Source organism: Castor canadensis, chromosome 5 (genome assembly GCF_047511655.1).
Source record: "Castor canadensis chromosome 5, mCasCan1.hap1v2, whole genome shotgun sequence".
Lineage (NCBI taxonomy): Eukaryota > Metazoa > Chordata > Mammalia > Rodentia > Castoridae > Castor > Castor canadensis.
The window spans coordinates 157,060,902-157,182,797 of NC_133390.1; the positions used below are offsets into that span (position 1 = coordinate 157,060,902).

The 121,896-nt window shown below is 47.5% G+C and overlaps 3 protein-coding genes and 1 non-coding gene across 4 annotated transcripts; 2 read left to right on the forward strand and 2 right to left on the reverse strand.

The window, feature by feature from the left end:
* Nucleotides 1-55,354: 55,354 nt before the first annotated feature.
* Nucleotides 55,355-55,458, reverse strand: LOC141423610 (U6 spliceosomal RNA). The gene has a single exon (XR_012448453.1). It is a non-coding gene; the product is annotated as a U6 spliceosomal RNA (small nuclear RNA).
* Nucleotides 55,459-60,923: 5,465 nt separating this feature from the next.
* Sun5 (Sad1 and UNC84 domain containing 5) lies at nt 60,924-79,489 on the reverse strand. Its single transcript, XM_074074561.1, has 13 exons — nt 79,413-79,489; nt 77,571-77,629; nt 77,331-77,405; nt 76,500-76,566; nt 75,802-75,863; nt 72,341-72,390; nt 71,087-71,121; nt 70,422-70,530; nt 66,916-66,994; nt 65,816-65,931; nt 64,056-64,223; nt 63,457-63,543; nt 60,924-62,453 (listed from the first exon to the last, which is right to left on the reverse strand). Exons 1-13 carry the CDS (start codon nt 79,487-79,489, stop codon nt 62,322-62,324), a joined length of 1,116 nt encoding a protein of 371 aa, XP_073930662.1. The 3' UTR covers nt 60,924-62,321.
* Nucleotides 79,490-83,711: 4,222 nt separating this feature from the next.
* On the forward strand, nt 83,712-101,604 carry Bpifb2 (BPI fold containing family B member 2). Its single transcript, XM_020151316.2, has 15 exons — nt 83,712-83,820; nt 85,943-86,036; nt 87,610-87,714; nt 88,457-88,603; nt 89,959-90,019; nt 91,420-91,480; nt 96,514-96,605; nt 96,860-97,042; nt 97,271-97,324; nt 97,851-98,021; nt 98,509-98,576; nt 98,739-98,784; nt 99,474-99,537; nt 99,890-99,966; nt 101,269-101,604. Exons 1-15 carry the CDS (start codon nt 83,712-83,714, stop codon nt 101,308-101,310), a joined length of 1,374 nt encoding a protein of 457 aa, XP_020006905.1. The 3' UTR covers nt 101,311-101,604.
* Nucleotides 101,605-105,842: 4,238 nt separating this feature from the next.
* Bpifb6 (BPI fold containing family B member 6) lies at nt 105,843-120,423 on the forward strand. The gene is made up of 15 exons (XM_020151321.2): nt 105,843-108,393; nt 109,611-109,710; nt 110,701-110,805; nt 111,253-111,402; nt 111,561-111,624; nt 112,058-112,118; nt 112,788-112,879; nt 113,660-113,836; nt 114,911-114,964; nt 115,329-115,502; nt 116,136-116,203; nt 117,422-117,467; nt 117,990-118,053; nt 119,667-119,743; nt 120,223-120,423. The coding sequence occupies exons 1-15, from the start codon at nt 108,294-108,296 to the stop codon at nt 120,253-120,255; spliced, it is 1,365 nt and encodes a 454-aa protein (XP_020006910.2). The 5' UTR covers nt 105,843-108,293; the 3' UTR covers nt 120,256-120,423.
* The last annotated feature ends 1,473 nt before the right edge of the window (nt 120,424-121,896 follow it).

The following is a 121,896-nucleotide window of genomic DNA, read 5'->3' on the forward strand; positions in this document are numbered from 1 at the left end:
AACAACTCAAGACCTGTGTAAAGAAAATGCAAGAACTCACTGACTCCATCAAAAGACCAAACTTGAGAATCACGGGCATCAAAGAAGGAGAAGAGGTGCAAGTGAAGGGAATGTGTAATATATTCAACAAAATAACAGAAAATTTCCCAAATCTAGAGAAAGATATTTCCATACAGATGCAAGAGGCCTCCAGGACACCAAACAGACCAGATCAAAATAGAACTACCCCACGACATATCATTATTAAAACAACAAGTTCAGAAACTAGGGAAAGAATATTGGACGCTGTAAGAGAGAAAAAACAAATAACATACAAAGGTAAACCCATCAAAATCACAGCAGACTTCTCAACAGAAACATTAAAAGCAAGAAGAACGTGGGGTGAGATCTTCCAGGCACTGAATGAAAATAACTTCAACCCCAGGATACTCTACCCAGCAAAACTATCATTCAAAATAGATGCAGCACAGAGACTACTTTGAGAACCTATATTCAAATAAATTTGAAAATCTAAAAGAAATGGACAGATTTCTAGATACATATGATCATCCAAAACTGAACCAAGAGGAAATTAATCACCTGAATAGATCTATAACACAAAATGAAATTGAAGCAGCAATCAAGAGTCTCCCCAAAAAGAAAAGTCCAGGACCTGATGGATTCTCTGCTGAATTCTATCAGACCTTTAAAGAAGAACTGATACCAACCCTCCTTAAACTGTTCCATGAAATAGAAAGGGAAGGAAAACTGCCAAACACATTTTATGAAGCCAGTATTACACTTATCCCAAAACCAGGCAAAGACACCTCCAAAAAGGAGAACTATAGGCCAATCTCCTCAATGAACATTGATGCAAAAATCCTCAACAAAATAATGGCAAACCGAATTCAGCAACACATCAAAAAGATTATTCACCACGACCAAGTAGGCTTCATCCCAGGAATGCAGGGGTGGTTCAACATATGAAAATCAATAAACGTAATAAACCACATTAACAGAAGCAAAGACAAAAACCACTTGATCATCTCAATAGATGCAGAAAAAGCCTTTGATAAGATCCAACATCATTTCATGATAAAAGCTCTAAGAAAACTAGGAATAGAAGGAAAGTTCCTCAACATTATAAAAGCTATATATGACAAACCTACAGCCAGCATTATACTTAACGGAGAAAAACTAAAACCATTCCCTCTGAAATCAGGAACCAGACAAGGATGCCCACTATCTCCACTCCTATTCAACATAGTACTGGAATTCCTAGCCAGAGCAATTAGGCAAGAAGAAGGAATAAAAGGAATACAAATAGGTAAAGAAACTGTCAAAATATCCCTATTAGCAGATGACATGATCCTATACCTTAAAGACCCAAAAAACTCTACTCAGAAGCTTCCAGACATCATCAATAGCTATAGCAAGGTAGCAGGATATAAAATCAACATAGAAAAATCATTAGCATTTCTATACAATAACAATGAGCAAACTGAAAAAGAATGTATGAAAACACCATTTACAATAGCCTCAAAAAAAATCAAATACCTAGGTGTAAACCTAACAAAAGACGTGAAAGACCTCTACAAGGAAAACTACACACTTCTGAAGAAAGAGATTGAGGAAGAATATAGAAAGTGGAGAGATCTCCCATGCTCATGGATTGGTAGAATCAACATAGTAAAAATGTCGATACTCCCAAAAGTAATCTCCATGTTTAATGCAATTCCCATCAAAATTCCAATGACATTCATTAAAGAGACTGAAAAATCTGTTAAATTTATATGGAAACATGAGGCCACGAATAGCCACAATACTCAGTCAAAAGAACAATGCAGGAGGTATCACGATACCCGACTTCAAACTATATTACAAAGCAATAACAATAAAAACAGCATGGTACTGGCACAAAAACAGACATGAAGACCAGTGGAACAGAATAGAGGACCCAGATATGAAGCCACACAACTATAACCAACTTGTCTTTGACAAAGAGCTAAAAATATACGATGGAGAAATAGCAGCCTCTTCAACAAAAACTGCTGGGAAAACTGGTTAGCAGTCTGCAAAAATCTGAAACTAGATCCATGTATATCACCCTATACCAAGATTAACTCAAAATGGATCAAGGATCTTAATATCAGACCCCAAACTCTTAAGTTGATACAGGAAAGAGTAGGAAATACTCTGGAGTTAGTAGGTATAGGTAAGAACTTTCTCAACGAAACCCCAGCAGCACAGCAACTAAGAGATAGCATAGATAAATGGGACCTCATAAAGCTAAAAAGCTTCTGTTCATCAAAAGAAATGGTCTCTAAACTGAAGAGAACACCTACAGAGTGGGAGAAAATATTTGCCAACTATACATCAGACAAAGGACTGATAACCAGAATATATAGGGAACTTAAAAAACTAAATTCTCCCAAAACTAATGAACCAATAAAGAAATGGGCAAGTGAACTAAACAGAACTTTCTCAAAAGAAGAAATTCAAATGGCCAGAAAACACATGAAAAAATGCTCACCATCTCTAGCAATAAAGGAAATGCAAATTAAAGCCACACTAAGATTCCACCTCACCCCTGTTAGAATAGCCATCATCAGCAACACCACCAACAACAGGTGTTGGCGAGGATGCGGGGAAAAAAGGAACCCTCTTACACTGTTGGTGGGAATGTAGACTAGTACAACCACTCTGGAAAAAAATTTGGAGGCTACTTAAAAAGCTAGACATCGATCTACCATTTGATCCAGCAATACCACTCTTGGGGATATACCCAAAAGACTGTGACACAGGTTACTCCAGAGGCACCTGCACACCCATGTTTATTGCGGCACTATTCACAATAGCCAAGTTAGGGAAACAGCCAAGATGCCCTACCACTGACGAATGGATTAAGAAAATGTGGTATCTATACACAATGGAATTTTATGCAGCCGTGAAGAAGAACGAAATGTTATCATTCGCTGGTAAATGGATGGAATTGGAGAACATCATTCTGAGTGAGGTCAGCCTGGCCCAAAAGACCAAAAATCGTATGTTCTCCCTCATATGTGGACATTAGATCAAGGGCAAACACAACAATGGGATTGGACTATGAGCACATGATAAAAGTGAGAGCACACAAGGAAGGGGTGAGGATAGGTAAGACACCTAAAAAACTAGCTAGCATTTGTTGCCCTTAACTCAGAGAAACTAAAGCAGATACCTTAAAAGCAACTGAGGCCAATAGGAAAAGGGGAACAGGTACTAGAGAAAAGGTTAGATCAAAAAGAATTAACCTAGAAGGTAACACCCACACACAGGAAATCAATGTCAGTCAACTCCCTGTATAGCTATCCTTATCTCAACCAGCAAAAACCCTTGTTCCTTCCTATTATTGCTTATACTCTCTCTACAACAAAATTAGAAATAAGGGCAAAATAGTTTCTGCTGGGTATTAAGGAGGTGGAGAGGGAGGGGGTGGAGTGGGTGGTAAGGGAGAGGGTGGGGGCAAGGGGGAGAAATGAACCAAGCCTTGTATGCACATATGAATAATAAAAGAAAAAGGGGAAAAAAAAAAGAAAGGGCTGCTGGGTCCTCTGCTCACTCCCAGTGGGATCTCTCATCCAGCCAAGGCTTTGGACAGGGTGGCTACACATGACTGGAGTTTACCTTTCTCGGCCTCCTCTTCTGGCTCCTGGCACCACCACCATCACTACTTTAGGGCTCTTCAGTGCTGTCGAGCAGCTTTTGTTTCTGGTTTTGAATTTTTCCCAGTTTTTCTCAGGAGAAGGGTTGGTCTGAAGAAGCTTCATCTGCTATTTCATTGTGTCAGTTGTGATGGCAGAAAATATTTCATGGAGAGGCATGACTGTCCTTTGCTCTCAGTATTTCTCTGCTGAGGGGCAGTTAACTTGTTCCCTGTCCCCCCCTTTTTTTTGTGATGGATGATGTGATGCTTGGCAAGCATAAGTGTTCTCAGAGTGTGGAGGGGAGGGGCTGGGCTTAACCTTGGCAGTGAGCGGGGGCACTCACCTCTTCATCTCCCTATGCGTGTGCTCCCCCATAGGTGGTGAGTGGCTGTCTGCATGGCACAGTGAGTGTGTGGGAGATCATGACGGGCAGGAAAATAATGGAGTTCTCTGTGTCTGGTGCCCAGCAAGTGGAGCTGACAGCCATGACCCTGGATGAATCAGAGCGGTGTCTGCTCACAGGTTTGCATGATGGCACGATGAAGATGTGGAACTACAACACTGGCGAATGCCTGATAACCTTTCCCAACCCAGACCAAATGGAGGTCAGTCTGATCTGAAAGGCCATATGACATGGTCAGGCTGCCTTGCTTCAACTTGTCTGAGCCCTGGGTTCTTCTGCACAAAACGATGTGGGGCAGTAGTGCTTGTCTTTAGTAAGTTTCCACAAATACCAGTTACTGTTTAAATTTGTTAACACTTCTTATCTCACATCTTGCATTTGTAGCAGTAAGGTATGTGATTCAGGGGCTCCTGTGCTTCTCTCTCCATCTGGAAATACTTGACAGGGTTGCAGGGACAGCCTGTGGTTGTGGCATAGAGAAAAGCAACCTTGGGACCTAAGTCCCTGTGTTTAACTACTTTGACAAAATCATTTAATGAACTCAGAGTACTTGGCCAAGAAGCCAGAGTTTGAGTACTGATCCAAATCCTATCACTTGGTAGTTACTGGTCCATAGTCAGGACACTTGTCTGGGTCCTAGTTATCCCTCCATAAATTGGGCATGGATACCTAACCTAGATCTCCTTTAGGTCCCTAAAATTTGATGGTCTAGGTCCATTAAGTTAGACCATGGGATGTGAGAGCACTCTTAAAAAATTGATGGTGACGTTAACTCTAAGGAATTCTCATCACTGAGAGTTTTGACTTCTTGGCTGGTATATTTAGGAAAACGTTTGGGACCTACTGACATGTTCTGCAGGAGCTTTACAGTTCTGTTTTCTTTCATCTTCGGCAGGTTACTGGAATTGCCCATATGAACAAAGTATACTATATGACAGGGTGGAATAAGAAAATCACAAGTTTCATGTGAGTAGTAAGTGTGCATGGTGGGTAGGAAACAACCACTGGGGGTCCTCTCTTTACTCCATGGATTCCCCTCCACTTCTAGCTTTCCTAATGTCTGGAATACCAAGCAGAAAATGAATGGTGGGAATGACCATTGCTTCACCTGATCGTCTATCCATTCACTTATTAATTCATTGAGGCTAGTGTGTTCAAGATATTCTGCTGGGGATGGGCATGAGCAAGAATGATGGAGTCTGCATTCCTCATAGAGCATCTTATTCCCCTGGGAAGTGCCTCATTCTGTTTGGGCTGCTATAGCAGAATACTATAGACTGGGTAGGTTACAGATTTATTCAGCAATTTATTTATAAAGTTCTAGAGATTGGGAAGCCCAAGATCAAGGTGCTAGCAGGTTTGGTGTCTGGTGAGGGCCCCTTTCTGGTTCTTAGAAAGCTATCTTCTTGCTATAACCTTACCTGGTAGAAGGAGAAAGGGATCTCTCCTCCTTTTGTAAGGGCTCTAATCCCACTCATGAGGGCTCTATCCTCATGAACTCATCACCCTTCAAAGGCTTCACATTGGGGATTAGAATTTAATGTTTGAATTTTGGGAGACAACCTCTGGCTCCCCCAAATTTGTGTCTTCACATGCAAAATACATACCTCTAGGCCTTAGGCTCTTGCAACATCAGTCTCCTGGGTTGGCTCAGCTATATTATTATCCCTGGGGTTGACCTCTTTCCCAACAACAGAACTTGGGGGAGGGAGTAAGGATCAGGCTCCATGAGGGTGTTACATGTTCAGCATTCACTTTAAAGTCTTAAGTCCAGAGTTCATCTAGATATCACCTAAATTAGGTATAGATGAGACCGAAGGTAGAATTCATCCTGAGACAAATTATCTTTGGCTATGACCCTGTGATACCAATACATTATGTGATTCTGAAATACACCAGTGGGACAGGCACAAGATAGACGAAAGGTAGAAATAGGAGAGAAGAAAGGGTGAAAGATTCCAAGTGAGTGCAAAATCCATCAGGACAAACCCCATTAGGTCTTCAGACTGCAGAATAATCTGAATCTTTTGGCTTGATGTTCTACCCTCCAGGCCCTAGAGAGGAGGTACGACTTTCTAGAGCAACTGGGAAGCCAGCCAGGTAGGGGCTGGTCCCAAGCTTCCAGCAGCCCACTTCCATGGCTTTGAGTGGCGCTGCCCGTGAAGTGGGTCTCTGCATGGGTCCTGTGGTTCTGGTACTGGGATACTGACCTGTAACTCCGCTCATTAGAAGGTGGAAGCAGCCGTGCCATCTTGGCTCTGCTGGGTATAGTCCATGTACTGAGTTGTGGCCCACAGATCTGTTGGGGGCAGGGGCACTATGAGATTGGGTGATGACAGGCAGGGAGTGCTGACATCCAGAAGGCACTGCCCTCCTTTGAAACCCTTCTGCTACAGTTCTAATCTCTGAGTTGCCTACTGGGTCATTCTTCTGTTGTCTTGAAGGATAGCCAGAAACTTCCATTGAGATGGCTGATCTACTAAGGGTCACACCCCAACAAACTTGCTTATTCTTTTCAACAGGGAAAGACTGAGAACTTTCCAAGTCTTTAAGCTCTGTTTCCTTTTTTTTCCTCAGTGCTAATGATCAAATCCAGGGCTTCATGCAGTCAGTCTAGGCAAGTGCTCTACTGAGCTTACTCTCATCCTTGTGTCCTCTTTGATCAACAGATTAGTTTAGTCTTTAAATCTTTTTTGCTCTTTTTGTATTTTATTATAAACAGGAAAAACCAGGCCACTCCTTCAATACTTTACTTAGAAATTTTCTTAGCCAAATACCTGGTTTCATTGCTTGCAAGTCCTACTTGGCACTAAACACTAGCATGCAAACAGAGTTCAGCTAAGTTCTTTGCCACTTTGTAATAAGAGCAGCTTTCCTCCAATTTCCAGTGACATGTTCATCGTGTTCTTTTCAGAGCTCATCAGAATGGTCTGTACCATGTTTCTACCAACAGTCTGATTATTTGGGTAATCCTTAAAAAGGTTGGGGCAGGGTGTAGCTCCATGGTAGAACATGTGCTTAGCCTGTGTGAGATCCTGGGCTTGATACTCAGCATTTTCCGTACAACTCTCCTCTTTTCTGTGCCCTCATCAGAGCTACCCTTGATGACTTAGGGATGAAGATGTAAGGATTTTTTTTTTTCCCTTTTTTTTGTTTTGCAGCACTGGTGATTATGACCTAATCACTTTTCAAAGGCCTCACCTCCACACGCCCTCACATTGAGGATTAAGTGTTAATATGTGCATTTTGGGGGAACAGAAACATTCAGTTTATATCAAGTGATGAAGTAATTTAATTTATAAAGTATATTGAATGCTGTGGGAAAAAAAGGTTTCTATGGGAGTGGGTGGGTAGAAAGGGGCTTTAATCTTGGGGGAGTAGTCAGAATGGCTTAGCTGAGGGTGTTGTGGGTAGAGTGTGTGGGAGATCAGCAGAGAGTGGAGCAGAGCTGGGAAGCACTTGGACACACTTTCCGGGAGGAAGGAGCAACATGTATAAGGTCCCTTCCTTTTCACAGGGCTTTGTAGGGCCATCATTTCCCATTTCTTTAAACCTTAATCCTTACCCAGCTATCTGAATGAGGGTGAATTAAGATTCATTATCGGTAAGCTCTGAGGACAGAGCATTTATGGAAAGCACATAGTAGGCACTTAGGAAATGAAATTGTGGGCAGGGCTTTAAATGAGTTCTCATACCTTAGAGACTATCTTTATCTGAGTTGGTTCCCAGAATCCTAAAGACCGTGGTTCCCCTAAAAGAGCATTACAGGCTGAGCTCTCAGCCTTCCTGCCTCTGGCCATGTGCACAGGTTCCACAAGACCAAGCCGATGCTCTTGTGCTACCAATGGCAGACCTTCCATAGGGAGGATGTCCTGAGCATGGCCAAGTACCAGAACCAGTGCCTTGGGACTTCGGCTTACAACGGTGACATCATCATCTGGAATGTCAACATGTTGAAGCCCATCTTGAACTTCAATGCCTCCAAGAGCCCCTTGCCCTTGCCGCTCAAGAAGGTATGGTTACAACATATGGGTGTTTCAGAGTCTCCTAGGTACTCTCAAGGCCAGTCACACACTTCTCTCAGCTGGGGACCAGAATGGGAGTAGGAAGCAGAGAGGGCAAGGGGCGTCCTGGAAAGAGAGATGTGTACTGGAGGGGTTGGGAACCAGGGGGTAGATGGCAATTTCTATGATTATCTTCATTTGACAGATGAGAAAACTGAGGTACAGAGATGTTAAGCAACTTTCCTAAGTCACACAGCCAAGAAAGAGTAGATTCAAACCCAGAATCAGTCGGATTCCAGAGGCTGGTGGTGCTAGTCCTATCTACTTTTTTTTTTTTTTTTTTTTTTTTTGGTGGCACTGTGGTATGAACAAAGGGCCTCACCCTTGCTAGACAGGCACTCTCCACTTGAGCCACTAGTCTTGTCCTTTTTAGTAGATTATTCCCTCCTTGAATGTGGCCCACTGTGTTAGTTAGCATTTCATTGCCTGACAAAATACCTGAGCAAAACAACTTAAGGGAGGAAGGGTTTATTTTGTCCCATGATTTCAGTCCATTGTGATGCGGAGGGTGTGGTGAGTTAGTTCACCTATGGCTGTGAGAAAGCAGAGAGAGAGAATGCCTTCAGCAGTGGCCTTTCCCTCTTCCCCTTAGCCTGTGGAATGGTGCTGCCCATAGTCAGAGCAAGTCTTGCCCCTTCGTTTATCCTCCCTGCAAATCCCTCACAAACACAGCCAGAGGTGTGCCTCACCAATGTCCTGGGTGCTTTCCTATCCAGTTAAGTTGACAGTCAAGATTAACTATCACATGCACATCTTACGTACCACTGTTAACCCACTATTGCCCCAGGTTCATCAGGCTTATGTCCAGTCTCTGAATGACCGTATCATAGCCAATTGAAGTTGGAAGGGACCTTAAGGGTTACCTCAAACAGTGGTTTTCCAAGTGTGTTGAGGAGAGATGCTTTGAAGCCCCTGCAGGATTGCCAGAGGCTCTGGTATGTGAGGCTTCTCCTACAACAGTTCACCTTTTTATGTGTTTTATACTTTGGACTTCCCTAAGATTAAAAACAACCATGAAAATATTTGGAAACCATTGTCTGTTTTCCAGATGGGAAGACTGAGTTCCTCATGAGTACAGCATCCTACCCAGGGCATTAGTGGCAGACTTTGGTGTAGGGTTTCTAGGAAGCAAGCCCCCAGGCAACTGGATGGCTCATAGTGTTGGCACTGCGATGGGAAGATCCTGAGATTCACTCTAGGGTACCTCAGTGCCTTAGGGGTGCTCTCTCCCTGCACAGGTGCAAGAAGTGGAGGATTGCAGGGCTCAGAGCCCTAAGCCCAGCAGAGGCTGCAGGGAGAAGATGAAGTGGGCCTACAAGCCCCCTCTGAGGCCCCCTTCTGACTCCAAGACTGTGGCCAATGCAAACCTGAGGCGGAACCTGACATCAGCTCCTCCAGATCTGTGCCCCAGGAGGTGCCCACCTGCATGTGCTTGTTGCGTGTGTTTTCTTATTTGGATGCACTATTTCTAGAGTACCTATGGTCTGTCAGCTCACTCGTTTTGAGCAGGAAGGCAGAAGAGCACCTCCCTGTTTTAGTCCTTACGTCTGTCCTGCTGTACTGCCTCATACTTAGGCATTGCCCATCCCAGAGCCTTGCCAGACCAGGCCTGAGAGTCTGAAAGCTTAGAGGCAGGACCTGAAGGGAACATAACTCTGAACACATAAAATTGGATGTTAGATCTGGGCTGCTTTTTAGTCCTCAAGCTTAAGCCCAGGGCTCTGACCCAGGAGTGAGCCACAGAGAGCCCAGACAAGCCTAGCAAGTTGTGCCTCCTTGGAGGCCAGGCTGTACTGTGGGAGGTCAAGAAACCTCTAAAGCTCATCAACCCTAGAACTGGCCCTTCCAAGAATGACTGAAAGTTCTGTCACCAGAAGGAGCTGAAAGAGCTCTGACTTCAGACTCCAGGTGTGTGTGTAGGGGTCGTTGTCCTAGGACTTCCAGCAATGACTACATACAGGAATCTTTTGTGTGGGGTTGGAGGAGCCAGTCTGATTTTTTTCTGCAATTGAGGTCTGATTTCTGCTCCTGGGAGTTGAGGCTTAAATGAAAAGCACCACCTCCCTAAAAGCACATGATCTTTGCTAGGCATAAAGCAGTGTAGACTCAGCTCTGGCAGGAGCTGTACTATAGAGTATTGTACACTCTACAATACTGTAAGACATTCATTCTAGATGGGTGTCAGTGGCTCATGCCTGTAATCCTAGCTACTTGGGAGGCTAAGATCAGGAGGATCACAGTTTGAGGCCAACAAAATGGACTGGAGGTGTGACTCAAGAAATAGAATGCCTGCTTTATAAGCATGAAGCCCTGAGTTCGAAGCCCTGAATTCAAATCCCAGTGCCACCAAAAAAAAAACAAAACAAAACATAAAAACAAGGCTATCTTTGAAGGATCAGGGTTATACTATGGCATTTAGATCTTCTAGAGGAATGGGTATTAGGCCCCTCTTGCCTCAGTTTTAACCAAAGTGATCACCTCCAGGAGAAAGGAAGTCTTTCCTAAAGGCAAATACAAGTCTCTGCCCTAGAGAGCACTTAAAATAGAGATTCTCCTCATCACAGTCTCCTAAGGTCTAGGATCCACCAGATACTCTGCTGGACTTTTCACAGCAGAAAGTATTACCTGCCTTTGATTTCTGCTCCCCACGGGAAGGAAGACACACTTGTGGTAACTTTGGATGCCTGTTTTTCTTTCTAGACACCTTTAAAATCTCGAAGATCCAGGGTGTCAAACAAGCTCTTTAGTAAACAGTTAATTCACAGAGAGGCTGAAAGAAAACATGGGGAATTCCAGAAGAAGAAGTTGGTGCAGTCCAATACATCAGTGGAGAAGGTGGGCTGTGCTCAGCTGGAGAGTGGGCAGTTAGGCTGGGGGCCTAGAGATCTTGGGGAAGGGACCCAGCCTGACTCCCCCAATGCCAGGAAGGTCTAGTGGCGAGGATGGTGCCTCACAGGATTCTGGAGTCAAGGCTGCTGTGTCTGGGGAGAGTTCTCCAGGGGTGGGGCATGGGGTGCCTAGGTAGGTGAGCATTGACCTTGTCTGGCTGCAGGGGGTGGGGTTGGGTTGGAGGAGAGGTGTCATTTCCACAATCCACTGTTAGAACACTCTCCTTTAGGTGTTAATAGTCTCTGTTAGCAGACTGGTTTTAGCCTTTGTGCTTTTTCATAGACTACTGATGTAAAATTATAGTTACATCGGTATTTGCTTCCCCCCCCCCCCCCCGTGGTGCTGGGGATGGAACCTAGGATATCACTCATCCTAGGCAAATGCTCTACCACTGAGCTGCCTTTTAAAAATTTAAGAATATATCATGAATATAATACTTGGAATGGCATTTTGTAGGGTATACAAGCAGGGTTGGTTCATCTCTGTTCTCATTTCTTTCTCCTGTACCTTTCCTCTTTCTGACCCTGGTCTGCCTCATTGTGGCACATCCTCCCCCTTCTGAAAATCCACATCCTGGTCGTATTAGAGTGTGGTAGAACTGCTCCATTACCCAACTCTAGGAACCATGGACTTGAGAATACGGAGCAGGTGGTGCCCCTCAGAGATGTGTGGTTTTGAGGTGGACAGCGGAAAGTGATTCATTCCCTATTTCAGGTTCCGAATGTTCTTCTCTTTCTAAAAATACCTTTAAGGGCTGGGCATGGTGGTTCCTGCCTATAATCCCAGCTTCTTGGAAAGGGAGAGATAGGATCTTGGTTCGAGGCCACTCTGGGCAAAAAGTTAGTGAGATCCCATCTCAACAAATAAGCTAGTTGTGGTGATGCATACTCACAGCTATGATTATGTAGTAGGTGACATCTATAGAAGGATCATGTCTGAGGTTGGCCCAGTCAAAAATGTGAGACCCTATGTGAAAAACAACTAAAGTGAAAAAAAAAAAAATGAGGTGTGGTTCAAGTGGCCAAGCACCTGCCTGAGTTCAAACCCCAGTACCTCCAAAAAAATAAAACTAAAACCAAACCAAAACAAGAAAACTACTTTTAAGCCAGTCTCCTATTGATAGGGGAATCCAGCTTGTAGCTTTTATGAGCAGCACTGCACTGATCATCCTCAGGTGCACCGAGTGCCGTGCACTGTGTGAAGGTACTGAAAGAATGTTCTTGGGAGCAGGGCTGCTAATAGGCCCTATAACTCGAGGTAGATGGCACAAAGTTGCTGTCAGGGTGCAGGAATTTGCTTGCTGTGTGTTTACTACATACCAAACACTGGGGAGGTAGCAGTGCCTAATGGAGTTGACACTGTGGTTGGGGTAAGACAATTAACTAGCAAGGCAAACGAAGGGCATGCCCATGGCTTATGCCTGTAATCCTAGCTGCTTGGGAGGCTGAGATTAGGAGGTTCGAGCCAGCCTAGGCAAATAATTCACAAGACCCCCATCTCCAAAATAACCAGAGCAAAATGGACTGGAGTTGTGGCTTAAATGGTAGAGTGCCTGCTTTGCAAGCATAAAGCTCTGAATCATGTCAGAATGAGCAGAGATAGTGGAGAACAAGAAAGCTGGCAAAAGGCAGGTGGCACTGCTGTTTCAGTAGGCTGGTCAGGAAGGGCTTCACAGAGGAAGTGGCATTTTCACAGAGCTTGAGGGAAGTGAGGAACATGGCTTGCAGTTGTCTGGCAGAAGAGAGACCCCAGCAGAGGGAATGGTGGGCACAAGGCCCTCACGAGAAAGCTTCTCTGGAAGGTTCAGGACAGAACAGTTTTCTCTCGCTTCATTTTTTGTTTATCTCTCTGCTGCTCTTTCTCTGGAATTAGTACGTGATATATGTCCTTCATTAAAACTAAGAAATTCGCTGGGTGCAGCTTGCTCACACCTATAATCTTAGCCACTCAGGAGGCAGAGATCAGGAGGATCGCTGTTCAAATCCAGCCCAGGCAGGCAGATAGTTTGTGAGACCCTATCTTGAAAATAACCCATTACAAAAGGGCTGGTGGATTGGCTCAAGGTGAAGGCCCTGAGTTCAAGCCCCAGTACCACAAAAAACAAAACAAAAAAAAACAACTAAGAAATTCAAGCTTTCAAGCTCTCTAGGAGTGTGTGAAGTAAAAGAATGGCTGTCTTCCTCCTGCCTCTCCAAGGTAACTACTGAGACCTGTGGTTGGCCTTCTAGACTGTGTGTGTGTGTGTGTGTGTGTGTGTGTGTGTGTGCGCACGTGTGTGTGTGTGCGCGCGCGGAAGTGCATGCAGCCATGACTGTATATGTGTAAACACAAACATATCTTCATATTATGTGGACCCTGCAACTTGCTTCTTCCTGCCTGCAGCCTCGTGGCCTGTTTCTCTTCATGGCTATGTTTATGGAGCCCAGCTTCCTTTTCCAGCACAGAGGGTTCTGGCATTCACTATAGTCCAACCATCTGCTGTGACTGGTGGATGGTTAGATTTCTAGGTTTTGCCTTTAGAGAAATTACTGCGGTGAAGATAATTATACATACACGTGGGACCTCTTGACTACTTCCCAGGCGTAAAACCCCATGGTTAGAACTGCACTCCCTGAAAGCTTTTGTTATGTTGTGTTACATTTCTGTCTCATAATAATATAAACAGCAGCACATATTTGTTGAACTCTTAATGTCTGTTAGGCAATGACCTTAATGATTTACATATATTATTTTTATTTCATCTCTTTAACAGCTCTGGAGGGTGTGTATGTACCATTATTCTTCCCGTTCTATGGATAAAGAAATAGGTTCAGAGCTAGATGTGGTGGCACACATCTATAATCCCTCCACTTAGGAGGCTGAGGCATGAGGATTGAGAGTTCAGATCAGCTCTGGCTACATAGTGAGTTCCAAGTGAGCCTGGGCTACATAAAGAGACCCTAACTCAAAAAAAACCAAAGAAGCAGGTTGAATTAGTTACATCTAAGTCATTTTGTGTATGGTAATGCATGAGTTGAATTTTTTTCTGAATTTGTAATCAGCTGTTCAGGTACCACTGACTGAGTCTTTTCTCCACTGACCTGAAATTCTACCATTATTACATACTGTAGATAGTCTCTTATATTTTTAGGTCTATTATTGGACCCTCTTTATTATTCTGTTGGTGTAAATTTCTATCTTGCATATATCCTTCATAATTGAAAAACCTATGATAGAACTCTTTATAGATACTGTAACAGGAAAAAAACACCAAAAGGAAATAAGTTAAAATCTTACTTGTGATTGGGTCTGGGTACTGGGATACTGCAGGTGGTTTTCATTGCGTATTCATAAACGTGTGTACTTCAGGGCTATTCAGTGGAATTCATAATGTGTAGTAGCCATCGCCACCGTCCACCTCCGTAACGTTAGCATGTTGCAAAATCGAAATTGTGCCCAAACGATAACTCCCACTCTCCTCTCCTACATCAGCCACTATGCTACTTTCTCTCCCTGTGGTTTCACTGCTACAACTGCCTCATAGAAGTGAAATTCTATAGTGTTCATCTTTTTATGATTGGCTTATTTCACTAAGCATAATGTTCCTTAGACTTAATTCATATGCCAAAATTTCTTTTCCTTTTCAGGCTGAATACTGTCCCATTGCATGAGTAGTTTTTCCATTCATGGACACTTCAGTTACTACTGCATTTTAGCTGTTCTTAACAATGCTGCTATATATTATCTTTTATTTATTATTTATTTTTGGCAGCAGTGGGGTTTGAACTCAGGACTTCACACTTGCTAGGCATGCGCTCTCCAGCTTGAGCCACTCCACCCTGAATACACAACATCTTAAAATTTAAAATTTTAAATCTTAAAATTTTCATGGTCTCTGATCTGTTTTTTCTTTTGTTGCTTGTGCTTTTGGTCTCATATCCCGGAAATCATTGCCAACTCCAGTTTCCTGGAACTTTTTCATTTTAGGTCTTAAGTTTATGTATTTGGTCTACTTTATTTTATTTTTTTGAAGCACTGGGGATTAAACTCAAGGTCTTATGCTTGCTAGGCAGGTGCTCTACCACTTGAGCCACACTCCAGCCCCTTAATTTTCTTATATGATGTTAGATAAGAATCCAACCTCATTCCACTTAATGTAGATACCAGTTTTTCCAAAACCATGTGTCGAAAATACTGTTCTTTCCGTACTGAATGGTCTCAGAATTCTTGGTGGAATTTGATTATATATATATATATATATATATATATATATATATATATATATATATATACACAAAGGTTTGTTTGTTGGATATCTCCACTATTCAATTGATCTTCAAGCCTGTCTTCATGGTATCACCACAGTGTTTGGGTTTAGTGTAGTTTGGTCATAAATTTTGATATCAGAAAGTATGAGTTCTCCAGCTTTGTTTTCTTTTTCAAAATTGTTTTGGCTACTCAGGGCCCCTTGAGACTATGAATTTTAGGATAGATTTTTCTGTTTCTGCAAAACAGTCATTTTTTGGTAAGGACTGCATTGAATCTGTAGATTGCTTTGGAAACTATTGACATCTGAACAATATTAACAAACAGGGGACCCAATCCATGAACATGGAATATGTTTCCACTTATGCCATATTTAGTTTCTTTCAGCAATATTTTGATTTTTTTTGGATAGTAGTGGGGTATGGACTCAGGGCCTTGCAGTTGCTAGGCATGTACTCTACCACTTGAGCTATGATCTCAGCCCTTTTTGCTTTTATTTTCAGATAGGGTCTTGCATTTTTGCATTGGGCCAGCCTCAGACCACAGTCCTCCTATCTGCAGCCTCTCACTTAACTGGAATCATAGGTGCATGCCACTATGCTCACCTTATTGATTGAGATGGGGTCCCACTAACTTTTTTTGCCTGGTTGTCCTGGAACCATGATTCTCCTGATCTCTGCTTCTTGAGTATCTGGGATTACAGGTGTGAGCCACTATGTCCAGCTGTTTTGTAATTTTTATTGTACACATCTTTTACCTCTTTGGTTAAGTTAATTTCTAAGTATTTTATTCTGTTGATGCTATTGTAAATAATTCTTTCACTGTTAGTATATAGAAATGTGAATCATTTTTGTATTGACTTCATATCCTGTTACTTTGCTGTATTCATTTATTAGCTCTATCCATATTTTGGAATTTTTAGAGTTTTCTGTATATAAGAACATATCATCTGCAAACAGACATAGTTTTACATCTTCCTTTCCAACTTGGAAGCCTTTTGTTCCTTTTCCTTACTTAATTGCTCTAGCTAGAACTTCTAGTACTATGTTGAATGGAAGTGGTGAAAATGGGCATCCTTGTCTTGTTTCTGATCCTGGAGGAAAGGATTCCAATTGAGGATGATGTTTACTGTAGATTTTTCATATCTAGCTTTTATTGTGTTGAGATAATTTCCTTTTATTCATAGTTATCTTGGTGCTTTTTTTTTTTTGGTGGAACTGTGGTTTGAACTCAGGGCTTCACACTTGCAAAGCAGGCTCTCCACTGCTTGAGCCATACCTCCACTCAATTTGGTTCTTTTTATCACAAAAAGGTGTTAAATTTTTTCAAGTGCTTCTTCTGAGTGTTCATGTGGTTCCCCCCTTCTTCTGCTATTAATGTAATACATTGCATTGATTGATTTTCTTTTCTTTTTTTTTTGGTACTGGGGAATTGAACCCAGGGTCTCAGGCATACATATGTGCTCTACCTCTGAGTTCTCTTTTTGTATGTTGAACATTTCAGGAATAAATCCTACTTGGTCATGTCATATAGTCCATTTAATATACTGCTAAATTTACAGATCCTCCTGCCTCAGCTTCCTGAGTGCTGGGATTCCAGGCATGTACTACCATGCCCAGCTGATTCTGTTTTTTTTTTTTTTTAATTTATTTATTTTAGCACTTGAATCAGTGGGAAGTGGGCTGAATATCTTGTTCAGGACTTCCATGATAATCAGGAAAGTCAGAGTTTTTTTTGTTGTTATTTAGTGACATGTTTTGTGGACACCTAAACCATCACATTGTAAAGCTGTGACTTAGTAGGAGTAAGGCCTTCAGTTTCTCCTTCCTGGCCTGATTTGTTTTACCATCCTGACTGTGCTCTCAGCCTCATGCAGGGTACCATGTAAGCCACTCCCTTTTCATGTTCACTATGCGAAGTAACTTTTTTTTTTTGGCAGTCTTGGGGTTTGAACTCAGGGTCTCATACTTGCTAGGCAGGTGCTTTACCATTTGAGCCACTCTACCAGGCCTGTGTGTGTGTGTGTGTGTAACTGTTTGCCCAGCTGTCCTTGAACCTTGATCCTTCTGATCTCTGCTTCTTGAGTAGCTGGGATTATAGGTGTGAGCCACTGGCACCTGGCCAGAGTGACATTTTACTGAGATCTCCTTACATAGGCCACAGGGGTCACATGGAAGGCCAAAGTGAGCAGAGGGGGGAAATTAGCAAAGGACGTGATCAAAGCAAGACTTGAACGAAAATTTGACTCAAATGCTTTCTTAGCAATTGGCTGGAAAATGTGAATATTTTGCTGTAGAGATATATGAGTGGGAAAGAATTCTTTCTCCAGACCACTTTGAGTTGAGTTATAAGTCTTGAAAATTTTATTTGAGTCTTAGGACAGACTTGCATTTCATCTTTCAACAAACATTTATTGATCATGTGCTATGTTTAAGGCACCATGATAGTTACTGAGAATAAAGTAATAAACAACAGCAACTAAAAGATATCAATTCCTGCCCTCCCATAGCTCATAGTCCAGTATGATTCTCCTCAGCACTTGCAAGGCAGGAAGGGGCACCTTGGAAATTGGGTGTAGTGACTTGACTTGCCTGGGTCCTTGAGCATTGTGTGACAACTAGAGTAAACTCTGGCTCTTCTGAGCCTGGTCTGTCTCTTGCATAGATAATCTTCCTACAGACCAGGCCTCGCCTGCCATACACAGCTGCCATGCTGAGCAGCTGCAACGACGGCTACATCTACGCATGGTCCATCCACGGGAATGGAGGCCTGTTAGGGAAGTTCCCTGTGGACCTTGACACTAGTGGGAATGTTGTTGTGGGTGCCATGGCCACTGATGAAAATGACTGGATCCTCATCACAGGGGACTGTAAAGGAAACATCAAGGTGAGGAAAAACTGGCATTAAGAAGGATGGGCTTGGTCAATCAAGCTGCTGACTACCTCTTGCTACATGTGGCCCTGCCTTGTTCCTGTTCTCTCTGGGTACTGGATGTGTTATAAAACAGTGGGGAAGTAGGTAGGTTACTTGGTAGTCTTCTCCTGCTTGTGGCATGCCCAGTGAAATAAGTGTGGGATCGTATAAAAAAACCCTCAACAGGGAGTCCTGTGTTCCATCAGTGTCCTCCTGCAACTCCTTTGGCCCCAGCCTCATGTCTCAACTGGGATCAGTTGTCTCAGAAACTGAGTTGTGCTTTATCATGAGACATGAAGCAGGACTGTCTTATCCTTGAGCCCATCATCCCCTCTATGTGCTAACCAAGAGGTCTGGCTCAGAACACTCTAAGACCCTTTCTGGCCCCAAGTGGCTATTTGTAGCAGAGGTATAAGTAAAATAAGAACTGCTGGGGCTGGAGATGTGGCTCAAGTAGAAGAGCACCTGCTTTGCAAGCATGAGGCCCTGAGCTCAAACCCCATGCTCACAAGAAAGAAAGAAGGAAAGGAGGGAGAGAGGGGAGGATTGACAAGCACTCCTAAAGTGAAGAGGAGTAGTCAGGGAAGAGCCCACAAAGTGAGTTAGGGTTAGGGGTCAAGGGGTGCTAGATCACTAACCCACACTTTGTGCCTAGATCTGGGACATCAAGGATTACTGTGTATTTATTGGGCAGCGGCCATCCCAACTCAGCGGGGTCAAGACCTTCAGTGAAACAGAGAACAAGTTCCAGGTCTTAATTCCTAAGCAACGTCAGATCAGCATGCCATACTACATTCCCATGCAGGAGAAGGAGGTAGGAAGATTACTGGAGGGCTGCTCAGAAAAGTACTTTTGAACCCTACTAAGGAACTGGGACTATGGTTCCCTTGTCAAGATTATGTAATTCATGTTTCCTGTTCACGTGTGTCTGGGTTATATGGAAAAAATCTGTTAATTAGAAGTCATCATTAGCCAGTAAGACAGAAGTATACATATGCATGTGCACACACACTCCTTTCCATGTGCTTTGATCTTTTCAGTGAGGACTCTGGAGTCATGAATTTTTTAAAAAGAATAATTAAAGTGTATATGTATCTTCTTGAATAGGTAATACGTTTACATGGCTCAAAATCACTTGTTATTTGCCTGATGACTAATGAAATTGAGTACCTTTTCATCAGTTTTCAGGAAAAAGCAAATTGAAGCCACAATGTGATACCACTACACACTTACCAAAATGAAACCAAAAAGACAAGCAATACCAAACATCGCAAGGATTCATATCTGCTGGAATGTTCCTGCTGGTAGGAATGGAAATTGGTGTAACCACCTTGGAGGATTACTTAACAGTGGTTTCTAAATGTGAAAGTATGCCTCCCCTATGATCTCAAGAGAAGTCCATGCACTAAAAGACATGACTAAGAATGCTGATAGAATTACTATTTGTAATAGCTCCACCCAAATGCTCACCAACAAAACCTGTAGTAGTCATACACTACAGAATAATATCTGGCACCAGCTGTGAATGATCTACATCTCCCCACTACAAGATGAGTGATTCTCCAAGCAACTGAAGCCAAAGAAGTCAGAAACAAGAGTATACATTGCATGTTTTATAGTTCCATTTATATAAAGTACAAAAACAGACAAAACAAACTTACCTTCTTGAAGTTTTTGTTTGGTTGAAGGAGTGGAATGGCTGGGAAGGAGGAGTCTTCTGGGGACTGGTGGTGCTGTTTTGTTATCTGGGTGTGGTCGTATAGTCATGCTTAGTTTGTAAGAATCTATGTAGGGGTCCATATTCTATATGTGCACTTCTTTATGTATACATTATACATATGAAAGGTAAAAAAATATACATATGAAAGGTAAAAAAAATGTAGGCAATGTAGAAAGCCTTACGAAAAGTTCCACTGCCCTTCGCTCAAGTAATCACTTTCATTGGCTTTCTGGTTCCTCCAGTATTAATTTATGCAATGACAAATGTGGAAAGCTATTTCCCCTTATTTTTACATGAAGGTATGTCATACACACTGGCACTCTTCTTGCTTTTATCACTCCATAATATGACCATTGCATATCAGTACATTGTTTTTTCCAGCTGTGTAGTAAGCCATAGGGTACGCTGTGTATAATTCCTTTTAAAGGGAAATTGGCTTTTCTTCTCAGTCTTAAACAAAAGTGAATAGCGAGTGTTATTTTGCATGTGTATAAACATATCTGTAGGATATATTCCTTGAAAAGGGTTCCATGCATTTGTAATATTTAGACACCTTGCAGTCTTAGATGCCTTTTGAATCTCTGAAGAGAACCAGTCACTCATGGGCTCGGTACGTGAGGAATTTATAATGTCAATACAGTCATTATAGCAGCAACATTTATTTATTGCTTGCTGTGTTTCAGAGGCTGTGATGAGTGCTGTGTATATGCTCACTGAGTCTCCAGAATGACTCTGTGAGGTGATGTTACTTTTCAGATGAGGAAGATGGAACCGAAGAGTTGGAGGACCTAAGCTACAGTAGCTGCTTTAAGGAAAAAAATCTGTTTTCCTTAAATTTTTTTTCATTAATCTTATTTTCATTGAAAAAACCATAGTTATATACACTTATGGGGTAGAGTGTGATATTTCAGTATGTGTATACAAGGGAGAATGATTGAATCAAGCTAATTAACTATGCATCAGTTTGCTAATTTTGTGGTAAGACATTTGAAATTTATTCTTGGTTATTTTGAATTATTAATTTTATTACTAACTCTGCTGTGCAATAGATCTCAAAACTTACTCCTGGCCAGATGAAATGACTTACGCCTATAATCCTAGCAACTCAGGAAGCAGAGATTGGGAGGATTGAGGTTTGAGGCTAGCCTGGGCAAAATGTCTACAAGACTGTCTCAACCAATAAAAAGCTGGGCATGGTGGTGTGTGCCTGTCATCCCAGCTGGGAGCATAAGCAGGAGGATCACAGTTCAGGCTGGCATAAGCACAACACCTTACTTGAAAAACAACTAAAAGCAAAAAGGACTGGGGGAAGTGGCTCAAAGGATTCCTAGAAGCATGAAGCTCTGAGTTCAATCCCCAGTACCACTAATGAAGAAAAATAGAAAATCCAAACCCAAAACTTACTCTTTCTATGTAACCAAAAACTTTGTACTTTTTGATCAACAGCTCTGCATACCCACCCCTCCAGATGGTGTTTGTCTTTCTGAGCCTGCCTTATTTCCCTTAGCATACTGCCCTCCAGGTTTATCCATGTTGTTGCAATGACAGGATTTCCTTCTTTTTACAGGTTGAGTAGTATTCTATCATATATATACATCACGTTTTCTTTACCAATCTGCTGACGTATAGTTTGATTCCATCTTAGCTATTGTGAGTAATGCTAGAGTCAACAGGAGAGTGCAGATATCTTTTTGACATTGATTTCATTTCCTCTGACTGTGTACCAGGAGTGGGACTGTTGGATCATATGGTAGTCCTATTTTAGGAGTTTTTGGTTTTGGTGGGATTTAGGACCTTGCACTTGCAAAGCAGGAGCTCTACTGCTTGAGCCATGCCTCCCAGTGCGTTTTTCTCTGGTTATTTTGGAGATGGAGTCTCACAAACTGTTTCCCCAGGCTGAGTTGGAACTGCAGTCCTCCAAATCTCATCCTCCCACGCAGCTAGGATTACAGTTGTGAGCCACCAGAACCTGGGTATTTTATGATTGTTGAAGAATCTCCATATCATTGTCATAGTGGTTATATTAATTTACATTTACCAAAATTCACGAGGGTTCCAATTTCTCAACATTCTGACTAACACTTATTATCACTCATCTTTTTTTTGATGGCACTGGGGTTTGAACTCAGGGCCTCATGCTTGCTAGGCAGGTCTCTACCACTTGAGCCACTTTGCCTTTCATCTTTTTGATAAACAGACATTCTAACATATACACAGCCATATGTCATTGTGGTTCTAATTTGTATTTTTGTAATAATCAGTGATGCCAAGCATTTTTTTCATGAACCTGTTAGTCAACTATATGTAAATGACTGTTCAGGTCCTTTGTCCCTTTTTGAAATTGGGTGGTTTTTCTTGCCACTGACTTGTTTGAGTTCCTTATATTCCTTATATAATTTTAATATTTAACCCTTTATCAGGTGGACGCTCTACAAATATCTCCTCCCACTCTGAGTTATCTTTTTACTTTGCTAATTACGTCCTTTGTATTGCAGAAGCTTTTTTATTAGCATATATTTATTGTATAGGGGGATTCATTGTGACAATTCCAGATAGTCTTGCATTGTACGTTGGTTAGATCACCCCCACAACTCCCCTCCTTAGTCCCCTCCCCTGCAGAAGATTTTTAAGGTGCAGTAGTTCCACTTGTGTTTTTTTCTTTTTTGCCTTTGTTCCATGTGTTTCTAGGATCATATCTAAAGAATTATTGCTCAGATTAATGTTCTCCCTGTATTCTAGCAGTTTTACAGTTTTAGATTTTATATTTAGGCTTTTGATCTATTTTGAGTTGCTTTTTGGATCTGTTTTCATTCTTCTGTGTGTGGATGTCTAGTTATTCAGTTTTCCCAGCACCATTTTTTGAGGAGACTGTCCTTTCCCCACTGTGTATTCTTGGCATCTTTGTCAAAAATCATTTGGCCATAAATGGGCTTATTTCTGGGCTTTCTATCCTGTTCCAGTACCTTGCTATTTTGAACTCAGGCCCTCACACTTGCTAGGCAGGTGCTCTACTACTTGAGCCACTCCACTAGCCCAATACCTTGCTATTTTGATTAGAGTGACTTTATAATTGAAACCAGGGGGAGTGATGCCTCCACATTTGTTCTTTTTTTGCTCAGGATTGCTTTGGCTATTCTGAGTCTTTTATGATTCCCTACAAACTTAAGATTTTTTTTTTTATTTCTGTGAAAAATGTCATTGATTAGGGATTGTATTGAATCTGCTGATTTTTTTTTTTTCTCGAGGTACTGGGGTTTGAACTCAGGACCTTCACCTTGATCTACTTCACCAGCCTTTTTTTTTTGTGATGGGGTTTTTGGGATAGGGTCTTATGAACTGTTTGCTCAGGCTGGCTTTAAACCTCGATTTTCTTGATCTCTGCCTTCTGAGCAGCTAGGCTTATAGGCATGAGCCATTGGTGTAGCCCTGCCAGCTGGTGTTATGGAATTTTAACAAAAAATTGTAATTAATTCTTCCAATCTATGAACATGGAATATCTTTCCATTTATTTGTGTTTTCAATTTCTTTAATCATTGTTGAGTGTGTTTTTTTTTTTTTTTTTTCTTTTGAGACAGGGTCTTGCTGTGTAACCTGGGCTATCTTCAAATTCTATGTATGCCACACTGGCCTTGAATTCTCAGTCATCCTGCCTCAGCCTTCTGCATGCTGGGATTACATGTGTGTGCCACCACACCCAGCAAATAAGTGTTTTATAGTTTTCAGTATATAGGTTTTTCATTTTATTGGATAAATTTACCCCTAAGTGTTTTTGTTATTGTTGCTATTGTAAATGGGATTGTTTTAGTAATTTCTTTTTCTGATAGCTAATAATAATTTTTCTTTTTCCTCTCTCTCTCTCTCTCTCTCTCTTTCATTTTATTTATTTTTTTGGTGCTAGGGATTGAACCCAGAGCCTCTTGCTTATTAGGAAAGTACTCAATCACTGAATCACCTCTCCAGGCCACAGTACTGAGTTTTTGTTTTTGTTGATTTTTAGGTTTGTTTTGTTTTTTAGACAGAGTCTTGCTGTGTAGCCCTGCCTGACCTGGAATTCAGGCTGGCCTTGAACTTGTAATCTTCTGCCTCAGCTTCCTAAGTGCTGGAATTAACAGGCATGTACCTGTTGATTTTGTATCCTGAAACTTTACTGAATTTCTTTATCTGCTCTAATAGTTTTGGGATAGAGTCTTTAGGGTTTTTGATATATAAGTTAATGTCATCAGCAGAGACAATTTCATATCTTCCTTTATTAAGAAATCTTTTATTTTTTTCTCTTGCCTAGTTGCTCTGGTTAGGACTTACGATATTGTGTTGAAAAGAAATGATCAAAGTAGACATCTTTGTCTTATCCTTGATCTTAGAGGAAAAGCTTTTTACTTTTGACCGCTGTATAAAATGCTAGCTCTGGGCTTGCCAAATTTGGCATCTGTTGTGTTGAGGTATATTCCTGCTAACCCATATCTGTTGAGAGGTTGGGTTTTTTGTTTTTTTTTTTAATATCATGAAAGTGTGTTGAGCTTTGTCAAATGCTTTTTCTATACCTATTCTGATGATTGTTTTTTTAAAGTTTTTTTGAGACAGTGGCTCACTCTGTAGTTCAGGCTGACCTGGAACTCAGGATTCTTCTGCTTAAGCCACCCAGATACTGGGATTATAGACATATCTGCTGATCATATTGTTTTTCTCCTTAATTTTGTTAATGTGGTATATCACAGTTACAAATTTGTATATGTTGTATATCTTTGCATCTCACAGATACCAAATATTCCTGAAAGAAAGTCAGACTTTGTAATGATGAAGTAATATTTCACTTTACAGGAGATACAAATAGTCATTGTATAGAATTACAGTTATTTATTTAACTTGTTACCTGTTATTGGGTATTGGGACAAAGTTTTTATTATAAAAAAAGAAAAACTGACAAAATTTTAGACATAAGTTAAAAACGATTAAAGAAGAAATAGAAAATCTGAAGACATAGACAGTCTGAATATAACCACAAGACTGAATTAGTAAGAAAGCCTCCCACAAAGATAAGTCAAAGTACAAAAGATTTGACTGGCGAATTCTACCAAATATTTAAAATGTTAATGATAATTCTTTACAAACTCTTTCAAAAGCGTTTTCTGTGAGGCCAGTATTACTTTAATTTCAAAACCAGAAAAGACATCGCAAGAAAATAAAGCTAATGGTCAATGTTCCTTATGAATGTAGATGCAAAAACCTTTAACAAAATACTAGCAAATTGAAGCTGCAACATTCGCAGCATGTGAATTTTGTTTAGTATCCAAAATCAATTAATGTAAAACACAATGTTAATTGAGCAAAGAACAAAAGCCACATGCTCCTATCAGTAGATGATGAAAAGCATTTAATAAAATTGTCCATCCTTTCCTAATGAAAACACTCATATACTAAGAACAGATAGGAACTTTCTCAACTTGATAAAGGCCATTTGTGAAAATTCACAGCTAACCTAATACTTAGAGTTGAAACATCACATATTTCCTTCCCTAACATGAGGGATAAGACAATAGTTCTTGCTATTTCTGTTCAACATTTTACTGGATGGCCAATCAGCCAAGAAAATAGAATGAAAGCAGTTCATATTGGAATGAAGAAATAAAACTCTTATTTATAGATTATATTATCTTGTACATAGGAAGTCCTAAAAAATCTACTAAAATATTATTAGAACCAATAACTTAGTTCAACAGGATTGTATGGTACAAGATCAGTATACAAAACCAAAGTATCCTATACACGAGTAATGAGCAATCCAAAAATGAAATGAAGAAAAATTTCACTTACGATAGCATCAAAAAGATTAAAATAGAAATTAGTTTTCAAACGTAGTTTAAAAGTCACATTCCAAAAACTAAAACATTGAAAGGAATTAAAGAAAGCCCAAATAAATGGAAACAGTTCCCATGTTCATAGCTCGGAAGGCTTAACATTGTTGATAAAGCATATTTTCTAAATTGATTCAGTACAATTTATATCAAAATCTCAGCTGTTCTTTTTGTTTTTGAGAAGTTGACAAGCTGATCCTAAAATTCGTATGGAAATGTAAAAGTTCTTTAAAAATAATAATTGGAGCTCTCACAGTCCAGATTTAAAAACTGAATGCAAAGTTATGGTGATCAAGACAGTATGATTCTGACATAAATAAAGACATATAGGCTAATGGAAATTATAAATCTGATAAAGCACTCATACTAGAATTTATGAGAACTCATAATTAAATTAAAAAAATAAATAACCAATTAAAACATAGGCAAAGGACCTTGATAGACATTTCTTCAAAGAAGATACATGGATGGACTGTAAGTATGTGAAATAATGCTGGTTGTTGTGACCTGTCAGGGAAATGCACATTGAAACCACCATGAGGTCCCAGTCCACACTTACCTGGGATGGCTACAGGTAACAAGTGCTAGCTAGGACCTGGGAAGACTCTCGTTGCCTGTTTATCTCTTTCTTATTCAAGTGTAAGGTACACATTACTCCTGTTAACAGTTTTATGATTTCATTGAAAATAAACCTTGATTTTTTTTTTTTCTTTGAGATACGGGGGCTTGGAACTAAGGCCTTCACCTTGAGCCACTCCACCAGCCCTATTTTTGTGAAGGGTTTTTCGAGATAGGTTCTCACGAACTATTTGCCTGGGCTGGCGTTGAACCTCAATCCTCCTGATCTCTGCCTCCTGAGTAGCTAGGATTACAGGTGTGAGCCACAGCACCCAGCTCTTAGTATTTATTTTAAGATTAGGATAATGATTTGGTTTTCTCTTAATAGTACTATTCTGTTACCCTCTGCATCCCAAGGTTCACTGTTGGCTTTGATTGTACTGTTCAAGGTCGTATTATTCTGATTTGCCATACTTGACCATAGTAGAATAAATGTCCTTCCTTAATCTTGTTTTATTTCAGAGTTTTCACTCATTTTCCCTCTCGTAGTGTGATTATTCTGTTACTCAGCCTTTTCTTCTCCCGTTCTTACTCTGCTCAACTGAAAAGCTTTAGAAAACCTGAGCTCTTGTCCTAGCCCCATCACTTTCTGGCTCTGTGACCTTAGACAGATTTCTGAATATCTCTTAACTCATTTCTCACCTCTGTACGACAATGAGAAACCTATATATCCTATAAGAGTGTGAGGTTCAAATGAGATAATCTGTATAGAGGCACTGGGTAAACAAATGCAGACGTGTGCAAATGCCTTTCTCTCTCTTTCTCCCCTTCCCTTTCCTTTTATCTTCCCTTCTCTTCCCTTTCCTTTTGTGCTGGGGATTGTACCCAGGGTTTTGTGCATACTAGGCAAGTGCTCTGCCTCTTGAGCCATGCCCACAGACTGCAAATATGAGGGACTTACCAGTGGTCAGCAGCAAGTTAATATAGAATGTGTCCAGAACTACAATGATGGCCCACATCCCAGGGCCCTTCCACTGGGCTTCGCTGCCTACAGTCCTGGGTGCCCACGGATGAGCCTGTATGATGGTCTTGGTATAAGTAGTTTTTCCTATATGTCCCCTATAGGTTGTGGCTGGCCAGGCCATTTCCCTGGTTCCCCCCAAGCTCCTGATTACTTGGAAAGGCCATTTGGAGAGTGTGGCAGACATCCTGTATGTAGACAACTTCCAGCTGATTATCAGTGCTGGCCAGGACCGGGACATCAAGACTTGGAAACTCTCTGGTGATGCCATTGGTATGGGTCCTGCTGAAGCATATTCATACCCCATGGCCCTCATTGCCCCTGTCCCTGATAGAACATTAGTTGGTATTAACCTTATACCCTGTGGGAAGGGGGCAGGAATTAGGCCACAGCAGCAGCTGCCTTTGTTCAAACAATATTGCAGGACAGGAGTCTGTCTTGTTCATTCAGCAGTCTGTCCCTTTATCCATCAACCACTTACCCACCCATTCACTCATCCACTGAACTTTATTTGCCTTTGTATATATTTGAAAATCATGTATTTGGTCAGATCTGTCTTTTCTCTTTTGAAAAATAAATTTACTGTGTTATGGTGCTTATATAAAGAGAAGCACACAAACCTAAAGGTTTCCACTTGGTAAATTTCTGGAATGTTTACGTATACCCATACAGCCACTGTCCATCCATGTCAAGAAACAAGCTAGCACTCTAGGGCTCCCTTCACATCCCTCACCCTGAACGTCACTATCAGCTGCCATCCTCTTCTAAACCCATGGATCATGTGTCTGGTTTTGAACTTCATATTATGTGGTAGGTGGTTCTTTGTGTTTTTTCTTACTCTCAACATTTTGTTTGTGAAACTCATCCATTGTTGAGTGTGATGGTTCATTCTTATTATATGCATGCTATAATGTATCTGTGCTACCGTTGGTGGGCATTGGGGTTGTTTCCAGTTATTGTGAGTGATTAAGAATAATGTTGCTATGAACATTCTTATATAGACTTTTTTGGTAAACAAATGTATACGTTTCTGTTAGATAGATAAATAGCTACTCAGTCTCAGTGGACATTGCCAAATGGTCTTTCAAAGTGGTTATCGATTTGCATTCTTTCACTCGCCAACCAACTTTCATTGTCTCATAATTTTGCCACCACTTGGGATTGTCAGTGTTTTAAATTTTAGCCATTTTGATGAAAATGAAATGGCATCTCATTGTGGTTTTCAGTTTTTTGGTTTTTTTTGTGGTACCAGGGTTTGAACTCGGGGCCTCACGCTTGTTAGGCAGGCACTCTACCACTTGAGCCACTCCACCAGACCTCATAGTGGTTTTAATTATAATTTCCCTGGTGACTATTGAGGTTGAATAGCTATGTATTTATTGGTTACTGGCCACATTCTTTTGTTAAACATTGTTCAGACATCTTGTCCATTTTTATATCAAATTGTCTTCTTTTGAGTTTGTAGGAGCTGTTTATAGTTTTGGTGTCACTGGAGTTTGAACACAGGGCATCACACTTGCCAGGTAGGCGCTCTCCCACTTGAGCCACTTCACTAGCCCTGACACATATATTTTACAGATGTCCCCTTCCATTTTTGTGGCCTGCTTTTTTAATTCTCAGTCATATCTTTTGATTAAAAGAAGTTCTCCATTTTACAGTAATCCATTATGTCAGTCTCAACATTTCCAGCTTGTGTTTTTGCATCTTTTTTATTGTAGCAAGAAGCAAAAAACCAAAATCTAACAAAATCTTAAGTGTACAGTATTGTTAAATATACATACTTAGTTACACAACAGATTTCTAGATCTTTTTCATTTTGCAATCCTGAAACTATATCTATGAGCCCCTAACAACCATTGTTCTTTTACCTTATGCTTCCATGAGTGTGACTACTCTAGATACATCATCTAAGTGGAACTGTGCAGTGTTTGTCCTTCTGTGACTGGCTTATTTCATTGATCCTTATGTACTCAGGGTTCATTCACATTGTAACGTGACAGGATTTCCTTCCTTTTTGAGGCTAAATAATACCCTGATATATGTATGTATATGCCATATTCTCTGGGTCTATTCATCTGTCAGTGGTTTCTTCCTTTTACATATTGTAAATATTGCTTCATTGAAACCTGAAAATGCAAGTATTTCTCCATAATCCTGTTTTCTTTTTTGGAGGGAAGACAGGATCTCATTATGTAGCCCAGGTTGTCCTTGAATTTATAATCCTGCTTTAGCTCCTCCAGTGTTAGGATTACTGGCATGGGAGGGATTCTTTTGGATAAATAACCAGAAGATGATTGCTGGATCATGTGGTGGTTGTAGTTTTAATTTTTTGAGGCCCTACCATACTACTTTCCATAGTAGCTATATAATTTCACATTCCACAGGTTTTTGATTTCTCTATATCTTCTCTAACACTTGCTACTTTTTACTTTTCTGATAATGGCTATTCTAATGGATGTGAGCTGATAACTAATTAAGGTGTTTGTTTATATTTATTTTCCTGATGATTAGTGATACTGAGAATCCTTTCAGAAACCTGTTGGCCATTTGTGTGTTGTCTTTGGAAAAATGCCTATGCAAGTTCTTTTGCCCATTTTAAAATAGGGTTCTTTCCCTTCCCCGCCCCGGTTGGGTTGAAGAGTTCTTATATATTCTAGATATTAATCCTTTGTTATGTATATGGCATAAATTTGCAAAATATTTTCTTCTACCCTGTAAGTTGATTTTTCATCCTGGTGACTGTTTTCTTTGCTGCTTAGAAGCTTTTTGGTTTGATGCAGTTCTATCTGCCTATTTTTGCTTTTGGTGTCACATCTAGGAAATCATTGTCAAAACCAGGAGGAGTAGGAAGCTTTCCCCCAATTTTCTTGGTTTGCTTTGTTGAGGATTTTAGCATCTCTATTCATCAGGCATATCTGTCCATAGTTTTCCTTTTTTATTTTTGAAGTGTCATTGTCTGCCCGTGCTATTAGTTTCATAAAATAAATTTGGAAGTGTTTCCTACTCTTCAAGTTTTTGGAAGAAGGATTGTTTTGTAGAATTCTCCACTGAACCCATCTGATCTTGGCATTTTTTTTGTTGTTGGTATTGTTGGGAGGTTTTTGATCACTGATTCAGCCTTCTTAGTAGTTATAGATTCATTCTGATTTTTCTGTTTCTTCGTGATTCATTTTGGCATGTTGTATGTTTCCAGGAATTGATCCATTTTTTTTCTTGGTTACTCAATCTGTCGGCATGAAACTGTTTATAGTAGTATCTCGTGATCTTTTGTACTTTTCTCTGGCATCAGATAGTTGTCACTCTCACTTCTGGTTTCATTTATTTAGATCTAAACTGTCCTCTAAAGGCCTGTGTGTTACAGGTTTAGTCCTCAGCTTGGTGCTATTGGCAGGTGATGGAAACTTTCAGAGGTGGAACCTTCTGGTTATTGGAGGCTGTGCCCTTGAAGGGGCACGTTTTCAATTGCTATCAGAAAATACCCGAAGCTAAGTATTTCATAAAGAAAAGACATTTAGCTCATCTTTTTAGAGGCTGAAAATTTGAGATCAGATGGCCCCATCTGTTCAGCCTCTGGTGAGGGTTCCCAACATGGGATCATGGTGGGAACATGATGAGAGGGAAAGGTTTCATGGCCAGACAAGGCAGCCAGAGACCAGAGAGGGGCCAGTCTTGCTCTTTCTATAACAACCCACTCTCACAAGAACTAACTTAGCCCACGAGACCAGTATCAAACCTTTCCAAGGGTGATGTTCCCAGTGACATAAGCACCTTCCACCAGGTCTCATCTGCCAGAGGTTCCACCGCCTCTTAACATCGCCATACTGGGGACCAAGTCTCCAGCACTGAGCCCTTGGGAGACATTCTCAAGCCATATCTAACCCGTAGCAGGAGGTTTCTAGCCCCAACTGGAATGTATCTTCCTCACGTGCAAATTCTTTTAGCCTATATAAGGGAGGGAAATGGATGTTTCTCTGTTTTACCACTTAAGAAGAAACTTTTAACTTACCACTATCCTTTTATTTAAATGTACCCCAAATGTATTTATTTGGGGTGCTGGAGATTAAACTCATGTTAAGTGTGCCCTCTACCACTGAGCTACACTTCAAACTCCCTAAATGTGCCTCTTTTTTTTTTGTTTGTTTGTATTTGGTGGCACTGGGGCTTGAACTTAGGGCCTCATGCTTGCTAAGCAAGTACTCTTAACTGCTTGAGCCTTTCTATCAGCTCAGTGTGCCTCTGTTAAATAGTGTATAATTGAGTCTCAATTTTTTCTTCGTGTCTGACAGTCTTTGCCTTTTAATTAGCTATTTTGTCCACTTAAGTACTAATAAAATTACTAAGCTGGGCTTGGTGGCATGCTTGGAAGGATCACAAATTCTAGATCAACCTGGGCTACATAGTGAGGCCTTGTCCCACCCCTCCAAATTAACTTGTATAGGTGCTTTCAGTGTATCATCTTAACTTTTTTGTTTATCAGTTCTTTGTTCCTTTTTTCCTTTGGATTAATCATATATTAAGAAATTATGGAGTTTTTTCTTTATTAGCCTTTTAATAGTATGTTTTGTATTTTTATTTTAGTGGCTACCTCAGAGATTGTAATAGGAATTCTTGACTTAGTACTACTTCCTACACAGGAATCTTACGCCCCTCTCCTGCTGTTTGTGCTACTGTCATATATTTTACTTCCACATATGTAATGCCTTCCTATAGGACATTGCTGATGTTGCCATCAGAAGTCAGTGTCCTTCATGCTCACCCACATATTTATCATCTCTGGTGTTCTTTGTTTCTGAAGTTCTAGGATTTTTGTCTGTAATCATTTTGCCACTGCTACTGATAAATCTCTTAAGCTTTTGTTTATCTGAAAATATCTTTATTTTGTCATAAAAACTTATGACTGTTTTACTGGGTACTGAATTCTCAACTGTCAGTGTCATTTCTTTCAGTGCTTAAAACATTTATCCAACTGTCTTCAGGCTTTTTTTTTTTTTGGCAGTGCTGGAATTTGAACTCAGGGTCTCACACTGACTAGGCAGGTGTGCTACCATTTGAGCCACTCCACCGGCCCTATCTTCTAGCTTTCATGTGTTCCCTTTCTTTTTGTCAGTACTGGGGTTTGAACTCTGGGATTCATGCTTGCAAGCACTCTACCACTTGAACCCCACCCCCAGCCCCTTCCTTGAAAGGAAGTTGCTTTCTTTTTTCTCTGGCTGCTTTTGGGTTTCAGCAGTTTAACTATGATATGCCTAAATGTGATATTGCTTGTCTTTATCTTGCTTGTAGTTCACCGATTAAAAAAAAAAAACAACCCATGGGTTGATGCCGTCCATCAGTTTTTTGAAATTCTCAGATATTATCTCTTTAGTATTGCTTCCGCCCCATTCTCTCTCCTCTCATTGTGGAGTGCCAGCTATATGTATGATAGACCATTGGGCTTTGTCCCATATGCCTCTCATGTTCTGTTCTTCTTTTTTTTTTTTTTCAATCCCTGCATTCCAGATATTTTCTACTGACCTGCCTTGCAGTTCATGAGTTCTGTCTTCAGTGTACAGCCTGTACACAGCCTGATCTGTCCAATCCATTTTCTTTTGGTGGGACTTAGGGCTTTGTGCTTAAAAAAGCAGGTGCTCTACTTCCTGAGTCATGTCTCCAGTCCATTTTTGTCCAGTTATTTTGGAGATGGGGGGGTCTTGCGAACTATTTGTCCAAGGTGCCTCTGGCACCTGTAATGAAAACCTGTCCAGGTTTTCATTACAAATATGGTATGTTTTAGTTTTAGAATGCTCATTTGATTCTTTTCTATAGATTGTAACTTTCTGTTGAAATACGCCTTCTTTCCACCCTTTTCTTCATACTTTATTTAGTACTATTTATAAGTTATTGTAAAGTTTTTGTCTCAATCATTTGAACATTCTGCTTCTAATGTCTACTTCTTTTTATGATTATTGGTTACATTTTCTGCCTTTTCACATGTCATATAAACAAAACAAAACAAAGTGAGATTTTCCTGTACTTTGTATAAACAAATTCAAGAGACTGAAGTTGATATTATTTCCCCCAGAGCATTTGTTCTTCTCTTTAGGGTGATTACCCTAGTCCAGACAGGGATTGGGCTGGGTTGGAACTGGATTGCAGATTTAGGTAGACTCAGTTTACGTCTGTCTTCAGGTACTTCAAGGGTGAAATCTGTTGTATTTGTGACAGACTTCTTTCTGGGAGACTCCTCTCTTGATGGTCTCATTTAAGTCTCCCCAGGGCTCAGAACATGTCTTGTGGGCCATTTAGTGCATTTAGGACTTTTTGTGAGGCTTAGTTCATCATGCCAGCCACATGGCCATCAGGAGCTCTGGTGATTTTTCTCTCCTCTAGTTGCTTCCTTCTGTTTGAGGCAAGCCCAGTTCTCACACAGCCTACATCCAGATCCAGGAATGTCTTAGAGAAGAAAGCAGCTCCCAGGCTTAGTGCTTCTTGGAAAAGATTCTTACAAGAATCTTGATTCTGTTATTTTGGTTCATCTAGTTCTCCTTGCTTTATATATCTTCATTGACTTTTCAAACAATGACTTCATGACATGTCTTATTATTATTATTATTATTATTTTTTTTTTAGTAATTCTGCAGCAGGAGACTAGCCTACTATTCCCTATACCCTACCCAGAAGTAAGACTGCTATTTCTCTTATTTTCATTCCTTGCTTTTTATTGTGGCCCCATTCCTTCCTATCTCTACCCCATCTCACATTGATGGATCCTGATCATTTAATGCCATTTTACACATGAGCTGTTTGAGGCCTGACTAAGTCACTTGATCTTCCTATCTTAGGCCTGAGTATACCTGAGGGCCAGTGTCTGGTTCACCTGAGCATTAGTTGAGTACCTGGCATACTTGATGAACATGGTAGGCACTCAACATTTGGCTGAATGAGTGGGGCAGGGCAAGGGCTCACTGGCTGACTCTTGAGGTGGAGGGTAAGGGACAGTGGGTTCAGAGAAGGGGGTATGCCAGCACTGATTTTGAACAGGGTCTGGTCAACTCACAGGGACATTTGGCCTGAGTGTTTGGAAGAGACTACAGGATGCCGCAGTGGATGTTGGTCAGGAACAAGGAGCAAGCTTAGAGAAGGCTGAATCTATAGACATCACCCCCAAACCCAAGGCTCCCTGCCTGGATCTGCAGTGAGTCATCACAGCCTGCTGGGTTCCTCTGGTCATGGCAGAAGTACTGTGAGCCTTGGAAGCTTCCTGGAAACCTCTCCTTGGGTTGGGCAGTGCTGGACATGCCTGGGGGATTGGGGTGGGGTGGGGGAGACTTGGAAGTCTAGAAGCTTGGGACCTGGAACTTTATTCCATAGGAGACCCCTTCTAGTGCAACTCAGCTGAAAGACTGGAAAGGAAAAGAGAAAATACAAAGCCCAAGCACTTAGGTGGAGCCCTGCCTCTGAGCCAGACCCTGAGCTCTCTAACAGGGCTGCAGAGGCCCCTGCTGTGGTCATTTCCACATGGCCAGAGGACCCTGGCAGAAGGTGCCCAGGCTCAGGCTCGAGGCTGTGGTCCCAAATAGACATTTGTTATCCCCCCCAACTCATGGGGAAAAGCAGGCTGCTGGCTGCTTGTTCTTTCCCCTATGGTTTCTCCCCACCCACTCCATCCACCTCATCCTCATTCCTGACCAAGTATCAAGTAATTTTGGTTTTCTTTTTTTTTTATTGGCAAGTGCCTCTATAAGGCCTTGGGTTTGATCCCCAGAACTTCAGAAAATCATTTGAGATACTGTTCACTTCCAGGCATAGGTCCTGTCTTAGAAAACCCAAAGTGTACTTTGGGAGATGGGCAAATTCGTGGTTGCAGTTCTAGGTGATCATCGCTGGGAATATTAAGAACAGGGGAGGCTTAGAGGAAAGCCATTTGATTGGGTAGATACAGTAAGGAAGGCTTCACAGGGGAGGAGGTTTTAGAATTGGGTTTGATACTCAAGGGACCCACAGGATCTTCGTGGCTCTCATCTAGGTATACACCTTGGCAGTTCTGGGGGTGTGTATAAAATAGGGCTTCCCTAGGGTAGGAGGATGTTGAAATACTCCATTGGGGAGGTCTAGGGAACGCGGACTGTGGGAAGAATGGCAAGGCTTCGTAAGTACTTGCTCAGTGAGGGACGTTCTGGGAGAGATGAAGACATTGGGGAAAGTTAGGCCCAGGAAGGGGAGGCCCCTCTCAGGACCCCTGAGAGGGTCCCCCCCACCTCATAGTGGGAGGAACATTTTATGAAGGAAAGCCTCTCACAGAAGGGATCTGATGGAAGCCATGACATACCAATGGCGGGAGCAGGTGGCACTGATGGCCCTACTCAAGGGGAGGGCAGATGAAGCTGAAGCATGGGCCAGACTGCAGAAGATGGCACTGACATCTCCGTGGGCTGGAGAGCACACTCCAGAAGACATCGAGGAGAGCTGGAACAAATGGGAGTCCAAGGGCAAGCAGGTGAGGTAGGTGGGGAGTTGGCGAGGGTGGAGCACCCCAGCTGTCAGCCTTCATTCACCCATGACCCTGCAGGTGAGCAGTCTTGGGAGCAGGGTATAAGCCCAAGGAATACTCACATAATGCCAGATTCCTGATCACCAGTGTGCAGTACAGCTGGATGAAGCAAAAGGTGAGGCAACCCAGACCACTCCCTGAGATGCTGGGGCCACTGGAGGCAGGGGACCCATTCTTCTTCAGTGGCCACCCTTGTGCCCATCAGGTCTTCAGTGGGGATGATGGGAATGTTCTCCCTCTGATAGGATTCTGAACCGTAGGCAATTCTTGCATGAGGCTGGTCTGACTGGCATGTTTGCCACGGCCCTGGTTGAGGCTCTTGGCACAAATGTAACTGGGCCTATGGGAGGAGGTCCTCCTCAGGCCTCGCACCTGTCTGTAGCCTTCAGAGAACCACCATAGTGTGTGCTTCCTGCCTATGTTCCCATGGCTGTGGATACTCAAGAACAGACATAGGGTGTCTTGGTGCCAGGCACACAGGAAGGGTCAGAGGTCATGGAAGGAGTAGCTTTCCTTGAGGAGAGAAAGGAGGAGCAGGGGGGACCTCAGGGAGACCAGAATTGAACTCCATCCTGCCTCTTCGGTGGTCAGATCTCAGCCTCTCCTTCTTTATCTGCCGTAGGGCATGATGGGATGATGGGAGCTCCCTCCTCCCTATGATGGGAAAATAGAGAATACCAAAGGTCACCTCCCTGCAGGGCTTCTCTCTCTTGGGCTGGGGGAAGTTTGTATGAGGTGATGGCTCTGTATCCCTGCCCCAGTCCTGGAGGGTCCCCACAGTCCAGTTTAGAGAGTACCAATGGGAGAGAGGGGGCACATTCTGGAGCTCTCTCTACCTGTGGCCTCATTCTAAGAAGGGAGCAGTCCTGATGCCAGGGCCAGCCTCTCAGGGTTGTGTGGAGGGGATGTCTGGAAGGTGGGCCCCTGATTGGTCATCAGTGACCACAGGGCCCTTCTTTACTATGAATTTCTCTTGGTCCTTGATGCCCTCAGCTTCAGCAGGTTCCCCTGTTGCCTTGCTCTGTCCCCCAGATTTCACCTCAGGTCTACCAAAGTCTGTACTTCAATGACCTGAAGCCTGTCCAGCAGCCCAACTTCCTGATACACAAGAACTTAGGCCAGCAGGGCCAGCACATCCACTGGATGGCCCACGGCAGCCAGAAGGACCTGGAGTCTTCCAGGGAGCAGGTCTTGGACACTTTGACCAGCACATTGGCTGCCACTTCCTCCTCCTCACTGTCCCCAGCAGCTTCAACCTCCATGTTGCTGGCCTCTACTGTGTCTGCCTCCCTAAAGCCCCAGGCCTCTGCCTCCTCGCCGCAGCCCTGTTCAGCTTCCATGGCCCAGTCCACTCTCTCAACCCCATCAAAGGGTTCTGAGTCCATCTTGCAGAAGCCAGAGATCCCCATTGCTTCCTCCCCTGAGCAGCATCCGAGGTCTCTGGGAACCACCCTCACATCCTCTATGAAGTGGGGCTCCCGTGTCCGGTTCTGAGGTGCCCCACCCTTCTCTCCAGTCCTTTAGTGGGGTACCCAGGTCTATGAGGTCCTGCATGTCCCTGACTCACACCCTGACAGGCCCAGGGGATAGTGCCCTTTCCCTGGCAGCCCCTATGCTGCTTCTCTGGAGAAGCCCAGCAGCCCTCTCTAGCTCTTTACAGAGACTTGGAGAGAAAGAAAATAAATGGTCTTAGATGTTGTAGTCCCACATGTGATGAGACTGGGCTGTGTGGCCCTCATCCCCTTAGGTCCTTGCTTTACTTCTGAGACCAGTCACATCCCTTGGCAAGGCCCTGGGCAGACACAGAGTGGAGTCTCTCCCTGCAGGACACCTGGTTATATTGGCTGGCAGGTGATGGGGCAGAGGATTTGTAGGCTCCATGGTGGTAAGGTAGACGGTCATATGCTAAGGGAGCTGGGTGGTTCAGAAACTTGGTTTAGCCCCACAGAAGACAGGTCCAGCAACTGGTGGTGGAAATGGCTGTTTGGCTCATACTTTCCATTCTGCTTTGCCCTCAGGTACTCCACCCCAAATCTATGTTACAAATTGCTCTGTTCCTTTCAGGGATGGCATGGGGGTGTAGGGGATGGTACCTCACCTGGCTTTGGAACCTCCTTCTGGTCCAGAAGCACCTGGTCAGGCCTCTACTAGAGTAGTGTACCTCTCAGCAGGTCAGCCTATTCCGGGTCATGTGAGGACTTCTGGTCACAGAAGATAGCATTCAGAGACCTCACCAACCAGGCCTCACCACCCCAAACCCCTCACTCCCTTTCAGTTTGGGGTCTGTGGTCAGGGACATAGCCAATGGCACTGTATTGAGCAAAGTCCATCCTCACCATGGACACGGCACCAGGTCACCACCAGACACCCAAGTCAGCTGTCCTCTGGCTGACAGCACTGAGGCCTTCTTTGGAGCCAGTCAGGGGCAGTGGGCTCTGGTATCAGTAGCTGCATGGCCTAGAGAGGCCAAGGAAGCCTCTCAGTCCTCAGGTTTTTAGGGTCTGCCTGAGTCCCTACAATCCATGGTACTAGGGAGACAGGAGGTCTCAGGTCCCCTTGCCTCCACAGAGCAGCACCTACCTATGTGTTTCTTATTTGTGGAATGTATTAAGCCCTGGATCTGTGGTCCTGTGAAGAGACAGTGCTGAGGTGTAAGAGTTTGAAACTCTTCCCCCTGCTGGCCCTCCAAGAGGTCCTTGGGCCTCCTCCTGAGCAGAATTAGTGTCTTGAACAGGACTTTGTCCTGAACTTGGGCCAATATCCCTACTGTGGGATTGGGGTATGGCCCAAGGCAGACTTAGGGTAGAGGTGACGAAACCACAGCAATGTCCCTCAAAGACCACTCAGACACTCGGGTCAGTGCAACAACATGTATTCGCGCTTTGAACGCACACTTACAAGGTCCAAGAGGGAATCATGGCACGTGGTTAATTGCCTCGCAGAGCACTGTGGCAGGCAAGGCTATGGAGGGAGCCCCACCAAATAATCAGCTCATTTGGGCTGAGAGTGCTGGCAGGCAAAGCTAGCATGCCACAGGAGAGCCCCGCCCAGCTGTCACTGGTCAGCTTGCTCAGGCTAAGAATGCTGGGAGCTCAATCCACTCAGGAGGGAGAGCTACCAACCAGCAGGACCTCTCTTAGTCGGGGGAGGGAGTTCTTCTGGCAAGAAGAGGTGCATGCAGAAGACAGTCCCTGGATGCTAGCATATGTTGCTGGTGAGTGCAGGAGGACATTGGAGAGTGCACTCTGCTGTGCCCTCAGTAGGTGTCCTTTTTATGTCCTCCAGGTGTTCCTCTCTTATGTCATTTAGTCCTCTGCTGATTGGTTACACCCAAAATGGGGGTCTGCTCTGAAGTCATCACATCTTAGCATAAACAGCCATGTTGGATTCCATATTGGTTGCCTGCCTTATTAGTCCTGTCCATATAGACGGTGTCCTGGTGTTGGCAGCAGCTGTTTATCTATAGTCCAGAGGTCTGGTAGCTCACTGATTCTAAACTGCAATTACCCCAAAGTTCAGACAAACTTTGCAGTTTGTTAAGTGAGGCTTTATGTTCTCTACACTTAGTCCATGGGCTGCCTTAGTGGATGGCAGTCCTTGAAAGCACATTGGAGCCTTGTGGGGCTTAAAGTTTATGCAGTAGGCCATTCCTTAGGAAAACAAAGTCCATGGTAACACACAAACTTGAGGCTTCATTAACTTCAGAGTAAATCAGCCCCTGGCTGCCCTCTGTTTTTCACTTGAACAACAAAGTGTTTACTAATCTAAAGCATTCTTCCTCACAAGGAGCTGAGAAAGGCCTTCTTGGGCCCAGGACAGGTCTGCTCTCTGGGCCACAGAGGCCCATGGCACATGTCTCCGAGTCCCAGTATCCTTCATCTGCCCCCAGGAAGAGGTGTTGGGGTGTTCAGGGGATGGGAGGCTCAGGGGTTCTGGGGCTGCCTGCCCAGCTCAAGCAGACCCCACAGCATCTCTTCTGGCTTTCCCTATTAAGTGCCTCTCAGAAGGATCCTCTCATTTTGGGCTTTGCCCTCGTACCCTAGGGCTTCTTGATGGGCCTTAGAAGCTAGTGGCAGAGTACCACAAACTGGTGACTTGAAACAGCAGGAATTTATTGACTCCCAGTCTGGAGACTGGGAGTATAGGAACAAGGTGTCAGCAGGGCTGCCCTCAGTGCTGTTGGGGAGAATCTGTGCTTGCCTCTTCCAGGCTTTCCAGAGCCATGTAGCTACAAGCCTTGGGGTGTTGTAGGACAGCTTGGACAGAGAGACGGTGCCAAAGCTTTCAGGAAGCAAGTTTATTAAGGAGGCTGGCAGCAATTCAGTGGACTCGATCCAAAGGCTGAATCCCAAGAAGAGGGGGCTTTCCTTATATACCATTTAGAGCAGGTTACAGAAATGGGAGGTACAGCTTGTCCCATACAGGGTCACATATTATTTCATTGGCTATTTTAACCTCTGGGACAAGGTGGGACCCTTCTCTGGTCTCATCCCAGGTGCTATGTGACATTCTTCACATTGTTTGTTTGTTTCACTATTACACTCATCTCTCATCATCTCCCTTCCCCCCTTCCCTGCCTTCCTGCCACATTACCCTCTTTGATGCTTGGACCCTCTTCTGGGTCAGGGAGGAGCATCTTGATCTAGGGGTTTATATTTTCACAGCATTATTACATGAGCAACTGCCTTCCCGCCACATATACTTATCATTTGACAAATGTAAATTTTCTCCCTGGCTAGGCCTCTGCAGGTGTTTCCAATACCCTGAGGTCGATAGATGGAGTTTTTAGCTATTACAGTGCGCACATCAAAGCATATAGATATTGGCCTTTTGGGGTTGTAAACCTGTGTCCGGCTAATAAGTTCCCCAGTGCTGGGGAAGCTTCAGAACTCTAGCTACTGCTCCTGAGGGTGATAGATGGGGTTAAAGCAGATATACCGACTAACATGAGAGCACACTGAGTAGGTAATACGGTTGTAGGTCCATGACCCAAAAACTCTGCCTGCACAAGAATAAGAAGTATGGAAAACCAGAGTTTTGGTAACAACACTTCCTGCTTGGGTAGTGCACATATGTGAGTCACAGTCCAAAGCCTGGGGGTTCCCAGGTGGAGAGCTGACCAAGATTAGCAAGAAGAAAACAGAAGGGACTCATCCTCAAAGGTGAGATGAGTGGCAACTCAAGCTTCTGCTGTGCATAGACTAGTCAGCTTCCAGAATGACTAGAGCAGAGCTGACATCTCATCGTTTGTGGTCTCCTATTGTCTCCTGGGAAGCAGGGTCCTGCCCTGCTGCTGCGAGCTGGAGCATCTGTGTGAGAGCAATAAACTACACGGCTGCGGTGGATCAAGAAAACAATCTCTGCTACAACAACAGAAGGGCCCCTCCAGTGAGGCTTTAGTGGTTGACATTCCATTCCTGTACCCAAACAGCATCCCCTGGTTTATAAGGGTGTGGGAGTTGTCAGGCGAATGGGTAGTCTCTCTGACCCAATCATTGATTTTCGAGAGAGTCAACCTGAGGGCCTGCATCTGCTGTCTCAGGGTGAAGTCACTCATTTCCTTAAGGTCCCCTCAGAGGCCCTAGACTAAAGGGGGTGAGCACCCAAAAAGAATTTCAAAAGGGAAGAGATCTGTCTGGTGTGGCTAAATCTAATCCCGAGCAAGGCTATGTGCAGTAACTGGTCCCATTGCAGGTGGGTCTTCTGGCACAGTTTTCCCAGTTGCAATTTTAGAGTCCTGTTCATGTGTTCTACTTTACCTGAACTCTCGGGAGTGGGGGGTGTAAGCTGTGTGCAGCTTCTAAGTTATTCCTCAGGCCTCAGCCACACCAACTGTACCACCTCAGCCATGAAGGCCAGCCCATTGTCTGATCCAGTAGACACAGGTATTCCAAACTGAGGGATGATTTCCTTGACAGGCACCTGGCCACTTCCCAGGCTTTCTCAGTCTGAGTAGGGAAGGCTTCCACCCATACTGAGAAGGTGTAGTTATTTACATTCTCTGGCCCATGGCATCTCAGTAAAGTCCACATCAGGTTTTCAAAAGGAGTTCCAACACTTTGCACCTGAGGTGGTTCTCTTAGCCCTTGTTGGGGGCTCTTTGTGGCATACAGACTGCCACCTCTCACATACTGTCTTATGCTGGAGAGCTTGGGAACATAAAAATGCTGGGCTAAGATGGTCTCAAGAGCTGTTCACCCTGGGTGAGTTCTTTCATGGAACTGCTTGACAAATGTGGGAGCTAGTGATTCTGGAATTGCAATATGGCTGTTGGCAAACTTCCACCAACTGCCTGGCGGGAAGCTACCACCTTCATTCTCAAACCAAGCCTGTTCTTGTGATGTATACCATGGGTCCCATTCAGATAAAGGGCATGGGAACAAGGCAGCTGTTGGTGAGGCTGAGGTTTGTCCTGTGAGGGCTGCTCACTTGGCTTCCCTATCAGCCTTTCAGTTTCCCCACATAGCTGTTGTCTCCTCCTCCTGGTGCCCTCAGCAGTGCATGACCACTGCTTGCTTAGGGGCCCATACAACTTCTAGAAATTCCAGAATTCCTTGTCCATACTTCAACAGAGTGGGGAACTCGGGCTGTGAGTTCTTGTCCCAAAGTAAGTTTGTCTGCTTCAGCCACTAAGATGGCAGTGGCCACCATGGCGCGCAGGCAGGGTGGCTAGCCCCGGGAAACTACATCAAGTTGCTTTGATAAATAGGCCACTGGGTGGTGCCAGGAACCTATCAGCTGGGTCAAGACTTCCACAGCTGTTCCTAGTCTCTCATGTACATAGAGGAAGAAGGGCTTCATCACATCTGGCAGGCCCAGAGCAGGGGCATTTGTGAGTGCCCTCTTAATTTCTTTAAAGGCCTTTTCTTGCTCTTCTTGCCATGTCATGGGTTCCCATTCTCCCCTACTGTGGCTTCATAAAGGGGTTTTGCCAAGAGAGAGTAATTGGGGATCCAGATCTGTCAGAAACCTGCAGCCCCTAGAAATTCTCTGATCTGTCGACAGGTCTTGAGGGTTGGAATGGAGCAGATGTCCTGTTTCCTCTCAGGACCCAGTCTGTGTCATTCTTGTGACAGGTGAAACCTGAGGTATTTGACTATATCCTGCCAAATCTGGACTTTCTTTTGGGAAACATATCCTGCCTTCAACAAAAGGGAGAGAAGGAGGCAAGTTCCTTCCATACAATTCTCTTCAGTTGGTCCACCCAACAGAAGGTCATCTATGTACTGGAGGAATGTGCAGCCATGCTGGTCAGCTTAGAAGCCTTTAGGTTGGACACCAGGCAGTCCCAAAGATAGTGGGAAAGTTTTTGAAGCCTTGTGGCAACCGAGTCCAAGTCAATTGTCCCTTCTAGGACTATTGTCCAGTAAATTGTTCCAGTACTAGGACTTTTCCATTGGAAGGCAAAGATGGGTTGGCTCTGTGGGGCCAGGCCGATGCAGAAAAATGCATCCTTAAGATCCAGATAGGAAAAGAACTTTTCCTCAGCTGGGGTAAGGCCCAAAAACATGTATGGGCTTGGGACCCTGGGGTGTCAAAGTGCTTTTGGATCTCAATTTAGGCCTTGAGGGATGTAGTATTGCCTCTGGCTAACAGGAATAGCTACCAGCTTTAATCTTACCACCAGAAGTATGTTCTGAGCCGTCAGCAGGGGTGTGTGGGGAGGATCGGTTTGTCTTCAGCCCTTACTCCTGGAATCTTAAAGGGAAACTCAGGCATCTCAGGAATCTTTCTTAGAGGTACAGAGTCACCATTCCACCTCCTGAGCAACCATGAGAGTTAGAATCTTGGCTTCAGGCCCTCTCAGCTTTAAGGCTGCTATGCCACTAGTGCCCTTAGTTTGCACAAGTCTCTGCCCATCAAGGCCACAAGGAAATCAGAAAGGAGGAACTCATGCCTTACTTTATGCTTTCCAATATTGTATTTAGAGTCAGAGAAGCTGTAGGCAGTCTATCCAGGTGGACTTACGAGTTTGGATGATGGACTGCATTAGATCAATCAGAGCCTGAAGCTTTTCCATGAATGAGGGGGTACAGTGGCACATAAGGGAATAGGGTCTCCTTGGGGCCCCCACTAATATGAGTTTCTCGGGCTTTTTACATTTTTCTCTGCACTTGGAAGCTGCTGCTGTCCTGGCTCTCATGATCCTACATACTTTCCCTAGGTGGGGCTTTAGCCATGTGGGCTGACTGAGGGCTGCATTCTTCCAGCAGTTAATATAAGGAAACTGATCTGGGTGTTCAGGCTCCCCTACAACCACTTCAAAAGCTCTGTTGACTATGGCCTCATATAATGACCCCTCTGAGGGCCATCCTATACCAAAAGAAGGCCAGTCTATTTCACAGACGATCCTAAATTTGCCAGGAGTCAGCTTGACTCTGTAATCTCTATTAAATTCCTTCTTAACGTTCTTAAGCATGCACTCTGGGTGCGGGGGGTGTTCTTACTTTGACCTCCTCCCATTCCTCCCATTCCCAGATGTCAAGACAGAGAAGAGACAGAAGGGTTGAAGGTTGTGGAGAGGAGGTAAGGGGTCCTCCTCTCTGGCACACAGGGGAAAACAACATCACTCACTTTGTCTGTCTCTGACTGCTCCCCTCACGGGGATTTAGGTGTCTCTTAGCCATAGTGAGCCCATATAAGCCCCAGACATGAGGCCCTGTTAGGGCTTACCCTGGACCATGAGTTCACCATGGGCCCGTGGATTGGGACTCCACATTCGTTTTGCAGTTGGGCTGAGTCTCAGGGTCGCACTTTCACACACACACACAGTGCTTCCACCCTGCTCCCTGAACTTAAGAGAGACAGTTTCACCTCAAAAGGCAGATACTAGGGTGTCTTGCTGGGAGTTGATCAGACTCCCCTTCTGCCTCCTGAGGTAGGCCTGAATTCAGACTCAGGTTCTTACCAGTCTGGTGATCAGGGCTCCCAAGTTGGTTCCCAAGACTTTCTGGGTTCCTTTGTGTGACCAAAATGCTCTGCTTCAATTCACCAGGAGAGAGGACCCCTCCCCTCAGATCAACATGTCTGGCCGCACCTGGTGGGGCAGCCCTCCTGGCGGGCTGAACTGGCAACAAGGAGGTGAAAACACCGCACTCCAAATCCCAGATGAGCCCCAAAAATGTAGGAGGGCTCAGACAGGGCACCGAAGTTTTTGGAAAGTAAGTATATTAAGCAGGCTGGCAGCAGTCCAAAAGCTGAGTCCCCAGGAACAAAGGGGCTTACCTTATATACCATTTAGAGCAGGTTACAGAAATGGGGGGATACAGCTTGTCCCATACATTGTGGTCACATACTATTTCATTGGCTATTTTAATCTCCGGGGTGAGGTGACCCTTCTCTGATCTTGCCCCAGATGCTACTTGACATTCCTCAAATCTGTTTTTTGTTTTTTTCACTGTTGCACTCATTATCTCCCTCATTGTCTCTCATTATCTCCCTTTGCCTTCTCTACCTTCCTGCCACAGGGGGATGTTTCTGCTGTGATCAGCAGTCCTGGCTTAGTGTTCCTTGACTTGTAGAGGCATCTGTCATCACAGGACCATCTTCTCCATGTGTCTTCATAATGTCTCCTTGATACCACACATGTTGGATTGAGTACCCACTCTATTGATACCAGATCTAGGCTTTCACATTGGGTCTGACCACTGGCCCCTGTACACCAAATAGAGAGACATGGTAAAGGACAGAGAAAGGAGATTTATTACATGGACTGGGACACATCTTTAGAAGAGGCAAAGTCAGCACTTGGCCTGTCTTCCAGGGTACAATGAGCATTAGCTTTAAATAGGCAAAAATAGGGGACAAAAGGTATGCATAGTTAAACCTTGAAGTCACAGGTGTGGTCTGGTTGGTCATTACTCTTCAGGGGTCCCAGAAAAACTATTATCCAGGGTCATTTTCACCTGGTAGGTAGTCTATCCATAGGGGTGGTTTCTATGCCTTGTCATAAAGATGTTATCAATTCTGACTTTCTGGAATCTGAGATGACTGCAAAGAGAATAGCTTAGAGTCCTCCATGCTTTTTAGCAAAAGCAGTTTAAGCACCTCTTATAGTATTCCAGATGGTTTTAAGTAATGACATCTGCAATGACCCTACTTGCAGACCAGGACACATTCTGCTGCAGTAGGAATCAGGCTTCACTGTGTCTTTTTGGAGGACACAGGTCAACTTTGAACTGCACTGTAGGGGGCGGGGAGAGCAGGAGAGTGTGGCTACACGGGATTTTTTCCAGCCTCTAGAACTTTCAGCTTTTTTAGCCAGCCTCTTCTCTCACTTTCCAGTTGCTCTCTGGAAAACTGTGTCTGGGGTCTCACAAACCAATGACTACCCCCCACCCTCCCTCCAAGGGTTTCTAGGCTAGACCACCAAAGGATAATGTGGCAATTGCTCTCCCCTCACTGAGTTGCCCTGTTGACTTACCCCAGCAGGGGTGGGCTTCAACTCTCCTTTCAGCAAAGGGGTGGAGTTTCCATTCTCTCTTGACTAAAAAAGCTAGAAGCTCCCAAGTGCCAGGTACAGGGCTGAACCTACTCATTTAGTCCTCACCTGGAGGTGGGTGTTGGTGTCACCCATCCATAGGGGGAGCTGAGGTGTGTGTGTGAGGGGAGGACTTCCCAAGTGACTCCTGCTAGGCATCATCTCCATCTCTGGGGACTTCTGGATGCTGCCTGGGACTCTGCTTCCCTGGCCAATTGGAGTTTGTGAGAGAGGAATGGCTCCATGGGTGGCATCAGCATGAACTTGCTGTGAGGGTGAGGATCAGGCTGCTCCATCCCTCCAGGGCTGGGGCCTGGGAATAGAAAGCCTGAAATGGAGATTCACACAGAGGCAGGCAGGCTGGCACCCAGACAGTTTCACTTGAATTCTTTGAACTTGCATTTTTGTGGGTGGTCCTGACCTAGGGCTGCTGGCTGAAGGTAAGGACAGACCTGGTGGACCTTCTGATATCATGAGGGTGAGGGTAAGGATGCTGAGGACACCGCTCAGTTTCATGATGCAGGTGACCTCAGAAGGTATTCAGGACTGGAGGTGATGGCAGGTCTGGGCTCGGATGTGTTGGTCTGAGGCCTATGGGATGTTCAGGAGTGGCCAGGAAGCTGAGGGGAGAGGGGGACAAAGTGTAGCACCAGAGGAAGGAAAGGTCTGCAGAGAAAGGTGTGTGTGGGACTTTGCCTGATGGAAGAGATGGTGGTACTCAGAGTGAGCTTCCGAAGCAAGGGCAAGAGGGGGCCCATGGCCAAGCCCTGCCCTGGAGGAGGTGGAGTGGGGGAGGAAAAGTGGATTTTGGAAAAGAAGTCTGGGATTCCAAGATGGCAGCTAGAGGGAGGAAGCAGAAAGGGTGCTTCCTAAAGTAATACCTTGGAGAGATGCTGGAGATACACCTTACAGGAAAAACCACCGAGAAGAGGCAAAACTTTGACTCCTCCACACCTCCAGCCTGTGCATAGCATCTCCACTTCACATTAAATGGAGAAACCAGGAGGGCTCCTGCGCCACCACCAGACGGCAGTGCCCAGATGGCTTGTGAAGACACAGACAAGGTGAGAAAAGCAGCAAACATACTCCCACGGACAACCCTAGGCCAGATCAGCATAGCCCCCTGGATAGACTGACCCCCACCCAGGGAGAAAAGAAAAAAAAAACTGAATAGTAAGCAATAACAACAAAAAAGACACATAGCAAAGAGGGCAGGGTGCCCTGAGTGCCAAAGAAGGGGTGAAGGGAAATCCCTCACGGAACTGTAAATAAACAAGCCAGCCAGAGAAAGTGGGTGCAGTGTCACCTCCCCCAGTGTGCTTGGAAAGGGGAAAGCTTGTAGCAGTGGCAGTCGCACCCAGGAGAACTCTTAAGCAAACAAAGTCTGAGGGGCTAGGTGAGTGTTAAGCTCACTCCTGAGATCTGCATAAATAAAGCCTCCAGCAACAGCAGGCTGACAGCAGCGGGCAGGTGAGCCAAAGCCTCAGATAGCCATTCACAGAACTGTCTCCAGACTCTATTTTTTCTCTCTTCCTTTGATGAGACAACAACCGAGCTACACCTGCATGCTGAAAAACTTACTGAAATTGTATTGCATTGGAACTTGGGACACTTTGTGGTGGTTTTTTTTGTTTTGTTTTTCTTTGTTTTTAGTTTTTTTCCCCTTTGATGAGACAACGACAGAAATACTTCTGAGACACCATCTCCAGGATTTTAGGCTGTGGAACTAACACCAAAATTATTAACTGAAACTTTATTGCATTTGAACTTGGATATTTTTTTTCATTTATTTATTTTTTATTTTTTTCAATCCTCTCTCTGTCTCTCTAATGCCTGTTCAGCTTACTGTTGATTAGTATACTATCCCTGATTATATCTTTGAAACTTTTTGTTTGTTTTGTTTTTTTCTACTTGTTTGTTTATTTGTTTTTCTCTTTTTCTTTAACTTCTTTGCTTTCCATCTCCTGTCACCCTTCTATTCTAAATATCACCATTGTTATTATTACAAGCTAGAAAATACTTAATTGCACACAGTACAGGGACAATAACAACACCAAGGGCAATGACGTGAAGACAGAAAAAACAGGGAAACCAGTTTCCCCACAGCAAAAAATTAGTACAGGAACCAGAGGGAAATGAAGAAAACAGATACTCAGATCCAGACTCCAATAAAATGAAGATAAACTATGCCAAAGAACCCAATGAAGCCCACAAGAACAATCTAAAAGAAGAAATACTACAGGTAATTAATGAGAATTTTATAGAGATAATACTGGATGTGGTCAACCAAAATGTACAGGAGACACTCAAGAAATTCTAAGACAACAAAAATAGAGAATTTGAAAAAGCACAAGAAGAAATAAAAGAAACCATAGAAGGGCTGTATAGACACCAAAGTGAAACAAAGAACATGATTAATAAAGAGATAAATGAGTTCAGGACAAAAATAGACAACATTAAAGAGTAAGAAACTCAGGATATGAGGTTTTTTTTCAGAAAAAAAATGAAACAAATGCAAAACGAAATGGAAGGCCAATCCAGCAGAATAGAACCAACAGAAGACAGAATCTCAGGACTTGAAGATGAAATGGTAATTAAAGGAAAAACCGAAGAATTATTAGTTAAACAACTCAAAACCTGTGAAAAGAAAATGCAAGAACTCACCAACTCCATCAAAAGACCAAACCTGAGAATCATGGGCATTGAAGAAGGAGAAGAGGTGCAAGAAAAAGGAATGTATAATATATTCAACAAAATAATAACAGAAAAATCCCCAAATCTAGAGAAATCTACTCCCATACAGATGCAAGAGTCCTCCAGAACACCAAACAGACCAGACCAAAATAGATCTACCCTACGGCATATTAACATTAAAACAACAAGTACAGAAACTAGAGAAAGAATATTGAAGTCTGTAAGAGAGAAAAAACAAGTAACATACAAAGGTAAACCCATCAAAATCACAGCAGACTTCTCAACAGAAACATTAAAAGTAAGAAGACTTTGGAGTGAGATCTTCCGGGCACTGAATGAAAATAACTTCAACCCCAGGATACTCTACCCAGCAAAACTATCATTCAAAATAGATGGAGCAATAAAAGTCTTCCATGATAAGCAGAAACTAAAACAATATATGACCACAAAGCCACCACTACAAAAGATTCTTCAAGGAATTCTGCACACAGAAAGTGAAACCCAACATAACCATGAAAGGGCAGGCAGCACCAAACCACAGGAAAAGAAAAAGCAAGAAAGTAGAGATTAACCTCAACTTAGATACACACAATCAAACCTTCAAACAACTAAGACAACTAAATGACAGGAATCACCACATACCTATCAGTACTAACACTTAATGTTAATAGACTTAATTCCCACATCAAAAGGCACCATTTGACGAACTGGATTAGAAAAGAAGATCCAACAATTTGTTGCTTCCAGGAGATCCATCTCACCGACAGAAATAAGTATAGTCTTAATAAGAGTCTTATCTCTGACAAAGTAGACTTCAAACCTACATTGATCAAATGAGATAAAGGACATACCCTACTAATAAAAGGGGAAATAGACCAAAAGGAAGTAACAATTATCAACCTATATGCACCCAATGTCAACACACCCAATTTCATCAAACATACCCTGAAGGACCTAAAAGCATATATTAACTCCAACACAGTGGTCGTGGGAGACTTTAACACCCCATTATCATCAATAGATAGGTCATCCAAACAAATCGATAAATCCTAGATCTAAAATATACAATAGATCAAATGGACCTACTTGATGTCAACAGAACATTTCATCCAACTTCTACACAATGTACATTCTTCTCAGTAGCCCATGGAACCTTCTCCAAAATAGATCATATCCTAGGGCACAAAGCAAGCCTCAGCAAATATAAGAAAATAGAAATTATGCCATGCATTCTATCTGATCACAATGCAATAAAACTAGAACTCAACAACAAAACTAAAGACAAAAAACATGCAAACAGCTGGAAACTGAATAACTCATTACTTAATGAACAATGGGTCTTTGATGAAATAAAAGAGGAAATTAAAAAGTTCCTGGAAGTCAATGAAAATGAAAACACAACCTACCAGAACCTAAGGGACACAGCAAAGGCAGTCCTGAGAGGAAAGTTTATAGCCATGAGTGCATATATTAAAAAGACTGAAAGATCCCAAATCAATGACCTAATGATACATCTCAAACTCCTAGAAAAACAAGAACAATCAAATCCCAAAACAAATAGGAGAGAAATAATAAAAATAAGAGCTGAAATCAATGAAATAGAAACCAAAAAAGCCATACAAAGAATTAATGAAACAAAAAGTTGGTTCTTTGAAAAAATAAACAAGATCAACAGATCCCTGGCAAACCTGACTAAAATGAGGAGAGAAAAAACCCAAATTAGTAGAATCAGGAATGCAAAAGGAGAGATAACAACAAATACCATAGAAGTCCAGGATATCATCAGAGCCTACTTTGAGAACCTATATTCAAATAAATTTGAAAATCTAAAAGAAATGGACAGATTTCTAGATACATATGATCATCCAAAACTGAACCAAGAGGAAATTAATCACCTGAATAGATCTATAACACAAAATGAAATTGAAGCAGCAATCAAGAGTCTCCCCAAAAAGAAAAGTCCAGGACCTGATGGATTCTCTGCTGAATTCTATCAGACCTTTAAAGAAGAACTGATACCAACCCTCCTTAACCTGTTCCACGAAATAGAAAGGGAAGGAAAACTGCCAAACACATTTTATGAAGCCAGTATTACACTTATCCCAAAACCAGGCAAAGATACCTCCAAAAAGGAGAACTATAGGCCAATCTTAATGAACATTGATCCAAAAATCCTCAACAAAATAATGGCAAACTGAATTCAGCAACACATCAAAAAGATCATTCACCACGATCAAATAGGCTTCATCCCAGGAATGCAGGGGTGGTTCAACATATGAAAATCAATAAACGGAATAAACCACATTAACAGAAGCAAAGACAAAAACCACTTGATCATCTCAATAGATGCAGAAAAAGCCTTTGATAAGATCCAATACCACTTCATGATAAAAGCTCTAAGAAAACAGGAATAGAAGGAAAGTATCTCAACATTATAAAAGCTATATATGACAAACCTACAGCCAGCATTATACTTCACAGAGAAAAACTGAAACCATTCCCTCTAAAATCAGAAACTAGACAAGGATGCCCACTATCTCCACTCCTATTCAACATAGTACTGGGATTCCTAGCCAGAGCAGATAGGCAAGAAGGAATAAAAGGAATACAAATAGGTAAAGAAACTGTCAAAATATCCCTATTTGCAGACGACATGATCCTATACCTTAAAGACCCAAAAAACTCTACTCAAAAGCTTCTAGACACCATCAATAGCTATAGCAAGGTAGCAGGATATAAAATCAACACAAGAAAAATCATTAGCATTTCTATACACTAATAATGAACAAACTGAGAAAGAATATATGAAAACAATTCCATTTACAATAGCCTCAAAAAAATCAAATATCTAGGTGTAAACCTAACAAAGTATGTGAACGACCTCTACAAGGAAAACTATACACTTCTGAAGAAAGAGACTGAGGAAGACTATAGAAAGTGGAGAGATCTCCCATGCTCATGGATTGGTAGAATCAACATAGTAAAAATGTCAATACTCCCAAAAGTAATCTACATGTTTAATGCAATTCCCATCAAAATTCCAATGACATTCATTAAAGAGATTGAAAAATCTACTGTTAAATTTATGTGGAAACACAAGAGGTCACAAATAGCCAAGGCAATACTCAGTCAAAAGAACAATGCTGGAGGTATCACGATACCCGACTTCAAACTATATTACAAAGCAATAGCAATAAAAACAGCATGGTACTGGCACAAAAACAGACATGAAGACCAGTGGAACAGAATAAAGGACCCAGAGATGAAGCCACACAACTATAACCAACTTGTCTTTGATAAAGGTGCTAAAAATATATGATGGAGAAAAGACAGCCTCTTCAACAAAAACTGCTGGGAAAACTGGTTAGCAGTCTGCAAAAAACTGAAATTAGATCCATGTATATCACCTTATACCAATATTAACTCAAAATGGATCAAGGATCTTAATATCAGACCCCAGAATCTAAAATTGATACAGGAAAGTGTAGGAAATACACTTTTGTATAGGCAAGAACTTTCTCAATAGAATCCCAGCAGCACAGCAACTAAGAGATAGCATAGATAAGTGGGACTTCATAAAACTAAAAAGCTTCTGCTCAACAAAAGAAATGGTCTCTAAACTGAAGAGACCATCCAGAGTGGGAGAAAATATTTGCCAGCTACACATCAGACAAAGGACTGATAACCAGAATATATAGGAAACTTAAAAAACTAAATTCTCCCAAAATTAATGAACCAATAAAGAAATGGGCAAGTGAACTAAACAGAACTTTCTCAAAAGAAGAAATTCAAATGGCCAAAACACATGAAAAAATGCTCACCATCTCTAGCAATAAAAGAAATGCAAATTAAAACTACACTAAGATTCCACCTCACCCCTGTTAGAATAGCCATCATTAGCAACACCACTAACAACAGGTGTTGGCGAGGATGCGGGGTGGGAATGCAAACTGGTACAACCACTCTGGAAAAAAATTTGGAGGCTACTTAAAAAGCTAGACATTGATCTACCATTTGATCCAGCAATACCACTCTTGGGGATATACCCAAAAGACTGTGACACAGGTTACTCCAGAGGCACCTGCACACCCATGTTTATTGCGGCACTATTCACAATAGCCAAGTTATGGAAACAGCCAAGATGTCCCACCACTGACGAATGGATTAAGAAAATGTGGTATTTATACACAATGGAATTTTATGCAGCCACAAAGAAGAATGAAATGTTATCATTCACTAATAAATGGATGGAATTGGAGAACATCATTCTGAGTGAGGTTAGCCTGGCCCAAAAGACCAAAAATCGTATGTTCTCCCTCATATGCGGACATGAGATCAAGGGCAAACACAACAAGGGGATTGGACTTTGATCACATGATAAAAGCAAGAGCACACAAGGGAGATATGAGGATAGGGAAGACACCTAAGAAACTAGATAGCATTTGTTGCCCTCAATGCAGAGAAACTAAAGCAGATACTTTAAAGCAACTGAGGCCAATAGGAGAGGGGGACCAGGAACTAGAGAAAAGGTTAGATCAAAAAGAATTAACCTAGAAGGTAACACACATGCACAGGAAATTAATGTGAGTCAACTCCCTGTATAGCTATCCTTATCTCAACTAGCAAAATCCCTTGGTCCTTCCTATTATTTCTTATACTCTCTCTTCAACAAAATTAGAGATTAAGGGCAAAATAGTTTCTGCCGGGTATTGAAGAGATGGAGCGCAGAGGGAGGGGGCTAGGGGGTTAGGGAGGGGGCAGGGGAAGGGGGGAGAAATAACCAAAACATTGTATGCACTATGAATAAAAAAAAGAAAAAGAAGTCTGGCTACACAGGAACTGCCCACTAATTGCTGGCAGTCCATGGGCCATCACTCTGCAGGAATGGGTTACAGAGGGCAGGATCTGGTGGTCTCATCGCACAGCCCTATGCCTCCACCCCAGCCTCCTGCCCATGTGCATCCAGGTCCTGATCTCCAAAAGCATCTAGAAGTCCCTGCCCTGTCTGTGAGGCCTGGAGCACCTGAGCCCCCTCTGTACCCTGGAGCTCAGAGAGACTGAGCCATCTGGAGGCCACAGAGCATCATGGAGTGTATCTTAGCCACTGTGATTCTCATTTTGCCTTGGCTGTTGTCACTACTGTGGGAGGAGACTGCACTGGGTCTCCACAACTGTGCTAGTCCCCCAGAATGCTGCCAGAAAGAAGGGCGGGCTGAGCTGGGTGCACTACGCAGATAGGAAGTTGAGGCTCAGGAGTGAGCCATGACCGGGTGGTCCAGAGCAAGACTGTTTTGGAAAGTGGGAAACTCAGCAGGTCAGTGTCCAAGGAGTGCAAAGGAGCATCGCTTTGGCCCATTCGCCCATTCTCCATCTGGGAAATGAGTGGTGCTTTGTGCTGGTGGCCTGGCCATGGCTCTACAAGTTTTCTCAGAGACTGCAGTAACATTGTGGTTGGACTGTAACCCAGCAATCGGGGAGGAACCAGACCATGACTGAGCCAGTAAGTCTTGGCCCCACCCTGGCTCCTCTGTGGAGACTCCAGTCCCCATCTCTGGCCTCCCTGGCCTGGGGCTGGGCTGGTTGGGGAGTCTGAGATGGATGGGAATCCCCCATCCATTTGTAGGCTTGTTCTGGCGAAGGCAAGGCTCTGAGCCACAGGGCCTAGGGGACACTGAGCTCCCTTCTTACCCTCTAGTCACATAGTAGGAAGTCCTTTGTCCTGCCACTGCAGTAACAATGACTGGCGTTTACTGAACACTCACTATATGCACCATTCCAAGAACTTCCTATGTTTTAATGGCTTTTACTTTTTAAAGGTGGTACTGTAGTTTAGACTTGGCCTCCTGCATGTTATACAGGCACTCTGCTTGAATCATGCCTCCAACACTTTTAATTTTAGCTATTTTTCAGCCAGGGTCTTATGTTTTTGCTCAGGGCCTGCCTCAGGCCTCAATCCTCCTACCTTTGCCTCTTGTAGTTGGGATTACAGATGTATGCCACTGCACTCAGCTTGTTTGTTGAGATGGGTTATTGCTAAATATTTGCCCAGGCTAGTGGTGATTCCCCTGATCTCCACCTCCTGAGTGGCTGGGATTACAGGTGTGAGCCACCATCTTCATCTAAGGCATTACTTTCAAATGACATATATTGAGCATCATTCCAAAGTCTTTAGTCAAAAGTTTTAATCCTCATGATAATTCTAAGATACTATATCCCTATCTCTGAGGCACAGAGAGGTCAAGTCTCTTGACATACCTAGTTAGAGGTCGAACCGGAACATGAAAATCTGGAAAAAAATCTGGCTGCAGAGCCTCTTTTATTTCTTTAATATGGAACGCTTCACTAATTTGTGGGTCATCCTTGCACAGAGGCCATGTTAATCTCTGTATCATTCCAGTTTCAGTATATGTGCTGCCAAAGCCAGCACTCGTTTTCCTTTTTTCTCAATTCTCTGGAGGTAACAATAATTGTGAGCTACTGTGATTAGCACCATTATTATAGTAAGAAGCAGGAGGGAGGGCATGGTGACGGCGGGGCACAGACAGGGCTCTGGTGCATAGGCTGAAGATGGACCTTACCCTCAGTAGCTGTTCTGCCTGTGCATGGCCAGGAGAGGGAGCCATGTCCTTTCTGGAAGGAATTGTATGAAGACAGAGAACAAATGAAGAGGAAGCACCTCCAGAGCTGGACTCATGAGGACAGGAAATCGCCCTGGGGGACACACCAGGTAGTGGAGTCTGCCAGTGGCTCTCTGATGTCTGCTGACAGCTTTGTGCCTCTTCACATGGACTAATCACTGCAGTGTCCTCTGAGCCTTAGAATGGCCACTGCCAGGCAAAATGGTGGCAAAAATCCATTTTATGGACTAGGGTTGGGAACCTGGGAAAGGACAGGCCATGGGCTTGAGCCAGGAGGGTCTGGGACCTGCAGACAGTGACATGGGCTTGTCTCCAGTGGTGCCCAGACTGTGGTTCACTCCAAGTTATCTTCAGGGTGCTCCCTGCCTTGGTGGGTGGGGTCTGGGGGCCCTGAATGGAGAGGAGGGCATAGAGTCTCTGAACACCTGGAGGACAAGGCAGAGGTGGGAGAGGCTGTCCTAAGTAGGGAGGGTGTTCTCAAGAGTAGCGCTGGTGAAGAACACATCCTCAATTCAGCACATTACACAGGCTTTCCCTGCTATTCAGGTGAGGAAAAGGCTCAGGGGTTTTGCCAGGCTTTCTTTGGGACTCTAGGGTCTTGGAAGTATTGGGGGTGGGAAGTCTAGGAAGGACCCTAGAATTGGCAGTGTCTTAAGGTCAAACTGACACTCAGTAGATGCAGCCTCTGGGGCTGGACTGACTGAGGCTTCTCTACTCATGCCTGGGACAGCTCTGAGTGAGGACGTAAATCTCTTGGAGCCTCAGTTTCCACATCCATAAGATGGGGATAAGTAGTGGTATGGAAAGAATGCGGCCTGGCAGTAGGGCCTCTGGGCTCTCAGAGGGTTGTGGCCAGCATCTGATACCCCACTGTACCTGTCATGCTGGCCATTGGTGTCCTGGGGGTATGGCTGTCGTGCTGGGCACTCCAAGGTCCTGCTGCTGTGGAGTCTTGTGGTCTCACCCCGCTCTACTCCTTGGACCCGAGGTGGTGAGTGCCGCATGGGGACTCTGCCCCCACTTTTCCCTGGTGCCCTGTCCCCATGGCTCTTAGGAAAGCTTCTACTCAACTCTCCCCACTGAGGGGTGGGGATGGGAGCAGCAGGCCACAGACCCTTGGTGCCAAGGACACAGTGACGGCACTGGCAGGGCTGAATGTGAATCTTGTGTCTCAGACATTGGCTCCATTGCCTGGCTAACTGAGGACCAGGGAGGCATAGTAGACAGGTGATAAGTGTGGCAGATGTGGGCCTAATCTCAGTCTCTCTGAAGGCAATTGGCAGGGAGCTCCATGGTGTTCCTAGAGGGTGGCCCAAGGAAGCTCAACAGAGTTCTGATTCTTTTACAAAAATCAGCATGACCAGCATGGTGGTGCATCCCCATAATCCCAGAATTCTGGAGGCTGAGGCAGGAGGATTACGCTGAGGTCAGCCTGGGCTATATAGTAAGACCTATCTCAAAAAAGAAAAGACACTCAGGGATAAGGTGTTGAGAGATGGGTGGGCACAGCCCTGACCTGCACAAATGCCTGACCCTTACAGGCTGCCAGGTGCTGGGAGACAGTACTGGGTGTCAGTGGTGGGCACCATGAAGAAGACTGTCCAAGACCCTAGGACTCAGCCTGCCCTGCATGCAGAGCTCAGGGCTCTAAGGCCTGCCCTGGCCTGCAGCACTTCTGCTGTCCTGGGTGAGAAGTGGCAGTGTTTTCTGTCTCCTGTAGGTCGGCTCTTGAGTGTTGGGGGAACCAGGAGCAGAAGGCAAGGCAGTGGGATTCAGGGTTGCCAATGTGCTAGGGGTATATGCTGAAGGAGCTGTCATTCCCGATTCCCTGGGGTTTGCCCCGAAGGTCTGAGTGCTGCAAGTTTCACTGGACACCAGGGGATTGGTGGTGATCTTTCCCAAATTTTATAGAAGAGGGTAGAGGATCGAAGAAGAGAAGAGACTTTCTCAAGGCCGCCCACCGTGGAAGGCAGAGACTGACACATAGGCCAGACTGGCCCTTGAACCTGGCTTATCTCTCCCATGACACAGTCTGGAGCCCTTCTGGTTCTGCCTCATTCACAATGGTTGGTGGATAAACCTCTCTGGACCTAACTTGGAAAGCCAGGCAGTCCCTCCTGGTGATTCAGAAGTAAAGAAACGCCACTTAGGGTGGTGCTCTTAAGTGTAGGGCTGAGAACCCCTAATGGAGGAGGAAGTAGGCATGTCCAAAATCAGAAAGTCCACAGAATCTCTCGAGCCACCCCCCAACTTGGGCTTGCACACTCCTGGGACGGGGGGCTCAGTTCCTCCATAGTTGGACTTCTTCCTTCTCCGGCTCAGCTCTGTCCAGGAGGGCACATTGGGCTGGGGCACTAGGCCCAGCAGCGTGTTGGCATGGTTTCCCTCAGGGGCACACAAGAGACCTACCTGTGGCAGCTCACAGGGGCTCTGAGGCCTCTGTCTCATTCTTTCACCACAGCACCATCCTACAGCCCTACTGTCCCTCCTCCAGCAGTGACTGCAGGACCACACAGCTCGGCCTAAGACATGAAATTGTGCTTGTCACTTGTCCTTTTTACTGCTTGCTTCCTTGTAAAGCCCAGGTCTGAGCCACCTGGGATGGTGGTGGCTCCATATGTGCTCATTGAGAGACTGTCTAGGACCTCCCTCCTTCCCCAGAGGGGCCTTCACGAGGTGATGCTGTCAGGTGGCCTCAAGGCTGGCTGGTGCATTGTGGGTAGAAAGGCCAGCATAGTGAGGAAGAGAGGTCACTGGCAATTTACTATTCCTTTCCCCCTCTGGGCCCAGCCTGAGGCACTCAGAGAGCCGTGAGGATATGAAGCTTCTTCATACCTTTCCCAGGGCAGATCCCTCCTGGAGCCTGAGCTAGGTGGCCACCCAGGGCGAGTGAGCAGAGCTGGCTTCTGGAGGCAGGAGCAGCTCCATGTGTCCACATTACCCAGGAGAGCTGTGTGGGATTCTAAGCCACCTAAACTTCCTACAAGCCCTGGGGCCCTATGGTCAAGATGAGGAGTGGGTGGGGTCTTCAGGTCTAGGCTCCCAGCTATGACCATGACAGATAGGTGAGCACCAGCCTCAGTCGTCCCTCCCTAGGGCTGGCATCCTGAGCCCTAGAAGAGGAACTGAGTCCTGGGAAACGAACACAGGGCTTCCTCACATTGGGTGTGAAAAGACAGGACATACTCACTAGCCCAGCCTAGAAGGGCGGTGCCTGAATCTCGGGCCCTAGTCCACCTTGGGCAGGGAGGGCACTAGGGCTGCATCTCCTGGTGCAAATAGGAAAAGGGACTCAAAGGCAACTCCATTAGGTTTTATGGTGAAGGAGCCTAGGGCCATGGCCCACTGTTTGTCTAATGGTCTTTGAGTCCTGGAGAAGCCAAGGTCCCAACCTTCCCAGCTGGTTGAGCTGCCCTGGCTCCAGAGATGAAAGGGATTACCTAAATCCTGCAACCTGAGTTGAGCTTATCAGAGGCGCCACTCTGGGGGCCTTGGGGGTGGTTTGGTGCTCTGTACCTCCGGGACTGTCTTGGTGGCCTAGGAGAACTGATTTCCACCTTGGCCAGTAGCCCACACCTCTGCTCCAGGCCAGTGATATTGAGCACAGGCAGGTGGCCAGCCTGGACATTGTGGGCCTGGGATGAGGTGTGCAGGAGGGGAGCCTAGGGAGCCTGCTGGATGCTGCCCTGGAAACAAGCCCTCCTTGGCTGGAGCAGGCCTTTGCCCCCTGCCAGGCTAGTCAGGCTCTGTGGTGGGACTTGGGTGAGACAGGCCCTCTCAGGCCTCAGCCCCCTGGTCTGTCTGTTCAGGTACATGATGAAGTGTATGGTTCTACCCAGGGACTGTCGACCTTGGCAGATGGGAGGCTATGAGGGGGAAGCAATGAAAAATAGACCTGTGCAGGAGCAGGATCCTCATGCATTGGAAACTCCTAATATACATAACAAGACTACAATTTATGGAGTGCCCACTGGATTCAGCCACAGTCTGTGATTGTGTGTTTCAGCCATCTTGGACGGGACCATGATGCTGTACTAGGGCTATGTCCTGCTCTCCAGACCTACTGTTCACACATGGCTGCCCAAAGTTGGTTCATCCAACCCCTCTGGAATCTTCAGTGACTGTAGGTGGGTTGGGAGGGGTCAGCAAGTACCTTGGAGCCTGGCAGTTTCTGGGTTGGGTGGCGGCTGCACCATGACTCGCTGTGGGACCCTGGGAAGTTGCTGCATCGCTCTATGCCTCAGTTTTCTTGTGTCTGTGTGAATGCTCTGTCCCCATAGTGTGGAGAGGAGGCGGTGATGGGTGTGAACACATCATGGATGACGTAAGGCTTGTGGATCATGTGAGTGTCCTCCTAGAACACCTGGGAGGATTAAAGAGCCCACAATGGTGGGGTTCATGGAGGCACAAGTAGCACATGAGTGTTAAACAATAGGAATTCCCTCCACAGAATGTGTCACTAAGGGTAAAGGCCCCATTTACAGAAGCCCAAAGCTGCTAACATAGCCAGGATGAAATCTGGCAAAGAAAGTTCAGGATTCATATGAATCTTGATGACGCTTTACTAATGGCTGTTGAAAACCTGAATGGACAGAAGATTCTAGTGCCCGGAAGAGAAGTGCTGAGGTGACCAAGAGATTTATCCTCCATATACGAACCCACAAAACCAGAGTGAGCAGCAGCATTTACAAATGCAACCTGACAAGCTGATGCTAAAGTTTGCCTGGAAACAAAGGTGTATGGGAACCATCAAGAGGTGCTGGAAATAGACAAGAGTGCTCACTAGATCACCAAGCACACTGCAAGATTAGAGCCTGAAGGAGCATAGTGTCGTTGCAGGATGAGACAGGAGACCACACTGACAGTGCTTCCAAGTGAGGGCTACAGATGGGATAGTCAACAATGGGTAGTAATAAAGCAGAAGCTAAATTAGATCCCTACCTCACACCATACACTGAAATTCCAGATGCATTAAGAAGCTTTCATACATTTGTAATTTTTTTGGGGGGGAGGACTGGGGTTTGAACTCAGGGCTTCCCACTTGCAAAGCAGGTACTCTACCACTTGAACCGTGCTTCCAGACCATTTTGCTCTGGTTACTTTGGAGATACAGTCTCACAAACTATTTGCCTGGACTGGCCTTGAACTGTGATCTCAGTCTCCCAAGTAGCTAGGGTTGATTACAGGTGTGAGCCACTGGGTCCTGGCTACATCTGTATCTTATGTGTGTTTATGCCCTAACGAGTGAGTGTGTGAGTGTGTGTGTAAAATTAACAGGAGAAAATACAGAAATATGTTTCTATGAATTTGGAGCTGGCTGCCCTTCCTGTCAAGGCACACAACTTTCCATACGAGCTGTAAGATTATTGACTGGATAACAGAATGTTTTCCAAAAACTCTGTAACAAAAGTCACTTTAAACAAAATTAAAGACAAATGACATAAATTGGAGAACAGCTGGAGTGAGAAGGGGTCTTGGGGGAGGAAATGAGATGGTTTTACCAATCCCCAGTACAATCTGGCTTTTTCATAACAAGAATGGTTCACAGAAAAATGATCAAAATTATGCCAGTCTTGATGTAAGTGCCTTCTAGTCCCCTCCTAGCAGGGGGAGACAGGCAGTGGCAGGAGTGTGAGGTGGCCCCTTGAAGCCACCCACTGTGGAGACTGGGAGGGCAGGCTCTGGGGACAGGTGCTGACAGCAGGCCTGGCAGAAGGCATGAAGGATGAATTCTGCATCATGACCGGGCCTGCCAGGGTGCCCTCCCCAGACACAAGTGTATTTCCGATCTCTCTACCCTCCTAATGCCCAACTGGGCCCTTGCCAGGCTCCACCTCCCTGCCCCTGCCTGCCAGGAATTTGCTCCCTCACAGGCTCCAGTCCCTGCTTTCCACATTTTGGGACCTTGCTTAGGGCAGTGTCACCCTCCTTTCAGAGAGCTGGCCTTCTTATCTCCTACCTGAGCCCAAAGGTTGACAGTAATCTCAGTGCTCATTTACCTAACACCCACTTGTGCCTGGTGTCATGGTAGACACTGGCAGGCAAATACTAAAACTGGGGGAAAAGATTGCATAGCCATGACAAGGATTACACAGACAACATCTAGTAACTGAAGTCTGGGCTCCAGGAATTTTCATACCTGGACAAACTGAGGTACAGAGAGGGTGTGTATCTGGCTCAACATTGCACAGCAAATCATTGTCCGAGATGACCAGGTAGGACCACTCATCTGCCACCCCATCTGAAATAACAGCCATCATTCCGTCCCTTCTGTACAGATGGGAGACTGAGGTCCCAGGAGGGTGGAATCTTGCTGAAGATCACACATAGCTTGGGGCAGAGCTCCATTTAAAACCTGTGTGTCTCCCATGTAGGAGTCAGACTGCCTGGGTTTGAATCCTGAGACTTCCATTTGCTGGCTGTGACCAACACCTGCCCCTCCCACCCCCCAGCAAGTCACTTTGTTGCCTTCACTGTCTCCATCCGTGGAAATGGGGTTCCTGGGGCTATCATGCCCTTGCCAGGTACCAATAATCACTCACCGAGGCTTCTGATGTCAAATGCCAGTCCACTCTCTCTTTCCAGGGCCCAAAGATACCCAGACTTGGGCAAGAGTTAAAGAATAAACTTTACTCTCTCTCAGGCAGGGGTTCTAGGCAGGTGGCTCTTTGGGTGGGGCCACGGAGCCATGCACACGCACACGGTACAGGCAGGTGAAGCGCGGGTTCCCCCAGTTGCTTGAGATCTTCACCTTGACTGCACCAAAACCCCGGGGGGGCTGGTTCTGGAACAGAGAATCAGGCAGAGGGGCAACTCACCCTCACACCACACTCTGCATGGCAGAGGGACATTCAGGAGTGGAAGGGAACACTGCCATTTCACAAGTGGGGAAATGAAGGCCCAGAGAGAAGAATTGACCATCTCAAGTCCACACGGTAAGTCAGTACTCAGGAGCCAGGATAGAAGGTGCTGAGGCCAGAAGGACAGACCTACTGAGGTTTGGAGCTTTGTGCTATGGGACTCTGATCAAGCCACTATCCCTCTCAGACTCAGTTTTCCCCTCTGTAAATTGGGAGTGATAATAGCTTCTACCTAGGATCATTGTGGACATGAACTGAGACCTTGTGGCTAGAGGGCTCGTCTGCCCCTGACACACGGTGGATGCTCAGAAATGCAGCCCCCTCCCCTTTTGGCCCCTCAAGTTGGGGGATGAAGTTTGTGTTTATCATGCTTCCTGCCCAGTGCAAAAAGTTGGGGAGGCTTAGCCTTCAGGATCTCCCTGCCTATTTGCAACGTCCCAAGAATTCTAGAAGGGGAAACCAATGCTGGAGAGGAAGGGAAAGGCCTGGATTGCACAGGATTTGTGGATGGGCTGAGATTTGGGCCAGTGTTAGACAGATTTCCAAGCCTGGTCAATCATTCTGCCAAGTCTTCCTGTCTCGCCTCTGTCCCCAACTCCCTCCCTACAGATCCCACTTTCCCCTCCTATGGCTGGATCAGCTCTCAGTATGGAAATTCTAACTTTGGAGCTAGCAACCCCCACTTGATGGCACCTGATGGGCACCTTTTGCTCGACATCTGCTGTCCCTGGGGAAAAAATGCAACAAAAGGACTTGTGTGGGGAATCAGAGAACATGGAGGCCTTCTAGAGGCTGGATGCATCTCCCTTTGGTCCATGGTTGGCCTTGGACATCTTCCAAGTGGGGCAGTAATGACTGTGCACTGCCCAGGGTTGTGGAGGATGGGGAACCCTGGGTACAGCTGCACACAGCCAGCCTCTCTGGTACCTGGAGTGGGAACATCTGAATGATGTTTTCTGGCTGAAACTGGAATGCTCCCAGGAACACCTCCTCCGTGGGAGGAGTCTCTATGCCCTGTGGACCAGACGAGGAGAAGGCGTCAGAGGCAGCAGGGCTGAGGCCTGCACGCCTCCATGATGGGGAGCTCCTCACCAATTCTGGCAGTGCTCCGTCGCGGGCACCTGATGGACAGGAAAGCACTGGCCTGGGAGTCAGAGGCCAAGCGTCTTCTAACGCTGCCACTGATGTGCAGGACGCAGGTGCTTCCCTGCACCCCCTCTGGAACCTCATCTTATGGAGAAGGCCCCAGAAATTCTCTGAACCTTCCCAGCAAAATGGGGCTCAGAAATCTCTGCAGACTCTCTGACTAGATGGGCTGAACTAGAGCACTTGTCCCTGACTCTCCTTGAAGGCTGAGCTCTGACCCTGCCCCAGATACTCCCCACAAGCCCGACCTCCCCCCCAGCCCAACCATCATGCTGAGCCTGTGGGAGCTGTGCAGATGGCAGCTGTGTGGCGGCCTGCTGTGCCATCCTTCTGAGGTTGCCCCGTAGCCCAGCCTTGCTTCCCCCTGGGGGTCTGCTCACGTAGATGACAAAGTCCTTGGGGGCGGTGTCCTGGCTGCCTGACAGCGAGATGGTCTTGGGGATGTGCTGCAGCGTGAGGTTGGACAGGTAGACCTTCTGTGCCAATCGAATGGTCACCTGGCCTCGGTCACCCGCGAAGGCCCAGCAGTTGCCAGGTGTCATGTTGGGCTAGAAGAGGCAGGTGCGGGGGGTTCCTCAACCCAACTGCTCACTGCACTCCCTCAGCCCTTGTAAAGGATCCAGCCCTTCCTCCCCGTAGTTGGGCCAGAGCACCCTGACTCCCCCCAGCCAGAGCAGTGAGGTGGGGCCTCCCCCATTTATCCACTCACTCTTCACTCACTCACTCGTTCACTCACTTGCTCTCTCACTCACATACTCATTCCTTCTATCTTTTCATGGTCTTACTACTAGGCACTGTTACTGTTCCCATTTTACAGATGTGGAAACTGAGGGACAGAGCAGAGAAATGAATGCTTCAGGATTGTGCAGAGCTGGAAGTGCGACCTAGGCAATTTGACCTGGAGCTTGTCTACCATTAACCACTATACTCTTCTGCCCTATGAAGGGGACGCAGAGAGGGAAAGGTGCCTGGGTGGGATCACATAGCTAAGGCATTCATTCAGCAGGTTCTGAACTCCTTAGAGGCACAGTGTGAATGGTTCTTCCCTGGAGCAGGAGGTTCTGGGGCAGGGGTTCTGGGGCTGGGGCGGGAGGCGGTGGTCAGAGAAGACTCCTTCACAAGCTGGGACCAAGGGAGACTAGGAGTTTGCTGGGGTTGCTGAGGGAAGAGCAGGTAAAAGGCCAAATGTGGAGTCAGGCCAGACTGATGCATGGGGAGCTGGAGAGAGTTGGTGAGGCAGGAAGGGGAGAAGACTGGAGTGGTGGAGTCTTTGCCGTCTGGCTCTCACACTACCCCAGGCCTGATTGCCATCAGTGCTTTGCAGCCAGGCCTGATGGCTCTCCAGTCTGGGTTTGCTGTCACCCTGCCCTCTCTGGCCTGTGCCTGCCTGTTGCTGTGGTTCCCTTGCCTGGCAGGCCCTTGGTGCCTGCTCGAAACCTGACCATCCTTGCTCATCCTTGGTCACCCCACCAGGCTGCCTCCTTGTCTCTGCAAGTCCATTGTCCCAGACCAACCCCAAGTGCTGGCATCTCGGAGCTCTTTGAGGGTGGGGCCTGCAGATGAGTCACTTGTGGCCTTGGCATTGTCCAGGGCTGGCCACTAGGATGGAAATTCTCAGCAGGGTTGCTGAATGAAGAAGTGCTTGCTATTGGGTCCGGGCAAGCCCCTTCCCCTCTCTGGGCATCAGGTTCCTCAGCTGTGAGGCAGGATTCCAGAGGGTTGAGGAGCTCAGCTTTGAATTCTGGCTTTGTCACATGCCACGTACCTGTGACCAGCTGTGTGGCTGCAATCAAGTGACCTGGCTCTTTGAGATTGTGTCCTTTGCAAAATGGATATAGCGAGGACCCATCCCCAGGGTGGTCCTGAGGGTTGTCAGGCCCTGAAGTCTTACTTAAGGCTGGGAGGGGTCCCTATGCCCTAGTCCTGCCACAGCCCCTTGTGGCCCGTTATCTGTTTTGATGATCCCCTGGCTTTTTAGCCCCCACCTTGTGGATTGTTCCCAGCCAGTCTTTGCCCCATCTCTGTCATCTGCTTCTGCTTCCAACCCTGCCCCCTTGCTCCCACCCCCCACTTCTGCTGCCAGTACCTGTCTCCAACTGTTCCCCTGCCACACCCCTGCCCCTCTCCCATTGTCCCCTACCTCAAGGATCACATCCGGGGGCTGTGCATAGTTCCACAGCCGGATCCAGTTCCAGTAGGAGCGAGCCTTGTCATGGTTGTATGTGGCTGATGTATGCTCAAAGTCAATGCTGGCCCCTGTGTGGGGGGGGGCGGGTCTCACCATCTGCTCGGGGAGGGACCCACATTGACTGGACACTCACTCTGTGCCAGCCAGCACTTGGGATGAGTCACCGGACCTGTCTGGAGCTTGGTGTTGTCCTCTGGGTGATGGAAATGGTGACAGTCACAGCCGTAGGAGCCTGCTTGGCAGGCTGGGTGTGGATGGGAGCTAAGGCAACCAAACACTTCCCAGCAGTGCCTGGCACAGAGCCCACCCACTCTACATGCACCAACTGCGGCAGAGCTATTGCAGCAGGTTTCATGCCCAGCGTACAGAGGGAATAAGGGCCAGAGAGACTGAGGGGGCCGAGCTGGCTCAGGTGTGGGCTGATGCCCTCTGACCCTATATTTCCCCTAGACTACAGTGCCTGGGCTGGCTGGTGTGACCTGGTCAGGGTGCCCCTCGCAGCAGCCCTGTGTGCACTCATGACTCTGGGCCCCTAGCCCCTTGCTCCTCTCAGGTGGCTGTCACTTGCCCTTGCTGGCCCCCTTCCACGGTCAGCTTTCACATTTTCCCCCTTGAGCCACAATGCTTTTCCTTCCACACTAGATCTCAACCCAAAAGTCCACCCACTAAGTGGAGGGACCTGGTTCCCTCTTTCCCAGCCATCTGCTATAGGACTCTTGAAATCAACTCCCGACCACCATTGGGCCTGTGTTGGTTCCTTTCTGAAGTCACATCCCCTCCCACTCCTGCTGACTGACCTCTGTGCCCAGCCCCAGGTTTAGGGTGTGGTGAGTGGGTGAAGGGCAGTGGACAGGCCAGGGCAGAGGTGAGGGCTAAGGATTTCTGTCCCCATCCCAGACACTGTTCAAGAAAAAGAAAGCCAACTGAACTGAGGACAGCTCTGAGGGTGAACTTCCCAGCAGCGGAGCCCACCACCACAGAATGACAACCACCCTCTGAAGGGTTTCTGAGGACATCTGAGGTGGTCAAGTAGGGGAGGGGACATCACTTACCTATGGACTTCAGGGCAAAGTCTGCCTTTTCGATGTAATCACCTTGAATCATTTTCATTATTTTCTGGGCCATCTTTTGCTGAGAAGGCAGAAAACAGAAGCTGTGTCCTTACAGATCACAGCGCTACCTGTGTGTCCTCAGCAGGTGACAGAAGGTTGCAGGACAACTTCTTCTCCCTATCCTTGACTGCAGAAGCTGTGGCTGGCCCCTCACAGGTTGGCCCAGTTCCTACACTGTGAGGACATCCTGTGACACAGAGTCACCCACATGTCACCCACTGGGTCTACTGTGAGCTTTCAAGTTCACCATGACTGGATATCAAACAGGGATCCCAGAGTCTCACTGAGGCTAAGAGTAGGGGCTCTAGAATCAGGAGTCTTGAGCAATATGGCGCCTTCAAGCCTTGATTTTCTAGCCTGCAAGATGGGGCAATAAATTGTACCTACAGCCCACAGTTGTGGAGGGCTATCATGGACTAGAGAGAAGATCTGAAAGGCCCCCACTGTGTGCCGGAACTATTCTCGGCCTTCCATATGTTCACTCCCATCCCCTATTGCCTCCTAGGAAGTTTGTACCACTACCACCCCACTTCAGAGGTGAGAATACTGAGGCATGAGTGAGAAGCTTGTCCAAGCTCACACAGCGGGTGAGAGCAGAGTCTAGTTTGGTCCCAGAGTTCAGGCTCTCAACCACTATACTCTCCCACCAGATAAAGACTGTGAAGCATGTAGCCCAGTTGCTGCTCAGTCAGTGCTGGCCATTTTTTCCATTAAGCCTTCATGATGTGACTGATTCTATTTTCCAACAATGGCTGCAACAAGGTCTCCCATCCCGTGATCTTCTTCCACTGTGACCCTGACATCTTCCCACGGGCAGAAAGTCAGTTTCCAATCTCCCTGCTCATCGCCCCAGGCTCATGACTGGGGCAGAAATGGTAACTGTGTGGCTGTGTCCTAAGAAGTGATACGGTGCTGCCTGGCTCTCTGGGGATGCTCACTTGTGGAAGTCTGTGCCATGTTGTGAGAAGCCAGACCACATGGATGGCCACGTGTGGGCACTTTGGTCAACAGCCTGAGCTCCAGGCTGGCAGCCAGCAACAGCCTCCAGCTGCGCAAGGGGAGCCCCTGCCCCAGGTGAGTCCAATGTGGAATTCCCCTCCCCCAGCCTCCAAGACTTCTCACTGAGGCCCAAATCCGTGGAGCAGAGGCCAGCCATCCTGCTCTGTCTGACCCTCAGCCTCTCTGAGCATGAGACGATGTTCTTGGGAGGGCTTGTGAGACAGCCAAGGGAACTAGAACCATGGACAGGGCTCCAGGGCCGTTGGTTATGACTCCATTTTGTTGATGAGGAAACTGAGGCTCAGAGAGATTAACCTGCCTGAGGTGCTATAGAGCTCTAAAGGATAAAACACTCCCAACTCTCACCTTGCTTGTTGGGCAAATTCTTACTTATTCCTCCTTAAAACTGGGTCACCAATTCCAAGGAGTTTCCCTGTAGTGGTCCCCACCCTCTCTCTGCCCCTAGACTGGGTGGAGGTTTCTCTGGACTCACAGGTCCCAGTCTGTACTGAGGTCAGGGATGGGATCTAGTTTATCCCAGATCCTAGACTCCTACCACAGTCCTGGTACACAGGAGGTGCTTAGACAGTGCAACTGATTAGTCTATGCTGTCAAGTTCTACCTTTGCTGACAGGCAACAAACATTTAGGGAGCAGTTACCACATGGCAGAAATTATTCTAAAGACGACATGAATCACCATGTTGAATTCTTACAACAACCCATTTCCAGATGAGGTGACTGAGGCACAGAGAAGTTAAGTGAAGTGACCAGAGTCAAGTCTGGCTACAAATAGAAGCAGAGAGTTCAAGTTTGCCCCTGGAAGAGATGGCACCATAGGGGCCAGAGATTTTACATTCATGGAGGGCTAGAAGACAAAACTAGAGACTCAAGAGCCCTCAACATACGGCCAGTCTGGCCCACTATTTAAGACATGTGCCACATTTTTGAAGCTGCATGAGCAGGAGTCCAAAGAATTAAGCCGAAAACCTCTGAATAGAATTTATAAATTTGCAATCCACCTCTGCTTGAACCAACTCAATGCAAGTCTAGAAAAAAATCTTTCTACTCCATCTTCCCTACAAAGGGAGAACTCTCTTGGTGGAAATTAAAATTGTTTGAAGTATATGCAGAAAAACACTAAAAAATTACTAGATAAGACCACATGGCTGAAACCCAAGAGAAAAAAGAGAAACTGGAAGGCCATAGATAATACAGATATTGGAGATGGCTGACTGGATTTTTAAAATACTCATGAATGGACTGGTGAAATGGCTGAAGTGGTAGAGCTCCTGCCTAGCAAGTGTCTAGGCCTGGGTCTCTAGGGATGCTCACTTGTGGAAGTGAGGCCTTGAGTTCAAACCCCAGTACTGACAACAACAAAAAAAATCACGGCTAATCTGTTAAATATAGGAAAAGACAGATAACATAGATGAAGTGACAGAGAATTTCACCATAGAATCAAAATCTATGAAAAAAGAATCTGATGTGTATTCTAGAACTAAATGATGTGATATCTGAAATGAACAGTAGCTTTCATCATAGAATGTGGAATTATTAGTGAACCTGAAAAAGGTTCAAAAAGAAAATTTCAAACTTAGACACACAGAGAAAAAGAAAGACCAAGATAATAGCATAAGACTTATGTGAAACACATTCTATAGGTTTATCACAGAGATAATCCAATAGAGAAGAGAAATGATGGGGAACAGCAATATTTTAAAAGATAAAGGCTAAGGTTTTTTTGGGGGGTGGGATTGAGATTTGAACTCAGGGCTTTGTGCTTGTAAAGCAGGTGCTCTACCACTTGAGCCACACCTCCAGTTCATTTTGCTCTGGTTATTTTGGAGATGGGGGTTTCACAAACCATTTGCTCAGGCTGGCCTTGGACTGTGACTCTTCCAATATCAGCCTCCCAAGTAGCTAGGATTATAGGTGAGAGCCACTGGTGCTGGCAAGAATTCTAATACTATTGAAAAACATAAACCCACAAATTTAATGAGCTCAGATTCCCTCCTCCCCCAAGCAGGTTATACATAGAACATAAGAAACAAAAAAGAATATCCTCTAAGAAATCAGGAATTAAAAAGCAGATTAGACCCAAAGGATTAGTAATAAGAATGGCATTGTAATTCTCAATATGAACAGTATAAACTAGAACACAGTGCTGGGTTTCCTTCAAAATTCTCAGGAGAAAATTTCCTTCTTAGAATTCTGTACCTAGCCAAACTATCAATCAAGTACTAGGGTAAGATAAGTATGTCTTTTAACTTACAAGTTCTAAAACAATAAAATGCACTTCTTCTTTTCTCTTTTTCAGGAAGTTACTGGGTGATATGCTCCATCAAAATGAGAGATTAAACCAAGAAAGAAGGCTTGGGATACAGGAAACATGGCATCAAACAAAGGAGAAGTTAGGTGTTGGGGGCAGAGGTGGGGAGCTGTTTACCTCATCTGACATGGCTTCCATCTCCTGGAGTTTGGCAATGAGCAGGTTCATGCTGCCTCGGAGGTCCTGGATTTCCCCAGAGTGATGTCGCACCTTCTCCTGGTACATCCTTATCAGAGAGGAGTGGAAACAAGCTGACTGCTTTGTAATGCTGCTGTTACACCCAAATTCTCACTTTGCTGGTCTAGCTTCATAGTCTTCCAGTCCCTTGGGCCCATCCCTGGCATACCCAGTACTTCTTAACTCTAGAACATTCCTCATTCTCTTCCTTCTGCTTTGAAGATCCTTAATCCCAGCTCAATCCTTCCAAATAGTCAAGAATTTTGTCTGCAATTAAGGATGCTGTCATCAGGTGATGACTTGTTGGTTAAAATGCCTTCTCAGCTATCATTTACTGAGCCCTAACTATGGGCCAGAGCAGTTCAAGACACTTCACCTTTTCTTTAAAGCCCACAATCACCTAGAGTAAGGTGAGTGGTATGTCTCACCTCCCAAATGAGTCAAAGTCCCAGAAGATGAAGTGACTTCCATAAGATCAGATGGGTAGGATTTACAGGAGTGAGGATTTAAGTCCAGGCTGGTCTGACTATGGTGCCCATATTACTGGTGAAGGTACCCCAGATCCTTGCTATAGCTGTGTTTTTTAGGTGATAGGTTTCTCTTACCTCAAGCTCTGTAGTGGACTATTTATGCTGTCATCCTGGTGAAGTATTGAAGAGAGCAGGGGTCTCTGTCAGATTGTCCAATCTGAGCTCCATTCTTCCATTCTCCCACAACCATTTATCCATCTTCAAGTTCCTCTTCCATCCCAATTGCCATCTATCCAACCTCCAAATTCCAATTTACTCTCTTTTTTAATCTATCCATCCTTACCCTGTCCACACACACTCTCCCACCCATCTCTTCTTTCATCTTCTCAACCTCCCCCATCTATCTACACTTGACCCCCACCCCAACATCATCCTTCAATCCTACCCCACTCTCATCCATCCACTTATTCACCTACCCATCCTTCCCATCTGCCTGCCCATCCATCAATTAGCTCATCCATCCATTTTCTTATTTATACACCCATTTATCCTCCCATGATGCCTCCATTCCTATCTCCTTTACATCCAACATCCACCCATCCACACATCCATCCACTCATCTATCCTCCTATCCATTCCCTCTCTTTTCATACTCCTGTCTCGCCAGCCAGTCATCCAACCTTGATAGTGTCAGCCCTGTGCCTGGCACCGAACTGGACATTGCTTGGATAAATGAGGCCTATCTCCTTCCTTCAAGGAGTTGCCAGTGCATTTGGAGAGACGGTGATGATTATAGATAATTGTGGGAGACAGAGAAACACGTGACTGCCTCTGCCTGGGTGTTTCTGGAGGGGGTGACATTTTAGTTGGGTCTTGAGAAATTGAAGGAGTTCACAATTGGGAAAGGAGAAGAGGGGAAACAGGTCCCCCAGATCACCATTCTCTCTAGGCCTTCTGAGACTTCCTTAATCAGGGAACTCTGGTCACTGACTTCCTCTTCTTTCCTCTTCAGAAACAAAACCCAATCAGGTCTCATTTCAGTTAAGCAGAAAAGAGTAAATTGTTTGAGTAGAGGGAGTAATGTGTTCCCTGATCTCACCACCTCACTTTAGGTCGGGGCCTTGAGAAAGAGCAAAGGGCCCCTCTAGGAGTGAATGACAAGACAGCCATCCTGGTAAAGGATGATTGAATCTGGTCTTTCAAGGTCATAGTTGCAGGAAAGATGGGTTCCAGGTTGGTGGTATGACAAAGGCAGAAAATTGGATTTAGGCTGAGTTAGGAACCAACCAGTGTCCAGATTTGGTGAGAGTGAGAGGAGGTATGGAAGGAATATTGACTGGTTGAGGTGAGACCAGTCAGCTGTGGGGCCTGAAGAAGGCACACACTCACCTGCCAGACTTCCATTTTCGATGGTAAGTGCATGGAAAACATCCAGAATCCTGTGGACCATAAGAACAAGAACGAGGCACTCAGCATGGAAGGTTAAGATCCAGGGCCCTGGAGTTAAGGGTACAAATCTCAGTCTTGCTATTTTCTATCATTGTGGAACTTTGGGAGAAGTAAATTAATCTCAGCATATCTCAGTTTCCTCTTCGGTGAAATGGGAATAACTCTGTTATCCACTTCATATTCAAATGTTCTCATACATAATGTGTGCCACATAAACTAAACAATTTGTGTTTCCTTCCACTCTCTCACCCCAGTCTTGTTGGGGAACGATTGGCAAAGAAAGGCAGGGTGGTCTTTTTTCTGTATTCTATGATCTCAAGACTGGCTGAAATCTCATTAATATTTAAAAACCTTTAAGAAATGCAAATTAAAACCACACTAAGATTCCACTTCACCCCTGTTAGAATAGCCATCATTAACAATACCACTAACAACAGGTGTTGGTGAGGATGCAGGGAAAAAGGAACCCTCTTACACTGTTGGTGGGAATGTAAACTAGTACAACCACTCTGGAAAAAAATTTGGAGGCTACTTAAAAAGCTAAACATTGATCTACCATTTGATCCAGCAATACCATTCTTGGGGATATACCCAAAAGACTGTGACACAGGTTACTCCAGAGGCACCTGCACACCTATGTTTATTGCGGCACTATTCACAATAGCCAAGTTATGGAAACAGCCAAGATGTCCCAGCACTGACGAATGGATTAAGAAAATGTGGTATCTATACACAATGGAATTTTATGCAGCCATGAAGAAGAACGAAATGTTATCATTCGCTGGTAAATGGATGGAATTGGAGAACATCATTCTGAGTGAGGTTAGCCTGGCTCAAAAGACCAAAAATCGTATGTTCTCCCTCATATGCGGACATTAGATCAAGGGCAAACACAACAAGGGGATTGGACTTTGAGCACATGATAAAAGCAAGAGCACACAAGGGAGGGGTGAGGATAGGTAAGACACCTAAAAAATTAACTAGCATTTGTTGCCCTCAATGCAGAGGAACTAAAGCAGATACTTTAAAGCAACTGAGGCCAATAGGAGAAGGGAACCAGGAACTAGAGAAAAGGTTAGTTCAAGAAGAATTAACCTAGAAGGTAACACACACGCACAGGAAATTAATGTGAGTCAACTCCCTGTATAGCTATCCTTATCTCAACCAGCAAAAACCCTTGGTCCTTCCTATTATTGCTTCTACTCTCTCTTCAACAAAATTAGAGATAAGGGAAAAATAGTTTCTGCCTGATAGCAAGGGAGGGGGCGGAGGGGGGAAGTAAGGGAGTGGGGTGAGGGGAAGGGGGAGAAATGACCCAAACATTGTATGCACATATGAATAAACTAAAAATTAAAAAAAAAATAAAAACCTTTAAAACCTTTGTTTTGTTTTGGAGGTACTGGGGCTTGAACTCAGAGCCTCACATTTGCCAGGCAAGGGCTCTACCACTTCAGCCATGCCCCCAGTCCCTTTGCTTTTAGTTTATTTTTTCAGATCAGGTCTCATACCTTTGCCTAGGTTGGCTTCCTACCTCCACCTTCCAAGTAACTGGGATTACGGACGTATGTTACTTCTCACAGCCCCTATTGGTTTATTGTTATTTATTTATCAAGGGCCTCACACTTAAGTCACACCTCCAGCCCCCAGCCCCTATTTTTTGTTTTTGATAATACACTTAACAAGCTAGGGATAAAAGAAAACTTCCTCAACCCAATAGAGACTCTCTATGAAAAACCCACAGCTAACATTCTACTTAATGACAAAAAGCTGGATGTTTCCCTGCTAAGATCAGGAGCAAGACAAGAATGCCCACCCTTGCCAGGTCCTAGCCAGGTCAGTTAGTAAAGAAAAAGAAATAAAAGACATCTGGATTATCACATGGAGAAGTGAAATGCCACGTTCTCACCTACGGAATCCTGAGACATTGAAGACTGGGCACATTGCCCCATGCCAGCCAGTCATGACCAGCAGGGTTGCAGAACACAAGATCCACATACAATAAAGTCAACGGCACTCCTCTACATGAACAATGAACAATCTAAGAACGAAATGAAGAGAACAATCCATTTATGATAGTATCACAAATCTCAAAATACTTTGGGATGTGTTTAACAAAAGTGTAGCACTGGTATTCTAAAAATGGCAAAATGTTGTTGAAAAGTTAAAGAAGTCGTAGACATATGCATGGATAATGGAAAGAAAGCCCATGTTCATGGATTCAAAGACTTAGTATTATTAAATTCCTATCAAAATCCTATTGGCCTTTTTTGCAGAAATAGAAAAATTGATTTAAAATTCATATGGAGATATAAGAGGTTCATAGCAAAAACAATCTTGAAAAAGAACAAAGCTGGAGAATTTACACTTCCAGATTACAGAATTTTACTATAAAACTGTAGCAATCAATCCGGGATAGTTCTAGCATACAGGTAGACATATGCAATAAAATTGAGAATTCAGAAATACGTTTATGGTCAACTGATTTTCAACAAGGGTGCCAAGATAATTCAGTGAGCCAAAGAAGAGTCCTCTTACTAAGTGATGCTGGAACAACTGGGTATACATATTTGAAAGAATGAAGTTGGATTTCTCCTTCACCCTATGTACAATAATGAACTTAAAAGTGGATCATGTTCATCCCCAGCACTGCATTTAACTATAAAAGCTAAAACCCACAACACTCTTAGAAAAAAACAATGGAGTGAATCTTCATGACTTTGAGTTAGGCCACAGTTTCATAAATATCACATCAAAAGAACAAGCAATGAAAGAAAACAAAGATTACTTGGGCTTCATCAACATTTAAGAACCCTGCTGCAAAGGACACTACCAAGAAGGTATAAAGACATCCTACAACATGGAAGAAAACATTTGCGAATCATATATCTAATGAGGGTCTTGTATTCATACTAAAGAAAGAACACTTACAACTCAACAATAAAAAGACAAATAACCCAATTAAAAATGAGCCAAGGATCTGAACAGACATTTCTCCAGAGAGTATGTGCAAATGGGCAATGAGCACATGAAAAAGTGCCAGTCAAACCTGCAATGAGATACTACTTCACACCTTAGGGTGGCCATAATAAAGAAGACAGGTAACAGCAAGTGGGTGAGAAGTGGAGAAGTTCATGCATTGCTGGTGAGAAGATAAAATGGTGAAAATACTTTGGAAGAGAGCTTGGCAATTCCTCAATCAGTTAAACATAGAGTTACCTAAAAACCAAGTAACTGTGCTCCAAGAGAACTGAAAACTGTTATGTTTCACACAAAACTCCAGGGCTGTTCACAGCAGTGTTGTCAGCAATGGCCAAAACCCAGAAACAACCCTTGTTGCTCCCTCCCACGATGGACCAGAGGCCGGGGATGCCTCCACCTGGGACAGGGCCCTGGAGACGCACCAAGAGCACAGAGGACCAGAACACCTGTCTTCTCCATCAGCTTCTGGCAGAGTAGCTTGCACCTGGGAGCCAGAGAAGCAAGGTCAAAGGCAGCCATCCACTCATCCATCCATCCATCCTCTCATCTTTCCCTCTTCTCATTCATTTTCCTATTCATCCAACTTCCAAGTCAAGCAGCCATTTCCTTCTCTATCCTCGCATCCACCCATATGTCCTCCCACCTTTCCTGTCCATCCTGAGCCCCTGCTTTTTGCCTAGCTCCATGCTGGGCACCTGGGAGCCACAGAAGCAGGGTCAAGGGTCAAGATGGCCACCTCACTCCCTTCTCCACTTCCCTTCTCTTCCTGCTGCCCTTCAGGGTTTGGATCCAGCACTAGCTCTGTGCTTGCCCTTCCCACAGGGCTGGACTCATGAGCGGTGGGGCCAAGACCAGGCCTAGAGGAGGCAATAAGGAAGCAGTACAAGGGCAGCTTGGGAAAGAATGTGTGTGGGGGACAGGAAGCTAAGGACTGTAGGCTGAGAAGCTGAGTAATGGGAAACCACAGAACTTTCTAGGATGGGACGTACTGACAAAAGCCAGCTTTGGATGTCTTATCTGGCCTGGTTACCAAGGGGAGGTTCAAACACATGAAGGGGCTGCCATGGTCACCAGCTGCTTGTTTCCAGCCTCCTCCCCTCCCTCACACTCTGTTGCCCACCTGCACGTGTTGAACAGCACTTGCTGGGCCTGAGTTCTCAGGAAGCAGGCCAGGTAGGTGAACCAGGCTGCAGAGGAGACGTGAGAGCAGTGAGAAGTCTTGCCCTCATTTTTGCCCCACTGTGAGGAAGCACTGGTTGTCCTAGGGCTGGGGGAAGACCTTGGAGCTGGCTGGTCTAGCTCAGGGCAGCCCCTGGCCCAGCTTATGGATAAGTGCCAGCCTGGAGTGAGTACAGGTCCTATAGATGGATACTCCTTGCCAGGGGCAAGTAACAGATCTTAACAGTGACTTGGGAGCAAAAAGTGCCTGTTCCCAGACACTGGGGGCTTGGCAAGGGTGAGTCTTTGTGGGATTCATTTCTGGTACCCAGCATGGAGCTAGGCAAAAAGCAGGGGTTCAGGATGGACGGGAAAGGTGGGGGGGATACATGAGTGAATGAGAGAGTAGAGAAGAAAATGGCTGCCTGACTTGGAAGATGGATGAATAGGAAAACGAATGAGTGGAGGGAAAAGATAGGAGGATGGATGGATGAATGGACAGATGTATGTATAGATGTATGGATGAATGGCTGGCTGGCTGGCTGGATGGATGGGTCCAGACTAGAGGAGGAAATGCCTCCTTCAAAGAGTAAGTCTCCCTCCCACTTCTGCTTTCAGCCACTAGAGAGACCTGTATGGAATGACAGCTGGGTGGGGAGACCTCCAGGGTTTCACCTTCCACTCCTAGAAACCCTGCTGCCCATGGCAGGCCCTATCCACCCCCAGGAGAGTCTGGCCTGAGGCTGGGCCGTGTCCCCATGCTGTGTAGCATGGTTCTTTGGTATATACGTACACATATATCCCAGCATGAACTGAGTCAGGCTGAGGGCTGTGGTGTTGACGCGGGCAGGCAACAGGAAGGTGTCATCTGTAGAAAGCACAGAACTGTCATGTCACTGCCAGCCTCTAGGGCATGGGGTTGTAGAAGCCCTGTCCCCTGCCACCCCCTTGCTGGGTGCCCATGGGTTGCCTGTTAGGCATCTCCGAGCCTCAGCCCTTGTTGCTCACAACCCTGGGCTCCCTCTCTGCTCACTCATGCCTTGTGAGGGCTCCTCTGTCATCCTGCTGGCATTCCGGCCTCGTTGGTTGGCCCTGGGGATGCAATAGTCACAATCACATCTTACAATTTACAAGATACATGACCTTGCCATATTCCAGATTGAGAAACTGAGTGGCAGAGGTTTCCCGAGACCACCTGGCTGAGAACCAAGGACAGGTCAGGTATGGCTGACCCTGAATTCAGGTCTCCTTTGAGGAAAGGACTCTAGTTGCTGTGGTCATTATGGATGAATGTCACCCAAAAGCCACCCCATCTCCTTGCTGGAAGAAGCCTGATTTTGTTCCTTTGTCTACTCCTACGTAGACAATCCTGATTGAAGTCTTTGTGATCCTCCCCTTCCCCCTGTGGTGACTGGCTCAGGATGAAGGAGTCTTTGGGGGTGAGGTGGGTTGGGGTTGGGGTGACTGAGGTGTGGGACTTGGGGAAAAGTTTTTCTCATTGCTGAAATGCGACCCACAGCCAGCAGTGCCCACTCTCCCTCCTCCCTAGGCACCATGTTTCTGCGTGAACTGGAGAGGATGCTAATAGGAACCTGCATCTTGGGTGGCATTAGAGAGCCTGGGAATTCACTCTTTCTGATGTACCCCCGCCTCCCACACCTTGGTACCTCTTGGTAGGTGAGATAAAAGCGCTTTATTTCTTAAGGCAATGGTCTTCAAATATTTCTTATGATAGTCCCTCTGTATGTATGTGTATTTATTAAGAAATTATACATACGGGTGTTATAGTATGGGTATTGAATGTCCTCTAAGGGCCATGCGTTAAAGGCTTGGTCCCCATGGTGGCACCCATTGGAAGGTGCTGTGGATTTTGAGATAGGGCCTAAAGTTGGAAGTCCTTAAAAGATCATTGGGGATGTGCCCTTGAAAGGGAATTGTGGGACCTTGGTCTCTTCCCTTTTCTCTCTTTGCTTCCTGGCTCATGAGGTAAGCAAAGTTTTTTGTTTTTTTTTTTTTTACTACACACATTCTAGCCTCTATGTGACACCACAAAAAGCAATGAGGACACTTGGTTATGAACCAGACCCCCTTCAAACCCTAAGACAAAACGGACCTTCTCTCTTTATAAGGTGGTTTTCTTAGGTATTTTGTTATAGTGACAGAAAGCCAATTTACATAGTACCTAATTGTGTTAACACATTTCCAAATGTGTGCAGGTTTGTTTGAACATTTCTGGGGAATATATGTACATGGCACAGTAGGGTAACTAGTTTGCGGTAACTTATTGTATATCTCAAAATAATTAGAAAAGAGGTGTTTGAAGGTTCCCAACACAAAGAAATACTTGTTACCTAATTTTATCCTTACAGATTGTGTACACGTACCACACCCTCACATTGTGTCCCACAAATATGTACAATTATTATGTGTCAGTTTAAAAAAGAATGAGCTAGAAAATACACATTCAAATTTGAATAATGTCTTCTTGCTCCCCCATGGAGTGTTTTGTTTACCCTGTTCTGGGGCCTAGAAGTAGGCATCATTTTGAGTTGGAATTTCTATCAGTTGCAACTAGAGCCCTCCTGACAGATAAAGGGGCAGAGATATTTGCCTCACAGGACTGATGTGACACTGTGTCCCTAGTCCTCTGCACAGTGCCTGGCACAGCAGGTGCTCAATAAACACGTGCTGCTAGGATGGCTACTTTGCCACCTTCTGGCCAGGGGACATTGGGAAACCACTGTCAACCTCTCTGTCCTCAGCTTCTACACCCGTAAATGCGGTAGATAACGCCTACTGACCTCCAAGGAGAAGTCTAGGGTGCCCCTTTTGTAAACTGCAAAAGGCTGGGCGAAGGGAGGGACTCTGGCCTCACCTCCTGGGCCTGGCATTGTGGACCACATCTTCGGTGAGGGCACATGGGCCCCCAGGGTTCCGTGAGAACCGCGGCATTGATTTCCTTCTTTAGGATGAGGGATGGTGGTGGGGAATCTCTGGGCGTCAATGAGCAGGAAGTGGCTGCTTCCGCCACCTCTGAGTGTCCCCTGGAAGGTGACATGTGGAATCTGCTGGGGTCATGTGGAACTGTCGGCACTGTGACCTCACAGAGTAGGTGGCTGGGGAGGCAGCCCAGTCTCTAGCTTGGCCCCAGAATTTCCCATCAAGGACACTATGGGGACCACCTTTTGTTTGCAAGGTGGGGAAACTGAAGCCATGAGACAGGAAGGGCCATGCCAAGACAGAGGCTGGACAGGGGTGAGCACTGAGGCTCCAATAACCAGGCAAGGTCTTCCTTATTTCCTAGACCCCTACTGCCCCAGGCTCCTGGATTTACTGCCTTCTTAGTTGCACGTGAATGTATTTTGTGAGCCAAGCTTCCCACTGGTGGGTTTTTGCATCATACACAATAATGTTACATGTGTTGTCTTAATGAGGAAAAAATAAAAGTATCAAGGAATGGAAGTGTCTGGCTAATGTATAAGGTTTTTTCCCTTAACCCTGCCTGAAGAAAGCATGACTGGATTATGAAGCAGAAATGAATTCACTTTTGCAACCTAGTGGCTGTTGCCCCAAATTGCAGGCTAAACACCCATGGGAAGTGAACTAATGGTCTCCCAAAGGGTCCCAGGTATTAAACCTGAACATGTGAATTTATTATTTGTAAAGCTGCATGGAACTGAAGCTAGCAGACAGAAGTAAGGTTGCTGATCAGCTGACTTTAAGATGGGGAGAATATCCTAGATTGTACAGTGGGCCCAGCACAACCACAGGGTTCTTATAAGTGCAAGAGAGAGACAGAAATACTGCAGCATGAGAGGCTCTCAGCCCAGAGCTTCTGACTCTGGAGATGATGAAGGGGCCAGAAGCCCATGAATGAAGGCAACCACTACAGCACAGAGAACACCAAGAAACAGCTCCTTTTTATCGTCTTCAGCCTGGCAGGAACCAGGCCTGCCAGGACAGCCATGATTTTAGTCCAGTGAGACGTATTTTAGACTTCTGACCTCTAAAAGATTACAAATTTGTGTTTTAAGTCACAAAGTGTGTGGTAATTTGTCATAGCACCAATAATAGACTAATTCAATGCCCTTGAGAATATCTAGTGAAGGGGAAACTGAAATTCTGCGGGTTGTTGTTATGGGGTCTTTCAATTGTTCATCTATCTGTTCATCCATTCACCCATCCATCCAGCCAGCCAGCCAGCTGCATCCAACCATGCAGCCATCCATCCATTCATCTAACAAACATTTATTAAGTACCTCTTATCCAGGCACTGGGTACAGAGTTGGGCAGAACCAGCTTCTATTCCTAGGGATGTGGTAGAGTGGCTGGCAGAACACCTCGCATGTGGCAGGTGCCCAGAAAATGGTGCTTGCCATTGGGTAGGGAGGCTGAGGGCTCAGGGAGGGGCTGGTTAGGATTCTTCCTTTGTGTCATCTGGATGTCACCCAAGTGTCTCCAAGTGTCAAGGAAGAGGAAGTAATCATGTCAAAAGCAAACACCAAAAGTAGCTTTGGTCAATATTTGCACCTCTATCCACCAAGTGTGATGAGCAATGAAGAGGACCTGGTCTTGAGCACCGATGTGCAAACTGAGGCAAGGAGCAGGATGTTAGGGAGATACAAGCAGGCTCTTCTGTTTCCTTCTGTCTCTGGAACTGGGGCCGGGAGCACTGGCTGATAGGCAGAGTTCATTCAGGTGACTTCTGGCCATGCAAGGGAGGGTTTGATGGTCTCACCTGTCAGGTACATGGGAGCTGAGGGAACCCAGCCCAGGGTGAGCCTGGGCTCTGCGCCTGGTATTTGGGCTGCTGTGGACAGAGGGCTCTCAAGTGAGAGGTCCCTAAGGCGCCTTGTTCCTGTGGCCCAGATGAGTCATATAGAGGAATGGAAGGGCATCGCTGTAGCTTGGCCGTCACCTTTTGTAAATATGTGTATGCACAGACACACAAACATATGCACACACATATACCTTGATACCAGGAAACAGTCCACTGCACTCACATACACACAAACACCGGAGATGTACATTCACAGAGCCCCCCCCACACAGTAGACTAAACCCCCATCCATATACACAGAACTCTTCACATCTGCACTCATGTGGGTGTGTGTCGCCTGGCACGGAGCATCAAAGCCCAGGATGTCAACCTACCATGTCACATATACACCCCCACACAAACATATTTTCCTCTGATACCAGCAATTATGACCCAATGCACCAGTGTACACATAACCATGCACACACAACCACATTCACACACACAATCCACTCTCTTTCACACACACGTGTTTGTGCAAACTCCTTCCTGGCACACCTGTGACTCCTTGCTTGGGTCCCTTATAGCCAAGGTGAATTCTGGAGTTTGTAAGGTGGAAAGAGGTGGCAGGCTAACCCCACTGTGAAGCTGGTGTGTGTTTGGAGAGGGGCCAGGTGTGAGCAGTAGGAATGGGTCATGCATGCTTTCTCCTTTGTTACTCCCACTTTTTTTTTTTTTTGGCAGTGGTGGGGTTTGAACTTAGGACCTAACTCTTGCTAAGCAAGTACTCTACCACTTGAGCCCCAACCCTTTTTTGTTTGTTATTTTTCAGAAAGAGTCTCACATTTTTTTCCCCTGGGATGGCCTTGGATAGTGGTCCTCCTACCTCCCCCTCCCCCATAGCTGAGATTACAGACATGAGCCACCATGTTCTGTTTATTTGTTGAGATGAGGATCTTGCTAACTTTTTACCCAGGCTGGCCTCACACTGCAATCGTGGATCTCTGCCTCCTAAGGAGCTGGGATTTCCCCTGTTCTCTTTTGATAAGGACTCAGTGTGTGACCATTGCTAGGACTCAGTCAGAGATGGGTTGGGACTTAGGCTGCTGGCTGCCCCTCCTAAAAGGGTGGTGTTTCTGGCAGAACTTGGAGACATAAGGGGTCATTGCTTTCATCTTCCTGCCCTTGGACAACTCCTTCCTCCTAGGCCTTGGCTTGGCCCGGCTGGGGTGATGAGAGGACACTCCTGGGAAGAGCCCCCGCCCTTCCAGAGATCTCTGGCCCTTGAGCCAAAGCTGCCCAACTCCAGGGTCTCCTAGCAGTTGGCAGCCAGGCCTGGCTACGTGGCAGCCCCATCACACATATGAAATAAGGCACTTTGGCAAAGGCCATGTTTGCAGGGAAAACACTTGCAACCACAAGCAAACCTGTCGCTCCCATGTCCTTCCCCATGGGCCCTACACCCGGGGCAGCCTCATAAAGCTGCTCACACCTACTCACCTGCACAGAGGAGGGCTTGCCCGGGGCTGAGTGGCCACCTGCCTCAGGAACCGCTTAGGTAGGAGTAGGCTGAGCTTGCACTTCTCCATCTGCTCCATGTGGGTTCCTCCAGCAGCCGCTGGGCCTTGACTAACCCAGCAGAGCAGTGGCCTCTCATTCCCCCAGCTGGGAACGAGGCTCCCTCTCCTAGAACTGGATGCAGATCTGCATTTGACTGGGCTGGGTTGCGAGGGGCTGGGGACCATGGGAGAGGTCCACTTTCAGGCCATTCCTCACCTGGCCAGGATGAGATGAGGACCAGAGCCATCCTGGGTTCTACCCTTGTCTGGGTCTGGACAGTTGGACATCTGGGCTGGCACACTGGGCTGACAGGACTCTTGGCATCAGGTGACACAGCCCTGTGCCATGGGAGCTGGGCCTGGGTCCTCTTCTTGGGACAGAGAGCTGTCCTCCATCTTCCCAGCTGGGAGTCTTGCCATCTTTTTCTGATATGGCTTGGGTCTTGCACCTGGCCCCTAGCTGCTGTGTGACCTGGACAAGACCATGACTTCTCTGAGCCTTGGGAGCTATTTCTGGACCAGATTCTCTTGATTCCTGATGAAGCAGGCAGGAGAAGATGGTCATTCCCAGCACAGAAATGCAAAGACTGACATGTGGGACCTGGGACAGGGTGGGGTCACACGCAGGACATGTGTCTCCAGACTTGGAGAGGGGTCTGAGCACCCGGGGACAGCCATTCTGGTCAACTCTCCTAATGCTTGCCTCCACTCTGATGCTTTTTTTTTTTTTTTTGGCAATACTGGGGCTTGTACTTACAGCCTTATGCTTGCTAGGCAGGTGCTCTACCACTTCAGCCACACCTCCAGCCCAACTCACTGTGGTCCCCATATCCTGGGAGCAGTGGCTGAAGTGTCCATGGCTGGGACATGTGAGTTAGGCCTCTTGCTGGCGCTGCTGCTGCCTGTGGTTAGTGCCTCATTGCCAGGCACCATGGTTCGACTCAACAAGGCAGCACTGAACTACGGTAAGAGACGCACCACCAGCGTGTGCAATAGATCCTGTGTTTGCATGTGTGCACAATCCTAAGTGTGCATGTGTGTGTGAACTCACAAGCCCTGAAGGACCTGGTGTATGTGTGATGTGGCCCAAATGCAAGCATGTACACACAACTGTGCTCACGGCCTTAGTGGAGTGGGCATAGGCTGGATGGAATGCTCTTTTTACAAGGGTGTCTGCTTAAGAGTATAGAGCTTCATGGAGATGTGCCCGTGGGTATACTTTCATGTTGGGGAGGGTGTGTGCCTGGATGCATTTGTACAGGTGTGGTTATACACCCTAGTGTATAACCTAGTGCACTTGTGTGTGTGTGTCTGTGTGCACCCATGTGCTGGGTAGGTCAAGCCCAGTGTTGCAGGAGTGACCTGAAGTTAGATCCCAGTGGAGCTCAGTGGGAGAAAGCCTGTCCCACTCTGGCCCCTCTTGGGCCATGCCTCTACCCTATGGTTTTGCTTCTAGATCCTGTCCCATGACCTGGGGAGGGCACAATGAGGAAATCTTGGCCCCAGGGAGGAACAAAAGCCACTAATGTCCAGAACTTAATTTATCCCCAGTTGCCTCCCAGCAAGCTTTTGTGGTTACACCAAAGCTGGGTCTGGTGAGAAGTCAGCAGCTATTTCCCCCAAGTCCAGGTCAAACCAGATTACGGTGTGAGGGACTCAAGCCAGACAGGAGGAGGGTCTTTCAATGGCCAGGTCATAAGGCATTGAGTCAGTGGCTCAGGGAAGCAGCAAGTCCCCTCCCACCCCCCAGGGTAGACACAGCTCTCCAGGACCTCATATCCGGGCAGATGGGCAGGCGATGAAAGCAGTCAGTGATCCATGCTGGAGCAGGATCCAAAGGCGGGGACATGAGGCTCACCGCCCCTGGCCACTCTCCTGCCCTCTGCTTGTCCTGTGCAGGCCTCCTTTGTCCCCAAGGAGTCCTCCCTGGCTCATCTGCATGTTTGTCCTCAGCAAAAATCTAGTGGGAGCCCCACGTGGCCCAAAATGCCTCCAAGTCTGGGCAGGGCAGCTTCTTCCAGTGTCTTCCCCATCCTATCCTGCAAGCCCCAGAGTCCAGGCCGTGTGTCAGGAAGCACTGTGGATGGAGTCTGAGGTCTGGGTGGGAGTCTCAGCTCAACTGCAGAGGGTCAGGCTGGAGGAGGCATCAGGAGCATGGAGACTACCATCTTTCTGCTCTGCGTCTGGGGAAACTGAGACCCAGACGTGTTCAGGGATGTCCCATCATGCTATAGTAAGTCTGATCAGTGTTCCAGCTTCTTGACTCCTAATTTGATACCCCTTCCAGCACCATGGTTTCTCATTTTAATTCAGCTCACTTTTAGTTAGCACCTGGGGCCCAGCCATACAGGTGACAGAGGAAGTCTGTAGGCTCCAAGCCAGGGGCCTCCATGAAGAGCCGACATTCCAAGGCCAGGTGAGGTGTCCTTACCTCCCTGTCAGCTGGGCTTAATGATAGCAAGAGGAAAGCACTCAGAAGAGCACCTGGTACACCAGGAACCCTCTGCAAGGAACAGCCACCATTACTGCAAAGATCTATGGCAATAATAGTCGCTAGCACTCATCTTGCAGCAGCCCCAAGTGACAGAGACCATTATAATCAGTGCAAATGTATAGATGAGGAAACCGAGGCACAGAGCAGCCATGGGCAGGGATTAGCAGAGCTGGGACTTTCCCCCAGAGCCTGAGGGACTCCAGAGTGCTCAGCCTCTAGGTGAAGCTACCCTTCCCCTCCCAGGTGCCTCCTCAACCATGAGGCATAATTAGTGACTCTTTCTGCTTGGGGACTAGGATAGGTTCCCAGGGCAGGTGGGATCCAGTCAAAGACTTACAAGAGGGCAAGTCTTTGAGGAATGGGCTAAATAAACAGGGTTTTGTGAGGCAGTAGCGAGAGGAAGGGTGAACTGCTAAGGAATTGGGGTAAGCATCAAAGGTCGGCTTATGTAGGGTCTCCTGTCCTCCCTGTGTGCTGCTTGCACTCCCATCCCTTCTGGTATCTGAGTCCCCTACACTCAAGGGGCAGGGCAGATAGTGGGTGCTGTGTTCTTGATGCTCGGTGGCTAACCTCACCCTGTCCTGGTCCCACAGTATCTGAAATTGGGAAAGCCCCGCTTGGGCGGGCCCTGCAGGTCACTGTTCCCAATTTCCTGGATCGGAGTGGTGAGGCGCATCAGTCCACCAGGTGAGTGCTCCCAATCGTCAGAGAAGGTGCTCCTGTCACCAGCTGGAATGGTCCTGCCAGCCAGGTGAGTGCTTCAGTTCACCCAGAGGGAGATCCTGAGTGAGTCTTGCTCCCCAGTTAGGTCAGTGCCTCTCCCGGGGGAGTGCAGGAGGCTGTTGAATGATGATGTAGCTGTCATCCTCAGCTTAGATGCCCTTGCCCAGGTGAAGAGTCGTGAGAAGATTTAAGAGATGGGACCAATATGGAGACTCAGGGCCTGAGGTCTCTGAATTAATGAATTTCTGCCATACTGTGGCCTGGAGAAAGCAGAGCTGACAGGATGCTCGGCTCCTTCCTGCAAAAGCTAGACACCAAATTTAGACACAAGTCTGAGTCCAACTCTACCTACCCCTTAATGCACAGAGACTCAAGGCAAAGGTAGATGGGGGTGCCTCAAACTCAGGCACCTCCAGTGGCTGGGCCAATTGTCCTCGTTCATGTGGGAACACAGACCTGCTATCGCCATATCTCTGGGCATCCAGGAGAATCTATCTATCATCTATCTATCTATCATCATCATCTATTACCTGTATACCTATCTTCTATCTATCATCAGCCAATCACCTATCTATCTATCTATCTATCTATCTATCTATCTATCTATCTATCTTCTATCATTTATAACTTTTTTCGTCTTTTCTCTTTTGGTACTGGGGATTGAACCCATCATTTATAATTTTGAATGCTAGCAACTAATTGAAAAACTAAACATTAAGACACTGGAACCTCACGTGGATAAGCAGACAGTGGCCCGGGGGCCACCGTTTGACATGCTCATGGCGAGTTAATAAAGGTCAAGTCGAGATCTGAGACCCACATAGACACCCAGCCTCCAACGACTCTGCAGTGGATTCTGGCCTGGCCACGCTTCACCCTCATCTGCAGATGTGAGAACACACTCAACATGGTGGTGGGGTGAATGGAACAGGGCCCAGGTTGGCCGGTGTGCCAGGGACACTCGTGGAGCCACATCATCCAGGGCTAGTAGTGAGGTGTTTGAGGATGGGGCTGGATGTGACCTTCACACTTTACACCATTCTGTAGTGTCTGAATTGCCCCCAACTATTGTGCAGGGAAATGAATGATTTCCACTTAGGAGACAAGGAAGCGAGGGCCACTGCAGAGAGCTGAGCAATTAGCTTTGGAGGGAGTGAGTTTTCTGCTGTTGGAGGGTGACATGCCAGAGGTGCAGGCTAGGATGCCCTAGAGAGGATTTCTGCTTTTGTGGACCCCAGTCTCTCTTTCCCAGCCTTCCTAGCTTCCCAGGCCACTGCCATACATGGTCAGAGACCTGTACAATCATTTACTAAGCCTAGTCTGTGGCTTGTCTCCCTCCTGGCTGGCTGTCCAGACTTGGTTGGTATGCTCCCCATGATGGAGAGCTCACCACTGCAACTTTGTGGTGGTTCCACTTCTCAGAAAGCCCCCTTTGCCACATCAAGAGTGTGGGTGTGACGCAGGGTGCTCCTCACCCCCAGAGCCAAGTCCATGGTCTTAGAGGAGCTCCCTCATCATCTTAATTCCTACCCCACAGGATCCAGATTTTGGATGTCCATGTGCCCCGCCTCCACCTGAAATTCATTGCTGGCTTTGGGATTCATATGTCAGCCACGGCCAATTTTACGGTCCAGGTCTTTTGGTGAGTAAATCTCCTTGCCAGGGGCAGGAGTTCCAGAGACACTGCAAGGGGTGCAGTGAGGGGAGGGGGCTAGCAATGACTCCAGACCTCTGTCTCCCACAGAGGGGAGCGAGGCAGGAGAATCTCTGAGGTCCTACTCCCTGCCCGACCAACAACTGTGAGATGGGTGGACTCCCTAAACTTCCTAGCCCTCAGTGTCCTCATCTGAAATGGGGTGAACTTTGCAGGTGTCTGTGAGAGTTGCACTAAGTGACTTGTTGCCATTCCTTTCCCAGTGTAAGGCTCCTAGCAGTTGCACAGTAAACGTAGCTATCAGCATTATTTCTGCGTACCAGGCAGCTTCTGTGACTGCACTGCCTAGCTTCCCTCTCTGCCCTAGTGCTCCGATGTCATGAGTGCACCCTGGGGCCAGCCTTTGAGCTGAGGGTTTGCACATGGCGAGCTCCTGGAGATCTCAGCATGGCTCTGAAAAACAAGTATCACCAATCTCCTGTCAATTTCACGGAAGTGGAAGCCAAAGCTCCGCCTGGCTGGTGACTGGCCCAGGGTCCTGCAATGAGGGGCACACCAACCTGTTGTGACATCTATGACCTGGAGCGGAGTTGGGGGTGCTCTGAGCTTGCCCCCAGTGAGGCCATCTCATACCAAGTCGGGGTGCCTGTCCGTGTCAAGTACAGGGCAGGCCCAGGTTTTTGAGTGGTCTTTCACTAACCTGGGTGGGCTCAGGTCTGGTCTCCCACAGTGTCCCCAAGCCACTGGAGATGGTGCTGCCGGTGGTACTGTTGGCTGATGCACGTGTGGCCCAGGCCTCCATAGGGACCCCCGAGGTCAGCATCTCCACCTGCTTCTCACTCTTCAGCCCGGTCACTGTGCTTGATGTCAGTAACAGGTAGGTGCCCAGATTTGGCTGGGCTACAGGGATTCCTCCCCGCTCCCCAGGCAAAGCTGTGGTTTGATGTCTTGGGCTTCCCACTCAGGATTCCATCCAATGGCCAGAATTGGCTGAAGAGACCCCCCATCACTGAGGCTCAGAGATGGGGAGGGGCTTACCTGAGCCCACACAACCTGTGTTCTGGCCATTGCCCTGTACCACCCCAGTGTACACTAGACTGTTCAGGGAGGACTGTGGGTGGATCAGCCTGCCATTAGGAGCCCCAGAGGCTGCCCCTCCTAGTAGAGATGGGGAGAGGGAAGCCCAGGGAGGAGTGGGGACTGGCCAAACACTCGCCATGTCTGTGGCTGCTGACATCTGCATGTCAGGTTGCTGCACTTCCAGAGCACCTACTGTGTGCTGGGCACCATTTTAGGTCCTATATGGGGGTCATCTCTGTGGTCCTCACAGTAGTCTTGAGTGAGTGTAAGAGTCCCCCGCATTTTACAGAGCAGTTAAGTGACTTGCCTAAGACTACAAAGCTGGATTCAAACCTAGACAGCCTGACAAATTTCATAGCTCATGAACCCCCCCACCCCCCCACCAAATTACGCCTACACCTTCGCAAATGTGGGCAGGGGCTCACTACAAGAGGGTGAGCATTTGAGTCTTTAAGCAAAGCCAGTGTTTGCGGAAAACCTGACCTTTTCTCCAGAGGGGAGCATGCGCATCAGTCCTTTCACACTCAAGTCCTGGTGACTGTCATGTTTGACCCATGGCCCCAGTGTTCTCCAGGGGCAGGAACTGCTCCCTGTTTGTTTAAGGGGAAACAGAGGCCCAGAGCTGATGCTGTAAACACATGGATGCCAGCTCCCAGCCTCCCGGGGATGACTCAGTGAGTTGGGTTGTGGCTTAGCCAAGCAAGCATCCACAGGTTCCACAGGACCACCATTGAGAACTATCAACTTTAGACCATCCCTCACTGTTTAGATGGGACATTGAGGGCCGGGGCTTGGAAGGGGTTTTGCCAGGCATGTCACAGAGAATTCGAGCCACAGCAGGAAGCAGATCTGGGACCCCAGCTCCATCCCTTGTCTCTACTGGGCTTGGAGTAGCCACAAAACCAGCTGTCCAGGGACAAAACGAATGGCCTCTGTACCCCAAGCCTGGCCTCATTGATCACACTGGTGTCCATTTTCAAACCTTGAGACACATGGTCTCTTCTTTGGGACTTCATTTCCTCCTCTGAGGGGACAATTATGCCTGGCACATGGTGGAGGCTCACTGGGCTGCTGTTTGAGGACAGACTTCTTGACTGGGACAGACCTGTGGCTTTGCTGAGAGTCAGACACCATTTTGTATCTCTTCCTCAGCACCTCCCCCTCGCTGTTGCTCCTGGTGCGGAAGCACATTCAAGCTGTCCTGAGCAACAAGGTAAAGGACTCTGCGGGTGACCCGGAGAGGGACATTGCTGGACTCCAGAAGCCCTGCTGAACGAGTGGTGGGGTTTCATTTTAGGCATCGGCGGCGGGTGCTGGGGATGAAAACCATGGTCTCACGGATGCACAACACACACTTTAGCTCTCCACTTTACCCTCAGCCTTGAATTTTTAAAATAGAAAGCTTTGATGTGGTGGTGCAGAGGAGGGATTAGGAGACCGAGGCATGGTGGAGTTTGGGGACTGCAAGGGAGGCACATTCATCTTAACTTCCGATCTCCCTGGGGCACCTATTATTCTGTGCTAGCGGAAGGGACAGGACAGTGATTTCTGGGGAGACAAAAATGCCGGTGGGTGAGGGCCTGGCACTGGAGTAGATGTGGCTGGGTTTGTCCCAATGCTCCCTTCCCAGCTCTGTGCTCTGGCCACCCCTACACCACATTTGCCCCTTCACCACACATTCCAGGGCAGAGAATACCGTCCTCCACCGTGTAACGCTCGAGAGGAGTTTAGAGCAACAGGAGGGTTGCGGTTTTAGCTCTTGTCATTGTCTGCATGTGGCAGACCTGGTGCAAGATGGTGTCCTGTGACACTAAGATGGTGTCTCACTCTCTAGGGAAGCAGACTCTCCCTCTCTGTTCCAACCCATTCCATCCCCACCTCCTCTTAAGCGGTAGTAGAAGAGACCAAGTTTACCTGCTGCATGCCAGCCCCACTCCAGAGGGGGACTGTAACAGTCCCACCTTGCTGATGACAAAGCTGAGGCTCAAAGGACAAAGGTGGGACAGCTTGTCTTGAGAGCCCTGCAGGCTGCTCAAGAGGACTTTGGCCTTGCTGTTGGTCTAGCCTACTCCTCCCTCCTCCCCTCACAACCTCTTCCGGGCAGAGGGGCTGCAGATGGCACTGCAGGAAGGGAGGACCTTGACCTCTTCTGCCTGCCTTGCTGGCCCAGCCTCACCAGCTCTTGCCCAGCCCTGGCTGTGACTGCCCCCATATTCTGCACACTGACCTGAGCTCAGTGTACCTCTCTGGCTGCCTGCTGGGCCCAGCAGAACCTCTGATCTTCCCAGCACGGCACTGGCATCGTGGCCCCAACATAGCACCATGCTTGGGCCAGCTCGCTGAGACTTGACACAGCAGGCTCAGCTGGACTGTGGCCACTGTGGCAATCTCTCCTCCATGCCATGGGCACAGGCTGCCCTCACTAGCTTTGGGCTGCTTGTCTTGTTTCCTCTGTGCCCAGAAGAGGTTCTGGAAGATGCCCTCTGGAGGAAAGGAGGGATGTCAGCTTTGGTGTGCACGCCAGGGGAGCCTCAGGGCCCCTGGACTCCTTGCTACCTTTTGCCTCCAGCTTTGAGGATCCCTAACTGCAGCCTCCTCTCTGTCCTGCCATAGCTGTGCCTGCGCATCTCCAGCCTGGTGCAGGGCCTCAACATCCACCTGGGCACCCTAATCGGTAAGACCCGAAGCTCAGGGGGTGGGAGGGCTGGGCCTGTGGGGTCCCCAAGACCCTTCAAAGTCTCTGGATTAGAGTCAGCCACTGTGAGGCCCATTGCAGGATGACTGAACTGTGGGCTCCCAAAACTGCACAAATATTCATGGAATCTGAGAACCTCCAAATTCCAGAACCAAGTCTCTGATTACACGATCTGCATATTTTGGATCAAAGCATCTGCAATACAAAATGAAACCAAATTTTTAAATGCTGAGTCTTAATGCTGGAGAATCTTAACACCATTGACTCAGAATTTCAGAATCGAAGGATTTTAGAAACTAGAGCCTCAGAGTTGGAAAGGGCCTTCCTGCTGAATCCAGGAGGCAGGTGTGGTGACAGGTGTGTATGTCACTGGAGGTGGCCTGACACTGGTAGAGGCCAGGGCCCCTGCCTGGGCTGTTCCGACAGCAGGGTGGTTTGTGAGTATAGACAGGCTTGTGTCTTCTCTAACTGGATGGTTATACATTGGTTTTGAGGCCACGTTAGACAGGACACACAACCACCCTGTCCACCTGGGGATTTCATGAGAATTAGGAAGTCAATCTTAGCAAAACTGGTAAATCTACATAGGAGGACACAGGAATCAAACCTGGGAGAGGCTTGCCCTTGAGCCTGACTGGCTGGGTTTCCAGTTCTGACCCAGGTTGTGTCACTTGACCTTTTGGGGCCTCAGTTTCCTCCTCTGTAAAATGAGCATAGCAATCAAGCCTCCCTCTCAGGGTGGCTGGGAGGACCAAACATGATCATTTATGGAAAGGGCTGTGGATGGCGTTGGGCCAGGAAGCAAGCAGGTTTATCCCACTATGCACTGGACTTTGGATGGTGGGTTGGAGGAGATGACAGTGGGGTCTGGAAGCAATTCAGGGAGGAAGACAAGTGACCCCAGGGTATACCATCCTGGGAGCCCCCGAGAACCAGGTCTAGGCTGTGCACAGTCTGTAGGGTTGAAGGCCAAGAAGGGTGGGCCAGGAGACTTGAGGGTCAACTGTGGATGGGGCACAGCCCTCATGTGCTCCTTGAGGTCCTTTCTGCAGGATGTGCTTTGAGGGGGGAGTCTGTTAGTGAGAGCTGGGTGATGCGGGGCCTTGCCAGGGTGTGTGTGCGTGTGCACGTGTGCGTTGAGGGTACACCTCAGTTTGTACCTGGTTTAGCGATCTCAGCTCCTCCATGCTCCCCTGGGTTTTCTCCCACAGCTCAGGCCTTGGCCTTGGGTCATCTTTGTTCCCCCACTGTCAGGGCTGGGGTGTTCTCCCCAACACTTAGGTCCTTGTGCTTTGTGTTCTCCTTGAAGTCCGTAGGCCCCTCCCACTCAGCATGTCCTTCATAGAGGTCAGGCTTCTGTACTGCAAGGTGTTTGTAGTCCTGTTTCTCTTCCCAGGGTCACCAGGCCTTCCTCTCCTCCCCACCTGTGGGGAGCCTGGTTCACCTCTGCTTCCCCCTTGTTCCCTGGGTAACTGATAGGAAGGACGAGCTGCCTTAGGTGGGTGTCCCAGAAGTCACCTGAGAGGAGAATGGTAGTAGTGACAGTGGCTTAAGTGGGGGGTGCTCCTGGAGCACACAGTGGGGGAGGAGACAGTGGGGTGGGGAAGAAGGTGGAGGCACAGGCTGCTGCATGAGCAGGTGGGCGCTGTCCCCCTGGCAGTACTTGGGGACAGATAGTGGGATGCTCCTCCACCAATTCCCACTGCTTATGGGCCATCCCCTAGATGACTACTCACTGTCCCAAGCCTGCCTCTGGTACTGCACATGGAGGCCCAGCTGTTTGCAGCCACTGGAGTCCTCTGAAAACTGGTCATGGTGGCCTAGACGGGGCTCATCCCATGGAACCCTAACCACGGCGAGGGCAGCCAGCTCTTCGATATTTAAGGACCACGGTGACGACTACCAGCCATACTTACACTGATCACAGAGCCCTTCACCCACTGATTTGGGGTCACATTTGCCCCGATAGCTCAGCACTCACGTCACTGAGGCTTTGTCATGTTTTCTCAAGCCTGTGTGGGAGCTGTGCTTGTCTGAAACGCATCCTCTCATGTCTGATGGCTTTGCTGGGGACTCTTCCCACCGTGCTGTTTTTGCTCTGGTCAAACTACAGCTGTCCCTTGCAGGCGTTGGCTTTGCCTCTGACTCTGGGGTCCACATCAGCTCCAACAGAGGTGGGATATGAATGGGGGAATGCAGGCTGGGTTAAGGTCAGGGATATGGGGCAGGGTCCTGGTTATCCATGGTGGGTTCTTTAGTAGAGATTTTCATACCAAGGTAACTTTGGCGCTCTCGTGCAAACTCTTAGCAACGGTCCTGTGAGGTGGCACCACTAGCCCTTTTATAATTGGGAAATCAGAGCTCTGAGCTGAGTAGTCTCAGAATGGACTGGGTCACTGTGGTTTTCTTTGTTTCACCCATCCAGCCACTATTTTGACCAGTTCAGAGTTACCCTGTCTCTTTGATTTCTCTGCTCCCTCTCCCCCACAGGCACCAAGAGGCTGAGGCAATTGGACTTAGAATTAAGACAGGAGTTTGGATTTTGTCCTTGTTGCTCACTTGCTGTGTGACTTTAGGGAAGTCACTTGATCTCTCTGAGTCACACCATTCCATCCAAAACATAAGGATCAGTATTCCTACAGCAGGCTTAGTAAGTACGGGTCCCTTCCTCTCTCCTTGGCAGGCTTCTCCAGCGAGATGCCCTGGAATCAGCTTCATTCCAAAGACTAGCTCTTGCCCTTGTCTTCAAGGAATTAAAGTCCACAGAAGGAATCTAAGTGGCCAGCCCCAGGGGACTGGTTACATGAGACAGAGCTGTTGTCTGACTTCATTTCATTGAAAAGTCGCATTGTAAATTGGCAATTTATAGTCATGTATTTATGGGGTATAAGTGACACCCTAACTTATGAACACAAGGTGGAATTGTTAAATTGAGAGAATTAACATATCTATCACCTCAAATTTTAGAAGCTATTAAAAAGCATAGTTTAGGTGGGGCACAGTGGCTCATACCTGTAATCCCAGCTATTTGGGAGGCAGAGACTGAGAGAATTATGGTTCAAGGCCAGTCTGGGCAAAAAGATAGCAAGACCACATCTCAACTGCTAAGCAGAGTGTGGTGGTGCTCAACTGTCATCCCAGCTATGCAGAAGGTGTAAATAGAAGGATGGGTCCAGGCTGGCTCTGGACAAAAACATGAAACCCTATTAAAAAAATAACCAAGATAAAAAGGGCTGGGGTGTGGCTCATGTGGCAGAGGCTTAGCAAGGCCTTGAGTTCAAACCCCAGTACCACCAAAGGAAAAAAAACAGTTCAAAGGGGAGTGTAATAACCTAGCAATGGGCCAGGCAAAATGCTTGTGCACGATAAAAGCTGACTTATCAGTCCCATCTAGCAGATGAAGAAACTGAGACAATTTGCTCTGAGAGCCTGTGCTTGCAGCTCAGCTCTAATGACACATGGTTAAAAAAAATCATCAGGGCTGGTCATGTAGCTCAGGTACTTGCCTAGTATGTGCAAGGCCCTGGGTTCCATCCCCAGCATCATATGGAAAAAATAAAGCGAGGCATGGTGGTGCATGCCTGTAATCCCAGCACTCAGGAGGCTGAGGCAGGAAGATTGAGAGTTTATGGCCAGCCTGGACTATGTAAACCCTGTCCTCAATCCCCCCCCAAAAAGAGTAGGATACAAAATCATGTGTGGCTTTGCTCCACTTTTTACCAAGAGAGAAAGTTTAACTCTGCATAAGAAAATATTGACAGAGAAATAAATGTGAGATTCTGGGTTATATTTTTTCTGTTTTTTTATATTTTCTCAATATCTACCATAAACATTAAACTTTTAATGCTTTTATTCACCTTTTAAACATGGACAATTCACCTTTTTTAGTATGTAGTGCTCTGAGCTTTGACAAATGCAGTCATGTAACCACCCCACCCTCAAGATCCAAACCATTCCACCAGCTCCCAAATCTGCACTGAGATGGGCTTTCCTGCCGCTGAGCCTTGGCCTGCCATACCTGTAGCCTGTCTAGGTATGCGGTTCCCATAGTGGCTCACCTTTGCAACAATGCCAGGCAAATATTCTGAGCTTTGAGTAAACTCACCACATTGAGCTCTTAGTTGTGCCTTCCTGAGAGCTGCCCTGATACTCTGTAGGGAAGTTGGATTTCCATTTTCTGCACCAGCTTTGAGGTTCCTGTAGGGGGCAGTGTGATTAGATGGAGAGACTATAGCTGTGGGATCAGATTAACCATGTATACAATCCTATGCAAGCTAGAACCCCACCCACCTGTGTGTGTGTGTGTGTGTGTGTGTGTGTGTGAAATAACCTTATAGAATTGTGATGATTGAGAAGATGTAGTCACATGTCTTGACTTGATCAACATAAGCTCTGTTTCTTTTCTTTTTGGCAATACTGGGATTTGAGCTCGGGAACTTGTACTTGCCTAGCACTTCAGCTATGCCAACAGCCCAAAAGGCTTTAGTTATTTTTCAGATAGGGTTTCATGCTTTTTGCGTGTGCCAGCCTCAGACCACAATCTTATGCTTCCCCATGTAGCATGGGGATGTGCCATGCCCTGCCTCTCCTAACTTGTTCTTTGAGATATGATTTCACTAACTTTTTTTGCCCAGGCCAGCCTTAAACGGAGATCCTTTTGTCTCCACTTCCCAAGTAGCTGGGATTACAGGTGTGAGCCACTGTGCCTGGTGCTCTTTACTTTTTGTGTGTTTCCTTCTTGCCTTCATCAGATGATATTTGTACTTGGCTTAAGCCTCCTCCTTCTGCACCTGAGGAAGCAGAAACCATATCCATAAAATTGTGTCTAAACCAAGAGTCAACATGCTGTGTGTCAGTGGCTACATCTTGGGAGGGTGCACTCTGCCTGTCTCTGGTTTCTCCACGTGGCTCTGGCTTCTCAAGGTAGTCAGATCACTTGGTTTTTTGGCTACACAGGTGTTGGTGGGGAGTGCTAACTGCCACTTTTCCTTCTTCGTACTGATGTTATGAAGGTCTCAACCCTGTGGGTCCTGAGTCCCAGATCCGTTACTCTGTGACCCACTTGCCCACCATCACCAGTGACTACATTTCCTTGGATGTCAGTGTAAGTGCCTCTTTGTCAGCCCAGTGCTGGAGGCTTGGTGCCTCTGGGGTCTTCCATGTTTAGGAAGATTCCTAAAGGAGCAGGGTTGTTAAGGGAGAGGGGCCCGGAATGGCATCCCGGGGGAATGAGGCACTAGGCAAAGGTGTGAAGGCAGACCGCATGCAGCAGCTTGGGGAAGGCTGATGTCTAGAATCTGGGTTCTGTCACAGGGCCGCTCCCCCTGAGGCCCTGCTGCTTCTCCCCTCCCCCGACAGGCTGTTCTCTTCCTGCTGAACAAGCCCATCCTCCTGCCCGGCGATGCCACTCCCTTCCTGTTGCCATGGCCTGTAGGCACGGGTGCCATGGCAACTGTGGTCCTCTCCCAGCACATGTTCGACTCTGTATTTCTGCTGCTGCAGAAGGCTGGCTCCCTCAACATGGACATCACAGGGCAGTTGGTGAGGCAGGACCTGCTGCCCAGAGCACAGGAGTAGGGTGCTCCATGGCCTACCCTGGGGACACACCACAGATGCAAATCACAGGTGTGGGGTGGGGGCAGCCAGACTTGGGAACTCAGGGTTAACTGGGATCTGTGGGGAGGGATTCCTGCCCACGAGAGCCCAGTGGTGGCCTTACTTGGGGAATGGCTGCCTGTTAAACTTTCTATGGTGTGGGGCTGATTTCAGAATTCGGAAGATAACCTGTTGACCACCTCAGCGCTGGGCTGGCTCATCCCGGAGGTTGGTGATGCTTCTGGTGTTGAGGCTTGGGATGGGATGGGAGTTCTCTGGCTTGAGCTCTTGGCTGGCCTGTGTCTTCCCTGAGTAGGGTTTAGCATCTGCTCCTGCGTCTTAGGGATGTTCCTTCTGCACAGACATCACGCTCTCTTCTCCTCTCTGCCTCTACCCAGCAGTGCCTCTGCCTGGGCTGTCTTTTCTCCTTCCTGTCCCCTGCCCACCTTCAAGATCCAGCTCAGAGTCAAGTGTGGTGGTACATGCCTGTAATCCCAGCACTGGGGAAGTTGAGGCAGGAGAATCTCGAGGTCAAGGCCAGGCTCTCACAACAAAAAAAACCCCAACTCAGCTCAGGGATCCCCTGTTCAGAACCCAAAACCCATGTCTGGTCAAGTGGCCTGGGCTGGCCCCATCTCTGTGGCCTGGTCATGTGCAGAACCCTGGTAGCTTGTCTCTACCTGAAGAGTGATCAGATGAGAGTCTCTGCAGCCCATGCCCATTGAAGCCCTCTTCCCTCCCTCTGCTGCCCCAGGTGGCCAGCCAGTTCCCTGAGCCCATGCCCGTGGTGCTCAAGGTGCAGCTGGGTGCCACTCCAGCGGCCTCGCTCCATACCAACAATGCCACACTGCAGCTCCAGCCCTTTGTGGATGTTCTGGCTGTGTCCTCCAACTCGGCCTTCCAGACCCTCTTCTCCATGGATGTGGTGAGTGAGCAGGCAGCATGGCTCTGGCCGGGAGGGAGGCTGTACTCAGGGAGATCCTGTGCCGTCCTGAATGCAGTGCTCCATCCACACTGCTCTCTTTGCAGTCTCTTGAACTTGCTAGGACATTCCTGCCTCAGGACCTTTGCACGTACAGAACCTGGAGCTCTCTTCCCCTAACTCTTGGCACAACCAGCTCCTCCTCATCTTTTAGTTCTCAGCTTCAATGCTGTAGCCTTTCTCAGGGCAGCCTTCCTGGTCACCCTGAGCAAGAAGTTCCCCACCCCCTTCTCCACACCCCCCTCTGCCTTCGTGTCAGCCACCAGTGTCTGGAAGGATCCTGTCTGGTTATTTATGCTGGGTTCCCAGGGCAGGAACAGACCTGCCCTGCTTGCACGGTGCTGTGCTCCACAAACACCTGTGAGCAAGGGATGGGGGAGAGCCCCCCAGGGCTCTGCGCCCCCTGACGTTGCTCTCCCCATGCACCCAGCTCGTGAACCTGAGCCTTCAGCTCTTTGTGTCCAAGACGAAGCTTCGGGGTACCACATCTGTGCTGGGGTAAGCAGGGCCTATCACAGCCAGCAGCCTCAGTGAATTCTTCTGTGCAGTTGGACCACAGCCCCTCCCCTGCTGCAGTGTTGGGGGAGCCTGGGGTGCAGCCCCATGTTACAGGGATGGGAGGTGCTAGTCCCATGCAGAACCCTCTGACTTCTCTTCCAGGGATGTCCAGATCTCTGTGGCCGCCTCCAATGTGGGCTCCATTGATGTGAGTGTGGGGCCGGGTCTCTGAGGCTCCCTACTGGTTAGGGTAGCCTTGAGCCTTCGTGGCTGTAGTGCCCCGTATCAGACAGTGGCCAGTCAGATGGCCCGTCCTTCCTGCTATCTAGCTATCACAGCCTCTCTGTCTGTCCTCTGCCTGGAGGGGATACTTGTCAGCTTGGCCCTCAGCCCAAGCCCATTGATCAGTGAGACAAGTCAGACAGTGTTGCTGGTCCTTCATCTGTCATGTGGTCAGACTTCTGGCCACGTGCATCCAACTGTCCCCATGCATCCACAGACTGTCAGTTGATATGCCCAACCCTCTATCCAGCTGTCAGTTAACCCAGCTGGTGGTCATCTGGTGTCAGATGGTCTGCAGGCCAGGCCACCTGTTGGTCACTCGGTGTGTCAGTCGATCAGAGCTTGCACCTCAGCCTTCCTTGGGCAAGCATTGCTCACAGCCTGATGCTCTGAAGGCTGATCCAGTGGTGGGGGGCATAGGGCTAGGGCTGGGCTCCACTTGAACCAGGATGGGGAGGACCTGTCCTCTTCCCTCTGCCTGTGAGTCTGCTGTCCATCTGTCCATCAGCCTGCCTGTCTGTCTATCTGGTTATTTGTGTGTCTAACTATTTGTCTTTCTTGACCCTTGGCCGGGTGGGCCTGTGGTTCCCCATCTCCCTGGCTCTGTTGCTTCAGATGGATCAAGTACACATACTCATGGGCTCTGTGTTCGAGAAACCTCTGCTGGACCACCTCAATGGTAAGTCCTGCCCTCCTTCTTGGTGGGGCCCTCTGCCCCCTTGCTGAGTCCACACCCGCTCCATGCTGTACCTCAGTCTGCCTCCCACCTGCCAGGCTCAGAGGTTAGAAGGTGGACTCCAGATTCCAACTGCATGTGTGGGCGTCTTGGCTCACATCTGTGCAGCAGCTCTGTGGTTTTCACTAGTTCCCTTCCCTCTCCCAGCCTCAGTTTTCCCTTCTGTAAAATGGGAATGGTATTAGTAGCATCCATTTGGATATTGCTGTGCACAGAGGACTTCAGCACAGGGCTGGCTCCTGGTGCAGATGCATCCCACTTCTTGCTGAACTCAGTTCTCCTTTCCCCCTGGCAGCTCTCTTGGACATGGGAATTGCCCTCCCCAGTGTGGTCAACCTCCGCTACATCAACCCCGAAGTCTCTATCTGTGAGGTGAGAGCCTTTGGGAGTGACACCCCCCACCACCACTTTGCTAGTGCAAATAGTGGAATCCTGGGGACAAGCAGGCCTGGAGGTATGCCCTGGTCCTGCCACTACCACATGGAGACCCTTACCTACAATAAGATGAGTCAAACCACAATTCAGCCCAGGATCAGATCCCACAACTTCTTCCCATGTGACCTGGGAGATAAGAGGAAATTCCCTCAACAAGTCACAGGAAAGACAGAAAGTTGGACCAAGGTGTCTCAACCCCAGCCTCTGCTTATACCACTTACACCCCTGCGTGGGACCCACTGATGTCTTACCAGAGAGGGCGCCATGTTCCTTAAGAACTATGATCCCAAGGCCCTTGGGTGATCCCCTCCCATAAGAAGAACAATCAGTACACGGAGGAGTCAGGCTTATTAATGGGAATCACCCCAAGACACACCCAGGTGGGTGGCCCACACTGGTACCCACAAATCCAACCAACTGGGCCAGATGTCAAAGATCCCTAGACCAGCACTGTCCAACAGAACTTTCTGCAGTGTTGGAAATTTGCATTGTCCAAAACAGTCACCACACATCACTGAGCGCTTGAAATGTGACAAGTGCAACTGAGGAGTTGAATTTTAACTTAAAAAATTTAAACTGGAGCTGGAGGCATGGCTCAAGTAGTAGAGCACCTACCTAGCAAGCATGAGGCCCTGAGTTAAATTCCCAGTACCACCAAAAACCCCCCAAACTTTAACTAACTTCATCATTCCCATGTGGTGATGGCCATGGTATTGAACCATGTGGCCCTAGACTCTAAGATATCTGTGGCACCTGCCATAGGGCTTGATATGTGGTAGAGGCCCAGTGAAGGTTTGTTGAATGAATGAATGATTAGCAGTCCTCCAGAATGTTTCTGCAGTGCAACACAGAGAGCAGGGGAGGTTCAGAGGGTGCCTGGCCCTGCTGGGAGGACTTGGGCTCAGAGAAGGTGTATTTCCCATGGTTTTGGACTTGTGATCATAAAATGGCAATGACCCTGACTGTGCACAAAGCACACATTAAGTGACAGCCCCATGCCTCGCTTCTCCTGAGGGATTACTTCGCATCCTCTCCATAGCCTTGACAGGTAGGTGCTGTTACCTCCGCCCTCAACCAGTGACAGAACAGGAGACAGAGGCCCAGAGAGGCAAGGGTCTCTCTTGAGGAGAACAGCAAGAATGGCGGAGCATGAGCCCAGAGCCAGGCTGAAGGGGCAGCTGGAGGTCCTTCCTGTCCTCACAGGCCTCTCACCTGGTCCATGGTTTTCTTTGCTCTCAGGGCTATGTTGTGATATCCAGCGGACTCTCCTATCAGCACTGAGGCAGGGCTGAGAAAGGGCCAGCTTTGATGCTTAAGCCATCCTCTTCCTTCAAGTCACTGGGGAAACGGAGGCAGAGCCACACAGAGTCATCGGCAGCAAGCAAGACTGCCTGACTGGGCTGTTTGATCTTCACCGAGTGCCTGGGGACCTAGGCACTTCTCTCTCCCCTCACTGCCCTCTCCTGCCCACTCCTTCCTGCACCCCCTCCTTGAAGACCCCATCCCCTGCTGTACAGATGGGTTTCCTCTAGCATTAAACTTCTCTCAAGCTGCAACTTGCAGCCAGGCCCAGCAGACTCTTTGTGTATCTGAAGCTAGTTCCCCTGTGTGCAGTCCCTGAGTCCTGTCTGTCCTTGGAGGCACCAAAGCTACCTGGGAGAGACTACGATGTGAGCACATCTCTGTTGACCACACCCATTAGCCTCATCACCTCTTTGCCCAGGGAACACATATTTTGAAAGAGGACCCTGGAAGGCAACAAGGATGAGCTGAAAGGTATGAACAGCTTGGTGGCTTTTCAGGCACTGTTTCCTCTGACTGGTAGCAGGCCCCATCTTGGCATCAGAAGCTCAGGAGACCCCTGTGAGTCAGGCAGGGGTCTGGAGTTCCATTTCATGGATGCAGAGACTAAGGCCCAGCAAGGAGGGGGATGCCCCCAGAGTCCCAGAACTGGATGGTGGCAGGTCCCTAAGACTGTGACCTTCCTGAAATCTGGACATTGATGTACAGTTCCCTCTTCCATTTGCTAGCACTACAGCCAGACTTTGTCCCTGAGTTGTAAACAGCAGTGATGAGGAGTTCGCGGCCTTTCCGGGCAGGGTCTCTGTCTTTGATTTTCTCTTTGGCGGCTTTTGTTCTAAGGATGCAGGATCTGCTGTCTGCCTCTGCTCTCTGGCCTCTCTGCATGGTCTAACTCCTGTCCCTTCAGAGAGCTCTTCAAACCCAGCAGGCCACTCACTGCAGGATGGTGTAGGGTAGAGCAAGGAACATCACGGGCCAGCCAAAGCCACGTGACCCCTCCCTTCCCCCAGAAGCTACTGTCTTGGCTACTGGTAGGAATTCTTCCTGCCTGGATGTGCGGATGCGGGGAATGTCCCGTTTGTGTTTCCTTCGGGGAGTGGAAGGTGTCTGAGACCCCGTCAGTAAGTAACGCCTTTGGTACGGTATGACACTAGCTATTCTCCCTCTGAGGGTTGCAGGTTTGTCCCTAAAGCCTCGAGTGGGACAGGCAGAGGGGACCAAACTCAGCTCAGAGCCTTGGTAACAGGAGGAGGTTGGGGTGGTGCTGAGAGAGGGAAAGGAGTGGGTTGTAAAATCCAGCCTCCTGATTTCACTCGGCACAGCATAACTTCTGTTTTCTTTTTTGGTTACTTAGTTAATTCATGAATCCTACTTTTATTGGGTGTTAGTATAGCTTCAGTCCTAAGCTAGGTGGTCTAGGGTTTTGGAAAGACAAAAAGAAAATCTGTGAGACTTCCCCTAGCCCATAAATAAGTCAATAACACAGAGAAGATTATGAACTCAATATGTAGGACGCATCTGTCCATCCATCCATCCGTCTGTCCATCCATCCATCTATCCATCCATCCATCCATTGATCCTCCCAACCATCCATCTGTTAATCCAACCATCCTTCTATCCACTCACTCACTCATCTATATCCTTCCAACCATCCACCTAATCCATCCATCTTTCCATCCATCTATCCATCCATTCTCCTACCCATCCAACCATCCTTGCACCCATCCTGTCATCCATTCACCTACTCATTTATTCAACAATTTTTTCCAACCAGCCATGCTTTGCTTGTATCTATGATATGCTCAATTCTGTAATAAGAGGAGGGCTTAAAACTACCCTTGAGAGGAGGGTCAAGCTTCCTGAAGAGGGAAGCCTGTGGTCTCCCTAAAGACAGCTGGCCTGATCCCTAAGGGACGCCATTCTGTTGGGTGCCCATGACCCTGGGTATTGACAGGGACAGCTAGTGTGGCATGCTGGGTCCAGTCAGGATGCAGAACGCACCCAGAAGCCTCGCCAGGGCAGGTTTGATGTGCAGCATTAGTCACTGTGGTACGAGCAACTGAGAAGAAAGGAAGTCCCCTATGTGGTGTTCTGGGGCTGAGGGCCAGCAAGTGAGGAAGGACAAATCTGGAGGGCTTCAGAGCTCCTTGGAGGAGGTGTTGCTCAGCCTTCTGGAGGGCAGAGATGTTTGCTGAACTGGCCAGGTTGGAGCCAGCCCAGAGCTGCTGGGCAGTCAGTGGAGACCTTTGGAGCCCACACAAAAGCACATGGTGGGCACTGGGCCTGGGCAAGGGTCATGGCTCTGGACCACAGGTGGGTACTGGGATGGGCAAGTGGCCTTCAGAGTGGATGGACCAAATGCTGGGTGTATGGGAGGTGCCCTACATGGAGTGGGCTCTCCCCAGGCTGAGGCTGAAAGGTTGCAGGAGGACGGAGTTCTGTGCCTGTGGCTTGGGAAGGTGGCACTGGACAGTCTTATACCCTAGCCACCAACTCCGCTCAGCTGTGGTACCTACAGGACACCGCTTCTTATTGCACCACCCCTCTAGTTCCTTCTCCCAAGAAAGGTTAGCATCAGGCTCACATTAAAGGGGAAGACCAGGACTGGCAAAGTGGCTCAAGTGGTAGAGCACCTGCCTAGCAAGAGTGAGGCCCTGAGTTCAAACCCCAGTGCCACAAAAAAGGGGGGAGTCCACTGCTAAACATTAAACAGACATTGAAGCACATTCAGAGTGCAGAGGCAATAAACTGCTACATGACTCCATGGAACAGAGGGGGAAAGTCCATGTCCTCCCAGGTCTGGGGTCCTCGACTTATATCCCACTAGTCCTCCTGCGTGGCCCACTCTTAACCTTGAACACGGACCCTGCTCATTTCCTCTTGCCCTTTGCTGTTACTCTCAGCCTCCCTGGTGTGCCCTTACCCAAGCCTGTTTCCCCCTGGCCTCAGCAGTGGGGTCATGCAGCGTGCTGCCTCTTAGTCTCCAAACCCCCTTCCTGGTTCACACTGAGGCTTCCAACTGCACACCATGGGTATTGGTGTACATGGTTTCTTTCCCACCTCTATTCTCTTCTCAGGCCCTTCTTAGAGCCCAGCATACAGCAGATGCATAACAAATGTGCAGTGGGTAAGCTGCTTGCACGTGTCTGTGCTGGAGTCATGAGGAAAGCCTGATCCCCAGGGGCAGGTAGGGCTGCCATGCCTGGGGTCACCCCCACTGGGACCGGGAGGGCCTTGGAGGAAGAGAAAGATGACTCAGGAACGGCCCCGTCTTCAGTGTCTGAGAGGTAAGGGAGGTAGGCAAGAGTCCACTGGATAGGTCCTGGCATGTTTTGGCTGAGCTTTGGATTCCCAGCTATGCCACTCACTTGCTGTATGACTTTGGGCAGATGGCTTGACCTCTCTGAGCCTTAGTTTCTCTGTCTGTAAAATGGAAACATTGCTGAAGTGCCCACCTCATTGGGTCATTCTTAGGAGCAAATGGGCTCATGCACGGCAAACAACTTGTGCCATGGCTGGTGTAGACAACGCATATACCAGACAGGTGCTAGTATTGCTGTCTGCTGTGAAGTTCTGCCCCTAAACAGAGGATAAACTAGCAGCTCAGGGAGCTGGAACGAGCTGCTGGGGCCACACAGCTTGTAAGGGTGGTGGCAAGGATGGGGCCTTGGATGACCTATACCCACTCAAGAGGGCTTCTCCTGTCTGGCCCCACCTATGTCCTTCCTGCCCAGTCACCTCTCTCTATGTGGCTGCCCAGTGGACACCAAGTTACCCCACTGTCCCCTCTCCTAGACTCAGCACCTCTCCCAAGCCTGGGCACGCAGTAGGCACACACATATTCTGTCAGTCAACATGGATTGAACACCTATTGTGTGCCAGGCTTGTGCAGGGCAAATGGCCCAAGAGAAGGCAGGGGGGGCCAGGGGACTAGGTTAGGAGCATGGCGGGTGCATGTGTGGGCACAGGAGGCTGTGCCCTGCCTGCCTCTGTGGGCGGGTCGGCAGGGATAAAGCGATGCTATCTGCAGACGGCTCCCTAGTTCAGCCGGATCAGGGTAGAGACGGCCGGCCGCTGGAGCCTGCTCTCATCCCCTTCAACCTGGCTTTGGCCACTGTGTGACCTCAGGGAGGCCCTCACTTCCCTCAGTGACCCCACGTGCACGTAGACACCATGGCTTCCTCTGTCTTCCAGAACTATGGGTTCCCTGGCAGGGGGTGGGGTGGTGGACATTTTTTGACCACCCCAGGTCCCCTGAGCACCCCGGAACTGTTCAAGCACAGAGGCCCTTGCTGGAGGTGTTCCCAAGCCAAGCCTCCCTGAGGAGCTCCTGCAGAGCAGAGCCACAGCTGAACCCCTCAGGGCCTGGTTTGAGCCCTGTTCTGTGGCTGCTCGCCTGTGACTCTGGTGTCACCTCTGCCTCCATGGATAGGGATCCCTTGCCTGGGACTTTCTATGTCCCTGCGTCCTCTCCAGGACAGTCCTTCTGAGGACATCTGGCTTGGCTGTTAGCCCCTAATTCCCCTGGGAGGGGGTCTGAAGGCATAGGTGCAGGGGTTCAGCTAGTGTCTCCTGGTCTTTTGTTTTTTTGAGGTACTGGAGTTTGAACTCAGGGCCTACACCTTGAGCCATTCCACCAGCCTTTTTGTATGTGTGTGTGATTTTTTTTCTTTTTTTTCAAGTTAGGATCTTGCAAACTATTTGCCTGGGCTGGCTTCGAACTGTGATCCTCCTGATCTCTGCCTGCTGAATAGCTAGGATTACAGGCGTGAGCCACCAGTGCTGCTTCTCCTGGCCTTTTCACCATCATTCCTGTCCAGCAGGGCTGGCTCTCATCCCTCGGGCATCCGCTCAACATCCCCTGCTGGAGATGTTGCCCAACTTTGACGATTATCCTGTTGTTCGTGCATCTCTGTCCCATACCCCTGGTTTAGTGGCTTCCGCCAGCCTCCCTGCCTCCCTCAGTAAGGATGTGGTCTTGCATAGTCCCCATCTCCTCTGTCAGAGCAAGAACCCCAACTGCCTGTTCACTGTGGTCACCCCAGTGCCCTGCACAGGCCTGACTGACTACATGCCCAGCCTTGGGAGAGGTGTTGAGTCTGGAAAAGAGGACAGTGGGGGCAACCACACATCCTGTTCCCTTGCACTGCTGTAGCCATAGGGCTCTCCAGTCACCCTTGTTGTCTGTGCTATTTATTTTGGAACAGACTGAAGCATCACGTGAGCACTGGGGACTCTAGATAATTATCTAACCCTTATTAAACCCTTAATTATCCAAGCAGCTAATCAGCCTCCTGAATATAAGGGCTTCCTCACTGCAGAGTCAGGAGGCAGGGTCAGCCTGCAGGACCTCTCTGAGCTTGGCAAGGTAAGGAAGTTCCCCATCTGTGACTCTCCCCAGAGACCGTTGCATCCAGCACTTTTGTTTTGTTTTTTGGTGGTATTGGAATTTGAATTCAGGACTTTGAACTTGCCAAGCAGGCACTCTACCCCAGCCCCTTTTTGCTTCAGTTATTTTTCAGGCAGGGTTTTGTGGTTTTTGCTGGCCTCAGACTATGACCGTCCTACCTAAGGCCTCCTTCACAGCTGGGACCACAGTGTGCGGCCAACGCTCCTAGCTTATTGGCTGAAAGGGTCTCACTAACTTTTTGTCTCAGCTGTCCTCAAACCTTGATCATCTCAATTTCTGCCTCCCAAGTAGCTGGGATTATGGCAGTGAGCCACAATGCCTGGCCTCAGCACAGTTATTTTATAGATGAGAAAACTGAAGCCCAGATTGGGGAAGGGCTTGAGGTCACACAACTAATGGGTGGCTGGACCAGGGCTTGGATCTCTGTCTTGATCCCTGCCTGGTACTCTCCATCTTACAGACAGCCTCTGGCCATGGCCACTTTGATGTGTAGAACTTAGGAAGATCAAGTTAGTAGCAGAGCCAACGGACGTCCTTGGGCTCATCTGGGGCTGAGGGAAGAGAGGAAGAGAAAACTCAGGCGTCACTGTGTAGGAGTTCAGAGCTAAGCTACGCATAGGAGGTATGAGGTGTGCGTGGGGGGTGTCTAGGAACATGAGGGGAGACTGGGGACTCCTGGTGGAGAGAAAAGCAGGAGCAAATGCTGGAGTCGGGTAGCAGGGAACACTCATCACAGGTGGGGAGGTTATGTACCAGGTCAGGTTCAAACTGATCTTGAGGCTGGTGGCTGGGGCTGGAGGAAGGCTTCCTAGTGGAGGAGGCAAGGGATGAAGCAAGGGCTGGAATTAGGCCTTGAGGCTGAGCAAGTGACTGGTGGGTGGAGCGCAGGCATTCTGAAAGGGAGGCATGGCTTAGGCAAAAGAAACAGAATCCTGGCATCAAATGTTTCTCCTAGAACACCCTCACGACCTTGTTGATCTAAGCCTCTTGTTATTCTTAGAGGGCAAAAAACCCTGAGCTGGAGTCCTTCCTGACTACTTTGTCTCTCATCCCATTCCAGCTTTTCTCATTGTCCCCCTCTAGGCTTTAAGATCCCATAGAAGGGTCACTTTGCAGCCCTGCCAGCCTGGCACCTGCATGCACATATTAAATGCGAGCTGGATGAAGCGATGGATGAATGCAGGAGTAGGCCTGGGCTGGGAGGAGTTAGGGGAACCCCAGTGCCTAAGTCTGCTGTCAGCCAGAGTCTGGCTGGAGCTCCCCCTCTCTCAGCCAATACTGGCCAGGCTGCCATTGCCTCTTATTGTTCCTTTGAGTCAGAACTTGAACCTGAACTACATGCTTGGTCCCGGGTTGGGAAAATTTCAGGTCTTGGTAAGTAGAGCAGAAGAATTTTGGTGGGGGCGGGCTGGAGTAGGGCTTTCTTGGGAACTCTGATGGGTCCAGGTGGGAGGTCTTTATTCAGCTTGTCATTCACTGGCTAGGAGACCTCGTGTGTACCTCAGTTTCCCTATTGTTGCACCAATCCAGGCCTCTTAGCACAGGTGGAGCCATGCTGCAGATCCTGTGTCTGACACTCTGTGGCCTGCTGATGGGCACCCGAGCTGACCCTGGGGCAGTGCTGCGGTTGGGCTTGGACATCCTGAACTATGGTGAGCTTGCAGGCCCAGGTGGGGGCCCGGAGGGGAGGGCGCAGGACAGATGGGAAGTAGTGACTGTTCGTGTCTACAGGCCTTGAAGATCCTATGATCTGCAAATCAAACTTACAAGCAATGTGTTGTTATTATGCTCCCATTTTACAGAAAGGGAAAGTGAGGCCCAGAGAAAATGAAATGACTTTCCCAAGCTCCCCCAAATTAGCGGCAGAGCTGGAAATTCTGTTCTCTTGGAGTCCCTTTTTGGCCCTGATGGCAGGGGTCACTGGCCATGTGTAGGGCTATGGAGATGGCAGGTGTGTGTCAAATTCCAGCTCTGCCAATTTGCTGTGTGACCTCAGGCAAGTCACTTGTCATCTCCATGTTGCTGTTGGCTCATCTGTAAATATAAAGAAATATAAAACACAAGGTGACCAGTCCTTCTCTGGCAGGATCCAGTGAAACGTAAAGCTAAAATCCCCCGAGAGGGGTCTTAGTAAAGCCTATTTTCCAGCCCCAGTTCCAGGGTCACTGGGACATGGAGTGAGTTGAGTTCAGGCACAAAAGGCTAAGAACAGCTCCTTCAGCTTAGCATTTGTCCCCTCTCTGGGATTTACTCTGAAATCACGGAGGAGTTTCTGACAGGGTACCATTTGGATTGGGGCCTCTGCATTGGAGAATCAGCATCTTTTGGTGTCAAGCCTACAAGGTCCTGCATGAGTCCCCTTGTCACCCAGATTGGGAGTGCCAGGGTCACAAGAGAAGCCACTGCCCTAGTTTGGCGTTCAAGGCCTCCATGATATGCCCTGCAAACCAGTTTCCACGTGTGTCCCTAACCCTCCAACCACAAGGAGCATTCACCCTTGCCTGCTACCTCCTCCCCTGCCCCACCTCTGTCCTCGCCAGGCCTTCTGCCCAGCACACCTCGCTTCATCCCTGTGTCTTGATGAGCACTTCCATTCCTCCTTCGAGGACCAGATAGCCTCCTCCAACAGCCTTGCCAGCTCCTCCCTTCCAGGCCGCACTTCTCCTGTGACTTTTGTCACTTGTTAATGTCATTGCTGGGATTCTGCTCGGAAATGACAGGGGCTGGGCTCATCTCTAGGTCGCTGGCATTGCCCAGTCCAGGGCGAGGCACACTGGCTGTAAATGGTCTGGGATGCCAAGAGATTGGTGCAGGGAAGGGAAGCAGTGGTGATCCCAGCTAAGTGTCACTTGGACCCTGTCCCCCGCAGAGGTCCAGAGTGCCATGGAGGAGAGTCATATCCTAGAGAAGATGGCAGCTGAGGCTGGCAAGAAGCAGCCGGGGGTGAAACTCATCAAGGGCCTCAGCAAGTAAGTAGAGCCAGGGCCTGGGGACAGCTAGGGTTGGGGTGGTATGGATGCTGTACCAAGGCCTGAGATGCCTTGTTGAGATCACTGCTACCTTTTCCCTGCCTTGGGATGTCTTGCTCTGTGACCTTGGGCAAGTCACTGCCCCTTCTTTTCTGGGCTTCCTCACCATTTCCTGGAGATGCCCAGGGCCATTTTGAGGAAGAAATGCCAAGTTCTAACACCCGGCATGCAATGCCATGAGCATAGGTGAAAGTAAATGAAAAAGTCCTCAGCTGGCAGAGCTGGGAGGGGTCAACGATTCTCTTGATCACTGGACAGTGGAGGAAAGTGGCTCATGGCAAGTGCCACGGAGGATACTGCCTGATACACTGGGGAGGGTTCTGCCCAGTCTGGACTTAGCACGAATAGGTCCGTGATCAATTAGCAATGTCTGCCAAGGGCTCAGGACAGGCAGGGGAAGGGAATGTATGTGCCACATCTTCATCATCCAGGATCCCGAGTGGTGGTTCTCAAGCAGGGGTGACTGTGCCTCTGGGGGGACATCTGTCAATGTCTGGAGATATTTTTGGTGTCACAGGGGAGTGGGAGAGTGCTACTGGCATCCATGAGCCGAGGTCAGAGCTGCTGCTGACCATCCTACAATGCGCAGGACAGCCTGCCACAATCCCAAATATCAACAGTGCCCCACTGAGAAGCCTGGATCTAAGCAAGTCTCCTGATTTTGCTGATTGGGGAAATTGAGACCCACAGGCAAGAAGGGAACAGCCCAGGTCATGTAGAGTCAGCTGAGCGTCTCACCTTCTATATGATGAGTGCTTCCTGTATACAAATTGGTTCATGTCCAGCCTTTGTTTACATTTCACGATGGCCCTACAAGATAGGTTTATCCCTGTGACATGGGATAGGTTTACCCAAGGCCTCCCAGCAAGGTGGTGGAGGAGTGGGTTGAGGGCTCAGTTCTTGTGGCTGTGCATGCCTGTCCTCTCCCAGTATGAAGGTCAAGGATGTCCTGGTACCTGTCATCACACTGAACTTTGTACCTGGAGTGGGCATCTTCCAGTGTGTGTCCACAGGCATGACCATCACTGGCAAGAGGTGAGTATGGCAGGGAACAGGGTAGGGGAAGAGAATGGCCTCTTGGACACTTACTGTGTACCTACTGTGTGCCGTCTGGGTGCTGTGATGCGATGATGTGGAGTTGGTCCTTACTTTAACGGGAACCAGACCAAGATAACCAAAGACTAAATGACTGATCTGGAAGAGAGAAAGTATTGAGCCGGGGAGGAGGGAGGTTAGAAAAACTTTGGGGGAGGTGATGACAGCTGAGCAGAGTTTTAAAGGATGTATAGGAGTTCACCAAAGCAAGAAGGGAGGGAGAAGTCTGGTTATGTGAACTCAGACAGGTCCCATCCCCTTCTCTTTCCTTTATGGTAGTCCCTTGCCCTCCTCTCCTCCCAGAGATGCTGAGATAATGGGCAAAGAGGGGGTAGGGGATAGCAGCCCCCGTGGCAGAGGTACCCATGTTGCCCTGCCCATCTACAGCTTCACGGGAGCAAGCATGGAGATCATTGTGGTCTTGAACATCACGGCCACCAACCGGCTTCTGCAGGACAATGAGACTGGCATCCCCATGTTCAAGAGTGAGGGCTGTGAGATCACCCTGGGCAGTGTGAAGACGAACCTGCCTAGCAAGTGAGGGGCTCCAGCTGGGGAGGAAGGCTGGTCCACACTGCATCTCCCCGTGTCCCTCTTCCTGAGCAAGAGCTTCTGTAACCATGTCCCTTCATGTCTTCCGCCTGACTTGCTGCCACTGGTGCACCTATTCACCCACCTCTGCTGCTCGTGTCTAGCATGCTGCCCAAGGTCATCAGAAAATTCCTGGATAGCACTCTGCATAAGGTCCTTCCAGGCCTGGTGAGTGGTCGGAGCCTCCACCCTTCTGGCTGAGGTTGCTTTGGGCAGGGTGGGAAGTGTTTTTTCTCTTGGGTGCTGACCTTGATTGGTCGTTGGTGGCTGAGGAAGGCTCTGAGGCTGTAGCTGGATCGGGGGGAGGGAGTGTGGTGATCATATCATGATGTCTCCCATGAGCGTGGGCAGAGGAAACACAGCCTGTGTGTTCCAGCTTACCAAAGCTGGTCATCTGCTTGGATGACCAGCCCCTGGGGCATGGTCAGATCTGGGTCCTATTCCAGACTCTGCCATTGACTTTCTGTGTGACTTGGATCCTCAGTTTCCTCACCAGCCCCTGTCCCATTAGGGCTCTTGGGACTGCCTGTGAAATACCACTGAGGTGTGAAGAGTAAGACCCTTCATGTGGGACCCTCTCATCCTGTGCCTCTGCTTGTAGATGTGTCCAGCCATTGATGCAGTCTTGGTATATGTGAACAAGAAGTGGGTCAACATGAATGGTGAGTGCCACCCTGGCCATACCCCACCCCTACATGGGGACATCAGGACGGCTAGACTTTGATGCCCCACACTCCATTCAAGGGGCTGCTTTCAGCCCCTTGGAGACTAGGGGTCATGGCATCTCCCACTGTCCAGATGGGAACCCCAGGCCTGGAGAGTGGAGCACTCTTCACTCAGTGCTCCATCCAGCAGCTACTCTGCCTGTGTCCCCAAGTCTTGTGTCCTGCCCAGTGATCCTGATAGTGGTAACGCCAGCCCTTCTGTTGAAGGCATTATTTTGGGGTCCACAGGGTTCCCTAGTATGGGAGAAAGGAAGTCCCAGTTGCTAGGATGAAAAAACTGGTTACATCCCCAGTAGGGTGGCCTGGGGAGTCACTTTACTCCTCTGAGCTCTGGTTTGCTCCTCTGGAATACAACTGATAAACCAGATCCTGCAGGCACTGAGATCCAGGTTGTGTGGGCCCTTAGTGTGTGGGCTGTGTGGGCTGGCAGAGCCAGGCCAGGTCCCATTGCCTCCTTCCTACAGCTGAAGTTACTGAAGCCCAGAGACACTGAGCAACTTAACTCAGGTCACAGAGAGGGCCAGGCTCAGGCACCAGTTGGCAGTGCTGGATTTTCTGGCTGCTCCTGGGGACGGTACCTCTCTGAGTGGAACCTCCTCTACACAGATGCCATGCCTGTGGGCCAGATGGGCACCATCAAATATGCCCTGACAGCCTCACCGGCCACCACAGCCAGCCATATCCAAGTGGACTTCAGTGTAAGTAGTGAGGGCCTCCAGGGCAATGGGGCTTAGGCACAGAGTCCTGGTGGGGTGGTCTGCTCCCATTGAGCAGGTGGCTGGACTGGGGATGGGGAGTGGTGAGGGTCCCTTGGGCTCTGGCAGGCCAAGCCTACCATGAGGGTTTCCCCTGATCCTGGGCCCTCTCTCTCTCTCTCTCTCTCTCTGCTCTAACACTGTGCCCATGTCCCCAGCTGATTTCTCCCAGACCCATTTGCTTCTCCTGAAGAGTGGCTCACACAGCTGGACCCCACCATTGTACAGATGGGCACATTGAGACTCAGGGAGGAGGAGTTTGGTGAGGGTCCCATAGTGAGTTGGCAGCAGCATTGGGCCCTCACTCAGGTCTCCAGATTCCCAGGTGACAAGGGGAGATGCATCTTGCAGGAAAGGGATGCAAAGTCCCATGAAGTCACCTCCCTAGAAAGTGTCCCTCCAGTGGGGCTCTTCCCAGCCCATGGTGTTGGCCTCTGACCTCTCACTCCTGAGAATAAAGCAGGAATCATGGATAAACGAGGGTTCCAACCAGTCAGAGTCAGACTGATGAGGCGACCAAAGCTCTCCCAGGGGAAACTGGGAGGGGTCTAGTGACTGACTCTCTTATCCCTTCAGGCCCCAGTCTACCTACCTGTGCACTAGGAAGCTGCCATGGCCTGCTCTGGCTCTAACTTTCACTGGCTTGATTTGAGCTCCATTAGTCTGGAGGGCTAGAGTTCTACCCTGACCACAGTCCCTAATGGCAGTGTCTCCCTTCCATAGCCTGTGGTGCAGCCTCAGAAGGGCAAAGCCATCCAGCTAATGGATGAAGGGGAAGCCCCCGAGTTTCCTGAAGGCTTGGCCGAAGGCTCATCACAGCTGCTGCTGTCAGCCACCTTCCTCACAGCAGAGCTGGCCCTTCTACAGAAGTTCTTGAATGCAAACATCCAGGACAAGATGGTGAGTTGTCCAGTGCTCCACCCCTGTCTGCCTCTGCCCTGGGATTGGCAGTCCTGCCTAGTTTGTGTATCTGAGAATAATTCTGGGGCTGTGGGCAGCACTAGGACTGGAAGATGCTAGAGTTGTTCTGGGTTCTACCATCAGTTTTTCCCCACTACTCACCACCTCTCCATCCATGTGACCGCCACCTACCCATCCATATGTCCAGCTGTCCATGTGGCTGACCTTTTGGTCATCAGTCTGCATCTCTCATGCCTTGGCGAGCCACTGTCTTCTCTTATTCCGTCATCACCCACCCACCCACCAGGTATTCATGTCCTAGCTCTCTCTGCACCTCAAATCCATCTAGCCTTCCGTGTCATCTACACAGCACCCAGAGCTTTGAACAGGTGGATTTGTGCACCTGCTGTTTATCAGCGAAACAGCTCTATCCACATACAACTTTCCACCATCCGTCTTTCTGCTCACCCACTCATTCAGTCATCCATCCATCCAGCTACCCACCCATATATCTTCCCATCCTTCATTGACCCACCAATCCATCCTTCCATCCATCCATGTGCCTTCCCATCCACGCTCTCACCCACCAATCCAGTCGTCTATTTCCCATCTACTTCCCACCTCACCATCTTCCCACCCACCCAGACTGCTGCTCTTCATTCCTTTCATTCACCCACCCATCCACTCATCCATCCATCCTCCATCCCCACACTTTCCCCTTCTCCCACTCACCCACCTATCCATCCATCCTCCCAACCATTCACTTATTCACTTATCTATTTCCCCATCTACAGTCCCACCCCCTCCCATCCATCCCCCCTGTCCATCCTCCCATCCACCTTCCTTCTCTTCCACCCAACATTTTCTCAGCATTTGACCTTATGCTGAGAGCCACAGGCACTGGAATTGTGTAATCCATGGTCTGGGCCATGCAGAAGCTCCCTATCTAGTTGAGCACAGAGTGGTAAATGAGTGAGGAAGGGAGGCTCTAAGGGTGCACCTATTGAGTCAGGGGATGGTTGTTAGGATGCACCAGGGACTTCAGTAATCCCAACCTTGACTTTGATTTTGTAGATTGGTGAGCTGCCTCCACAAACCACCGAGACCCTGGCCGGCTTCATCCCGAAAGTGAGCGCTCCAACTCCCTAAGATCACCGCATTCTGTCCTGCCCTATCAGCAATGGGGAGGGACTTGGGAGGTGGTTTTTCAATGCCACATGTCCCCTGTCCAATATGGAAGCATCTTGACTTCTCCATAAAGTACTCTTTGAGAACTAGCTCAGCCTTCATGCATTGTAGATTCTATGTCCAACAGAGAAATAGCTCAATTGTGTATTTTGCTCTGATTATTTCCCGATAGACACATTCCAGCCTTTGTAAGCCATACTTCCTGTGTCCTCAGTAAAAAGCACCTTTTATGAAGGATCCTTGGTTCCAACTGAAGCCACCAGGCTAAGGACAACTTGTCAGTGGAGTGTCCTGGTTTCTGCAGGTAGCTGAGGCCTATCCCAAGTCAAAGCCCTTGGTGACTCAGATCAGGATAAAGAAACCCCCCAAGGTCACCATGGAGCCAGGCAGGAGCCTGCTGCACCTGCATGGCACCCTGGAGATGTTCGCTGTTTGGCGGCGGGGCAAGACTCCAGTGTCCCTCTTTCTCCTGGAGATTGTGAGTGGAGTCTTCCCCCCCACCCCCGTTCATTCCCAACCTCACGGATGTTTGAGGCTGGAAGGTGGACTTTAGTTGGTAACTAAGAAGTGGGCGGAAGGGTCCTTAGTTAATCTCCACTGTGTGCCACCTGCACCTGTGCATGGTTGACAGGATTAGCATGGTGAGGCTCAGTGGTTCAGTCCCTCCCTTCTCCCTCCTCCCTCCCCCAGCAGTCCTTTGCAATTACAAGGGCAGTGAAGGGCTTGCCAGCAGGGCAATGGGAGAACAGATGGACCCCAAATCCAGTTTGGGGATATCAGAAAGGACTTCATGGAGGAGGTGCTAGCTGAATTCTGTTTCAAATGCTGAACAGGTGTTGGCCAGAGGAGGGGTTGAGGTTGGGAGGTTGGGGATGCCCCAAGCAGAGGTTACAGCATGGGCAAAGGCCTGGAGAAATAGCACGATGTGTGCAGGAATCCACCATGGTGCCCGGTATTTTGGAAAGTGCTGTCCTGTTCAAGGAAAAGGGGACAAGGAGCCTAGGCCAGGAGGTTGGGAGGCTTCCAAGTTCAGTACCTGAGGGCAGGATGGGCAATGGTGGTGCTGACGGGAGAACACCCTGCCTTCCCTCTACTTCCTCCCCACCACCAGCATTTCAGTCTGAATATCCAGTACTCAGTGCACGAGAACAGACTGCAGATGGCCACATCTCTGGGCAGGTAGGAGCCTGCTGTCTCCTGCTGGCATCCCTGTAGATCTGTATGGGCATTTTCAGCCTCTTGGCTTCCTGTTCCAAGCTCTCACCCTGATCTTCCACAATGACCAACACTAATACCCTGCTCTGGCCATGATCCCAGCTCAACAACACTCAATGGATCCCTAGTCTTCTTAAATGTCAGCTTGAGACTCAAAGTCTTTCCCAAATTCTTCTACTTCTTCCATGAGGCTTTTTTACAGTGAGCCTGGTCAGGGGTCCGTGTACCCTTCCCATTCAGAGGCCTTTGCCCATGCTGCTTAATGCCACCTGAGAGTCAGGGCCAGGCTCCGATACCTCTCCTATGGATCTCTTTCTATGCGAGGCACTGGCACAACATTCCATCTGGTATCCCACTCCATTCTTACACTCAAGGAGGGTACTGTTCACATCCTGGCTTTCCATTCACTTTTTGATTCTGCACTTGCCTTGGGAATCATATTATGTCAGGATTCTTTCAATTGCAAGAGACAGAATTCCATCTTTAACTCCCTTAAGCCTGGAAGGGAATCTTTTGGCTCCTCTAACTGAAAACTCTAAGGATTGGTAAGTTTTCAGGCATGGCCGGATCCAGGCACACAAAGAATCTGTATCTGTACTTCCCTTGCTTTGCTACCCACTTTGTTGAGTAAATCTGCAGGAACCTCTCCCCACAGGGTGACAGTGAGCCCCAACAATAAGAGAAAGCCTCTGGTCCAAGAGTTCTAACAAAACTTGGATCTAGTTTGGGTCATATGACTGACTCTAGCCAATCACCATGATGGAAAGAGGGTATGCTGTGTTGTCCAGGTCCAGAATGTATGCTCCCGGGCTTTGGTTCAGCCCTGCATGAATGGTTTGACCAAGAGTGGAAACAGAGGGTCAGTTGCTAAAATAGAGAATGGACAAGCAGAGCCCCCAGATAACCATCACGTGACCTGTCCTGGTGCAAGGCGTATTAGCGCATGAGAACAGGAGAGCCCAGGGGTGCAAGTGGTGGGAACGGAGTGGGTGATAATGACAGGTGGTCAGTGTCCCATCATAGGTGACATGCAAGCAGAGACTTATGAGCACCTACAGCCTGTGGAGGATACCCGTGAATTGGGAGGGGGTGGGAGCTTGTAGATCCTCTTCCTCCAGGGCCAGGGCCAGTGGCTCTGAACATTCCTTCACCATCCTTTTCCTGGCTTTCCATCCCTTACAGATTACTGAGCCTGTCCCCGGGATCCTCATCAGTTGGCAAGTTCAATGTAAGTGTCCCAAGTGCCTCTGTCTGGCCTGGTTGGAGGGCAAGACTGGCCTGATTTCCCTTGGGTCTACAGAGAAGAGACCTTGGAATGGGGCCCAAGTGAAAAAGTCAGGCCCGAGTGGGAAGCCCGTGAGCACATGCTATCATACCCCTATTCACAGACACACAGGGGCAGAGGATGAGTGGATGAGTGAAGCTGCTGGTTTTTTGTTAAGCAGGGGTGGGTGGGTGGGGTCCACAGAGCCCCTCCTGTCTCCTGAATATCCCCACTATTGTACCATGACTCAAGTCTTACATATCACGTGGACAGGGACCAAGTGGACAAAAGGTACCGACCTGCAGTCGCGCGGAGCCAGGGTGATGCCCAGGTTTGCTGCAGGCTGGACAAGCTATTTGACGTCTCGAATGTCCATCGCAATGTGGTCCCCAGAGGCTGAAGAGATGTGTGGAACTGGGTTGGACTGGAATGTGTTGCACCGAATGCTGACATGTGAGGTCCTCTTCCTTTCTTTCTCTTCCCCAGGCCAAGGAATTAACAACCTTCATCACTGATTACCTCCAAGAGGCCTATATCCCCATGGTGAATGGTGAGCACTCCACAGGCTTCAGATTTACTGGTTCAAGAAGCACTTTAAGCAAGAAGGATGCCATCTGCCTGGTCTCAAAGCCCTGTCACTGGCTCCAGATGGGGGAGGCTAAAAGGGAGCAGGTGGTCAATGCTGAATCTTTGTAGCAATGACTTTTTTTTTTTTAATGGTATGGAGTTGAACTCAGAGCTTCACGCTTGCTAGGCAGGCACTCTTACTGCTTGAACCACTCCGCCAGCCTCCAATGCAGTCTTTTTTTTTTTTTTTTTTTCATTTTTCTTTTATTATTCATATGTGCATACAAGGCTTGGTTCATTTCTCCCCCCTGCCCCCACCCCCTCCCTTACCACCCACTCCACCCCCTCCCGCTCCCCCCCTCAATACCCAGCAGAAACTATTTTGCCCTTATCTCTAATTTTGTTGTAGAGAGAGTATAAGCAATAATAGGAAGGAACAAGGGGTTTTGCTGGTTGAGATAAGGATAGCTATACAGGGCATTGACTCACATTGATTTCCTGTGCGTGGGTGTTACCTTCTAGGTTAATTCTTTTTGATCTAACCTTTTCTCTAGTTCCTGGTCCCCTTTTCCTATTGGCCTCAGTTGCTTTAAGGTATCTGCTTTAGTTTCTCTGCGTTAAGGGCAACAAATGCTAGCTAGTTTTTTAGGTGTCTTACCTATCCTCACCCCTCCCTTGTGTGCTCTCGCTTTTATCATGTGCTCATAGTCCAATCCCTTTGTTGTGTTTGCCCTTGATCTAATGTCCACATATGAGGGAGAACATACGATTTTTGGTCTTTTGAGCCAGGCTAACCTCACTCAGAATGATGTTCTCCAATTCCATCCATTTACCAGCGAATGATAACATTTCGTTCTTCTTCATGGCTGCATAAAATTCCATTGTGTATAGATACCACATTTTCTTAATCCATTCGTCAGTGGTGGGGCATCTTGGCTGTTTCCATAACTTGGCTATTGTGAATAGTGCTGCAATAAACATGGATGTGCAGGTGCCTCTGGAGTAACAGTCTTTTGGGTATATCCCCAAGAGTGGTATTGCTGGATCAAATGGTAGATCGATGTCCAGCTTTTTAAGTAGCCTCCAAATTTTTTTCCAGAGTGGTTGTACTAGTCTACATTCCCACCAACAGTGTAAGAGGGTTCCTTTTTCCCCGCATCCTCGCCAACACCTGTTGTTGGTGGTGTTGCTGATGATGGCTATTCTAACAGGGGTGAGGTGGAACCTTAGCGTGGTTTTAATTTGCATTTCCTTTATTGCTAGAGATGGTGAGCATTTTTTCATGTGTTTTCTGGCCATTTGAATTTCTTCTTTTGAGAAAGTTCTGTTTAGTTCACGTGCCCATTTCTTTATCCAATGCAGTCTTAATGTCACCTGCCTGGGGACAAAGGTCCATCCTACAGTTCAGACTTGACTCTTGATTTAGCATCTTGAATGAGATTTTGCTGAGGTGTAAACACCTGGCAGCTCCACTGCCACTCCTGCACAGCTGGTGAATACCATGAATCAGTCACAGCGCTATTTGCCTCCTTGGCTCTGGGTTTCTTAATAGTGGCAGAGCCATCAGGCTGAGCTGACTCTTCCTGTATTTTTCAGATGCTCTCCAAGTTGGATTCCCACTCCCAGACCTTCTGGCCATCAATTACAACCTGGCAGAGCTGGACATAGAAGAGGTGAGGGGAGGGGCTGGGGAAAGTCCTGTCAATCCACACCTTCAGTCAATGGGTGATGAGCAAGAGCCTACCCCTCAGATCCTGGGGCCCTCTTCCCAGGGTTGCCACAGAAGGATGGCTTGAACTCTGACACCTTGGGGAAAGGGCATGACCTTTCCCTATGCCTCCATTTTCCTGTGCTTAACATGGGGATGAGAACAGGACAACAGCCTCACAGAGCTGCTGTTATAATTTATTGTGCAAAGTCACCTAAAGGCATACAATAAGTGCTCAATAAATTCGAGCTTTTGGGCTGTTGAGGAAACAGACTCAGAGAGGAGAGGGGACCTGCCCAGGGTCGCAAAGAGAATCTACTTCAACCTTTGCCGAAACACTTCTGTGGGCTCCACCACCTTTGGTCATGACTCAGTTCCATCCCTTCTGGGATGGCCATCCCTCTTCCTTCCATCCCTGCTGACCTGATTCTTTTCTCCTGCCAGAATGCCCTGGTGCTGGATTTGAAGCTGGATTGACTGTGGCAGGACCCTTGGCCATCTGCTCACAACCACTGATGACTGCATCCCACAGACGAGTCCCTCAGTGGAGCTGGGGGGGCCCTTGCCCCTCCTGCAGAGGCTGCTTCCTGTGCTGAGGCATGAGTAGGACAGGCCTGAGTGTGGGCCTTGCAATAAACAGGAAGAGGCCCTTACTAACACCGCGCTTCTGTCTCTTTATTGTGGAAAATCAACATGTTGTATTTTTCCTTTGGTGGATTTTGGGGTCTAAGACCAGCTTGGGGTCTGAAGGGCAGCTGGCAGCCTTGGGGGTGGGCTGAGCACGTACCTACTGACAGCCCTGCACAGGCATGTATATGCTTCATTAACCTGCACAACAACCCTGCGGTAAGGTGTCCCCACTGACAGGCAAGGGAATTGAAGCATGGGTTACATTGTCCAAGGTCACACAGTTTAGCAAGTGGCAAAGTTCTTCCCACCTCAGCTGTGTGCCCCCAAATCTTGAGACTGTGGAGCTGGTTCCACTCATTGGGAACCCATGACCCCAGTCTGTCCTGTGTTACCTCCTTCAACCCTCATAGCAATTAAGGGAGGTGAAGACTGTCCCCATTTCACAGGTGAGGAGACTGAGGCTTAGAGTGAATGGACTGGCTCAAGGCTACCTGGCAAGTGAAGGGGCAGAGCTGGGACTGGATTCTGGCTCTGGAGTTAGCCTGCTTGTTTCCAGTCTCGGCTCTGCCTCCATGCTGCTGCATGTCCCAGGCAAGCGACTCCATCAATTCAAGTCTCACTTTCCTCCCAGTGGAACAGGGATGATGTCAGTGACAATCTCAGGACTGTTGTGGGATCAGGGGACTTGCTTAGGACAATGGCTGGCACACACTAAGACTTCATGAATGTAAGCTTAGGTGGGTTTCCTGAGACAGGCCGAGAGAGACAGGAATAGGTGTCTCAGGGTCAAGGTGTGGTCATGCCCTGCTGAGTGTGTGTGCGTGAGCCTCTGCCCACAGCTTAGGGACCAGGGCCTGGGAAAGACCTATGCACACAGGAGGGACCAGGCTTAGAGGTTCATGTGTAAGGAGCCTTGGGTGTCCTTCAACATCTGCGGGTTCCCACATTCACCCACACACGCTTGTGCCGAGGATGTCTGTGTCTCACAATCCCGTGACAGCCAGCATCCTGACATTTGCAGCATTTCCCATCACCTCTCCTGGGATTCACGATACTGTTCTTTTTTAATTTTCTGAATTTATTTTTGGCATTGCTGGGGATGGACCCTGGGACCTGGCATGTGCCAGGCAAGTACCCTACTGCTGAGTCATGCCCCAACCCTATTATTCTAAAATTGACTCTTTTAAAACTAAATGTATATTTATACATAATTAAATTAAAATACATGTTCTAAGTAGATCCTGAAAATCAATGTCACTTGCTAGAATGTGAAAACACACAAAATAAGCTCATAACTTTGGAATGAAATGTACACAAAGGGTCTCCCATGATCAGCTGGTCTCCAGCCCTGGAAATCATCAGAGTGGTGACTGTGTGTCCATGTGTCCACACTGCTATGTGCATCTGTCAGGATGTCTGTGGACTGAGTCTTTGGAGTGGGGTCAAAGACTGCAAGTGTGGGTGGGTTCATTTCTGGGTGCACGCCAG

Excerpts from the sequence above, each read along its gene's own strand:
- Sun5 (XM_074074561.1), bottom strand. The coding sequence starts at position 79,489 with ATGCCGCGGTTCTCACGGAACCCTGGGGGCCCATGTGCCCTCACCGAA. Across the intron at positions 77,630-79,412 it reads CACAATGCCAGGCCCAGGAG|GGCCAACCAACGAGGCCGGA; the intron begins GTGAGGCCAGAG and ends TTGCATCCCCAG. Across the intron at positions 72,391-75,801 it reads TCTGGTCCTCTGTGCTCTTG|GATTCTGGATGTTTTCCATG; the intron begins GTGCGTCTCCAG and ends TATGGTCCACAG.
- Bpifb2 (XM_020151316.2), top strand. The coding sequence starts at position 83,712 with ATGGCTGGGACATGTGAGTTAGGCCTCTTGCTGGCGCTGCTGCTGCCT. Across the intron at positions 98,577-98,738 it reads GGTACCACATCTGTGCTGGG|GGATGTCCAGATCTCTGTGG; the intron begins GTAAGCAGGGCC and ends CTTCTCTTCCAG. Across the intron at positions 99,538-99,889 it reads TCTGCTGGACCACCTCAATG|CTCTCTTGGACATGGGAATT; the intron begins GTAAGTCCTGCC and ends TCCCCCTGGCAG.
- Bpifb6 (XM_020151321.2), top strand. The coding sequence starts at position 108,294 with ATGCTGCAGATCCTGTGTCTGACACTCTGTGGCCTGCTGATGGGCACC. Across the intron at positions 111,403-111,560 it reads AAGACGAACCTGCCTAGCAA|CATGCTGCCCAAGGTCATCA; the intron begins GTGAGGGGCTCC and ends GCTCGTGTCTAG. Across the intron at positions 112,119-112,787 it reads GAAGTGGGTCAACATGAATG|ATGCCATGCCTGTGGGCCAG; the intron begins GTGAGTGCCACC and ends TCCTCTACACAG.